Source organism: Podarcis raffonei, chromosome 1 (assembly GCF_027172205.1).
Source record: "Podarcis raffonei isolate rPodRaf1 chromosome 1, rPodRaf1.pri, whole genome shotgun sequence".
In the NCBI taxonomy this organism is placed as follows: Eukaryota; Metazoa; Chordata; class Lepidosauria; order Squamata; family Lacertidae; genus Podarcis; species Podarcis raffonei.
Window position 1 is genome coordinate 3,173,820 of NC_070602.1, and position 109,368 is coordinate 3,283,187.

Here is a 109,368-nt window from a genome sequence, read left to right on the forward strand (position 1 = left end):
AAGTGACAGCCAGTAGTGTGACACAGTGCTTACTCACAAGTAGATCCAATGTAGAAATGCTGTTTTTAATTCAGCTCACAAACTCGTATTAAGCTTATAGCTACTCAATGTGTAGTTTGAACTTCTTTTTCTAGCATTTGAAACATGGACTCGTCTATAATAAATGCAGTAAATGGACAAAAGTGCAAAGATTCACAAAATGTTTAGGGGTACGGGCAGGGCGATTTAGGTTTGATGAGGCCCTCAGCTCCTGAAGGTAATGGGGCCCTTGATATGTCCAGCTGTCCTTTGCCAACAACAAATGGTCATTATTTTTTTGTATTGAGCATATGCTATATGGTAATTTATGGACCTAATAGGTCTCTAAAGCCATTTGCCACTGTTAATAAAAATAATAATTTATTATTTGTACCCCACCCATCTGGCTGGGTTTCCCCAGCCACTCTGGGCGGCTTCCAACAAAGATTAAAAATACATTAAAATGTCACACATTAAAAGCTTCCCTGAACAGGGCTGCCTTCAGATGTCTTCTGTTGCTATATGTAGGTTTTATTTTATGTTTTATATCTTATATTTTGCAAATGTACATCCAGGATTTTTTTGCTTTAAATCTTTTGGGGGCCCCCAAGGTAGTGGGGCCCTAAGCTTTAGCTTGTTTAGCTTATATGTAAATCCGGCACTGGGTATGTGTACGCCTGCATCCCCCCAGAAAAAAACACTGCTCCTAAGGCTTGGTTTCCAGACGCTTGATCATCTTGGTCGCCCTCCTCTGAACATGTTCCAGCTTGTCAACATCCTTCTCAAATTGTGGCACCCAAAATTGGACACAGTATTCCAGGTGTGGTCTGACTAAGGCAGAATAGAGTAGGACTATTACCCTATTTTTCGCCCTATAGGACGCACTTTTTCCCCTCCAAAAATGAAGGGGAAATGTGTGTGCGTCCTATGGGGCAAATGCAGGCTTTCGCTGAAGCCTGGAGAGCGAGGGGGGTCAGTGCGCACCAACCCCTCTCGCTCTCCAGGCTTCAGGAAGCTATCCGCTAGCCGTGGGAGACCCAGCTCTCCCAGGGCTAGCGGAGAGCTTGCCGGCAGTCAGAAGCTTGGGGCGCGCTGAGCTCCGCACGCCCCAAGCTTCGGGATTAGCGCAGAGCACCTGGGGGGAAAATAATTCCCCCCCTTTATTTCCCCCCCAAAAAACTAGGTGTGTCCTATGGGCCGGTGCGTCCTATGGGGTGAAAAATACGGTACTTCCCTTGATCTGGATACTAAACTTCTGTTGATGCAGCCTAGAATAGCGTTAGCTATTTTGTTGCTGCTGCATCACCCTGTTGACACACTGTTCATCTTGTGGTCCACCAAGACTCCTAGATCCTTTTCACATGTACAGTCATACCTCGTTACGTTTGCTTCAGGTTAAATCTTTTCAGGTTGCGTCCCGCGGCGGCCTAGAAGTACCGGAAAGGGTTACTTCTGGATTTCGCCACTCACACATACGCAGATGCTCAAAATGATGGCGTGCACACGCGCAAAAGTGACGAATCGCAACCCGCGCAGATGCAGGTTGCGTACTCAAGTTACGAACAGGGCTCCGGAACGGATCCCATTCACAACCAGAGGTACTATTGTACTGCTAGTAAAACAGGTGTCCCCCATCCTATATTTGTGCACCAGGTTTTTCCTTCCTAACTGCAGAACCTGACATTTGTCCCTATTGGAATTCATTTTGTTAGCTTGCGCCAGGTTCTCTCATCTGTTCTCATTTTGAATTCTGATTCTGTCTTTTGCGGCATTAGCTACCTCTCCCAGTTCGGTGTCACCTGCAAATTGGATGAGCATCCTGAGCACGAAACGTGCTAAGAGGAAGGCACGCTTGGCAAACCCTCACTGTGATCAACTCCTGCCCAGAAACCAATGTCTCCACTGTGGAAGGACGTGTGGATCCAGACTTGGCCTCCATGGTCACTTACAGACTCATGGAAGACAATTTTACTCTGCTTTGAGTGATCGCCGAAGGAGGATGAGCATCCCAGCTCCTTCATCCAAGTCATTTATAAAGACATTGAAAAACCTGTCCAGGACAGAACGCTTCCACTTTTCCCCAGGATGACGAGGAACCCTTACCGGACACTGGGTTATTTATTTAACAAGATTTATATACTGCTTTGAAATAGATCGCACTCCTCTTCTTCCCTTTGGCAAACGACTGTACTGTTGAAATGGCAACGAGATCGCACTGGCCTATTTATTCTGAATGTTTGTGATGCCAATAAAGGTTTGATGATGATGATGATATACTCCTTACTTAAAAAAAAAATTAAAAAGTTACAGTGGTACCTTGGGTTAAGTACTTAAATTCGTTCTGGAGGTCTGTTCTTAACCTGAAACAGTTCTTAACCTGAGGTACTACTTTAGCTAATGGGGCCTCCTGCCAAAGCACGATTTCTGTTCTCATCCTGAAGCAAAGTTCTTAATCTATGGTACTATTGCTGGGTGAGCGGAGTCTGTAACCTGAAGCGCATGTAACCGGAGGTACCACTGTACTGTACTTGGTTTTCATAAAATAATGCCCTTTTCATGTGTTACTTCATTAACTTCTATCATGTTGCCTCTTACTCGCTATTTTCAATCTGAACGAAAAAGCTTCAAACGTCGAACCCTTTCTTCATAGGGAAGCCGCTCCAGCTCCTCGGTTCTTTTGGGTTTCCCTTTTCTGGCCCTTTCCCCTGTTGAATGGTCTCTTTAAATGTGAAGGTTCATTATTGTTCCACAAGATGTGCATTTCTTTAAGGGCCGGAGCAAATAACAAGACCCAGTTTTACAGCTGTGAAACAGTATAGCAGGTGCTGCTAAGTTGTGTTAATTAAGCTGTGTCAGCAATTGGGTATTGTTACCGGAAAAATCCGAGGGCTCCCTTGGACAAAAAGTAAAGACACCAGCCAGAGTAAATTGAAGCAAATCAGCAGCCTGTAGGCTTGGTCTTTATTGAAGAAAGACTGTCGCGACAGGGTGCTCCCCTCACTTGCAGGTGAGAGGAAAGACACAGAAAAATGGTGTGCAAGGTCTTATAAAAACTTTTGGAATTCCCATCCTGTAAGTCAGGGACACAGGTGGCGCTGTGGGTTAAACCACAGAGCCTAGGACTTGCCGATCAGAAGGTCGGCGGTTCGAATCCCTGCGATGGGGTGAGCTCCCGTTGCTCAGTCCCTGCTCCTGCCAACCTAGCAGTTCGAAAGCACGTCAAAGTGCAAGTAGATAAATAGGTACCGCTCTGGCGGGAAGGTAAACGGCGTTTCCGTGCGCTGCTCTGGTTCGCCAGAAGTGGCTTCGTCATGCTGGCCACATGACCCGGAAGCTGTCTGTGGACAAACGCCGGCTCCCTCGGCCAATAAAGCGAGATGAGCGCCACAACCCCAGAGTCGGTCACGACTGGACCTAATGGTCAGGGGTCCCTTTACCTTTAAGTCAAGCCCACCCCCAGAAACATCATGCATACATTGCAGAAAGGAGGGGTTGAGGGAGGAGTTGTGGTGGTAACCTGAGTGTCCTGTCACCTGGCTGGTTCCCTTCTCTCCCCCTCCCCACAAGTCACTTCCAGAAGACAAAGGGGAGTTTGCAGTTTCCTGCCCCCAGAGGGAAGATCTGATCATTGTCCTTTGTTCCAGTCCATGCTGAATCCACTCCCATATGCAAGCTCTTTGTGATCTTGATGGTCTTCTGTCTAGGACCATCACGGTTGGCATAGCAACTGGGCAGGGTTCCTGTGGATGTGCTGGGATGGTGAAGGGATTATGGCTGGCCTGTATCAAACCTTCCCCATTTTGTAGTCCTTCCTTCATGGAGTCAAATAAAAGTGGAACAGTGCAAATCTGATGTATGGTTGGTTTTCTATGAATTTATAACAGAAGCGTAGCGTATGTAGTGAGTGTGTGTGAAGTTTGTACAAACTGAATGATGGGGGGGGGGGTTTCCTGCTACAGTATACAGTGGTACCTCAGGTTCAGTACTTAATTCGTTCCGGAGGTCCGTTCTTAACCTGAAACTGTTCTTAACCTGAAGCACCACTTTAGCTAATGGGGCCTCCTGCTGCTGCCGCACCACGAGACCACAATTTCTGTTCTCAACCTGAAGCAAAGTTCTTAACCTGAAGCACTATTTCTGGGTTAGCGGAGTCTGTAACCTGAAGCGTATGTAACCTGAAGCGTATGTAACCCGAGGTACCACTGTAGTATATCAAGAGCAGCACCTAGCTCTGTCAGTACCCTGGGGGATGGGTTGGTGGTTGGGTCATGTTTGTTGATATATTTAGTGTAAAAGGAGTTTTTGCTTTTGTTATTAAAACCTTAAAAATTTTTTTCCTTCCAGTAGCACCTTAAAGACCAACTAAGTTAGTTCTTGGTATGAGCTTTCGTGTGCATGCACACTTCTTCAGATACACTGAAACAGAAGTTGCCAGATCCCTCTATATAGTGAGAAGGTGGGGAGGGGTATTACTCAGAAGGGTGGTGGGAATGGGTGATTGGCAGATAGCTGTGATGAGCCTGTTGACGACTCTTAACGACTGCAATAGGTCTTGCAGGAAAAAGCAAGGGGTGAGAAGGTGAAAAATGGCTTTAGTTCCAGTTACAGAAAGGTAGCCGTGTTGGTCTGCCATAGTCAAAACAAAAAAAATTTTTTTCCTTCCAGTAGCACCTTAAAGACCAACTAAGTTAGTTCTTGGTATGAGCTTTCGTGTGCATGCACACTTCTTCAGATACACTGAAACAGAAGTTGCCAGATCCTTCTATATAAGAGTCGTCAACAGGCTCATCACAGCTATCTGCCAATCACCCATTCCCACCACCCTTCTGAGTAATACCCCTCCCCACCTTCTCACTATATAGAAGGATCTGGCAACTTCTGTTTCAGTGTATCTGAAGAAGTGTGCATGCACACGAAAGCTCATACCAAGAACTAACTTAGTTGGTCTTTAAGGTGCTACTGGAAGGAAAAAAATTTTTTTGTTTTGACTATGGCAGACCAACACAGCTACCTATCTGTAACTGTATTAAAACCTTGTTCAAGTTATTTTTGAGTTGCTTGTAACGTGTGGTCTCCCCAGCAAGCTTTCTGCAGCGCAACTAAACTGCGAACAGCCAACATTCCCAACCTCGCGAGGCCCTTTTTCAGATGAGGCGACCCCATGGCGCCGGTATTTCCAAGGCGGCCGCGCCAGAGGCCATTTCGTTTTCCTTTCCAAGGACGTGGGATTTGCCTTATCACAGCGCCGTTTTACGAATAGACAATAACGAAGACACCAGACCGTCAGTTTATTGATATTTATTCTTCTTCTCTTCCCCCGCCCCCCTCGGCCCGCCGCCTTCTCCCCGGCGTATTCCGCCTTTCCCCCTCAAACGGCTCTCGGGGCGGTCGGCGCGAGGCGAGTCCTGCGCATCCGCGCCAAGGGAGAGGAGGCGGCGGCGGCGGAAGAAGCGGCTCCGCGACGGCTCCCTTCCGCAAGGCCAACGGCGCCGCGCTCCCGAGCCAGGCCCGCGTTCCGAGCGGTCGGGCGTCGCGCGGTTGCTGAGGGGACGACGCGGGGCGACGGCAGCCTGCCTTTTCACCCCGCGTCAAGATGGCGGCGGCGGCGACTCCTCCTGCTGCCGCTTCCCCGCCGCTTCAGGAGTTCTCCGTGGCCGAGGAGCGGAGCGGGCACTGCGCCGTGGTGGACGGCGGCTGCCTCTACGTGTGGGGGGGATACGTGGTAAGGAAGGAGCGAGGGAGGCGGCGGGAGGCTCCGGGCGGCCGACGACAAAACATCCCGTGAGGAGACGGTGAAGGGGCGCTGGCTCCGCCCACTCGGGCGCTCGCTGAGGAGAGCAAAATGGGCGGGAAAGCATAACAGGGCGAGAGGCCCCGGAGGGGTGGGGGTTTGGAGGTAGAGGTGAAGCGGGATTGGAGAGAGGGGCCGTCGTTTACCTAAGCGACGTCGCCTATTGGTTGGTCGCTGGTTTTTCGAGGCGCGGCGGCCGGCCTATTTTCCCGCCCCCTGCCCTGAGGAGACCTTCTGTTATAGAGCGGTGTATAAATTCAATAAATAAAAGGGCGACTTGGTTCCCTGCCACTCGCACTCTTTCGCCAATAACATTTCATTTCATAAGATTCAAACACCGCTTGGTTGTGGGGGGGGGGGACACAAAACCTCAAAGCGGTTTACAAAATATAATAATAAAACAGTAAAATTGTCAGCAAGAAAAGTTAACACTGGTTAAAAACTTCCAGAAAGCTGAAATGGCAGTCGTCTTAAAACATGAAAACTCGAATACAACATCTGGGCAGGCTTGTGTAAATGAATGATTTTAGCAGGCATGGGAAAGTGCAGTGTGGTGTACCCCTGCTTGATGTCAATAGGCAGGGAGTTCCAACGTGTAGGTGCCGCCCCATGAAAAAATGAAATTATTACAAATGTGGAGCAGATCTAATGGGGCACCTTTAACAGTGCCAGTTCTGTTAATTGAAGCTGCTGGGTGGGCAATTATGGGGTGAGGCGACCTTGCAGGTAAATTGTCCCAGCCTTGTTGGAGCCATAGCATTGGGTGGCTTTCCCCAACCTGATGCCCTCCAGATGTTTTGGGCTACATTGGTACCTTGGTTCTCAAACGCCTTGGAACCCAAATATTGCAAACCCAGAAGTGTTTGGGTTTGCGAACTTTTTTTGGAAGCCAAACATGCTTCGTTTTGAGTGTTATGCTGATTATTTGAGTTTCACATTTCTGTTTTGGGTGCCACACTTCCGTTTTTAGTGTCATGCTGAGGTCTGTCTGTTTTTGCTATTTATTTTGCATTTTTGTTTTTGCAGCTCTCTTTTTTTGTTCTGGTGACTGTGTGGAACCCAGTTCAGCTATTGATTGATTGATTGTGTGACTGCAGTACATTGTTTATTGCTTTCATTTTATGGATCCATGGTCTCATTAGATTCTAAAATTCATGTTACATTGATGTTATAGGGGTTGTTTTTAAAAGTCTGGAAAGGATGAATCCATTTTGCATTACTTTCTATGGGAAAGCGCGTCTTGGTTTTGGAACGCTTTGGTTTTGGAACAGGCTTCTGGAATGGATTAAGTCTGAGAACCAAGGTACCACTGTCCTACCTTGTCAGCTCCAGCCAGCACAAACATGCCTGCATGGCATGGTGCAAGCCTTCCATGACTCACAGCCAAGATGGTCCTGAGTGACTTTAGAAGAGGAATGGACATACAGTGGTACCTCGCAAGACGAAATTAATTCGTTCTGCGAGTTTTTTCTTCTTGCGAGTTTTTTGTCTTGCGAAGCACGGTTTCCCATAGGAATGCATTGAAAATCAATTAATGCGTTCCTATGGAAACCGCTTGCCGGGCTGGCGGGGCGGAGAAGGGCTTTTCTCCCCACCGCAAGCCTTCAGGACAGGTCCGGGAACAGAGGGGAAGGCGCGCTGCGCTTCTCCTCTGTTCCCGGAGCTTGCGGGGCTTGCGGTGAGGAGAAGGGCTTTCCTCCCCACCGCCAACAGTCAGAACAGCATTCTGAATGTTGGCGGTGGGAAGGAAAACCCTCCTCCCACCGCAAGGCTTCAGGACAGGTCCGGGAACAGAGGGGAAGGCGCGTTGCGCTTCTCCTCTGTCCCTGGACCTGTTCTGAAGGCTGGCGGTCCACCGCCAGCCTTCAGAACAGCCATCCGAAGGCTGGCGGCGGGAGGAGGTCTCTCCGCCCCACCGCCAGCCTTCGGAGCAGCCTTCCGAAGGCTGGCGGGGGGAGAAGGTCTCTCCGCCCCACCGCCAGCCTTCGGAGGAGGTCCGAGGACAGTGGGGAAGACGCGCTGTGCTTCCCCGCTGTCCCCGGAGATTTCCCTATGGGCTTTCATCTTGCGAAGCAAGCCCATAGGGAAATTCGTCTGGCGAAGCACCTGGAAAAACGGAAAACTCTTTCTTCTTGCGAGTTTTCCGTCTTGCGAGGCATTTGTCTTGCGAGGTACCACTGTATTCCTGGAGAATAATAGCCCTGATAGCTGTGCTCTGCCTCCCTGCTTCTGAATACCAGTTGCAGGAAATCACAGGAGCATTAGCCAGGGACCTCTGGCAGCAGCCACCACTTCCCATATGCAAAACTTCATAGTTCAAATAATTATTTACAGTGCCATTAGCTGGATGATTGATTCTGGTTGTGATTTCTCTCCTCTGGCTTTGCTAGCAAACTGGAGGGATGCCATTTCAGTTTCACAAGTACAGTTCTTGGTTCTGCATGGATAACACACGTGCACATCCTCCCAAATACACCATTTGTGTGCAGCTAAATGATCACAGGACAGCAGTGCAGAAAGAGCAGTGGCTGACCTTTTGCTGAGATCTACGGGAGTGCAGGAGAAGGTTGTGCCTTGCTATGGCTAGTCTGCCTTTCCCTGCCTTTGTTCAGGCACAAAGATCTTACAATGATTTTAGTACAAAATAATAATTCCACATGAGTGGCATAGTCTCCACCTCTCTAGCTCCAGAATCCTGATTGCCTTGTGCCATGAGATTAGGCATCAAATATCCCATTTTATGGTGGTTGGTTTTAATGCCTAATACTTACCAAAAGTTTTTATCACCACTAATACTTTTCACGATGAGCAACTCTTCAAAATAGGAATTTCTTTATTACATTGCTTTTAACAATACTTTGGAGTGCCTCGATTTCCCTGCTTCCCATTTGCTGCTGAACCAGACTTCATTTAATTTCCCAAGAGACCTTGGTGGAACTCTGAGCAGAGTGTATCTTAGGTAGCTAGCAAAACTCCTATATACAGGAAGATAATTCCATGAGTGTGCATTATTACAGCACTGCTTCCACATTCCAAATCACTTGATGAGAAGCTATAATTTGAAATGAAAAGTAGCTTGTTATTAAAAAGGAAGATGTCCAGTGACCCTGATGAAACATTTGTATGTCTGTGATTTTCTTTCTTATTTTGGTTAGTCAATTGAAGAAAATGAAGTTTACTTACCTAACGATGAGCTGTGGATCTATGAAATTGACAGTGGATTATGGTAAGTCGTATTATTTACTGACAATTTTTAACAAGGCCTTTGTATCACAAGGGACGCGGGTGGCGCTGTGGGTAAAAGCCTCAGCGCCTAGGGCTTGCTGATGGAAAGGTCGGCGGTTCAAATCCCCGCGGCGGGGTGCGCTCCCGTTGTTCGGTCCCAGCGCCTGCCAACCTAGCAGTTCGAAAGCACTCCTGGGTGCAAGTAGATAAATAGGGACTGCTTACTAGCGGGAAGGTAAACGCGTTTCCGTGTGCGGCTCTAGCTCGCCAGAGCAGCAATGTCACGCTGGCCACGTGACCCGGAAGTGTCTCCGGACAGCGCTGGCCCCTGGCCTCTTAAGTGGGATGGGCGCACAGCCCTAGAGTCTGGCAAGACTGGCCCGTATGGGCAGGGGTACCTTTACCTTTTACCTTGTATCACAAGCCTTCATAACTGTTTCAAAAGGCATGATACTAAATTCCCTGTGTAAAAGTAAATCCCATGGATTTTCATGGACTTTCTGCATAATATGTGCTGGAAAATAGGTATCAGTGTTTCTCCTTCCTTTTTATTGTATTGCTGCGACTAGTCCTGGAGGCTTTCAGCATTTGACAGTGGACACACCCCAGGAGTGGCTTTGACAGGCCGGCCAAAACGCGTGAGGGTAGCTGATGGGTGAGGGAAAGGCAGGTTCTGGCGGATTGAGCAGACGAGACCAACGGTGGGTCCAATAGTCAAGAAGGCGGTTTCTGCATATGCTGTAGTGTAGAGCATGGGTCAGCAAACTAAGGTCCGCAGGCCGGATCAGGCCCAATTGCCTTCTGGATCCGGCCCGCGGATGGTCCGGGAATCACCGCGTGGATCGCCAGCATGCACGTTCTTTCCCTCTCCCTCTCATGGCGGTGGCGGCGCCTCTTGGAGTACTGTGTCCAGTTCTGGGCACCACAGTTCAAGAAGGACGCTGACAAACTGGAACGTGTCCAGAGGAGGGCAACCAAAATGGTCAAAGGCCTGGAAACGATGCCTTATGAGGAACGGCTAAGGGAGCTGGGCATGTTTAGCCTGGAGGAGGTTAAGGGGTGATATGATAGCCATGTTCCAATATATAAAAGGATGTCATACAGAGGAGGGAGGGAGGTTGTTTTCTGCTGCTCCAGAGAAGCGGACATGGAGCAATGGATCCAAACTACAAGAAAGAAGATTCCACCTAAACATTAGGAAGAACTTCCTGACAGTAAGAGCTGTTCGACAGTGGAATTTGCTGCCAAGGAGTGTGGTGGAGTCTCCTTCTTTGGAGGTCTTTAAGCAGAGGCTTGACAACCATATGTCAGGAGTGCTCTGATGGTGTTTCCTGCTTGGCAGGGGGTTGGACTCAATGGCCCTTGTGGTCTATTCCAACTCTATGATTCCTTCCCTCCCTCCTCCTGGCTTCTCCCCACCCTGCCTAGAGGAGGAAGGGGGATGGGCTTTGTTCGCACACCGCTCATCGTCGCCCTGCCGTCGCCGCCAGCCCCTGCCCGCTCGCAAGACACAGGTAAGCAGTCACCGGGGCTCGTGGTGCTCTTACATCATTTCCCCCGCCCCCCAAATATAGTCCAGCCTCACACATGGTCTGAGGGACAGTGGACCGGGCCCCTGCTGAAAAAGTTTGCTGACCCCTGCTGTAGAGGGAAGCGAGGAGCAGCATGGGAATGTAGCCCATCTAAGAGAAGGAAAACTCTTACCCTAAACCTCTGCTGCCTTGTGGGATATCTTCAGGAGAAGAAAAGGTTAAGGAGTAAACCTGACACAAATCTGGAGAGGAGTCCATAAGACGGTTGGCCTGAACATATTGCTCTGCTTTTCTTTGGACCGTAGCAAGGCGAAGAGAATGCTCTTGTCCCTAGCTTCAACCAGAGCCAGGGCCTTTTCAACACTGGCTCCGGCCTGGTGGAACGCTCTGTCTCATGAGACCAGGGCCCTGCAGGATCTGATTCCTTTCCGCAGGGCCTGTAAAACAGAGTTGTTTCGCCTGGCTTTGGCTTGGAGCCAATTTGATTCCCTCCCTCTCTTTCTTTTTCCTTTTTCCTCCTGTGATTAGGCTGCATTTTAATATTTTAATGTTGTATTTTAATCTTGTTTTTAAGTTGTATTCATTCAACTTGTTTTTATTATTGCTTGTTAGCCGCCCTGAGCCCGGCCTTGGCTGGGGTGGGCGGGGTATAAATAAAAATTATTATTATTATTATTATTATTATTATTATTATTATTATTATTGTCATCTGGCCACCCCAGGACCTCCATACACACTGCCCAGGCTTGCACCCCAGGGAGGTCACTTTGATGCTCCTAACGCAGCAGTTTGACTTCATCCCAAGAGGCACACTCCATTGTCTCTTGAGACAGAGATACATGCCAATGATAGGTTGTGTCTAGGGAGGGCACCAGTGGAGTCTGGTCCATTAGGGCAAACGGGGCACTGCCCAACAAGCCTCAGTCTACCCTTCGCTAACTAATACCTGTATTTTATTACATATTTCATTCATGAATCGCTTCCCATGAGGGCTCCTGAAGGAATTTACTCCTGAATCTGTGGGCCAAATTATGGGATTTCTTATGCTCACTGATTTACAGGTCGATGCATCTGATGGAAGGTGAACTGCCTCCATCCATGTCTGGAAGTTGCGGAGCGTCTGTTAATGGAAAGCTGTACATCTTTGGAGGGTATGATGACAAAGGATACAGCAATCGGGTAAAGGGTTCCTTTATTTTTAGAAACTTTCGGATAGAATTACTAAGCTTGTTAAGGATGAAATAGTATAGTAGTGAGAATTAAACTGTTCAAGAAATCTTAACATTATGTTTTGATTTGATTTTCACACGGATGTTACAGGCTAGAACCAGAAGAACAACTTTAGGGTATGTCCAAGTATTTGAACCGCAGAACCTATCACACACACACAAAATCTTTTAACCCTCCTCCCAATTTCCATAATTGTTTGCCATGTGATGTGGGGGCTTATGTTTGAGAAGCAGCCTAATTGGTTGTGTGTAATTTGTTTTGCAGTTCTGTGCATTTTATGCTGCTACCAAAAGAAGGGCAGCAACTCGTTCATGTCAACGTGAATTTGATGACCTGTTTGTTAGGCTGCCATTCAAAATTTATATAAGCCTTCAGAGCTGCCCTTTGATGTCAGAGGGACCCTGCTTGACACCGATGTTTAGGAACTGATCTTGACTAGATTCTGTGGAGTAACTAGATTCTATAACTCTTTATGATGGAGCATCACCGTAATTAATTTTAGCAGAAGTTGTGACCAAACATCAATTGAGAGGTTAAGCCTTTCTGCTTCATTTTATTTCTTTGGAATTTATGTTGTTGTTGTGGAAAAGGTTAAGGACAGTCTGACTTTCAACAGTTAAAATTAGAATACGGAAGCCCCCTGCAATGAGAAGTGCTGCTCATTATTAGCAGTGAGGAAGTGGAGGAAGAATTTAAGCCTTTTCTATTAAAACTATAAAGGACTAAATATTACTGGTTGTTCTCTCCAGACACCACTTTTGCCAATTAGCACTTCATTTTTTCCAGAATATTGCTGTGTGTTGAAAGTGTCTTAATTTCCTTTTAAGCTCTATTATGTTAATTTGCGAACAAGAAATGGAACCTATTTGTGGAAAAAAATCACAGACTTTAAAGGTCAGCCTCCTACACCACGTGACAAACTTGCCTGCTGGGTGTATAAAGACAGGTAATTGTCATGGGTGATTTCACAAATGGGGAGGTGGCATTAACTGGTGAACAGACCAGGCTGTAATTCTGTGTGGCTTGATGACCTTTGTCTTCCCTTAATTCACTTGTGCTTCTGTTCCTTCACTTATAAAATGAGAATTGTCCTGATGTCGACAGCCTGCAAATTATGTGTGAGACATGATACTGGATAGGATTAGAGCCCAAGGCAATATTAAAACCTTGTTAAATGACAGTGGTTCACTGACTTAGAAATATTAGATGATTAAAATATGAATGCATATTTGAGTTTTTCTCTGCTGATTAATCTGCATTTTGGTAGCACAGATAAGTCCTTTTACTCTTAAATGCCTTGCTCCAGTAGTTCCTTGCACACTGGAGGGTGGGAAGGTTTCACACTCAAGGAGATTTGAAACAAGATGATTGCAGATGTCAAAGAACTATAGAGCTGCCTTCTCTAACCTGTTGCCTTCTAGGTGTGTGAGTTGTAGTCAAAAAGGTGTAGAAGGCAACAGGTTAGGGAAGGCTGCTCTAGAGGAATTAAATTAGAGCATCTGACCTCTTAGATCTAATGGCAGGAATTAATTTGTAAATTTTAATTCTGATTTTTTTTTTTAAGGCTCATCTATTTTGGTGGCTATGGCTGTAGAAAGCAGAGTGAGCTGTGTGACTGTTTTGATGTTCATGATGCATACTGGGTAAGAGATCTGTTACAGTTTCAAATAAAGAGGACCCTGTGTTGGAAGGAATATTAGCAGTGGTTTTATTGTCTTTTATTCCTTCTCACCTACTGTTTCACTTCTTTGTTTTCTTTCAGGGAGAACGGATATTCTGGGGATGGCACAATGACGTTCATGTGTTTGATACAACTACACAAACTTGGTATCAGCCAAAAATTAAAGTAAGTGTTATTTGAACTCTGGATTGGTTGTTGTCATGTTTCATTGTCCTCGAGAGGCTTTCCAAACACAGTCTCACATATCTTTCCTTATGCTCTTGGATTGATATGAATATTCTGAATCATTTATTTATTTATCAAAGTATTTCTAGGCAGCTTTTAAGGATAATGCCCTACCATAGTAAAAAACAAATCTGCAGACACAGACATTTTAAAGTATTTCTAAGAAATAAAAACCTATTGCTGTCTAAGGAGAAGAAAGCTGTGAACCAAACTGGTTTTGAGGCCAGTTTGAATGCCTGAACTGAAGAGGCCAATGCAATCCACACAGAAGAGACATCATAGGTGAACCTAGACACGGTGCCCATCCTGTCTTCTTGTGCTAGGCAACTTTGTTAATCTTACCAGTAGTAAGATATCCATATCCATGTAGGACCTTCAATGCAGATCTTAATGTGCAGGCAAAAATCATGGGTGAAGCCGATAACCTGATCCCAAACTTTTAGGGGTTTAGGTTACCACAACAATTTTTAAATTGGCCCCAGAAACTCACAGACAGGATTGATTTTTGATGTTCTGACTTTCCGGTCCATACCAGAATGTAGACAGTCAATTCGTTCTGCAGCAACTGAAGTTTCTAAACCATCTTCAAAGGCAGTCCTGGCTCAAACGCAATACAGCAGTCCTAAGAATCACAGCAGTACTACACCAGTGTGGTGTAGTGGTTAAGAGCTGTAGTCTCGCAATCTGGGGAACCGGGTTCGCGTCTCCGCTCCTCCACATGCAGCTGCTGGGTGACCTTGGGCCAGTCACACTTCTGTGAAGTCTCTCAGCCCCACTCACCTCACAGAGTGTTTGTTGTGGGGGAGGAAGGGAAAGGAGAATGTTAGCCGCTTTGAGACTCCTGAAGGGAAGTGAAAGGCAGGATATCAAATCCAAACTCTTCTTCTTCTTTTGTATTTGCTTGCAGAATGGAGTTCCACCTCAGCCTCGAGCAGCACATTCATGCACAGTCCTAGGAAACAAAGGTTACGTGTTTGGAGGCCGTGTTTTGGTTTGTACTGATTTTATGTTTACGCTATGAAAAAACGGGGGGAAAGGAGCATGTCAGTGCTGGGAAGGGAAAAGCACTCAGCTTTGAAATAAAAATACTGTAAGAGAAAAGTCTTGAAATGGTGAGGCCTGCTGTGAGGGAAAGGGAGCCTATTTACCTTTTTAAAAAGAGCTGCAGTGTTTTGAAAAGTGAGCCAGCCTTTACCAAAGTAACAGAGTTCCAAAACTACAAAGGCAGGTTGTATTGCCAGTGACATCTTGAATGCAGTCAACAGATACTGCTCCCCAAAATATATCTTCTAAGGAAAATACTTTGGATTGTAGTTGGTCCTAATGTATGCATGTAATGTTTAGCAAGATTAGGCTACAAGTGTGTTTATACTTTTGCTGTCTGCAGGACCAGAGACAGTCTGCCTCCGAGTATCAGCAGGAGAGAACTCTTGCCCTTGGGGCCATTTGTGGATTTCCCAAAGGCATCTCTATGTGGACAGGATACAGAGGAGCAAATCCAATTAAGTGGGGAGGGCACTCTTGCACCCAAGTCCTCCTTGAAGCCTTCCCATCCATGTATCTGGTGGGCTGCTAGTGGAGCTGAATGCTGGTCTAGATCCAGCAGGGCTGCCCTTATTTATTTTTATGAAAATGCAGATTGCATTTGAAGTTGCTGTGATCAAGAATAATAACATAAATATATGATTCCTGCTAATGAGAGTGCCCCCTTCATGGATCACTGCCTTGCCGTGGCGAAGGGGCTTGAAGAACTCAGAGAAGCTATGAACTATGCCGAGCAGGGCACACAAGATGAACAGGTCATAGTGGAGAGTTTGGAAGTTCTTAAAGAAATGGGAGTGCCTGATCACCTCATCTGTCTCCTGAGAAATCTCTATGTGGGACAAGAAGCTACAGTTAGAACTGGATATGGAACAACTGATTGGTTCAAAATTGGGAAAGTAGTACGGCAAGGCTGTATATTGTCTCGCTGCTTATTTAACTTATATGCAGAATTCATCATGCGAAAGGCTGGGCTGGATGAATCCCAAGCCGGAATTAAGATTGCCGGAAGAAATATCAACAACCTCAGATATGCAGATGACACAACCTTGATGGCAGAAAGTGAGGAGGAATTAAAGAACCTTTTAATGAGGGTGAAAGAGGAGAGCGCAAAATATGGTCTGAAGCTCAACATCAAAAAAACGAAGATCATGGCCACTGGTCCCATCACCTCCTGGCAAATAGAAGGGGAAGAAATGGAGGCAGTGAGAGATTTTACTTTCTTTTTTTAGTTCAAAATCCTTTATTAGGCATATCGCACCTCACATTAACAAACAAACATCATATACAGACTGTATAAAATACGGGCTCAGCGAACACAATTTATCCCAGTCCTATTCTTAACTCCAAAAAATAAATCAATGTACATAAATAATATAATACAACACAGCAACATCACCTACCATTAAAACCACTAAGTCTCTTTATCATGGCCCATTCTTTCTTCATGGACAGCACTTAAAAATTCAGCCGCTATTAAAGTAATTTGATCATCGCTGTCCGCCAGCAGGTCCTGAACAGTTGGTTGTGTAAAAAACTGTCTATTAAATTTTAGGGCCTCAAATAATTGTCTTCTGGCATAGCTGCCAAAATCACAGGAAAAGAATATATGCTCTAGAGTATCGGGTTCCTGTTTTCTGCATTTACAGAGACGCTCTGATTCTGGGATAGCTAAGTATCTTCCTCTCACTACCGCCGAGGGAAACATGTTAAATCTGGCCAACATAAACAGCCTACATGATTCATGTTTCTTCAGATTTGTCATGTATCCCTTTTGGAAATCTCTACACAAAGGGAGATTTAGGTGGATAGGAGAGCAGGTGCTGTGCTTTGCAACCTCAAGCATGGCGAGAACACTTTTTTCTGTGAGGGTCTTCCTGATAATTTCCCATATATCTTTGGGATCAGAGATTTCAAAATCAGTTAGAGTGAGCCCTATCGAATCCAGTTTTCTCCTACAAATCACTGATAGATTGTAGATTGCCCTATCACTTAAAAGATCGTAAAGTATAGTATTAGGGGATAGGGCTCTATAATGGAGGAAGATCCAATATTTCAAGGTCCTCAGCCATGCCCTTACTGATAAAGGCAGTATTCCCAGCTCACAACATATTGTTTCATATTTTACAGAGTTTGCAAGTCCTAATAATGACCTCAAAAGGGATGCGTGAAATTTATCCAACCTCTTGAGGTCACCTGAAATCCACACTGGTGTGCCGTATAGAAGTTGGGCACAGAGTTTCATGTCAATCACTTGCAATACAGCTGGAATAAATCTGTTTCCTACTGGAGAAAAAAAATAGGATTTAATATGGTGGGCTGTCACTTTGGCCTTAGCTATTGCAGCACATATATGTGTATTCCAATTCATATTATTTTTGAATGTGATTCCCAGATAATTGAAGTGCTTAACTTCCTGTATTAGATGTCCATTAATTATACAGCCTTTTGGGTTCCCTCTCTTTCTGAATTGCATAATCTTTGTCTTATCATAATTAATTTTGAGATTATTGAGAGAGCAGTAGTTTGAGAAACTCTTAAATAATTTTTTTAAACCCAAAACAGAGAGTGAAATAATTACAGCATCATCTGCATAAAGTAATAAAAAGTGGGCTATTGTTTAAATAAGGAGTATGAGTGGTTGCGTTTTGAAGAAATAATGGTAGGTCAGATAGAAATAAATTAAATAGGGTAGGGGCCAAGATACAGCCTTGCCTAACTCCTCGATTATTCAGAATAGGACCTGCAAGTCTACCATCTTTTGATACTTTAACATATCCCTCACCGCTCCATGTGCGTCCCTCCCGAAGCTGCGCGCTCGGTGGAAGAGGACGACCATCCCAGATAGAAGGAGTGTACCGTTCTTCGGTCAAGGGTATACGATAGCTGCGCTCCCCTGCTAGAACCTCCAAACAAGCTCAAGGTCCATTTGTAGATTTTACTTTCTTGGGCTCCATGATCACTGCAGATGGTGACAGCAGCCACGAAATTAAAAGACGCCTGCTTCTTGGGAGAAGGGCAATGACAGGCCTAGACAGCATCTTGAGAAGTAGAGACGTCACCTTGCCAACAAAGGTCTGTATAGTTAAAGCCATGGTTTTCCCAGTAGTGATGTATGGAAGTGAGAGCTGGACCATAAAGAAGGCTGATCGCCGAAGAATTGATGCTTTTGAATTATGGTGCTGGAGGAGACTCTTGAGAGTCCCATGGACTGCAAGAAAATCAAACACATCCATTCTTAAGGAAATCAGCCCTGAGTGCTCACTGGAAGGACAGATCGTGAAGCTGAGGCTCCAGTACTTTGGCCACCTCATGAGAAGAGAAGACTCCCTGGAGAAGACACTGATGCTGGGAAAGATGGAGGGCACAAGGAGAAGGGGGCGACAGAGGACGAGATGGTTGGATAGTGTTTTCGAGGTTACCAGCATGAGTTTGACCAAACTGCGGGAGGTAGTGGAGGACAGAGGTGCCCGGCGTGCTCTGGTCCATGGGGTCACGAAGAGTCGGACACGACTAAACAACAACAACAATGAGAGTGCAGCCAGCAGACATAAAGGGATTTCCTCTGTGGAGTTCCCTTTCTCCATCCACCGGTATTCAATACAAGAAGCCAAAGTTCTTCCTATTCACCATCCTGCTTTTCCTCTTGACCAAATGAAATATATTGGAACTGTGCCTTAAGTTAGAGAGAGGGGGCTAGGTAGGAAATCAGAGAATTGATCATGGGTGGTGCTCATGGGAGTTGTAGTTCAGAACATCTGGAGGTTACCAGGTCAGGGAATATTGCCTTAATCCATAAAGAACACAATCTGTCTTGAAACAGCTGCAATTTGCCCATTTGAGGAGTTCTCAGACAGAATCTATTACTTGGCTGTCCTTTGAAAATAATTCTGTATTGTCATATTTTCCTAATTAAACTTTTTTATTTTAACAGCAAAAAAGAATGAATGATTTACATTATTTGAATTTGGATACCTGGGTTTGGTCAGGAAAGTAAGTTTTTCCTCATGTCATAGCTCTGTTGTATGTAACAATTTATGTTCAATGTATTTGTATATTTAGTACTGAATACTCCCATCATTTGGGACGCGGGTGGCGCTGTGGGTTAAACCACAGAGCCTAGGACTTGCCGATCAGAAGGTCGGCAGTTTGAATCCCCGCAATGACGAGGTGAGCTCCCATTGCTCGGTCCCAGCTCCTGCCAACCTAGCAGTTCGAAAGCACGTCAAAGTGCAAGTAGATAAATAGGTACCGCTCTGGCGGGAAGGTAAACGGCGTTTCTGTGTGCTGCTCTGGTTCGCCAGAAGCGGCTTAGTCATGCTGGCCACATGACCCGGAAGCTGTACGCCGGCTCCCTCGGCCAGTAAAGCGAGATGAGCGCCACAACCCCAGAGTCAGCCACGACTGGACCTAATGGTCAGGGGTCCCTTTACCTTTACCTTTTACTCCCATCATTACTTTTTCCCCCCTTTGGTTTTCTTTTGGGGGGGAGCTTGAGCTAAAAACTGCTCTTTGTTATGCTTAAAATAACAACGATGCCCTTTTTTAGATAATTGTTTTAGGGTGGTAAACAGCAATATGGTTTTGGGGAAGATTTATTTAGATGGTGTAGAAATCTCAGTTTGACATATCTTTGAAGTACGTTTATCCATTCTTATGGGTGTTCTCAGACTGGGAAAACAGTATTTTGTAAAAGAAAAAGGAAGGAAAGGAAGGGAAAGGAAAGGAATTCTATAAGGACAGATTCCATTAGCTGTCCCTCCTTTAATTTTTTTGTTTAAATTTTGTTTGACTTTAAATTAGCAGTATTTATTGTTCTGGGCCTCAGACCCAATGAATTTATTACCATATTACACATTTATTACCATATTTATTACACATGCCAAGCCTCTAAGGAGAACAGGGTCCATAGCCCCCTTCTCACCAATATCAGATAGTGCTTCTATTAAGAGCCTGGCTCCTTGGCAGCTATGGATTCCTGGTTTTGAAAGACGAGGAGAGTCCTCAGGCAGATCCTGGTATTTTCATGGATCCTAAGAATGTCCCAACAGGAGGTTCCCAAGAGCAAAAAGACTTGAAAAATAGAGCATTACCCATGGGAAGGGAATTGGCAGTGGTGCAGTAAGCAAGCGCTCTGTAAGCAAATCACCTGACGTGAATGCTGACTTCGCAGAATAGTTGTTTCCCCCACCTGAAAGATGCTAGACTGCCCACCCAATAATTATTTTGTTTGTTTCTTGAAATATGTAGGCCTTTTATTTTTTGCTTGCTTTTCCTAGAATTTGTACAAATGGAGAAAAACCAGGAGACAGATCATGGCATACTTTGACATCTGTAACAGATAGTAAACTTTTCCTGTTTGGTGGGCTGAGTTCAGACAATGTACCCTTAAGTAAGTAGTTTGATATTAATTGATAGCTATCATTTTATTTATTCAAAATTATTGTGTACACTGTGCTAAGAAGGAAGCAAGTTACAACTGAATGATTTGTGTGATTAACAAACTATAATGCTAAGATAAATTAAAAACTTGTTTGTCAATGAATTGCTGGCACAATAGCAACAGAAAAACTCTGGATACATGATGCTTGAAGGACTTGCCACCATCCTGGCTCCCGTCCCCCTGCTCCAAATCTGACTACAAGTAAACTTAAAGATAATATTTCAGTCCATCTTTTATCAAAGTCTAGCAGATTTCATGTTTCAGAAGGAAACTGCTGTGGCTTTCTTTATAAGTCAAAGAGCTGCAGCCAGCTGAAGATAAAATCAGTGTCAGAATGTTTTTAAAAATGGTTCCTTTAGTTTTTAGTTTCAAACTTGGCATTTTAAAAAACAGTACTATAACTCACTGGCTGCAGTTACTTAGGGGTAAATCTATTTATCTGTAGAGCTTACTTCTAACTAAACAGACATAGGGTAAATTTTTATTACTATTTATTGAAAGCAGTTTTATCCAGGTCTTCACACAAAAGTGACTCTCAGAGCACCTTTCCTTCTAACAAAGCTGCTTTGAGTTCTGGGTACTTTCCATCTCCAGCCAATAGGCCTTTTGAAGATATCTGGGCTTTAAAATGGTACCCCTGCCTCCCAAGACTAGTTTATTGTCTGCCTCTGCAGCAGAAGTCTGAAATGTGCAGCCTAGTCTGCAGGCTGTCACAACAGACAGAAAGGAAAAGTGGTGAAAAGAAGAGGACTCGCCCAAGCAGAGATGCTGAATGCTTGTGAAACATAGAGTGGTCCCAGCCCATAGAACCATGTAACTAGTCAAGTCTGTGCTCAAGGAGGCTTCAAGTTACAACATCCCTCCTTGCCACCACTTTTGTAACGGAAGGGAATTTTAAAAGCAGGTAGTTCTGATATGAAGGGACACGGGTGGCACTGTGGGTTAAACCACAGAGCCTAGGACTTGCTGATCAGAAGGTTGGCGGTTCGAATCCCCGCAACAGGGTGAGCTCCCGTTGCTCGGTCCCTGCTCCTGCCAACCTAGCAGTTCGAAAGCATGTCAAAGTGCAAGTAGATAAATAGGAACCGCTCTAGCGGGAAGGTAAACGGCGTTTCCGTGCGCTGCTCTGGTTCGCCAGAAGCGGCTTAGTCACGCTGGCCACATGACCCAGAAGCTGTCTGCGGACAAACGCCGGCTCCCTTGGCCCATAGAGCGAGATGAGCGCCGGAACCCCAGAGTCGGTCACGACTGGACCTAATGGTCAGGGGTACCTTTACCTTTACCTTTAGTTCTGATATGGCACTAAAGTCCAGTGTTCTGTAGGAGGAGGGAGTCAAAAGCCCATAGGGTTAGTACAAGCTGCTCCTTGGGTCCTGTCCACAGTTGCCCTAGTTTTTCCTATTCAGTATCATTTATTTCATGTTTAAACACGAAACATAATATATTGCAGAACTTAAATGGTCTCTTATTATCAAGTTGTTTGTGTTTAAATAAAATAAATAGCAGTAATTATGCATCTTTCTTTATTTTCAGGTGATGGTTGGATTTATGATGTCGCAACAAACAAATGGCAACAACTTACATACTTACCAAAGAGCATACCGAGGTACAATCAGAGGCGTACCTGGGGGTTGGTGAAACCAGCCCCCAACCAGGGGTGCAGGCCTGGGGGGAGGGGCGTGCAAAAAACACCTCTCAGACTGTGGAGTGTATGATGTAGGTGTGTGTGGTGACTTGCCTCCACTGTCGTGGTGAAATCAAACATAGGAGAAGCTTCCTGTCCTTTTTGCATCATGCCACAAATGCATGCTAATTCTTTTGCTCTTCCTCCTTGCCTTGCTTTCACTGCGGATGCTTTAAGTAGTTGGGTCACATAAAATGTAGTCATTTCTAATGTGGCTATTGCAGTAAAGTATTGTTTTTTGGGGGGGCAGGGGGCCAATACTATTCTTTTCCAATGGTTTAAGGGCTCCTAGGCATGCCTCTGGGTATAATAAACTAGTCAACTTTTTCTGGAATTGAAGAAAGTATGAATAAATCGTTATGTTCAACATGGGAGCATGGGCTTGGATCCAGTGATGCCAAGTGCAAGTATAAACTTCTGTTCAGGCAGAAGTTCTGTTCACATCAGATGTTGTCCTATAGAGTCCCCTGAGCTTCTGGAATGGGAGGGTGGAGGCAGGAAAGCCCTGTTAGACAAGTGGAAATCACATCATAGGTCATAGAATCCAACCAGGTATCTTTAAAAAACAACCCCAAAATGAATTGTGCACATTTTCAGTTAACTTTATCCTATATCTCTGTCTGAACCAGAAATATAATTTTCCAGGTGATATAAAAAGTTATCAGTATAGATACATACGATTGTGAAGAAATAATATTTGATTAATTTCACATAATCATTCACCTAATGGACATTTATTTGAATTTTATTTGACTTCCACCCTAACACACTTATTTGGAAGAAAGTCACATTGACTTCAGGAGAAACTGCTTGCTTGGTTCATGCGATCGGGATGGCGGCCTTAAAGCCCTGATTCAAATGAATATATCTACATGGGTGAGGGAGTGAGATTGCATCCACACCTTCTATTTATTTATTTGTGTGGGTGTGTGGGTGTAGGCTGCACTATAACAAAACATTCTTGATATGCATGTTTTCAGAGGGCCTGCATGTTGACTTTAGCTGTGCAGGCCCTGTGCAAATATATCACTGCAGACTGAACAGGCGCCACCCATGGGGCTGCAATTACACTCCCACACCACAGCTAGTCTCTACAGTAGATAGAATCTGATTCAAATTGAGCCAAACTATCATCTTCACCCTCCATTCTAATGAAGTCTCCACCCCCAATGGTTTAGGTAGACTGCGCAACAGCACACACTAACCACAATGTATTTTGATACTTAGATCTTCTCGTATTAAAGCAATTTTATATAAAATTAGATTGAAATCAGAGTGAGATTTTTCTTCTCCTCCACCATATTTGCTTTAGAAATGTAGATGTAGGGGGTTTCTCCTTAGCTTGAACTGCAGCCAAGCCACTAGGAATATGAAAAATATGCACATACCCTTCTAAGCAACTCCTCCCTCTGTGCCCTTTCATCACCATGCAGTATTGGGCAGGGATCAGTAACTGTTGGCCCCATGGCCGAATCTGCTCTCCTGAGGAATACCTTGGAGGCAAGAGAGCTGTGTGGAAGGTCTGTCAGACTCCTTTGGAGAGGTGGGCCTCAGCCTCTTGTAAAACTAGCTGCTAACTGGAAACTACCAGCAGGTAATGGTCCTCTCCAGGGAATCAAACGTTAAACAAAGTGCATTTGCATTTCTGCTAAGATTTTTAAGTAAAGGTTTTAATCCAGAGAAAGTTGGCCTCAGAACAATAGTTTGAAGCCAACAGGACCCAAGACTGCAATTTCCTAAACATGCTTGCTTTGAAAATTGATTTTTTTTGTGTGTGTGTTTTTGAGGGGGGGGGAGATAGTTGAAGAGTGGTGTAAAAATTATTTTGCTAAATAGATAAACACCCAAACTATCACTTTTTAACACTTCGTGAATATATGAAGATGAATACATGAATGCATCCATTTAAAAAATACTGTGTTGGGATGGATGTCCATGTCTCTGTCTGTGGTGTTACTCTGTGATGCCTGTTCCAAGTAATCACCTTACCTAACAGCCTATAAGCTGATAAACATCTGTGTTTGATCTCACCCTTCGGTAAAGGTAAATATGCTAAAGATCAGAGTGATTTCACAGCCTGGCCTTCTCTTGGTTGTGCTTTAGCACATCTGCTGGGCTAGACTTCATTCTTTTTTTCATAGTGTGGACTCAGCTGCCACTCCTGTTGCGATATTGGCCCTTGCTGATAAGTACTTTTTTCTTAATAAAAGATACCATCCCTGACAGTTGCACAGAATACTTTGTAGAATTCAGTTATAACTCAGTACTATAATTCTAGGTGGAGGGTTTATTTTAAAAGGTGACGTTAATCTAGCTGATATGTGATGCAAATAACATGCTTTATTAGAATGTCTAGGTGCTAAGTTAGAGCAGCTGTGAGAGGACATAAACCTATCAGTCTGTAGAAAAAAGCTTCAGGTTTCAAGCTAGGAGTCAAGGCACAGAGTCAAGGCAGGAAAGGCTTTCCAGTGTTCTGCGATGATCCAGTCCAGGCCAGAGTTTTCCTAATGCAGATAAGACAGAGGCAGACCTATGAACAGGTATGAGGAAGAGAACAGGTGGGATACAGTTTAGTGTAAGGAGAACAGTGCATAATTGCTGAAATTAATGAAGTAAGAAGTGCTATTTAGTACGGAGTCATCTTGCGCATATTTTTGCAATAGTTAAATAAACAAAAGGGGACAAATTCTGCAATCCTGTTGACCTCAGTGAGTCTGTTAATTCTTGAAAGAAAATTCAGCTCAGTGCAGTGAAGCTCTCTTTACAAACCTATATGAATTGGTCCTATTTTGAACTGCTGTGTATCCATGCATACCCATTTGTTTATTTTGCACTAGCATGTGCAAAAAGAAAACTTACTCCCTTTAGCATAACTTTGTAAACCATTAACATTCAGAAAGCTCCACCTCTTGAAAGATGAAAAGGAGGGATGAGAGATTAAAGACCCTTTGTTCCTTTGACCTCAGTGACATATCAGGGGTGGGGTGAGGAGAAACTGAACTTAGCAGCTCACTCTAGCTGTGGAAAGCTGGTATGTAAACTAAATTACCAAACTCTTGTGCTTTTTTTCATAAGTGTGTTTTTAAGGTAACATATTCCATCTCAGTGCTTGTCAGATTCCTTTGAATTGAGACAGGGGAGGGAAGAGAGGTGCTTTCTTTGTCCCAGAGATGTTTCTCCAACTCTCAAATTATGCCCTTCAGAATAAGCAAGTTCAAGAATCAGTGCCTGGGTTTCACCCTATGATTTTGAGTGAAGGCCAAGATCTGTAAGAAAGAAAGATTTCTTTCCAATGGCCCAGTTTTTAAATCATTGCCATGGCCATTCCTACTCTCAAATCAAGTCCCTCTGTATCACAGCAGCCATTTTTAATTGTGTTTGCTAAAGGTACTTTTTAAATCTGCACTCACAAGAGAACTATTTTGGTTGTGTTCCTCATATTTAAATCTATCTTGCTGGGCTTTATGATAGCATCATTTTAAGAATTGGAATGCATACATTGTTAAACGTTTATTAAACAGCTGTGTTTAACTAAAAATGTAAGCCCGCTCATGGTAAGTAGTAAAAGGGTAGTAAATTCTTGATTTGTGTCTAATGAATTCAGATGTTTTTAGAATCCATTTGAGTGGACTAGTTAGTTAGTTCAAGAGCTGAGAGACAGCTCCATTCAAATAAATCTATTTACTATGTAGTAGAGATTAAAGGGGGAGAGTGCTACAATAGCCTACAAAATGCACTAAAACCCTATGATAGCTACCTGAAAACTTTTTTTAAATGCACAGTTATTTGAGTATTTACTCTCACTATAATATACTTTTAGATTGTGGCATACAGCTTGTCTTGGTAAAGAAGGTGAAGTGATGGTCTTTGGAGGAAGTAAAGACGACTTGCATTTCATGGACACGGTCAGTAAATAGAACACTTGTTAAATGTCACCATTGTGCTGATAAATCTTTTAATTGAAATTTAAAAATATTTTTATGGAGAGAATTTAGGTAAACAGAATCAGACCACATGAGAGGAGTTTTTATCCTTCCTGAACTACTCCTCCCTCTCCTTTCCCTATGCACCCCTAAATCTCTTCTGGGGCTCCCACAACCCTCCAGAGCATATTTGGGGGGGCGCCTGGGGGGGTGCTTGAGGAGAGGGTGAGGATATTCCATTTCACAAATTGAAATCCTTGCATTATCAGAACTGCTTTGTTGGCTTAGCCCAATGTTTTTAAATACCTTATTAAAATATTTAGTTGCTCTTCCTTACCCAGTTTTGCTGGGGGGTTTTAACTGTTTCTGCTGCACGTTGGTATTGTTGATTTTATGTTATTTTTAATTGCACATATTTTAATGCAATGTTTTATTGTTGTGCATTGCTATAAGTACCTTTGTTAAAAAGTAACTCATAAATATTTGAATTTTTTGTTGTTCTTGCTTAGGGACACTGCAGCGATTTATTGATTTTTCAGACACAACCATACTCACTTCTCAGGTGAGCTGAGAAATTACTCAGATAACAATATTATAAAGCCATGAGCCTAGTTGAGTTCAACACTGTTTAAAAGCAACTGTATATTCCAAAATGTTAAGCGGTAACTATCCCGACATAGCGGCTTCAGAGCACATGCAGGGCCACTGACACACACTAAGCTGTACCCATGCAGGGGCTGTTCAGGGAGTCAGGGAATGCTCCGCACACAGTGCAATGATTTCTATTTCAGTTGCGCATCTGTTAACCTCAAACTTGAAACCACGTACAAAACAGTGTGCGACTTTGAAGAGTCCAAAGCCTTTTCCATTCACTTGATAATCCTTGCAACATCACTTTAAATAGGTCAGCGTTATGGGTGCAACGCAAGTGATGAGTCCCGTCAGCAGAAGCCTTGTGCAATAGGGCTGCTTCCAGCACCTCTTCACTCCCTCTCCCACACTCCAAATTGGCTTAGTGTGGGTGGGTGTCAGGAACAGTGCACAGGGGGAAGGGGGATCATTCCATCAGACGAGCTGACAGAAGGATCACCTTAGCACAGAGTTGAATTAATCACTTTAGTCCCCATATTGCAGGTAAGGGGCCAGGGCTGAGGTTGCGACAGCATTTCAGTTCTTGGCTCCGAACCATGGCCTGTCTATCTTTGTATCTGACCCAGTGTCGGTTACGAACCATGGTGTGTGAAACACTGTCAAACTATGTGAACCATGGTGTGTGAAACACTGTCAAACTATGATATCAAGCCTCTATTTGAAGCTGGTTTGCAAACCACAGTTGATGTGGGCTGTGGTTTTCAGTTATCAAACCCTGGAAAACACACAGACCTCCTTCAGAAGGCTAATGCACCATGTGGATGGGAGCAAACTTGCAAAGCTGAGCAGATGGAAGACAAAAGCTGCTCTAAGCCATGGTTTAATGTTGGATGTCCAAATCATGGTGTGGAGTCTTAACTGCAGTTAGCACAAACCAGTTTGGCGTGATGTTTCAACTAAGCCATATTAACTTGCCTAAAGCCACCTGGTAAATTCATAGTTGAGATGAGAATACCTAGGTACTTACATGGATAAAACTGTTTCCTTCTATATAGTTTAGTGTTTAACCTGCAAAACGTTGTAATCTGGCATTATCTCTTTCAGACTGAGCCTTGACTGCATTGGTAAAAATGCTGCCCTCTTGGAGAACCAACTGTCCTGGTTACCATCTAGACTTTTGGAGGAAGCTATGGATAAAATAACTTTTTGGGCTGCTGTTAGCCATCGTCAAGAAAGAAAAGCCAAAGAAGCAGCACAGGAGCAGATTAATGTCTCTTAGCAACCATTCTTCATGAATATACAGCGCACAGTACAGACCCTTCTTGGAGATAATTTAGAAAAGTTACTGTTGACTGGGCTGAATTTCTAAGGTTGGGTCAGATCAGGTGAAAGGCACTCTGATTTGCTAGTGCATAAGGAATAGGAGCAGAGTCTACTGGTGTAATAACAGCCCCACTTAGGGGCTCTGGAGGTTAATACCAACTTTCTTGGGTTTACTGAGCCAGTTCATAAAGCTAGTTGAGCCATTTATTATTATTAAAGCTAAATATGTTAATGAGGCTTCAGACAGTCAAAGCTTTATTTGGTCATATTCCTGTGTATTGCTACACTTTAGCCATTGTCTGAAGAGGGGGATTTCTTTAATACATCTGAAGCCGCAAAACTCTCTTCTTTCGACAGCACTGTAAAAAACTTGGTTGAAAGTTGCATGGGCCGGGTATTGACACTATTTTATAGAAACACTTTAAAGTTGCACTTTTGTGTTAAATGTTTTTACTGGGCAAAGTTTTACTGTTGCAATAAACATAGATGGACTGTAAATAATCACAATTTTAAAAATGTTACGCAGACCACAATGTGTAAGGTTTGTATTCAACTTTGCTGTTTTTTTGTTATTTATTGTAAAGTATTTATAAAATACAAATTTCCTATCAGTTTGAGGTATTTAGCTAATAGGGACCCTGTTGTTACCATTTTGCTGTTATGTTTTGAGTAGAATCTTACTCTGAATACTTTTACTCACTTGCCATTTTGAGCAAAAATCTTGGAGGGAAATCTTTTTGTTTATACATCTACTTTGAGTTGCCTTCAGGCTGGTTGCAGTAATAACTAAGAACATGTGGTATTAGGAGATTCGGAGGAGGTAGAGTCATGCCATGATATGCTGCTTAATAACTCAGTATCACATTTAAGCCATATATCTCTTTAGGGATATTTTTGATACTAGGGGAGGAATTCAACATCACACTCTTCTGATCATTCCACCAGCACATGCATTTCAGTTCCCCAGAGGGAACAATCCCTTGCCTACTCTCTCCCTCAAACCTAGGGTGTGGGGAGCCCATTGCGCAAGTGGAAATCTTTGTGCTAATGGGACTTGTTAGCCGAATCCCACCGCGGCAGTTTTGCTTCTGTTGGGGAAGGGGTGATGCAGATTTTATATAACTGATCTTTGCTTCCTTGTTCTTAGTGCAGAACCTACAAGCTAAAATAAGGAATGTGGGCTTTTACTCCCAAAACCGAGTATGTGACTCATCAAATATAGAGCTATGTTTCAGATATTTGACTTTGGACCTAATATATGAATGACTGAAAATCAGAGGAATCGGGTGCTTCAAGCACCTGAACAGATGCAGCAGTTTAGTGAAGCCATTAATGCCAACCTTTGTCGTGGAACAACGGCATAACGTACTTTGAACGTACTGTAGGTAGCAAGTGACTTTTTATCTACCTTTCGTCATGAGATTCACCCCAGTTCTGCTCCCTTCTCGGTAAAATGTTGCACTTGGCATTGACGGATGACGCAGTCTTGGAGCAAATCAAGATGTCACAAATATTTCTCTTGAAGTATTTTTAATGATCATCCTGGCAGATGTTTGGGTTAAGGCTGAAAACTTGTGTGTGGAAGTTGTGTGCCTTTAACAAGCTGAAATTCAGCAGGCGAAGCTTTTCTGATGTGCAGGTGAAGTAATGAGTTAGTTTCCTCTGAATCTCTGCTTGTTGCACAGCTGTTAAAACACAAAAGGGTTCCATCCTAAAGAAAAGTTGGCAAAACTAGCCTAGTAGGATAAGAACCCTTTATTGCATTATTAGAATTGATCTGACCAGTTATGAAAATTACGGCATTGGAGAATGCTGCACAGGAGCATTCAGTTCTTGCCTTCTGGTCCCCAGCACATGCAGGATACTCAAGAGTGCCATACACGTCAAGCATTAAAATGCAATCCCCTGGGATGTTCTGCACAAGGCCTCTGCAAGAACGAATGGGAGCAGCTCCCATACATGAGCAGGAAAACCTCAGTGGATTGCGACAGTATTTTGAAGTGATAGTCGTTTATTTTAATGGAACCTCTACATAATGTGTTTAGGATTGGTGTGAGAATTCTATGAACTTCCAGATAACCTTGCAAATAGCAATGGTGCTACTTAAAAGGTCAAATCCTGATGATTTCAAAGTCAGGGGAACTTGACTCCGAACTTCAGTAGCATACCTGAGCTATAAAACTTTGACAGGGAAGTATCCGCAAGTTTTTCATATTGAAATTGTGTTCAGAATCAGTTCCAAAGAAAAGTGCCTTTACTGCCTTATTATGTTTTCATGTGTGTTTTACAATATCTGCAGAAGACTGAAATTTTCTCTTGCAATAAAAACATGGAATTCTGACGATCTTGTTTCTGTTATACAATTATATACAGTAATCCTGTTTACTGATAGCAAACTTACGATTATTATGGGGCTGAAACCACACCATGCACACAAGCAAGTTGTCGGCAGGTATACAGTCACCGTACAGTTTGCAGAAGTACCCACACCACCACTCCAAAGAAGTTTTAGGGAAGACCATCGCACAAACAGACCATTGGGCATGTTCAGTGGCCATAGAAGACTGTTAGGGGACAGAGAAATGGAAAACCAAGGGGGAGAAGGGAAAGGAATGGAGCATTGCACACTGCAACAACGTTTTATTAGTTTGGAAACAAATGAAAGAGGCTTCTTATTTATTAAATTCGTATACGACCCTTCATCCGAAGATCCCAAGGTGGTTCACAACACAACAGAAAAATACAAAATAAGAACACAAAGTACAAAATAGCAATACAGTACAAAAACAAATAACCCTCCCATAAAATGACCTGCACACTGTGGCAGGGGTATAGCCAAGGAATGCCAAAGCGCATAGTTTATAGACAGAAAGGAAATCACACTTAAAAACATCGTTGCCTGTGAGTTTACAGAATATTGATGGCAACTGAGTGGGGGTTAGGGGTGCAGGTAAGTCAGGTAGACAGTGAATCTAGCAGTTGAAGTGGATGGTTGAGAGCAGAAGAAAGGATGTGTGTGTCCACTGAAAACTAAATCCACACACCCCAAGGAAAATGGAGGGAAGAGGATACTAGGCTGCACAATTTTAGTCACTTGAATACTCGAGCAGAAGGTTTAGAATCCAGGCCCTCTTTTCGGTGCCTGTGAGTTGTCATAACTGGCAAAATTGACACATAAGCTACGGGACAAGGATAACTGTGACTTTAAGGATGAATGGGAACCCTTTACAAAGTATCTGAAACAAAGCGAACTGGACTCCTTGGCTGGTTTTGAATAAACATTCACAAACTTTTAATTGATAATAATCAGCTAAATAGTTTGAGGATCTATACAACTTTGTAACATGCAGAAAACAGCAGAGAAACCAAAGACTGGAACTGAGGGAAGTCGGGGTGGTTTTTGTGGGGGTGGGATGAAAAATGGGGGGAACAAGGATGATATGTTTTTGGATAACATGTCTTGTTATAATTCTGAATAATAATAATAATAATAATAATAATAATAATAAGAAGAAGAAGAAGAAGAAGAAGAAGAAGTAGTAGTCCTTGGGTAGAAATGAATATGTCATTCCAACGACCACAGCGGCCACTCTCGGCCACCCCTGCAAGGTAGGCCAGTGGCAACCTGACGCTCTCTCGGGTGCCGTTCCCCTCCTTCCCTGCAGGGGGAGCAAGACCGCGGCGGACGCTCTGTCCACATCTCTCGCCTCCTCCGTCGACGGCAGAGGGGGCGGAGCTTCCGCCGGGGCAGGAATGCGGACCGGATATCCGCCGGCACCGGCGGATGTTGACATTGTGAGCGGACCCCGCTAAGGTAAGTCGAGAGGGGAGAAGGGGGCGCCTTCCGTTGAGCCCGGCAGGGGAGGCGGGCGAAGGTTTCCTACCCCCCCCCGCCTTCTTCAGTGGCTCCTTCCTCCTCCTGCAGAATAAGGTGACTGAATGGGCTGCACCACTGCAGGCTGGGGGGGGGGTCTCTCTTTTTGGGGGGTCGTCACCTTTTAGGAAGCTCCCCCCAGTTAAAAAGGAAAGCGGCTGGAGAAACCCAGCCAGAGGGGCGGGGTATAAATAATAAAGTATTATTATTATTATTATTATTATTACCCTGCAAGGGTTATAATAATAATATTATTATTAGTACCCTGCTCTTGTAGCCTCCCAAATAGATTACAGCAATCTACTCCACAGCCTCAACCAGCGCTTTGGGAGTAACAACACGTCTGGCTCCTAGGAGGACGGCAGTGAAGCACTCCCTCGGCTGGCCGCGCTGCGCATGAACGAGCCCTTCTTATATAAAGAGATGTAATAATTTGAACCATCCCGGTTTGGCAAAGTGTGTGTGACATTTGTATAGGTTAATTCCCCCCCCCAAAACTCTGCATTGTAGGTAACGGGTTCTCTGCTTTGACCTTTCTTTTCTGTTTGCATGTGAATGGCTTAGAGAGAGAACCTATTTTTGTGTAAAAATTTGTTTGCAATAAATGTATTTAATGCAAGGCGAGAGGACGTCACTGCTTCCCCTGCCCTCCAGAACGATCCCTGGGAAGGGCTTCCCGCTGGCTTAAAAGCAGTGGGGCTGCAGCCCTTGAAAGAAACCGGATCAGCAGAGGAACTGAACCCTCTGTATTGGTAGCGCTGCGTTTAAGGCAGAAGAAAAAGCAGCAGTGGACTTTGGGGCAGTTGCAGCTGTTATTTCCTTCAGGGAAAAGAGCTCCGTAGTCTGTAGCTCCTTGAACCTGCTCAGGTACTTCTGTCCGGCACTAGATCACAAAAGATCTGGTAGCCAGCTTCAAGTATCTGAAGGGATGTCCCGTGGGAGGAAGAGCAAGGTGGCTTCCTGCTTCTCCGGAGGGCAGGAACCAAACCAATGGATTCAAATGACAAGAAGGGAGATTCCGACAAAACATTAGGAAGAACTTTCTGGCAATTAGAGCAGTTCAACAGTGGAATGCATATGTTGGTATGTAAACAGGGACGCGGGTGGCGCTGTGGGTTAAACCACAGAGCCTAGGACTTGCCGATCAGAAGGTCGGCGGTCCGAATCCCCACGATAGGGTGAGCTCCTGTTGCTCGGTCCCTGCTCCTGCCAACCTAGCACTTCGAAAGCACGTCAAAGTGCAAGTAGATAAATAGGTACCGCTCTGGTGGGAAGGTAAACGGCATTTCCGTGAGCTGCTCTGGTTTGCCAGAAGTGGTTTAGTCATGCTGGCCACATGACCCAGAAGCTGTACGCCGGCTCCCTCGGCCAATAAAGCGAGATGAGGGGCGCAACCCCAGAGTCGGCCACAACTGGACCTAATTGTCAGGGGTCCCTTTACCTTTACCTCTCAAGTCCTAGTATGATACTCCAACCACTACACCATGCTACCTTTCCAGGGTTTCTAGCCCTGATCCCCGTTGTACTAGTTTTATATAGCAACCCCACATTTTTTGTTTCAGTGAATAATGTGTAGGGCAGCCTTCGAAATTGTGATTTCCCCTCACTGGCTTCAGCACAACCCATCTCACCCCTTGAAGGAATCTACCTCTGTATGTTGCTGCAAAGGGGTCTGAGCCATAGCTCCGTGGTACAGCACCTGCTTTGGCAGAAGGTCCTTGATTCAGTCCCTAGCATCTCCAGATACCTCCAGATTCCTGTCTGAAAAGCCTAGAAAGATCCCGCAAGCCAGTGCTGGAGATTATAATGAGTCATTCTACTGGTCTGACACTTATATAAGGCAAATTCCTATGTGTCCGTGTTGTTATGACTGGACCATTGAGTACAGATGCAAAGAGGTCATGAGGCAGGGCCATGTGTCCAGCCCAGATCCCTGACCAGGTGCAGAGCAGCTTTAAAAAGCTCTGAACAGTTTGAAGAATGTGCTGGGGAGCCTTCCTGTCTATCTGTGCCTTTAAATGTCAAACGCTTTGCAGCCGCTTAAGCTGTGATTTTGATCATCATCTGTTTTGGCTAGCAAGAAATCCATTTAAAATGCCTTTAAACAGCATTCAGTATTTCAGGCTCCAGGTACTGTCATCTAGCAGCTAAGCCTTGGGATGTCCAAATGACTAGGAAAGGTAGCCAAGAGCCAATTCTTCTTTTCCGGCTCCCTGCTCCTCCTCCTGCTTCACTGGCCAAGACCTTCAGGGCTGGCTTTTCCCAAAGAGCTTTTAAAGACATCATTGAGATGCTGAGCTTGGCTGTGGGTGAGACTACTGCGCCACGGAGCTTGTTTTTCCTGCTCTGGTTGGCTAAGACCTTTATTTGCACTCAACATTGAGGTCATCTTCACAGAGTGAGCTTGGAGAGGAATGGGTGGCTCTCTTCAGTTTTTCAGGACGCTTCACGGGACAGATTTGAGTGCATACTAGGAAGTTTGGATTTGTGCAATTAAATTGGATTAAAGCACTCTGTTGCCAGTCCAGAGCAACAAATACAGTTGTTTTTGTGAGGAGGAAAATGACAGAGGAATGCACCGAAAAGTGAGGAATGAGTGAATGGTTAATGGAAAGATGTGTACACACTCCACAAGCAAATTGAGGTGAATGCTCAAGAAATGGGTTATTTGAAGGAGATCTTAGTTTGTGAAAAGGCACCTCTCCCTCGGGGCTTCCCTTTAAAAACAGTTGCTCACTTTGAAAACAGGATGCTGGACAAGGTGGTGGCCCTTGGACCTCATCTGACAAGGATTCCAAACTCAAACAGAGATTATAAACTCAAACTCATAAGGCTATGTATAACAAAATAATTCGTTACAGTATTAAAAATAAGAGTTTATGAGTAGAGATAAGTTCATGTTAGTCCATAGTAAGATTGGACATGAAGATCTTAGTTTCAGCCATTGAGCACAAACTCATAAACTCTTATTTTTAATACTGTAACAAATTATTGTGTTATGCATGTCCTTATGAGTTTGAGTTTGTAATCTCTGTTTGAGTTTGTACTCCTTGTCAGAATACATACTTTTGAATGGATTAGTTTTTTCAACTGACTATTGATTTGCGAGAAAGGACCACTCCCACTTTTGAAACTTATATTGGACAAAGTTCTTGGTGTGCTCTTTTCTCTTGGTATATTTAATAACAAGAATTCCAACTTATTTAACCCTAGGAGCCAGCCAAAAGAAAACAAGAGATTTTCAGAGACTGGCAGAACTGTCTCTTCACCCTCGCTGACTCCTCTTGCCCCCGGGCAAAGGAAACAGCTCTGAGGATGGCTTTTTCTCCATCCTGTTTTGGCTACACATAATTTTGAAAGCTTTTCTTCCTCTTTGTGGCCTTCTTGAAGGAGACTATCCTGTTCCAGGCATGGCAGATGACAATGAAGAGTTGCCAGTGGATGAGGATCTGCCGGAGGATGAAGAGATTCCCGGGCCAGCAGAGGACAGCTTGGAACATCTAGAGAATGGCAGTCCTGCTGAAAGGAGCGGCCACGTAGCTGTCAGCGACGGGCAGTGCATGTTCGTTTGGGGCGGATATAAGGTGAGCAGCAAAAAAGACTCTTTATTTGGCAAAGGCATGGAGGCCTTGCTCCCCCTCATCACAGAGGGCTGGAGAAGATGCACCTGGTTTAAAATGTGTGTGTGTTTGTGAGAGAGAGAGAGCAACAGGTTGCTGCTAACCGTGTTGTAATAATTCACCGTATTTTTCGCTCTATAAGATGCACCAGACCACAAGACGCACCTAGTTTTTGGAGGAGGAAAACAAGAAAAAAAATATTCTGAATCTCAGAAGCCAGAACAATAAGAGGGATCGCTGCGCAGTGAAAGCAGCGATCCCTCTTGCTGTTCTGGCTTCTGGGATAGCTGCACAGCCTGCATTCGCTCCATAAGACGCACACACATTTCCCCTTACTTTTTAGGAGGGAAAAAGTGAGTCTTATAGAGCAAAAAATACAGTAATTGATGTGTTGCCTTATATTTGAAGGTCTCAAGGGACGCTGTGGGATGTGTTGCCATTATTATTACTTTATTTGTGCATTGTGTTATGCGCCAAAGCTCTCAAGGGATGTATTAAGTACGGTCATACCTCTTGTTACGTTTGCTTTAGGTTGAGCGTTTTCAGGTTGCGTCCTGCAGCGACCTGGAAGTACCGGAAAGGGTTACTTCCGGGTTTCGCCGCTCGCGCATGCACAGACGAGCAAAATGACGTCATGTGCAGAAGTGGCAAATTGCGACCCGCAGGTGCGGGTTGCGTTACTTTCAGAGTTGTGAACGGGCTTCCAGAACTGATCCTGTTTGCAACCAGAGGTACCACTGTACAGGATGAGGATGATAGTGACATGGTGGACTTGATTTAAATCAAATTGATTTAAATCACTAGTCAGTAAGACTTTATTTACATCACTTGATTTTTTACAGAAAGACTCATTCTTGCTGGTATAATCTTAATATTTACAACCAGACAAAGGTTTCATTTTTGGAATAATAAATTTTCAGAGTAGTTTTTACAGTTATATCAAAAAATATACTATACTATTAGAAATAGATTGACAGATAATTATGAAATTATTGTGAGATTTAATAAGTTAACTTTATATTTGGACAACTTTTCTGCTGTACTTGGAAGGAGAAAAATAATTGTTTCTTTAATAACAATTTAAACAATTCATTTAATTAGAACAATAACATTATAGCATATGTATCCATGTTTGTTAACCGATGTGGTTAAACGATTTAAAAAACACCTTTGAATTTTAGCATACATGAAAAACTTTAAACAAATCCTTATTTCCTAAGGAATAGTCTTTGTACTATAATGTAACTTAAAGAGAAAACTCTCTTTAGAAAGATTTTTCCTCTAAAAGCATTTTATTTTAAAAATCCAATTTAAATAAAAAAAATCTGATTTAAATAAAAAAAATCAATTTTTTTAAAAAAATATATTTTTTAAAACATTGATTTTTATCCACCCTGAATAGTGATAATTTATTTGTACACCGCCCATCTGACCTCTTCTGCTGTTCTCCTTCCTTGGAGGTTTTCAAGCAGAGGTTGGATGGACAGATTCCTGCATTGCAGGGGCTTGGAGTAGATGACCTTCGGGGTCCCTTCCAACTCTATGATTCTATGCCGTGGGGCTGGGATTGGTCCTGGCTTAGTCAGGATCCTCTGTCTGTAGAAAAATGCTCCCTGTGGATTCATCAGAATGTCAGATCGAAAAAACAGACTATAAATGAAATAGATAAATAAATGGGGCTCACAGTCTTGCCCTGGAATATCCCACATTTTTATACCCAAGTTGGCCATGATTCTCAAAATACAGATATTTGGGTGGAAATGGAGGGTGGGGTGTTCTTTAGACTATTGGCATAAAGAGAGAAGCAGATGGTGCTTTTTAATTCATCGTTCCATTTAATAATGGGGTGCTTCCCCTCTTTCCTTCTTTCCTGCTTCAGAATGCTCAAGTGAGAGGATTCTACGACTTTTACCTGCCCCGAGATGAAATCTGGATATACAACATGGAAACTGGAAGATGGTAAATTATATCTTGACTGCCTCCTATCTCCCCACCAACACCAAAAAATACCTCCAACCATGATAACGTTTTGTTAGAGCAGTAGATGATGATGATGATGATGATGATGATGATGATGATGATGATAATAATAATAATAATAATAATAATAATAATAATAATAATAATTTTTATTTTTACCCCGCCCATCAGGCTGGGTTTTCCCCACCACTCTGGGCGGCTTCCAACAGAATATTAAAATGCAATAGTCCATTAAACATTAAAAGCTTCCCTAAACAGGGCTGCCTTCAGATGTCTTCTAAAAGTCTGGTAGTTGTTTATTTCCTTGACATCTGATGGGAGGGTGTTCCACAGGGTGGGTGCCATCACCGAGAAGGCCCTCTGCCTGGTTCCCTGTAACTTGGCTTCTCACAGGTATCCTGGGCCGAGGCCATTTAGGGCTTTAAAGGTCAGCACCAACACTTCAAGTTGTGCTCAGAAACATACAGTCGTACCTTGGAAGTCAAATGGAATCCATTCTGGAAGTCCGTTCAACTTCCAAAAGGTTCAGAAACCAAAGCCCAGCTTCTGATTTCCTGCAGCCAATCGGAAGTTGTGGAAGCTGTGTCGGACATTTGGGTTCCAAAGAACGTTCACAAACCGGAACACTCCCGAGTTTGCATCGTTCAGGAGCCAAAACATTTGACTTGCAACTGTACTTCCATGTCCTCCAGTTTTTTGTTCGTTTGCTTTATTTTTCAACCCACTCTTTCTAGATGGCTCAAGGCAGATAAGACAAAATGTGCATTGAAAGAAGAAAATCAGGGGCCCTTTGGTTAGTGAGTCTTCTGATCCACTTTGCGGAAAGCAAGACGGGGAGAGTTGCATTCCTCTGTTGGCTTTCTTGGAGTTCACAGGGAGTTTGCAGTACCATCATCCCTGATGGATCCTCCTAGTCAGGTTGTCTTGAGTTGAGTGCTGGAGGTACTGGTGGTGCCAGTGTTTTTCCACTGGGTTTTATGCTTTGGGATCCCACTGTTTTATAACACGTGCATGAATCCATTGAGAATGTCCATATGGCGCTTCGGATTGAAGTGCCATCAGTTTGGGGAGGGCATGGGAGCTCTGAATCGGCTTGTAAGTACCACACTAGGTAAAGGTAAAGGGACCCCTGATCATTAGGTCCAGTCATGGCCAACTCTGGGGTTGCAGCGCTAATCTCACTTTATTGGCCGAGGGAGCCGGCTTACAGCTTCCAGGTCATGTGGCCAGCAGGACTAAGCCGCTTCTGGCGAACCAGAGCAGTGCACGGAAACTCCGTTTACCTTCCTGCCGGAGCGGTACCTATTTATCTACTTGCACTTTGACGTGCTTTCGAACTGCTAGGTTGGCAGGAGCTGGGACCGAACAACGGGAGCTCACCCCATCGCGGGGATTTGAACCACCGACCTTCTGATCGGCAAGTCCTAGGCTCAGTGGTTTAGCCCACAGCGCCACCCACATCCCAAAAGTACCACACTAAGTTATAACAAAAGCTATAAATGACAGATAAGCATGAGAAAGGAAAGCTTCCTTGTTCAACCCAGAGGTCTTTCTGCCCCTGCCTTGCCAGGACAAAGCACAGAACGGCTGGAGACGTTCCCCCTTCCATGTCAGGGAGCTGCGCCGTCTGTATGGGCAGAGTCTTGTACCTGTTTGGAGGGCACCACGCACGCGGCAACACAAACAAGGTCAGTCCTCGAATTTCCCAGGGTGGGTGGGGAGACTCGACCCCTTTTTTTGCCTTTGTTTTGGACCTGGAAAACTACAGTATCCAAAACCCCAACACTATCTGACATCAGATCCATCCCATGTTGCCTGACAGGCCAAATTAAGATCTTAAAGGTAAAGGACCCCTGGATGGTTAAGTCCAGGCAAAGGTGATTATGGGGTGCGGCCCTCATTTCCGCTTGCAGGCCGAGGGAACTGGCGTTTGTCCACAGACAACTTCCGGGTCATGTGGCCAGCAGGACTAAACCCCTTCTGGCGCAATGGAACACTGTGACGGAAACCAGAGCGCACGGAAACGCCGTTTGCCTTTCCGCCGCAGCAGTACCTAGTTATCTACTTGCACTGGCGTGCTTTCGAACTGCTAGGTTGGCAGGAGCTGGGACAGAGCAACAGGAGCTCACCCAGTCGCGGGGATTCGAACCGCCGACCTTCCGATCGGCAAGCCCAAGAGGCTCAGTGGTTTAGACCACAGCGCCACCCGTGTCCCTAAGATCTTTAAATCGACAAAGAGCAGTCCAAATAATCAGGATTCCTTTGGGCCAATGAGCTGCACGTTTATAATCTATCCCTTCATTTTCTTGCAGTTCTACATGCTTAATTCCAGGTCGAGCGACAAAGTGTTGCAGTGGATCAGGGTGGAGTGCCAAGGCACCCCTCCGTCATCAAAAGACAAACTCGGCGTTTGGGTTTATAGAAACAAGTAAGTTTGTCGGCGTGAACCAGAGCCTGGCTGTTCTGGGGTCCCTTCTCTTTCCTGGAAATGATTGCGTGCTCTGCAGCCTCATTTGACCAAAAAAATAGTGGGTTTCCATGTTGCCTGTTCTCCAAAGTGTCTCTGTTATCCATTCATTACTGTAATAGCACTCTTTGTATTTAATTTGTAATGTAATTTGGCCTAATTGGATTATGTTGGTTTCGTGTAAGCAACCGATAGCTTTTATATAAAAATAGGCAATATGAATGTAATAAATGCACTTTGATGTTCCATGACATCCTAAATATTAGAAGGAACTTGCAGCCAAATAGCATACAGGTTTGTGACCGTGCAGAGTTAACGGTAATTTTCAGAGTAGAGTTAATAACAGTAAGAGGGGGTGGGGAAAGAAGCTAAGAAACTTTTCTGGCTAAAATAGCAACACAACTGGATGCCTCTTCCCTCCCCCACCCCCTGAAAAATAATGTTTTGTTGACTTTATGGTTTTTTCTGAAATAGCAACAGCAAAGCACCTCAGAGCTAATGTTGCTGACGTCCTGCTCTTGTCCTTTGGCACTTCTAACTGCCTTTGCGAATGATTCTTTGCAAATTTTAGCTTCAGTATGTAAAAGCAGGAGAAGCAGGTAATGGGTGCTCAGTTTCATTTAAATAAATCTACCTTTGCCCACCTAGTGCCCTTCAGACATGCTGGCTCAGCTTATGAAAGGTTGAAATAAGTAATAGAATCTTTTCTCAGATATTCTGGGCTTCTACTCTTTAAATGATGCTTTCTTGTAAGTGGAAATCCATTACCGCGTATTACCTGGTCACTCTGATGATAGTTAATTCTTTTGTTTTTCTGCCTTCCCTTACCTTCTTTTTGAACAGGCTTATATTTTTTGGTGGCTACGGGTATTACCCTGAAGGGGAGCAGATTGGAAGATTTGAGTTTGATGAAACCTCTTTTTGGGTAAGTCTCCTGCTTTTTGTGCGCTGGAATCTCTTCCAGCTCAGGAATGGCTCATTTACTAATTCATGCTCTTGTAGCCTCCCAAATAAGGGACGCGGGTGGCGCTGTGGGTTAAACCACAGAGCCTAGGACTTGCCGATCAGAAGGTCGGCGGTTCAAATCCCCGCGACGGGGTGAGCTCCCGTTGCTCGGTCCCTGCTCCTGCCAACCTAGCAGTTCAAAAGCATGTAAAAGTGCAAGTAGATAAATAGGTACCACTCCGGCAGGAAGGTAAACGGAGTTTCCGTGTGCTGCTCTGGTTCACCAGAAGCGGCTTAGTCATGTTGGCCACATGACCCGGAAGCTGTACGCCGGCTCCCTCGGCCAATAAAGCGAGATGAGCGCCTCAACCACAGAGTCGGCCATGACTGGACCTAATGGTCAGGGGTCCCTTTACCCTTTACTCTTAGCCTCCCAAATAAAAGGTAAAGGTAAAGGTACCCCTGCCCGTACGGGCCAGTCTTGACAGACTCTGGGGTTGTGCGCCCATCTCACTCAAGAGGCCGGGGGCCAGCACTGTCCGGAGACACTTCCGGGTCACGTGGCCAGCGTGACATCGCTGCTCTGGCGAGCCAGAGCCGCACACGGAAACGCTGTTTACCTTCCCGCTAGTAAGCGGTCCCTATTTATCTACTTGCACCCGGGGGTGCTTTCGAACTGCTAGGTTGGCAGGCGCTGGGACCGAACAACGGGAGCGCACCCCGCCGCGGAGATTCGAACCGCCGACCTTTTGATCGGCAAGCCCTAGGCGCTGAGGCTTTTACCCACAGCGCCACCCGCGTCCCCTAGCCTCCCAAATAGATTACTGCAATCTGCTCTTTGGGGGTCTAAAGCAGGCATAGGCAACCTCGGCCCTCCAGATGTTTTGGGACTGTGCCTATGCCTGCCCTAAAGGCCTTAAAGACATTCTGGCAGCTGCAGATTGCTCAGGATGCTGCTGCTTGGCTGTTGGCTGGAGCAGCAAGGAGGGCTTGTATCGGCCCCATCCTGAAAGCTCTGCATTGGCTGCACGTGATCAAAACCCCAAAGTGAATTAGGACCCAAAGAAACACTCTCTCTCCCTGCCCCCTGCCATCCAACCTTTGCATTATGATCCACAGAGAATGCCCTGCTTGTAGTCACATCGGTTAGACAGTGACACAAGACAGGGCCTTCTCGGTGGTGGCATCTCACCTGTGATTTCTATGGAACCCCCTCCCAGGTGACATCCGCTTGGCTCTATCGGTACAAACATTCAAGCAAAAGCTAAAGGCATGTATATTTGCCCAGGCCTTTGGATCCACAAGTGGAATTTATTTTAGATATTTGCCACTGCTTATTTGATTCTGATTGTGGGGTTTTTATTTTATTTGGTTTTTCATTCTGTTTTTGCTGTTTTTATCTTGTTTCTTGTTGTGAGCTGCACTGTGCTTCCTGATTGAGGAAGGGTGAGGTATTAAAGTGTTAAATAAAAAATACCAAAAATGCAGGGAAGCCCCCAGAACAATTGTGGCTTTCAGCTCCACTGCCTTGAATACCTGCCCGTATTTACCTGCTCTGTGGTCCTGCTCCGCCTGGGCGGTGGAGGCTGAAACTCACAGCTGTTCTAGAAGCCTCTTGCACACATCACAGGAGGAACAGCGGCCGCGGGTAGTCAGTGCTCCGTTCCACAGATTTTTCTGCCCTAGTTTGCAAACGTCAAAACTGCTGCACTGAATGAGATTTTATCCATTGTCCCTGTTCTTGTCTAAAAGAATTCAGGTGTTCCCCGTGGATGGAACGATCACGTTCACGTCCTGGACACAGACACGTTTACGTGGAGCCAGCCTGTGACCAAGGTAAAGTAGTGGACTTCCAAAATATGGCAATCATACGTTTTAAAAAAATTATTATCCGGTAGGACCACCCATATTGATTAAATATCAGCTGGTTCATTTCCACTGCCCGTCAGATCCTAACAAAAATCATCATCATCAATCTTTATTAAGGTCCAGAGACCCAACAAATCATTACAAAGCAATACACAATTCATACAGCCTACCTCCAGGTTAAATAAGCATTTTGTTCAGAATATAGGGATTATTTGTTATTGCAACCACCGATAAAAACTTTGCCACTGCTAATGTTCTAGCATTTGTCTGGTCTTCCAATAGGAACCTGACATAGTGAGCCTCTGATTTTCCTGGGAAAGGTACCAGCAAGGGTAGTATCAGTTCAGCCCTGGCTTGCTCATATTTTGCACAATGCATGTGCAAAGTCTGTCCTGGTAGGGAACTCCTCTCAGCCTGCCATCCAACACTGCAGAAGGAAAGACGTTTAGTCTGGCTTTGGTGAAAAGCCTTCGATAGTTTGGTACTGTCAGGTTTTTGATGTAAGATGTTAACTTAAAGACATGCCCATATTGTACTCCTACTGCCAACGGACACAAATATAACCAGCAACAGCCACTTCCTCAAATGTGGCCAGTGGCAGGAGACGGCAAGGAGATTTCGTAGAGGCCAAAGCAGGTCGTCTCTCACCTGTCCCCTCTTCTTGCCCCCGCAGGGGAAATCGCCGTCACCCCGAGCAGCCCACGCTTGTGCCACAGTTGGAAACAGAGGCTACGTCTTTGGAGGAAGATACCGAGTGAGTGCAAGAGCATAGTGGGGACGCTGCTGCTGCCTCTCTGGGGTGCAGGTTTCACTAAACTCGTCCCTCTCTCCCTCTTTCCCTCAGGAGTCCAGGATGAACGATCTCTATTCCCTCAATCTGGACAAGTGGGAGTGGCATGAAATGTACGTAGGGTTCTGTCTCCCCTTGTCGGCGCAGGGAAGCTGATCCCAAGCTGGTGCTCTCCAAATCTTTTGGACTACAACTCCCATCAGTCCCAGAGAGCACTGTTTGGAGCCGGTGGGAATTGCATCAGGAGAGCACCGGGTCTCGTTTGCTATTCTTACTTCATTTATCGCGATTTATTGCCTGCCCTAAGGTCCCAGGGCAGGTTACAACAACTCACACAGTTTTAAAACAGTTCTGTACAATTTAAAATGACTGAAATAAGGGGGGGCCTAAAATTGTTTGTTATTGATTTGTTTATAGAAGGATTTCTATCCCACTATGTCATCAAAAATATACAGGTGAAACTCGAAAAATTAGAATATCGTGGAAAAGTTCCTTTCTTTCACTAATTCAACTTAAAAGGTGAAACTAATATATGAGATTGACTCATGACATGCAAAGCAAGATATGTCAAGCCTTGATTTGTTCTACAGGTGAAACTCGAAAAATTAGAATATCGTGGAAAAGTTCCTTTATTTCAGTAATTCAACTTAAAAGGTGAAACTAATATATGAGATTGACTCATGACATGCAAAGCAAGATATGTCAAGCCTTGATTTGTTATCATTGCGATGATCATGGTGTACAGCTGATGAAAACCCCAAATGAACAGTCTCAGAAAATTAGAATATTCAAGGAAATCAGCAAAAGAAGGATTGCAAATGGAGCAAGATTGGACCTCTGAGAAGTAGAAGCAGATCTCGCTTTGCATGTCATGAGTTGATCTCTTATATTAGTTTCACCTTTTAAGTTGAATTACTGAAATAAAGGAACTTTTCCATGATATTTTAATTTTTCGAGTTTCACCTGTACCTAAGTGGTTTGCAGCACTCCCCTGTTCCCATTTTTAGTTGGCCAGGAAAACTTGAAGCGTGGGTTGCAAGACCACCCTGTGTGGGTTGAGCAGCTGGGCAAATCTTCTCCCAAAGCCTGACTTCATGGCCGGAGCAGCGAATCACCTGCATCGCTGTCTCCAGAGTTTCCACAATCTCCCATCCCGGTCAAGAACAGGTTGCTTATAGTAAGATCAAACACTCCATTCCTGGCTGCTGTTTTGACAATTTCTTGTCGATCTCTTGTGTTTCCCCAACACAGAATCACACAAGGCATCTGCCCCGTCGGCCGATCTTGGCATTCTCTAACCCCCGTTTCGTCTGACCATCTCTTCCTCTTTGGCGGGTTCACCACCGACAAGCAGCCTCTCAGTAAGTAAATCCCAGGAGAGCTAAAAATAGCCTTCGGTTTAGCTAGAAGAGCCTTTTCCGCAGAATTGGTTGGCGCTGGGTTTATTTTAGCCTTCATGTGATGATCCCAGAAGGTCCTTGCAATGGCTGCGGTTCAGGACCCTGCCAGCGCGTCAGTGGCATCTGGGGTCTGGCGCTGCTGCTGTTTGTTCCCCACCCCTCTCAGAAACACTGGCTAGATTTAAAGTGGCTAAAAGCGTCACAAAACACAACAGGCTGGTGGGAGGTTGGGCTGATTGATATGGATCTCAAATAATACATATCAGGGGTGGGCACATTGTAGGATGGGATCGACTCGTAGCTCTCCAAGCCATTTGCTGTCAATCAGCATAATTGGTTTTGGACCTTGGCCTTTGTTCAGTCCTGGCCAGCTTCAGAGGTCTGTGTTGGAATCCACACTTCTTTCTTAACATATTTTATTTTATCAGATTTCTTGCCCGCCCTTGACCACAAGGACTTGGGGTGGCACTTGGATATGATGTATATTGGCTTGTGGCCTTCAAACTCCACCTCCTGAGCCGCGCTCTGGCTTCAGCTGGTGAGCCTTGAACTTCTAGCAAGAAAACCATAGTCGATCCGATAACTCTGAAGTCTTTCCTCCTTCCCTCTCGCCCTCCCACCCCCCCCCACCTAGTACATCTGGTTTAAATTTGGCATCCTGAGAATCTTGGCTATCACTTTTCATTTTAAAAAAACAAACCCAAGTTTTTAGACCTCATGTTTGTAAAGAAAATTTGGAAACATCTCTGTGCCTTCCCACCATCGCCACCAATGTTCCACGTGGACGTGTTTCATTGCACCAAAAAGAAAAAAGTACAATGAATTATTGGAGTTAAATGATTGTATGCAAAAACAATTAATTTAACCACAGTTTAGGGGTTGGGGTGTGTCCTGATCCTTGTGTTTCCTATTTGCCTCTTGAGCCACTCACGGTAGTTGTGGGAAATGACGGCTTCAAGTGACCGCTTGTGAGTTCAAATTCTGGATCAAGTTGTGGCCAAGGACGGCTTCTTTTGCCAACACTCAAAACGTGCTCCCAACAAAAACCTCCCTTCTGTTCCTTGCAGGTGATGCCTGGATCTATTGCATAAGTAAAAACGAGTGGATACAATTTGAGCACAATTATTCAGAGAAACCCCGGTAAGCAGTCCCACGCGCAGTAACAAACACTACTCTGAACCTTCCACAGAACTCGCCTCTCCTGGTCGTTGCTTTGCTTGCACTGATGGCCCTCTTTGCCTTCTACCTTCATGCCTCTTTAGATCTTGGGCAGCCTTTCGGCTCTTGCGTTTTTTGAACTTAAGTAAGATTGGCTTTTAGGGACGCGGGTGGCGCTGTGGGTTAAACCACAGGGCCTAGGACTTGCCGATCAGAAGGTCAGCGGTTCGAATCCCCATGACGGGGTGAGCTCCCGTTGCTCGGTCCCAGCTCCTGCCCACCTAGCAGTTCAAAAGCACATCAAAGTGCAAGTAGATAAATAGGTACCGCTCCGGTGGGAAGGTAAACGGCATTTCCGTGCGCTGCTCTGGTTTGCCAGAAGCGGCTTAGTCATGCTGGCCACATGACCCGGAAGCTGTACACTGGCTCCCTCGGCCAATAAAGCGAGATGAGCGCCGCAACCCCAGAGTCGGCCACGACTGGACCTAATGGCCAGGGGTCCCTTTACCCTTTACCTTAAAATTGGCTTTAGGGGGTGGAGGGCAGAGAAACCACTCCACCGTCTTGCATTTGACAGGGACAAATTCTGGATGAGAATATTGTCAGACAGCTGCAACAATGCTGTCTGCAGCAAAAGTGTAGCGTCCAGATCAAGGGAAGTCATAGTGCCCCTCTATTCCTGGAGTCCAGTTCTGGGCGCCACAGTTTAAAAAGGATATTGACAAGCTGCAATGTGTGCAGCCTCGAGATGATAAAGGGCCTGGAATCCAAGCCTTGTGAGGAACAGTTGAGGGAGTTTGGGATGTTTAGCCTGAAGAAGAGGAGATTGAGAAGTTGGATAGCCATTGGTCAGGGATTCTTTAGCTGCGATTCCTGCGCTGCAGGAGATTGGATTTGGTGACCCTCTGGGCCCCCTTCTATACAATTCTCTGATTTCCCCTTTGCATAATGTCTAGGCCAGACTCTTCAGTTCCAGTAAACTCAGGCCAGTCTCCATTTGACTGGCCTGCAAGGGGCTTCAAATGTCAGTTGTTCTCTTGTTTGCATCCCAGAGAAGCCAAGCGTAGCCACTTAGGTCTGTGCTTTTATTCTGTTTTTAAAAAGCAATTTGCCATTCTTGAACATTGCTGCACGTTTGGGCAAAGGGGCCCAAATGGCTCGTCTGGTAGCCTTCCCACCTCAGGGCAAGAAACAAAGGAGTATCTTGCAACAGGCCCTACCTCAAAGGAGTGGAGGGCGGATAAACCCTCCTGTCCAACTGCTGACTTCTCTGGGCCACAAACAAGACAGTTTAAAAGCGACACAAAATGTTCAAAAACTCACAGAAATGGATAATCACAACAACAAAAACAGGGGAGATGAAAGCCGTATACAGCAGCAGGATTCCCTTGAGTTGCAGCCAAAGCTTTCTGCTGACTCTCCCCACTGCTTGACCCCGCCTTGGCCCAGTAGACCTGAAGGAGCGTCTCCACCCCCATCGTTCTGCCCTGACACTGAGGTCCAGCTCCGAGGGCCTTCTGGCGGTTCCCTCATTGCGAGAAGCAAAGCTACAGGGAACCAGGCAGAGGGCCTTCTTGGTGGTGGCGCCTGCCCTGTGGAATGCCCTCCCACCAGATGTCAAAGAGATAAACAGCGGTTCAGGACCTGCTCTCGGACAGGAATGATCAAATTACTTTGATAGTGGCTAATTATTTGAGTGCTGTCCATGTGGAAAGACTGGGCCATTATAGAGAGATTTAGTGGTTCTTGATTGGTCGGTGATGTGGTAGTGTTAGACTGTATTATTTATGCAAATTGTTATGCCGAATTCGTATTTTCCACAATCTGTATACGGTGTTAGTTTTATAATGGGTGGTTTGCTATGCCTAATAAAGGATTGATTGATAAACAACTACCAGACATTTAGAAGACATCTGAAGGCAGCCCTGTTCAGGGAAGTTTTTAATGTGTGACATTTTGATGTATTTTTCATCTTTGTTGGAAGCCGCCCAGAGTGGCTGGGGAGACCCAGCCAGATGGGCGGGGTACAAATAATAAATTATTATTATTTGTGTGATCTGCTTACAGGCTCTGGCACACGGCATGCGCGAGCGACGAGGGAGAAGTGATTGTCTTTGGGGGCTGTGCCAACAATCTGCTTGCCCACCACAAAGCCGTAAGTCCTTGTTCTTGTTCTTCTCAGGGCACCTGGGCACCAAGTCACGCTCCCTTTGTAAAGCCCAAAGGCTGCCTGCTGCGTCATCGTTTGGGGGCAGAATTCCTGGCTTCACACATCCCACTGGCCCATTGCAAAGCAGTTCTGCCTGGGTAGAGGCACCCCCTCTCATACACAGTGTGGTGTAGTGGTTAAGAGCGGTAGTCACGTAATCTGGGTAACCGGGTTCGCGTCTCCGCTCCTCCACCTGCAGCTGCTGGGTGACCTTGGGCCAGTCACACTTCTTTGAAGTCTCTCAGCCCCACTCACCTCACAGAGTGTTTGTTGTGGGGGAGGAAGGGAAAGGAGATTGTTAGCCGCTTTGAGACTCCTGAAGGGGAGTGAAAGGTGGGATATCAAATCCAAACTCTTCTTCTTCTTCTACACCTTTCAGTGCTGTGATTACCAGCCTGTGGGGCAGAAGAAGCGGTGTGCATGACCATTATTTCTGGTTTTGGTCATGGCAAAATGTTGGCATTTGGATTTTCCAGCAAGACCCACCGGATAAGCTGTTTGACAGTGGGACGGTCTTCCTTGCAAGGTTGTGGTCTCTCCTTCCTTGGAGGCTTTTAAGCAGAGGTTGGGTGGCCGTCTGTCATGGATGCTTTAGCTGAGATTCCTGCATTGCAGGGGGTTGGACTAGATGACCCTTGGGTCCCTTCCAATTTTATGAATCTATGATGATGGGTCTTGACTTGCTCTAACATGGCTGCGACCTCCTGGGCAGTTTCTCTGACCCCAGTCCAAATCTGTGCAGAAGTGGGGCGGGGAGGGGGAGCATTTTTCAGCCCAGGGGCCACATTCCTTTGGGGCAAGACTTCCAGGGGCTGGGGCCTGGAACACAACTCTCCATCTGGGCTAGCAAAATGCATTACCATGGGTCAAAGGAACACTCTAGCCAGGTGAAGCCACTAGAGGAAGGAGCAGATGAGGGCCAATGAGGTACGTCTGAGTGCGCAGCCTCTGTAGAGTCCCGAGGGCCCGCTGCTGTTAATTAAATTTCTAAATGGCCCTTCATCCGAGGATCACAGGGTGGTTTACAATATAAAAGCACAACATTACAAGCCATCATAATGAATAAAAACAGCATCCCCCTTACACACTCAGCTTAAAAGGCCATTAAGTTGTTTAATTAACCCAAGGCCTGAGCGAAGAGGAATGTGTTTGCCTGGCACCTAAAGATATGCAACAAAGGCACCAGTTAAGGAAGCTTGGAGGGCAGGATTTGACTCCTGAGGTTCCCCATTCCTTGCGAGTTCTGCCCTTGTGGTTCTCCCTGGTGACGGATTTCAAATATCCTGAAGTGGAAGTGGTGCATCTTCCAAGAGGGCAGACGTTGCTCACCCGCTTGGGGATCTTCCACCCCATCTGCCGTTTTATCCTCAGAACCACCTGGGGAGTTAGGTTGGGCTGAGAGACTTCAGGGCTGAGCAAGGATTTGAACCTGTCTCTCTCTGGTCCAGGGCCAGCAATGTAGTCTCTACAGCTCCACACGGACCCTTTTGAATCGGGCTGGAAGTCAAAGGTGCTTTTTCAATCTTGAGATTTATACAAGCTGCTCTTTCTTTTTCTTTCAGGCACATAGTAATGAGATTCTTGTCTTTTCTCTTCAACCAAAATCCCTCGTAAGGTATGTATTAAAGTGGGGGGGGGCCACTAATTGCTTGTGCATCCTTGCAGTTACGGTTGGATATGCAACATGAGAAACTGGGGGCTTTCATACGGTATATGACGGGCTCAAGTCTCTTCCCGAGAAAAATAGGAGCAGAATTACCGCGTATTTTTCGTTCTATAAGATGCACCAGACCACAAGACGCACCTAGTTTTTAGAGGAGGAAAACAAGAAAAAATATATTCTGAATCTCAGAAGCCAGAACAGCAAGAGGGATCACTGTGCAGTGAAAGCAGCAATCCCTCTTGCTGTTCTGGCTTCTAGGATAGCAGCACAGACGCACACACATTTCCCATTACTTTTTAGGAGGGGAAAAGTGAGTCTTATAGAGCAAAAAATACGGTATTCTCGGAGTCAGGGAAACAACTTCTGTTGCGGTTTCCTCTCTAGGAATGGGTGACCATATATCAACAAGATTTCGCCCCATTTGTAAGCTCTGGGAAGCCAGGCAGCATTTGGCAGGTGCATTTCAACCTGCCAGTTGGGATAAGGACAGCTGCACCTGTTGAATTTCTGGCTGCCTAAAAAGTATGTCACCCAAGAAAGGAAGGAGATGTCTCCCCCCGTCCCCAGCTGTGCAGGGCCCATCCAGCCTGGCTCTGCTTTCTTAACGGGTAGTTGCACAGCCTGAATTATTACTCTGAAAAGCTGGGAAGCAAATCTGTTGCTGGGGAGGGTTCTGCTTTTAGAACGCAGCCCCCTCTCCATCTCCCCACATAAACCCCTAAGCAGAGATTCCCAGAAGGCCAGCTGAGACTCATCGCAAGGTCAGGGGCTGGTTCCTTTTGTATAAAGGTCACACCCAGCGAGTGGTGGGAAGGGATTAGCCAAGAGGATTAACGAAGAGAAAAGCAAGGGAGGGAAGACCCCTTGGATTGTTGGATAACTCAGTGGGTCCCAAGGTGGGCCCTATGAGTCAGGGGGAGTGCTGGAGGTGTTAACGACTATCAGACTTTGAAAAGCTAGTGTCATTAAATCAAATTTGTCAGTTTCCTTCGATCAGATTCAATAGTTTTAATTAGATTTTCAACAAATGTGCAATTACTTGTTAGTTTAGCCTTGTGCCATGTTAACCTCCCTTGGTGGGTTGTGCAAACAGTGCTTTTTGTAGAGTAAGGGGCACTGGGGATGCATTAATGGAATCCGAGGGGACGGCGACCCCCCAAATTTGGGAACCACTGCTCTAGGAGAACCCTAGAAAGCCCAGTGGAGATGTGTGCCATGTTTTGTTGGCCATTGGGACTTGGTGGAGGGCAGGAGAGGAGCCTGGCGCAAATTCTCAGCCCCCTTTTTCTCCCCTCTCTTTTTCCCGTCCCACAGGCTGTGCCTGGAAGCCATCATGTGCTTCAAGGAGATCCTGGCCAGCTCCTGGCACTGCCTGCCCAAGCACCTCCTCCACAGCCTCAACCAGCGCTTTGGGAGTAACAACACGTCTGGCTCCTAGGAGGACGGCAGTGAAGCACTCCCTCGGCTGGCCGCGCTGCGCATGAACGAGCCCTTCTTATATAAAGAGATGTAATAATTTGAACCATCCCGGTTTGGCAAAGTGTGTGTGACATTTGTATAGGTTAATTCTCCCCCCCCCCCCAACTCTGCGTTGTAGGTAACGGCTTCTCTGCTTTGACCTTTCTTTTCTGTTTGCATGTGAATGGCTTAGAGAGAGAACCTATTTTTGTGTAAAAATTTGTTTGCAATAAATGTATTTAATGCAAGGCGAGAGGAACGTCACTGCTTCCCCTGCCCTCCAGAACGATCCCTGGGAAGGGCTTCCCGCTGGCTTAAAAGCAGTGGGGCTGCAGCCCTTGAAAGAAACCGGATCAGCAGAGGAACTGAACCCTCTGTATTGTTAGCGCTGCCTTTAAGGCGGAAGAAAAAGCAGCAGTGGACTTTGGGACAGTTGCAGCTGTTATTTCCTTCAGGGAAAAGAGCTCCGTAGTCTGTAGCTCCTTGAACCTGCTCAGCTACATCTGTCAGGCACTATATCACAAAAGATCTGATAGCCAGCTTCAAGTATCTGAAGGGATGTCCCGTGGGAGGAAGAGCAAGGTGGCTTCCTGCTTCTCCAGAGGGCAGGAACCAAACCAATGGATTCAAATGACAAGAAGGGAGATTCCGACAAAACATTACGAAGAACTTTCTAGCAGAGCTGTTCAACAGTGGAATGAATATGTTGGTGTGTAAACAGGTGTAACAGCTAATTTGTATTTTGGAAGGGGATTCCCCTCTCCCTAAGGGACGCGGGTGGCGCTGTGGGTTAAACCACAGAGCCTAGGACTTGCCGATCAGAAGGTCGGCGGTTCGAATCCCCGCGGCAGGGTGAGCTCCCGTTGCTCAGTCCCTGCTCCTGCCAACCTAGCAGTTTGAAAGCATGTCAAAGTGCAAGTAGATAAATAGGTACCGCTCCGGCAGGAAGGTAAACAGCGTTTCCGTGTGATGCTCTGGTTTGCCAGAAGCGGCTTAGTCATGCTGGCCACATGACCCGGAAGCTGTACGCCGGCTCCCTCGGCCAGTAAAGCGAGATGAGCGCCACAACCCCAGAGTTGTCCGCGACTGGACCTAATGGTCAGGGGTCCCTTTACCTTTACCTAAGGGTTGTTTTGACTTCATTTCTCGACATCAGCCCACACAAGAATACTAAACCAATGAAATGCAAGGTCCTCTCAGTGTTGCTAAACGCACCCTCTTATTTCAAACCTAACTCAATCCATTTGGGAGGAGACAAGCAGGGGACTGAGGCCTTTAATAAGCATCTCAGCAAGATGTCCCATAAGCAGCTTTCTGGACATTGTAGCAATATGAACGCTCAAATCTGGAGTCTAAAACATGAGAAGGACTCGGGCAGTTTGGTAATACGGTAGACCATAACCCGCTTCCACACATAGCTGTGATCTGAAAGCTGGAGCTAAGTTAACAGGATGTTCTGCTCTCACTTTGGCCAAATAAGTAACAGAAGTCATCAGTATCAGTCACACTTGTATTTGCAAAACTGGAAGGAAGTCCAGACAGGGAGGTCAGTTGTCACTCTTGGCAGTGGGCGAAGGCAGTCGAAGGCCGGCGGTGCTGTGAGCAATGGCCCCTCACCTCTTTTTCAAGTTCAGGAGATTGGGGGCCGACACCTTGACTTTGCCCGGAATATTTCTGGACAGGTCTGTATCCTGTAGAAGAAAATCACACGATTCCATCTTGATCAGCTGTACATGCACAGAGCAAAACCTTTGTTCTGTTAGCAGGAAACTCGGTTAGAAAAAAACCACACAAATTGGCTCCGAAAGCAGACGCCACTTGCTTTCGGCCAAAGCTGCAGGCCTGCCCCCTGCCCAGAGAAGGGGCTTCTTACCTTGACGCTGCGAAAGAGATCCTTCTCTCTTGGGGTCGCCTCCTTGGACTGCATGAAATTGTGCAGAGCCGTTTTTGCAGCTGTTGGGAAGACAGAAGGCACAGATTTATGGGGCAGGGGGCCATCAGCAGAGACAGAAATGCACCACAGTTTGTTCGCTTAGAACATCCTTGCTAGCAGGTTCACTGCGGCCACCACCCAACTGATAGATTACGAGCCTTTCTGCCCACTATGGAAGTCAGTGGGCACATTGCAGGCCAAAGGGGGAAAAGGATCCCAAGCTTGCTTACCTGGAGATGATTCTCCAATCACTACAGAGGACAGGTGAGTGGTTGTTTGCAAGCCGGACAGATTTCTGGGCTATCCATCTTTCTATAGGATTGATAGGGAACCTCCAGATTTGTAGCCAAATGGACCTACCAGGCCTCCCCATTTGGCCCACAAGGCCGTTTGGGGCAAGTCAAGCCCACCTGATGCCAGACATGACTGGGTGGCTGGGGACACCACAGAAGGGATTTTGACAGGTGGACAGGAAAACCAACCAGTCAATCATATGATGTGATAATGACATTGAGAGATTGGAGTGTAAGCATGAAATTTGGCCCCACAAATTTACTGTATTTTTCGCTGTATAAGACGCACTTTTCCCCTCCTAAAAAGTAAGGGGAAATGTGTGTGCATCTTATGGAGCGACTGCAGGCTGCGCGGCTAAGCCAGAAGCTGGAACAGCGAGAGAGATCGCTGCGCAGCGCTCCCTCTTGCTGTTCTAGCTTCTGGCTTAGCCCCTCTGTCCTCTGTTCCACCTCCTGGAAAAGCCCCCAGGAGCTGCGCTCCCTTTAAAGAGCCACACGGAGCGTGTGTGCGGCTCTTGGGGAAAAGCCCGCAAGTGCCGCACACACGCTCCTCACGGCTTGTGAAAGGGAGCGCTGAGCAGAGCCTGGGATGCATACAGCCTCTGCTCAGCACTCCCTTTAAAGAATATTTTTTTCCTTGCGTTCCCCCTCTAAAAACTAGGTGTGTCTTTTGGTCAGGTGCGTCTTATGGAGCGAAAAATACGGTAAGAGGTCAAGCTGCCTCATAACGCTCAAGTTTCCCGAGTGATGCTGCCCTGCGGAATTTTTGTGTGTGCAATTGATCCACTGGCTAGAAGAACAAAAAGGAGCTGGAAAGAAACGCAACGGAGAATATACAATACCTTTGCCCTTCTTCTGTGTGCCAGGGGTCAGCTTGACTTTGTATCTTTAAAAAAAGAACAATAACAAACACAAGGTTTAATCGGAGGCCCCTTTTACGAGGGGCAATGCCAAAGGGGCCAAGAGTTGCTGCCACTCACTTGTGGTTGGTCATGGTGGTGTAAGGGGCGCAGAATGGGATGGCGAAGAGGAGAATGTCTTCCAGGTGGGGCTGCCCAGTCAGAGAATCATACAGCGTCTCTCCTTCCTGAAACAGAACAGAGAGGATGGGAGCAGAGGCTGTGAAGGGAGGGGGGCATGCCTGGTTCTGGGGTTTTTCTGTGCTTTATCCTTTCAGGCAAATCCTTTAGACACACACACATTCAAGCCAGCTTTCTTAGGGTAGAAACACGCATACCACTCATGCTGGCTTGACAGAGATTTAATGGACTCTTCACAGTTTTAACTTTGTAATTCATTTCTTTTTGTATGTGCCGCACAATATTTTCAAATGGGGTGGTGGTGGTTTATACAGTCTTTAAAGACTCCCCATTGGCCGTATGGATGTACACAAGTTTTCTTTATGGTCTTTTGTGGCCATTCCATATTTCACTCAAATGCTCCCATGTAAGAATCTTTTATTTAAAACTGACACTAAGCTATTTCCAGGGACACGGGTGGCACTGTGGTCTAAACCACAGAGCCTAGGGCTTGCCGATCAGAAGGTCAGCGGTTCAAATCCCCGCGACGGGGTGAGCTCCCGTTGCTCGGTCCCTGCTCCTCCCAACCTAGCAGTTCGAAAACACGTCAAAGTGCAAGTAGATAAATAGGTACCGGGAAGGTGAACGGCGTTTCCGTGCGCTGCTCTGGTTCGCCAGAAGCGGCTTAGTCATGCTGGCCACATGACCCAGAAGCTGTATGCCCAGCTCCCTCAGCCAATAAAGCAAGATGAGCGCCGCAAGCCCAGAGTCGTCCGCGACTGGACCTAATGGTCAGGGGTCCCTTTACCTTTACAAATCTTAAACTGACACTAAGCTATTTTCAGAGCCCACTGGATGAAGAACATGTGGCATTTATTTCATAAAACAAAGGAAGGAACCTCCTTCAGTCTTTTTGGCAACAGGATATCTGTGAGTGGCTCGTCACCAGGTGAAACTCAACAGAAATAAGAGAAAAGGGTTCGAAGAATACACCGTGCTGACGATTCCTCGCATCAATGGAGGGGTGGGCAGGGAGAACACGTTCTGAGGAGGGATCTTCATGTTCCCTCCCCAAGCCACAGCTCTCTTAGGTTCAGGATACGACGGATCTGACCGAGTCAAAGCACTTCCAACATTCCCCCAGAAATTGGGCATTTTGTATTTACCTCGTTCCCCAGCTGATCCTGGTCCTGCTCGTCCTGCAAAAGTCAACATAAGAATGTAAGAACGTCAGAGTCCTGCTGGATGAGGCCAATGGACCACATAGTCCAGCGTCCTGCTCTCACAAACCGGATGGTTATAGGAAGCCAGCAAGCAGGATTTGAGCACAAGAGCAACTCTCCCCTCCTGCGGTTTCCAGCAACTGGCGTCCAGATGCATTGCTGCCTCTGATTGTAGAGGCAGAGTGTAGACATTGGGGCTAGGAGCCATTGGCATCCTTCTCCTCCTCCATGAAATTGTCTAATCCTCTTTTCAAGCCATCCCGGTTAGTGGCCATGACTGCCTCCTGTGGCAATGAGTTCCACAGTTTAACTATACGCTGCATGAAGAAGTCCTGTCTTCTTATCTATCCTGAATCTTCCAACACTCAGCCGAATTGGATATTGATGAGTTCTATTGTTATGAGAGGGAGAAAAACTGCCCTCTTTCTCTGTGCTATTTCATAAACTTCTATCATAGTGCCTCTTGCTTGCCTTTTCTCTAAACTTAAAAGTTCTGAACGCTGCAACCTTCCTTCACTCAAAATTATCAGTCATCTTGGTGGCCCTTTTCTCAACGTTTTCCAACTCTACCATATCCTCTATGAGTTGAGGTGACCAGAACTGTACATAGTCTTCTAAATGTGGTTGCTCGAGAAGATTTGTATATAATGGCGTTATGATACTGGCAGTTTTATTTGCAATTCCTTTCCTAATGATCCCTCACATGGAATTTGCCTTTTTCACGGCTGCTGCACACTTGGCTGACATCTTCACTATGACCCCAAGGTCTCATTCATTCCTGGTCAGTCACCATGAACGTTTATGTTAAATTTATGTTTTTTGCCCCAACATGCATCAATTTAACCTTGTTTACACTGAATTGCACTTACCATTTTACTTCAGCTTGGAGAGGTCCTTTTGGAGCTCCTTGCAATCTCATTTTAACAAGTGACTCCTAACTCTAGATCGTTTATGAACCAGTTAAAATGCACAGGTCCCAGTCCTGACCCCTGGGAGACTCCACTTCCTTTTTCCCATTCAGAGAACTGTCCCTTTATTCCTGCTGTTTGCTTCCTGCAACTTAGCCAAGTCCTTATCCACAAGACGACTTCTCCTCTTATTCCTTGACTGCTAAGCTTACTCAAGAGCCTTTGGTGAGGTACTTTGCCGAAAGCTTTTTGAAAGTCCAAGTAAACAATGTAAGCCAGATCACCTCTGCTGATATGCTTGCTGACACTCTCAAATAACTAGGTTCGTGAGACAGGACTTTCCTTCGCAGAAGCCATGCTGGCTCTGCTTTAGTGGGGCTTGTTCTTCTATGTGCTGGGTTATTTTATCTTTAACAACACTCTCCACTAGTTTTCCAAACATTAAGGCAACAGGCCTGAGATTTCCAGAATGGACTCCTGAATCCCTTTTTTTAAAATTGCATTACATTGCTGGCTTACCAGTTGTCAGGTGTGGGGGCTGATCTGTTACATATAAGTTAACATATTTTTGTGCAAAGATCAGAAATCTCACACTTGAGTTCACTGAGAACTGTCAGGTGGATGCCATCCAGGTGTGACGACCTGTCAATTTTTATTTTGTCTATTAGGCCTGGAACTTCATCTCTTGCCACCACGGTCTCAGTTCTTTAGACTTGCCTCCTGCAAAGGTTAATTCAGGCTCTGATATTTGCCCTATATCCTCTGTTGTGAAGACAGATGCAAAGAAATCATTTAGCTTCTCCGCAATCTCTTTATCCTCTTTTGCAACTCCTTTGACTCCCTAGTCATCCGAGGAACCAACTGTCTCCCTAGATGGTTTTCTGATACTAACATATTTAAAAAACTTCCTGTTCTTGGTTCTTCAAAGCTTTTTTTAAAGCATCCCTTTCTCTCTGCACTTCCTTTGCCAGATTTGTGTTCCTCTGCGTTCTTTTCATTTGGACAACACCCTCCAATAGCTTCTCTGACTCTGCCTGGGGTCCAAGCTGGTGATCTCTTGGCTCTCACAGTACCTTTTCCTGATCTGCTGGACACACTAGAGTTTCTAACATTGTGGTCTTAAACAACTCCCAGGCGTTTTGGCGATTTGACCCTCTGTCTTTTAACCTCCTCTTTACCCATCTCCTCATTTGGGACAAATTTCCTCTTTTGAAATCAAATGTGACGGTGCTGGATTTCCTTGGCCATTTGCATCTATATTTGGCTCAACAACGCTTACATCTCGCACCAGGTCCTGGGCGCCACTCAAAATTAAGTCGAGGGTTGCAGTTCTAACACCAACTGTTAGTGCACAGTCTATTATTATTATTATTGCCTGGCGTGCTCTGGTCCAGGGGGTCACGAAGAGTCAGACACGACTAAACGACTAAACAACAACAACAACATTATTATTATTATTATTATTATTATTATTATTATTTGGGGTATCTAGAAATATTGCCCCTTTGTCATGACTGGAACACATATCTAGCCAGTCTACGTGAGGGTGCTTGAAATCACCCTTTACTACTCCTATTTTCAGATGCTTCCTTGATTTCATTCATCATCTCAAGGTCTCCTTGGGCATTTTGATCAGGGGGACGGAAGCACGTCCCCAGTACTAAATTACTCCTGATTATGTGCAGGTGTCCTGCCCCTTTTGAGATTTCTAGATTGCTGGACTCACTGCTGTCTTTGATGTAGAGTGAAACCATCTCAAGCAACATGCTTAGCCTTCAGCAAAAAAATGGGCCTGGGGGAGAGAGGTGCAAAGAAGCCTAGCTTTTGGGAAGCTACTCAGCTCTTCTTGGGTGGCCCAGAAGCTGGAAAATAGAGAAATCTCACTCAGTGTGGCTGTTCACTGCTTTGAATCTGGTGGCTGGGTCTTTAAAACTGCCTGCTTTTGTTACTGTACAGTGGTACCTTGGGTTAAGAACTTAATTCGTTCTGGAGGTCCGTTCTTAACCTGAAACTGCCGCCACTGTGCGATTTCTGTTCTCATCCAGAAGCAAAGTTCTTAACCTGAGATAATATTTCTGGGTTAGCAGAGTCTGTAACCTGAAGCATCTGTAACCCGAGGTACCACTGTACTACTACTGGGTAGTAATCAACTACTACCCAATGATTCCGACTATCAGGGTCCCTTCTAATTCCATGATTCTGATCCTACTCAGAGTACACCCAGTGAAATCAAGAACACGAGAAGAGCCTGCTGGATCAGGCCAATGGCCCATCGAGTCCAGCATCCTGTTCTCACAGGGGCCAACCAGACTCCTCAGTGGGAAACCAGCAAGCAAAATTCGAACACAAGAGCTGAGCAGAGACCTCTTCTTCACTCATCAATTTCAATGAGTCTATTCTGAGCTGAATATCCCCCATGTCTTGTATGTCTTAGTCTATATTTTTGCATGCGTCAAATTACCTGAAGGAGTGTCTCCACCCCCATCATTCTGCCCGGACGCTGAGGTCCAGCTCCGAGGGCCTTCTGGCGGTTCCCTCACTGCAAGAAGCAAAGCTACAGGGAACCAGGCAGTGGGCCTTCTCGGTGGTGGCACCTGCCCTATGGAACGCTCTCCCATCAGATGTCAAAGAGAACAACAACTACAAGACTTTTAGGGGACATTTGAAGGCAGCCCTGTTCAGGGAAGTTTTTAATGTGTGACATTTTAATGTATTCTTAATCTTTGTTGGAAGCCGCCCAGAGTGGCTGGGGAAACCCAGCCAGATGGATGGTGTACAAATAATAAATTATTATTATTATTATTTATTTATTTAGGCATTTGCAGAATATGTTCCAAAAAAAAACAAAAAACAAGCAATGCAATTCAAAGAACAAAGGGGAGAAAAATGAGTTCTTGTAAGACACTTCCTGTCTATCTTTATATAAGCATCAGGATCCGTCAGTCACTGTTCCCTCCACCAGCAACGAAACATGAACAGATCCAAAATGGGCCTTTCGAGAAACAAGAGGGGAACCCTGGCCTGCTCCGGGGAACCCCAAGATTTTCAGAAGCACGACAAATATTTCAAGACCAAAGAAATAATTAGGCGAAGGGGGCGGGGAGAAGAGGACTGAACATGCTGAGCAGCAACAGATTAGGAAGCACCAGTTAGAAGAAACAGGAAAACAGGGAGTGGGGAGGGGAGATTTCTCACCTTGACCCCTGAAATGACCGCAACTCACCCTTCGCCAACCTGGTGCCCGTGAGAGGTTGTGGGGCTGCTACTCCCATCAGCCTGGAGGGCACCAGGTTGGCCAAGGGGGAAGTACCTGGAGGAGGGCTGGTTCCAAGGGAGGAAAGCCTGCGGTACCTAGCGTGGGGGCAGGAGGAGTCTCTGCTTTCTATAGCAGCCGCCTCTTATTTATTAATTAAAATTTATATACTACTTGATTGTAAAAAATAGCAAGAAAACTATCAGTTAAAAACAACACATTAAAGTATTCAAAAGACAGAACCAGCAATGAGCTACAAACAGACTAAAATGCATATCAACGTTCTATAGGCAGGGGCAAGTTTGTCTAAAAGAAAATTGTTTCTAGCAGGTGCAGAAAAGAACGCAGAAAAGGCCCCTGCCTAACATCACGTTACAGGAATTCTGAGGTCTTACATATCTACCGTATATAATAAATGTTCATAAATGTACGAGGCAAACACATACGTAAGTATATAAACCATGTGTCTGAAATAGTACAGGAGAGCAATCCCGAAACCATTTTGACTCTCCCAAATTGATCCTCTGCAAGGAGGGAGTTAATGGGAAAATTTCCTCCCCTTTGTCTCTTTGCTCACAAATCCTGTCTTAAGGGCATATCTGTGTCTGAATAGGGTGAGCCTGGACCCGGATTCAGGAACTGAGTTTACCATCACAAAAGAATGGCCAGGATGCCCAGGTAAAAGCAATCAGTGACCATTATCAGGTATCCTGGCAGACAGGATTTCTGTTATTTGTCTCCTACCGATAGAGAACCTACATAAGGACCCTATTAGTGCTCTCGGGTACCCCATAAGGGAAAAGGAGAATTTTTTTTCCTTATAACAATCACTAGGCAGGGAGTTCCAAAGTGCAGGCACCGTATTTTTCGCTCTATAAGACGCACCAGACCACAAGATTTTAGTTTGTGGAGGAGGAAAACAAGAAAAAAATATTCTGAATCCCAGAAGCCAGAACAGTAAGAGGGATCGCTGTGCAGCGAAAGCAGCGATCCCTCTTGCTGTTCTGGCTTCTGGGATAGCTGCGCAGCCTGCATTCACTCCATAAGACACACACATTTCCCCTTACTTTTTAGGAGGGAAAAAGTGAGTCTTATAGAGCAAAAAATACGGTACCGCCAAACTAAAATATTGGTTTCTTACAGACGTGGCACCTGCAGTGATGCCCCTTTCGCAGAGTGAAGGGATCGAGTGGGAGCCTGTGGGATCAGGCGATCTCGCAGGAAAACTGGTCCCAAGTTGTTAGGGGCTGTGGCGTTTGCCTCCTAGGATGGGTCATAAGGAAAGGGTTAAAATAGTTGTGGCGTGATTGGCCAGTGAGAATGCAAGGGGGGAATAAAAGTTAGGGTGGGAGGTTTTGAAAGTCAGTCGAGTCGAGTTGAGTGAAGTTGAGGTTTGGGAGTTGAAGAAGGAAGAGGGAGGTTTAGGTGTGGGTTGGTCGAGTTGTATTGTGAGAGAGTGAGAGGAATTGTTAGGTGGAGTCAGATAGATAGTTGGAATAATCAGTTTGGAGTTGTTAGGAAGTAAGATAAGGGGCGCGGGTGGCGCTGTGGGTAAAACCTCAGCGCCTAGGACTTGCCGATCGCATGGTTGGCGGTTCGAATCCCCACAACGGGGTGAGCTCCCGTCTTTCGGTCCCAGCTCCTGCCCACCTAGCAGTTCAAAAGCACCCCTAAGTGCAAGTAGATAAATAGGTACCGCTTTATAGCGGGAAGGTAAACGGCGTTTCCGTGTGCTGCGCTGGTGCTGGCTCGCCAGAGCAGCTTCGTCACGCTGGCCACGTGACCCGGAAGTGTCTGCGGACAGCGCTGGCCCCCGGCCTCTTAAGTGAGATGGGCGCACAACCCTAGAGTCGGACACGACTGGCCCGTACGGGCAGGGGTACCTTTACCTTTAGGAACTAAGATAAGAAACTGCCAAGTAAAATTAACTGTAACCATAAGCTTGTTCCTGCATTTAAAAATAAACTTGATTATTTGTTTATGTTAAGAACTGAATGGACTCGGTGTGTCCCCGTGAGATACGGGGTGGTGGCAGCGGAAAAAGCAATCGCAGTGGCGGCGCAGGGTCAACAGACCGTCAAATGTCCGGGGGCCCTGGGTGTGATCGCCACAGGGGCTTTGTGCGCTAACAGGGACAGGTTCTCTCTCGACTGCTTACCTTCTCGTCCAGGTGCTCCTCCAAAGCCACGTCCTGCAACTCGAGGGCCACGTGCTCTATCGTGACCCCCTCTCCCCTCCGGCCCCCTCGCGGCTTCTGGGGCTGCTTCTTGCCAGAGTCCGGACCCCCCTTCCCTTTCTTGGCTTTCCTCGGCTTCTCTTCTTTGCTTGACCCTGCAGACTGGGTTGGGCGCAAATTCAAGCCACGACACAGAAAGCAAAGGGGAAATACATTTATTTTCTCTTTCTCCCCACCCCAGAACGTAGGCCACAGACAAGGCCAGATTAATACCTTCAGAGGCCATAAGCAGTTAAAAAGTTTTTGGTGCTCCCATACGTGTCCAATTCAAAAAATAAACAATAATAAACAGCAAAATGAATTTTTATTTTTCAAAATGAAACAAAACCTACAGTAAGATGGAAAATAATGTTTATTTTTGTATACTTCCATTTTACTTGTATTTGAAACATTTTCTCCTACTTTTTATAATTGCAAGGTTTTTGATCAGATCCTCAGAACTAATCTTACATAACATGTCCGCTTCTATGCTTAGTAGAGATTATGATAAAGATAATAATTTTATTATTTATGCCCTACCCTTCTGGCTGAGTTTCCCAGAATATATAAAGCATAATAAAGCATCAAACATTAAAAGCGTCCCAATACAGGGCTGCCTTCAGATGTCTTCTAAAAGTTGTATAGTTCTTTATCTCCTTGACATCTGAAGAGGGTGTTGCACGGGAATAAGGCATCTTCTGTTGGGATTTTTTAATATACTTCAACTGAGAAAATGTACGCTCAGCTGGGCAATTTGTGACCGTTAATGTTAAAAATATACGAAAGCAAATGTCGGCATTTGGAAAATCAGATTCAATATTGTCTGAATCTTGTTTTCACCTTTTTTATTACACCGAACGTATGATGCACATACAAGTGAAACTGCCGAAGCTGAGCTGAGAAATTTACATCCAAGTTATCGGGTATCATACAGGTATCAATCCGCTTTTGACAACACTGAGAATAGTTTTCAATTTCAAAGAAAACCTCTCTGCTATTTCTTTTTTTGTGGAGCCTGGTTCAGCCTCACCGAATGATCCATAGCAAATCCAGCAATGGAAAATTCCAGTTTTCCATTGATGCCCTAAGCATGTGCTTATTCTGCTTAATGATTAATCCAGCCGTGGACACAGAAGAGCTGAGCCAGTAAAAAGAATATACCAAGAGCTCAGGCCACAAGTTTCAATATAAGGAAAAATTCCTACTCGAGAGTTGAAAAGAAAAACGTGTATATTCTGCTAAGAATAACAGTTTGAAGCTAATAGTAAATTTAAACACAACGTGTAAGTACGATAGTTTTAAGGTAAAACGTTTAAGTACAGAAATAATGTAGTTTCAAATATGCAGTGATATAGTATAAAGGTACATAAAATACCAGTACACAACAATTATTTTGTACAAGTCTCAATGGCAGTCAAAAGGAGTCCATATTATATAGAATCAGAATGTAGAATAAAGAATCAAATAGGGCCGAAAAGGAGTATCCGGAGTGTGAATCAGATGTACGACTCAGTAGTGGTGACCAGGACAGGGCCCTGTTTCGGAGTAAACGCCTTCTTCAGCTCGGTTTTTTGAGGACTATAAATCTGTTGGAAGTCTGTATCATTTAATTCTTTTATGTTTCTTTTTCGACATGCGTCTTAGATAATGGAATGCTCCCAAGTTTTCTTGCGTTTCTCTGTGCGTTTCTCTGTGCACAATAATTGTCCACCCAGCTCAGTACTAACTCTCCGGGGGTTTTGGCAGGACATGGATGCTTTAGCTGGGATTCCTGCATTGCAGGGGGCTGGACTAGATGACCCCTGGGGTCCCTCCCAGCCTTACAATTCTATGAGATCTCCCAGCCCTACCCGGAGAGCCGCTGGGGGTTGAACCAGAGACCTTCTGCACGCAAGAAAGATGCTCTAGTCTCTGAGCTGCAATGGCCCTTCTTCCCCAGGTAAAGAGAGACCCATCCCAGTTGAGTCCCAAATGCTGGCATTGTGGTCAGGAAAAAGGACTATATCCACACATGTGGTGGGAATGTAATCTGGTTAAGGAATATTGGCAAAAGATTATAAAGGAAATTTCTGGATAATTTCAAATAAACATAGAAGTTAATAGGGATTTGTTATTTTTGGGAATACTGGGAAATAACAAAGTAAAAAAGTACCGTATTTTTTGCTCTATAAGACTCACTTTTTCCCTCCTAAAAAGTAAGGGGAAATGTGTGTGCGTCTTATGGAGCGAATGCAGGCTGCGCAGCTATCCCAGAAGCCAGAACAGCAAGAGGGATTGCTGCTTTCACTGCGCAGCGATCCCTCTTGTTGTTCTGGCTTCTGAGATTCAGAATATTTTTTTTCTTGTTTTCCTCCTCCAAAAACTAGGTGCGTCTTGTGGTCTGCTGCGTCTTATAGAGCGAAAAATACGGTAATAAGCAAGAGTTGTACAAGATTATGCTTCTTGCTGGAATGGCAGTTATTACTTTGGGATGGATAGAAAAGGCCAAATGGAATATTGAAAAATGGAATGATTATGTTTTTGAATACGTACAATCAGAAATATTTGCACAGATACTGGCAGAGGATAGATGGGAAAACAAATGCCAAAGAATCACAAATAAATGGGCTTTTTACAGGGACTGGATAGAAAGAGGGGAAGTCAACCTTAACACACAAGCTCGAATGAACAGACTGTGTACATGGATAAAGATATGAAGAAGGAAAGGCCTGACCGGGGGGGGGGGGTTGGAGTGGGGGGGGTAAACCGCATGGTATTTTGAATGGATTTTGTTATGTAAGTCCTTTTTCAGAAACCATATATATTAATGTTATGTAGGTATGCATTGTAGTATGAATGAATTGTGTTCTGTATTCTTTGTTTATAGAATATATATATATAATGTTACGTTACTAAGCAAATTTAATAAAACAGTTAAATAAAAGAGAGAGAGAGAGACCCATCCCCTTTCCGCCTGACTCACCCCCAGCAGCTTCATGATCAGCTCCCGCTCTTCTTCGTCCTGGTCCTTGTATTTCTCCTTGATCTTCTTCAGTTTACTCTGCAGAGGAGAGAGGGAAGGAGCAGAGTGGAGCAGCTTTTTCCACAGACAGGGCGCTCTAGGCTCCTCCACAGCACTTGCTCCAAATGCGGCGCCCAACTCGTTCTGGATCCGAGCCATTTCATTCGTTTTACAGTGGTACCTTAGTTCTCAAACGCCTTGGTACTCAAACAACTTGGAACCCAAACACTGAAAACCTGGAAGTCTGTCTGTTTTTGCTATTTATTTTGCATTTTTGTTTTTGCGGCTTTTTTATTTTGTTTTGGTGACTGCGTGGAACCCAGTTCAGCTACTGATTGATTTGTGTGACTGCAGTACATTGTTTACTGCTTTCATTTTATGGATCCATGGTCTCGTTAGATAATAAAATTCATGCTAAATTGCTGTTTTAGGGTGTGTTTTTTAAAGCTTGGAATCCATTTTGCATTACTTTATATGGGAAAGTGTGCCTTGGTTTTGGAACGCTTTGGTTTTGGAACGGACTTCCGGAACGGATTAAGTTTGAGAACCAAGGTACCGCTGCATTTGTCAATATTTAAACACTGCTTGACAGCAAGAGAAACCCTCAGAGCGGTTTGCAGAAAGACAAAACAATAAAACTGAGACAAATTTGCAGCAATGCTTTAAACAAAGCTAAAACGCTATTTTCTAAACACCTGGGCACGCTTGTCTAAACAAGAACGTTTTTAGCAGGTGCCAAGAAGGGGAAAGTGAAGGCAGCTGCTTGACCTCAAGAGGCAGGGAGTTCCAAAGTGCAGGCGGCAGGCAAAATAGGCTAACTCTACAGCTCTGCAATGCCCACCTTCTGTCCCCTCTTCATGGGCTGCTGGGCCGCTGCTGCATTCTTGCCGGCGCTGGGAGGAGGCGCTGGGAGCTGAGGGCCGTCGTCCTCTTCCTTCCCCTTGGGCGGGTCTGGATCCTCTGGGTCACTTGGCTTCCTCTTCTTCATTTCCCTGGAGGGAAGGCAGGTGGCCTGAGACGCGTGGTCCCCAAACTGGGCAACAGCGACCCCTTAGTGGCGTCTTCCTTAGCAGGTTGCAGCCATTCCTAATAAAGCTTTTTATAAGGTAGGGCAGGGGACACGGGGGAAACAAGAGGGCAGGGCCCCCCAAAAGCTTGGAAGCCACTGCCTTAGACCATCCAAGGGCTCAGATAGAGAATACTGGCTGATGAAGATGATGGACTATGCCGAAATGGTGAGATTGACTGGGAAAATCAGAAACCAGGAATAGAAAAATTTCAAGGGAAATGGGGAAAAAATTATAATGTACTTAAGAGAACACTGTAAACAACTGAAAACTTGGGCAGGATTTGAGTTATGCTTGTAATGTATGAAAAAATATGGAAAAATAGACTATTAATTTTTTAAACAAATTAGAGAATATAAGGTAAGCAGATGAAAAAAGAAAGAAAGATAATGGTAACCAGGGAAGGATGGAGGGATCCAGAGAATCCTAAATGAGGAGGTGAATGATGTGTTTGAATTTAAATTTGCAATGTAAAACTTCATAAAAATATATTTTTAAAAAAGAAAAAAGACCACCCAAGGGCTCAGACTCCGACCAGCTGCTTGGCTTCAAACTCAGCCAGGAGGCACCAACCAGAGGCTGAGAGAAGAGCCACTGTTGGGGGGGGGGCAAGTCAAACCGCACCCCCTGGTTGCCCTCATCTCCTCCGTGCTTCTGCCACCCCCTTCCTCCTCTACATGGTGATGGCGTCAGTGGTCCCCCCTACCCACCCACTGCCCGGACAAGCCTAATTTTTGCGACTCGTGTTTCGCCGCTGCCGTCTCTTCCCAATTCTTCCCCACCCCAGTTTACATTTTCTGCTGCTGCTTTAGCAGTGGCGGGACACGGGTGGCGCTGTGGGTTAAACCACAGAGCCAAGGACTTGCCGATCAGAAGGTCAGCGGTTCGAATCCCCTCGACGGGGTGAGCTCCCGTTGCTCGGTCCCTGCTCCTGCCAACCTAGCAGTTCGAAAGCACGTCAAAGTGCAAGTAGATAAATAGGTACCACTCCAGCGGGAAGGTAAATGGCGTTTCTGTGCACTGCTCCGGTTCGCCAGAAGCGGCTTAGTCCTGCTGGCCACATGACCCGGAAGCTGTACGCCGGCTCCCTCGGCCAATAAAGCGAGATGAGCGCTGCAACCCCAGAGTCGGCCACGACTGGACCTAATGGTCAGGGGTCTCTTTACCTTTAGCAGGGGCACCCAAACCCTTCACCTGAGCTGCTTTGCTGAAAGGAAGGAGGAGGCAGGCAGCTTTGGCAGGGGGGTGGGAGGGAGGGCGTGGGGCAGGGGGGCCCTCCAAAGCACAGCCCCTGTTCACACACACACACACACACACACACATACGGACGGCCTCTGTTTGGAGGCTACTTTTAGGAGAGGGAGGGAAAAGGGGACTCCCTCCACGCTGGCACCAGCAGCCAGCAAACCTCAGCCTGGCTCAGTTTGCGTTGCACGTGGCCCTGCAGAAATCTCCTCGGGGAGGGAGAAAGTCAGACCGGCAAACCAGCCACAAGACTGAAGACGTCTGCTGGATCACACTGAATCTGCCGTCCAAGGATCCTCACCTCCGCTCCTTGGCTGAGAGGTGCCTCCGGCCCTGAGACTTGCTGTCGCTCTGCAAGGGAGAGAGAAAAGGGACTTAAGACTCCGTCAGTTTTCTCTGGGGCAGCAGGCAAGCATTACCATCACCGGCTGGTATCAGGCAGGAACTTACCAAGCTTGAGACGTCCTCCTTTGGAGCAGGTTTTAGCTGTGATCTGGAAGGAAATGAATAAGTCCTTTGTTAGCAGGTGCTGCCAATCTGGTGTGAGATGTTGGGAAGTGGATGTTGATTATGGGAGAGAAAGTTCTTCCTAATGTTTACTCAGACTCTCCCTTCTTGTCATTTGAATCCACTGGCTCAAGCCCTACCCTCTGGAATAGCAGAAAATACCTATGGGACCGCCTCTCCCGGTATGCCCCACGGAGAGCCTCATGTTACGAAAAAGGAGCAATGCAGAAGCGAGCTCCAGGTGGCTGGAAAGCCAAACAGGATGTTGACGTTATGGGACTGTACCGTGGGAACAAAGGGACAGTCTATTCAGTGCACTGAGCACCGGATGTTAGCTCAGAGTGTCACATGACCCTGTACTGGAAGTACATGGGAGGAGTTTTCTCTCTCTGCTGTTGGTGATGAGAGAGAGCAGTCACGATTTCTCTGTACTGCTGGAAAGACAGGAATAAAGGCATGTAAATACATTTCTGTCTGTCACTTTCCCCTCCCTGGGAATGGAGGGGGGGAGGAGTGGTGTGTTCTTTTCACGTTGAGAAGGATCGCCGATTTAGACCTCCCCTGATCTTGCCGGGAGTCGCTGACAGGGAGGTCAACAAGGATTCAAGCCGGGCACCTGGAGGGTGGCCAATTCCTCTGACTTTGGCTTGAATCAACATCTGGTAGCAATAGCCGGTGGTTATCTGTGTTACGAAGAAGGAGCAATGCAGAAGCAAGCACCAGGTGGCTGGAATGGTAAACAAGATGTGGATGTTATTGGATTGTACCGTGGGAACCAGGGACAGTCTGTAAAGTGCTCTGAGAGCCGGATGTTACCTCAGAGTGACACATGACCCTGTACTGGAAGTACATGGGTGGAGTTTATTCTCTCTCTGCAGTTGGAATCAGAGTGTACAGACGTGTTTCTCTGTACTGCTGAAAGACAGAAATAAAGACATGTAAATATATTTCTGTCTGTCTCTTCCCCCCCCCCCTGGGAGTGGAGGAGGGGGAGGAGTGGTGTGTTCTTTTCACGTTTGAAAAGGATCGCCGAAGAGACCTCCCTTGATCTTGCCGGCAGACGCTGGCAGGGGAGGTCAATAAGGATTCAAGCCGGGCACCTGGAGGGTGGCCAAATTCCTCTGGACTAAGAGCTGGACTGGCTCTGGTGGCTTGAATTCCGACAATCTGATCCATGGGAATCAGCATGAGAGGTGAGAGGTCGATGGATCGTTGCCATCCTCTGCACCTAAGAAGATAAGGAAATGTCTGCGTGCAGCCAGAAGCTGAACAGACAGCTGGACACCGAGAGGGGGGTTTTCCAGGCAACGGAGCCCCAAAAGGTATGCTGAATTTCGGGCTAAAAAGTGTGAACGCAGATTGATTTATTCTCTGGTTCGCGAGAGCTGCGTTTGGAAAAACAGCTCTGAGAGCAAGGCTTGCATACCAGGAATTCTTGTGGTTGATAAGATTTCCTGTCCCAAGAAAGGTTGCTAGGCAACGACCGTCAGTAAGTGGAAAGTTACTGAATGGCTCAGAGAGAGAGTCAAAGTTTGTTTTGGCTATCTACGCAGCTGTGCAAGGACTTTAAACAACAGCGTGAAGTTTGCCTGCCAGTGTAAGCAGTAAACAACCTGAAAGAGACTTTTGGATTTTTACTGGCTTGAGAGTAAGAGCAGAGACTTGGATTCAGAATGGATGCCAAGAAGGGGGGAGGTTTACCCTATCTACCTCCCCTGACAAATGACAATTATTCATCTTGGTCTATAAAGATGAAGGCCCTGCTGCAGAATCAGAGGATCTTTGAGGTGATTGAGAACCCCATCCCTGCAGCACCAACGCGAGGTTGGGAATCACAGAATCTGAAAGCCAGGACGGCTATAATTCTGTGTGTCTCAGATGACCAATTGGTGCATATTCAGAATTTAGAGTATGCACGAGAGATTTGGGAGACGCTGCGTAGAACACATCAGAGGGATGCTGGTTCTTCAGCGTTGCTGTATTTTGAGAAGCTGACCAATCTGAGACTTGCGCCTGATGGAGATGTTCAAGCGCACCTGACGGAGATGAAATATCTGCGCCAACAGATGGTGGAACGCAATTTCCGTCTGCAGGAGGAAGTGTTTTGCTTCATGATGATAAACAGCCTAAATCGGACTTACAAAATGGTTGCCAGTCAGCTTGGTTCTCTTCCGGCTCAAGATTTGACTGCGGAGAGGGTGTCTGCCGTCGTTCTGAATGAACAGGACCGCCTTGCTGCACTGGAAGTAAAGGACAGGGGGAGGGAGGAACGGAGTTCTAATTCCCCCGCTTATGTGGCTACTGGAGAGAATGCTGTAGCTTTGAACGTTGTCCGATGTTACAATTGTGGACAGGCTGGGCATCTTCAGCGGAACTGTAAGAAGCCACGCCAGCAAAAAGGAGCTAAGGGCCGCTCAGCAAAGCCTGAGGCATCAGGCAAAGGTCATACCAAGCCTTCGGTGAAACCTGCAAAGGCTTTGATGGCGAAAGGAACCACGCCAGATGTTAGGAACTCGTTTATAATCGACACTGGAGCGACCGTTCATATGTCCCCACACAAAGGACTCTTTTCAACGTTTAAGAAGCAAAGCTTCGCTGTGAAACAGGCCAACGGTCAGGAGCTGGAAGCGACCGGGATAGGGACTGTGTATCTTAAGAGTCTGAACTTGACTATAAACAATGTTTACTTGGTTCCTGAACTGAAGTTCAATCTGCTGAGTGTTTCGCAGATTGCAAAGAAAGGACTGAAACTGTCCTATGATGCTGAGAGCTGCAAGATCTACAAAGATGGAGAGTTGTTTCTTTCTGCCAGAGAGAAAGATGGACTGTATTTGTTGAGTTATGCACAAAGTGATTACATGGAATGTAATTCATCTGTGTCTAACCTAATTTCTCTTGCAGGTGTGACCAAGAAGGTGACTGGGGTCAACAGAGCATTTCAGCGAGTGTATGCTGATGTGATTGGTCCTCTAGAACCATCTAGAGGCAATGCAAGATTTTATCTTGTGTGTGTGGATCATTTCTCTAACTTTGTCTGGACTTATGTGTTGGAAAGACCACAGGAAGCCTTGGAAAGGTTTCAGGAGTTTTATGACAAGGTTAAGAATATGCATGATGCTAACATTGATTTTCTTTTCACAGATGAAAAGCGGATTTTTCTTTTACAGGATTTTCAGGAGTTCCTGCAGAAGAAAGGGATAAGGCACAAGGTTGCTGTTTCAGCGGAAGCGTGGAACAGGGGTGTCTGTGTACGGGTGAACAGAGAATTGCGAAAGGGGATGAAAGCGCAATTGCTTAGTTCACATCTGCCACATGAGTACTGGGCGGAGTCTCTAATGTCGTATTGTCATACATGGTTGAGAAAGGTTTCAAAAGAGTTGGGAAGTTCTCCTTTTGAGAAACTGTTCCATAGAAAACCTTCTGTTGCCCATTTCAAGGTTTTTGGGTCTCATGTGAGGACAGAAGCTCCAGGTGGAGTAAAGAATGCCAGAGGCATTTTTGTGGGGTATGAAAAGGGTCTCTACAGAGTAATTTTGTCTGAATCTGGTCAGGTGATTCTCACAAAATTTCTAGAGAGTGCTCCTGAACAGGAGAGAGTGATAGTTCACACATTTCCCACAGAGGACGATTCAGATGATGATGTTGATTTTACAGATTACAGTGGTACTGAGAGTGACAGTGATAGCTCGGAGAGCTCAGTTGTCACAGTCATTGAGAGGAAATCTCACACGATGGATAGGCCTTCACAGGTGAAGGATGAACCACTGTTTACTATTGGAACTGGTTCTCCAAAGAGTCCTGAGACTGAACCAGTGAGCAGAGAAAATCAGCACCTCATACGAAGGTCTGAGAGAGTTACAAAGGGTGCACCACCCAAGAGGTACTCAAAAGAGTTTGCTAACTTAGCTGTTGCATGTGTTGCTGTTGTAAACAACCAAGGACAGGTTGGAGCTGTGTCTAAGTCAGAGACAAAGACACAACAGAGAGTTGCTAGCCAAGGTAATGCAGATGCACTCATTCCTTGGAAACCAGACAACCAGAGAGGTACACTGGGGAAACCAGTGGCGGGGAGTTCCAAGAGTGGAACTGAAACAACAGGGGAGTGTTATGTGTATAACAACTGTTTGTTTTCTTCTCTGGATCACGCTTTGCTTGCCACAACACGCATTGATTCTTTTGGGGGAGGATGTTACGAAAAAGGAGCAATGCAGAAGCGAGCTCCAGGTGGCTGGAAAGCCAAACAGGATGTTGACGTTATGGGACTGTACCGTGGGAACAAAGGGACAGTCTATTCAGTGCACTGAGCACCGGATGTTAGCTCAGAGTGTCACATGACCCTGTACTGGAAGTACATGGGAGGAGTTTTCTCTCTCTGCTGTTGGTGATGAGAGAGAGCAGTCACGATTTCTCTGTACTGCTGGAAAGACAGGAATAAAGGCATGTAAATACATTTCTGTCTGTCTCTTTCCCCTCCCTGGGAATGGAGGGGGGGGAGGAGTGGTGTGTTCTTTTCACGTTGAGAAGGATCGCCGATTTAGACCTCCCCTGATCTTGCCGGGAGTCGCTGACAGGGAGGTCAACAAGGATTCAAGCCGGGCACCTGGAGGGTGGCCAATTCCTCTGACTTTGGCTTGAATCAACACCTCAAGGTCCATAAATAGCAACACCCTAGTGGTCCCGGGCCCTAAGGAAGTCAGATTAGCTTCAACCAGAGCCAGGGCCTTTTCAACACTGGATCCGGCCTGGTGAAACACTCTGCCTCATGAGACCAGGGCCCTGCAGGATCTGATTTCTTTCCGCAGGGCCTGTAAGACAGAGTTGTTCCGCCTGGCCTTTGGCTTGGAGCCAATTTAATTCCCTCCCTCTCTTTCTTTTTTCTTTTCCTTCTCCTCCTGCGATGAGGCTGCATTTTAATATTTCAATATTTTAATGTTGTATTTTAATCTTGTTTTTAAGTTGTATTCATTCATCTTGTTTTTATTATTGCTTGTTAGCCGCCCTGAGCCCGGCCTTGGCTGGGGAGGGCGGGGTATAAATAAAAATTATTATTATTATTAAAACAATCTTGCTCCATCTCCTTCAGATGCCTGAAGATGGTTATCAGATCTCCTCTTCTCCGGGCTAAACATCGCGCCAACTCAACCCTTTATCGTAAGGCCTGATTTCCGGACCCTCCATTCTCCTGGCCGCCCTCCTCTGCACACCTTCCAGCTTGACAACACCCTCCTTAAACTGGCTCCAAGAAACCACTTCCCAGATTTCACTACGCCAATCGCAGCTCACACCCAGCCAAGCTCACAATCCAAACGTTGCTTCGTCCTCCTGAAAGCAACACACACAAAACCAAGGTGTGGCTCAGCCTGTCTCGGTTACCTTTGGGACTGCAGGTGCGAGAGGTCAATGGTCGTGTCGGGAAAACGTATGTCTTCCGAGGCCTGAGTTCCTTTGCCCTCCTCCTCCTCTGAGTCTGCATACTCCTCGTCGGACGATCCTTCTGGAGCCAGGACATGCCCTGCCCCATCCCCATCTCCCTCCTGGTGGGGGGTCTCAGCCGGATCTTCCTCATCCTCAGCCTTCTCCTTTTCGCCATCGCTGCTGCTGCTTTCGTCTCCTTCCGGTGCGTCTTGGAAAAGAAAGTGCAGCTGCATTCTCCAGGGCTTAGAGTCTAACAGCCATCTGCAAGCAGATGTCCTCCAGATACTATGGACCACAACTCCCATCATCCCTGACCTTTGGCCATGCCAAATGGGGCCGATGGGAACTGTATTCCAACCTTGATAGGACAGGACTGGGAAATCTCCTGCTGCCTGAAAAGATTCTGCCCCTTTTTCCTACAGTGCTCCCTGGAACCAAAACTCTCCCCACCAGGAAGCTTGTATGGGGCCCTCTCTCCCTCTCTAAGGATTCATGAACCTGGTGCCCTGCAGATATTTTGGACTGCTTCCGTGTTGGCTAGGGGGATGGGAGTCTTCCTCCAAAACATCTTGAGGGCACTAGGTTGGCGAAGGCTGCCCTCTCCTCTCTAAACCTTTTAACCAGACCTTTGGTTGATCCAATTTACATCCTGTGCCCTTTTAAAATATGTTTTTTGGGGGGGCTATTGGGTTCTTGTTTTTATTTTTATTAGGCATTTTGTGGTTTTATATCCTGTTTTTTAGTGATGTATGGAAGCGAAGCGAGATCTGGAGCATAAAGAAGGCTGATTGCTGAAGAATGGATGCTTTTGAATTCTGGTGCTGGAGGAGACTCTTGAGAGTCCCATGGACTGCAAGAAGATCCAACCTCTCCATTCTGAAGGAAATCAGCCCTGAGTGCTCACTGGAAGGACAGATCCTGAAGCTGAGGCTCCAAGACTTTGGCCACCTCCTGAGAAGAGAAGACTCCCTGGAAAAGACCCTGATGTTGGGAAAGATGGGGGGCACAAGGAGAAGGGGACGACAGAGGACGAGATGGTGGGACACTGTTCTTGAAGCTACCAGCATGAGTTTGACCAAACTGCGGGAGGCAGTGGAAGACAGGAGTGCCTGGCGTGCTCTGGTCCATGGGGTCACGAAGAGTCGGACACGACTAAATGACTAAACAACAACATCCTGATTTTATTCTGTGAACCAGCCTGAGACCCCCAGCTATAGAGCGGTCTATAAATTCTAATAATAATAATAATAATAATAAACCTCAAAATGAATATTTTCCATGAAGTTCACTGTGTCAACGGACTTTCTCCCATATCCCAGGACCACCCCATAGCTCTCCCTGGCAGTATGTGGAGCCCCCGATCACCCCCCTAAACCCACCCCTTTGCCCTCCTACCTAAGGGCTCCATCTCTTCCTCCGCCAGTTCACTGGTGCTGCTGGTCACCGTCTCCATGTCCTCGTCTTGCACTTTGACCTTCCGCTCCCCTTTGTGCCGCCACACGCAGGATTCGTCCACCTGGGGGAGAGAAGGCCGTGTGACCACGGGACGCAGGAAGCCCTCCCAGGCACCCATCAAAGCTGAAGCAGGCAGGCTGCACAGGCAGAAGCCACTCACACAAAAAGGGGCCCCAAACGGCCCAACTAATCCAGCAACCTGCTCTCACAGTGGCCAACCAGGTGTCAGGGACGGTGCTGAGGAAGGCTGCAATGAGGAGGAATGGTGGGAGATTCCCCATCCCGCTGATCCAGATCAGGATCCTGAATCTTCCCAGGAGCAGGAGGACAGTATAGATTTGGAACAGTGGTTTGCAGAGGGACATGCTGCATTTTCCCGTGTATAAGACGAAGGGTTTTTTATTTTTATAAATGTAAAAAATTGGGGGTCGTCTTATACACGGGTAGTGCAGGGGGTGGGCATGTGGATCCAGAATTGGCCTCCACAGTCACTTACGGGCTCATTGTGAAAACCGTGTTTATGGAAGAAGAAGAAGAAGAAGAAGAGTTTGGATTTGATATCCCGCCTTTCACTCCCCTTCAGGAGTCTCAAAGCGGCTCACATTCTCCTTTCCCTTCCTCCCCCACAACAAACACTCTGTGAGGTGAGTGGGGCTGAGAGACTTCAAAGAAGTGTGACTGGCCCAAGGTCACCCAGCAGCTGCATGTGGAGGAGCAGGGAATCGAACCTGGTTCACCAGATTACGAGGCTACCACTCTTAACCACTACACCACACTGGAAGACAATCTTACTCAGCTACGAGGGATCGCCAAAGGAGAAGAAGATTGGTGTATGTGGCAAGGGCTGGTTGGGATTGGCTGTTCTTGTGGCAACTGCGTGGGCATTTTGTGGCTTCTGGATGTGATTGGGCAAATGACTGGTGTCTTCTGCAAGGCATGTGCTTGTCAGCTGTGGGCGGTCAGGCAGGTGAGCAATTGTCAGCATCCCCCCCCCCAAAAAAACTCAACAACCCTGGACAATTCCACCCCCCCCCCAATAAAACTTAACAACTCTGGGCAATCGCTCCCTATTTTCTTAATTTGGAGTCCCAAAAAACAGGGGGCGTGTTATACACAGAAAAATACGGTAGTTCAGAAGGCAGAAGCTGGGACATGCTGGAGGGGAAACATCTAAGAGAAGAAACACTGGGAGAGAGAGGGTTAACAGATTCACTGTCTCCAGAAAGCATTCCTCTGCTCTCCCCAAGGTCAAGAAGAGCTGAGAAAGTGGCAGAACAGAAAGCACACAAAGCACAGAGGGGACAGGCTCAGATTACAAGGTGTAGAAGTGAGATGGATTAATAGGGACGTAGGGGGGGTGGAATCCTTAATTGGGAGCACCGCCATTTCGAGGAGATGGGTTCTTTGTTCTCCCGCTGCGATTATTAAAGTTTCTAACTGGTAAGAAGACTCCTTTTCCTTTGCCCTGCTTATCACTTTGGATCAAACTATGCTTCAAGGTGTCATAAGAAAGCTGCAGAGATAGCGCAGGATAGTGCGCACCCCGGAAATGATCTCTTTCAGCTTCTGCCTTCTGGAAAAAGGAACGGGGTTATAAAGACTAGGACTAGCCGCCTGAGAAACAGTTTCTATTTAAATGCGATTTTGGCTTTAAACGCAGTTTAAGGTAGTCTCTATGGGAGTATACTGTATTTAATTATGGGGTATCATAGTTTTTAGGGGGCTAACCAGGCTGGGATAGCAGGCTTGTTGGGTTTTGAATGTCTGATGTAGATTTTTTCAATTATCGTATCGATTATCATATCGTATCTACTGCCACGGGGGGGGGGGGGGGGAGGAAGCCAGTTCCCTGAAGCCTGACATCAGATGCCCCGAAGGGAGGACCACAAACAGGGCAAGAGGAAAACAGCAGCTCTCCTTGCCACCTGAAATTCCCAGCATCTGGCATTTAAATGCACTTACTGCCTCCGACAGTGGGAGGAGAACACAGCAGTTGTTTAATTAGCCAAATGGCAAATAGCCAAAATCGATGCCCTTTTAAACTGTGTGTGGGACCAGGGTATTGTTTTGTTTGTTACTGTGTTGTGTATTTTTGTGTTTTTATAATGTAACCCACCATGTGATCCTCAGGGGAAGGATAGTATAGAAATTAATAAATATAAATAGATACAACCCCCCCCCCAAATCTGGGCCAATCAGGACTGGGGGAGGGCTGAATGTGAACAGGGCTCCTTTCCCATCACTGCAGTTGATACAGAAGAATCAACACAGGATTGGTTTCTTTTAAGAAGGACCTCCAAATAATTGGAGACCAGAAATTGAAGGCACTGTACCTTAAATAAGAAGCTGAAGCCCATCATCAGATAGGAAGGAGGGAGGAAATTCTTTTTCCCTGTATAGGAGGAAACAAAAGAAGGAAACCTGCTCAGGGTTTTGTGAACATTCCACTGTTCCGTCTTGCAAGAGGGGAGGAATTCTGCAAAGTTCAGTCGTTTGGGGATCTTGATGTGAAGACGCCCAAAGGGAACAGCCAAAACTCTTCCCCTTCCACCCGCAGCTGGACCTGGGGCTGCCCAGCCAGGTATGGATTCCAGGACCCATCTCTGTGTCTACCTGCTGGGTCTTACCTCTGACCATGAAGCTTCCAGTTGTCAGGTATTCTCCAGTGGGGGCCGTTTTAGACACCTGCGTGGAATTTATCCAGAGATGTTAATCACACACTGATTTTTGACATCAGGCAGTCTCCTTGGCTGTACCCTTTTCAGCGGCTGCTAAAAACATTTTAGCCTATCCAAAAATGTAGAACTTTGCTGTATGTATTTTGACTCTGAATTGATTTTAGAATGCATTTCAATTAACTGATTGTGATTTTATGTAAACTGTGTTATTTTTACTGTTGTTAGCCGCTCTGAGCCCGGCTTCGGCTGGGGGGAGGGCAGGATATAAATAAAATATTATTATTAATATTATGTTTTAATCTGTTTTTAGTTTATTGCTGGTTTTACCTTTTGGATGTCTTAAAGAAAGAGTTGCTTCCTACTGATAATTTTATTGTTTTACTCTCTTTGTTAACTGCTTTGAGGGTTTTTACAATCAACCAGTGCATAGTTTTTTATAAAATAAATAAATAAGCATTGTAAGTACCAGAAAGAGGCCGTTGAGAAGCAGGGCCTACCATAGAGATGTTGCAAAACAGCCTTCCACAATCTTGGTGCCTCCCAGCACAGCCGCGGTGACTCATCACCAATATCACAGAATTATAACACGGTAGAGTTGGAAGGGACCACAAAGGGTGGTCCAGTCGAACCCCCTCCAACCTCTCCTTAAAAACCTCAAAAGAAGGAGAGTCTTCCACCTTCCAAGTGAGTCTTTTCCACTCTTGAGCACTTCTTATGGTCATAAAATTCCTCCTAACGTTGAATGGGAGTCTCCTTTCTTATAAACTGAATCCATTTCTACGCCCTTTCTCCCTTGATGTGTTATCAATTTCATTGGCTATGCTTCATCAACTTTGGAAAAATATTATTTTTAAAATGCAAAGTTAAGCCAAGCCACACCCCTCTCAGTTTTTCTGTGAACCACCCTGAGACCTCCAGGTATAGGGCAGTATAGGTAGGTAAAGGTCAAGGACTCCTGGACAGTTAAGTCCAGTCAAAGGCGACTATGGGGTTGCGGCTCTCATCTCCACTTTCAGGCCGAGGGAGCTGGTGTTTGTCCATAAACAGCTTTCCGGGTCATGTGGACAGCATGACTAAACTCTTCTGGTGCAACGGGACACCGTGATGGAAACCAGAGCGCACAGAAACACTGTTTAGTTTCCCTCCACAATGGTACCTATTTATCTACTTGCACTGGCATGCTTTCGAACCCTAATAATAATAATAACAACAACAACAACAGCCACTCCAGGCCTCATTACCTGATGGTGATACACCCACCAGGCACTAGTGATGACCCGGGCGTCCCAGGCAGCGCTGTAGCACAGGGCCATCGTGCCGGCCTCGGTGAGCGTCCGTGGAGGGATGGGCTCCCCTGGAACAGAAGCAGCGCCAGAAGCAAGTTAGTATCAGGGAACCCCAACTCTAAAGAAAACAGCGCTCTCCAAGTTTAGCATTGCTAAAAATAAACTTTGTAGTCTTCTCAATGCAGTTTGGGCACATTATTTAAGAGATTTGCTCTGCAGCACAGCAGAGGCAAAATCACGAGACTTCAGCCAACATACCTCTGCTTGCTGAACAAAAAGCAGGAAAATGACTTTTTATTTTTAACAATTTGTATACTGCCTCGTCACCACCAAAGTCCTCTGAGCGGTTCACAGAATTTTCAAAAATCGATAAAATTTAAGGTAGAAAAAAAGCCCTAAAACCAATTGCAGTAATAATGACAGACTGTTCTTTTGCACTCTCAAAATTCACTTTCCTGAAAGCATTTACCTGTTGGATTCTTTATGACACAACTGGTTGCTCCGTGGAGGTCAGCGTGCACGTAGATGTCGCCTTACACAGAGGAAGGGAGACAGAGAGAGGCCAGTGGTGAATATCCGTGCAGCTTTAGTCTAAACCTCTTTTTAAAGCTCACTAAGTTGGTGACCATGTTGCAGGAGCAAACTGCACAGTACTCCTTCACACAGAGCGCGGCTGAACTTTATTTAGGTAAAGGGTAAAGGGACCCCGGACCATTAGGTCCAGTCGTGGCCGACTCTGGGGTTGCGGCACTCATCTCGCTTTATTGGCCGAGGGAGCCGGCGTACAGCTTCTGGGTCATGTGGCCAGCATGACTAAGCTGCTTCTGGCGAACCAGAGCAGCGCACGGCAACACCGTTTATCTTCCTGCCGGAGTGGTACCTATTTATCTACTTGCACTTTGACGTGCTTTTGAACTGCTAGGTTGGCAGGAGCAGGGACCGAGCAACGGGAGCTCACCCCGTCGCGGGGATTCGTACCGCCGACCTTCCAATCAGCAAGCCCTAGGCTCTGTGGTTTAACCCACAGCGCCACCCGCATCCCTGAACTTTAGTTAGCCTATCCCAAATCTGGACTGCACCCCCTGAGTGAGGAGCGAGGCAGACTCACCTGGCCGCAGGTATCTCTTGACGATCATTTCATTTTGCTGCTGGTCTCTTCCAGCTATAACAAGGTAATTTTCAGAGCTAATGAACCACAGGAATTTCTCAAACCTGCCAGATTACATCAAGCCATCAAGACAGAGCAAGTCATTGGAATAACAAAAAAACAAAAACAAAAAAAACAAAAAAAAACAGGCACCACGTGATGTTGTCAGGGAACAGCCCCGCATCTTAGGAACATTTAAGCCCGTCCCTTGCCAACCCCACTCAACCGAAAGAGGAATGGCAAGTGTGGTGGAGTCTCCTTCTTTGGAGGTCTTTAAGCAGAGGCTTGACAACCATATGTCAGGAGTGCTCTGATGGTGTTTCCTGCTTGGCAGGGGGTTGGACTCGATGGCCCTTGTGGTCTCTTCCAACTCTATGATTCTATGATTCCCAACCCAAAGCTTAAAACATCTGGATCTTAAGCATTAAGTACTTGACTCACATCACACAGACAAGAACATGCAAAAGATGTTCAGATAATTCACTTGCTGATATCCGTGCACAGACACTCACCAGAACACCTTCCTCGCCTTCTGAATAGTGGAAACCGTTTGAACTTCTTTCAGTGTTTGCTTGGTCTTCTTTTCCGCTGATTTGAAGGCCTGTTTAGGCAAAGAAACAAACAAAGCAAGCAAGCAAGGAAGGAAAGAGTTAAGGAAGTGAGAAAAGTCCTGCTAGATCAGGCCAATGGCCCACCTAGTCCAGCATCCTGTTCTCACAGTGACTCAACAGTTGCCTGTGGGAAAACAGTAAGCAGGATTTGGGCACAAGAGAAGTTCTCCCCTCCTGTGATTTCCAGCAACTAGAATTTGGAATTTAAAGAGATCTCCCAAGTTACAATAAAGTAGTGTAAGCAATGCAAATGGCAGATGCTCAAAACGATCAGTATTGTGTTCCTGAACCTGCCTATGTGCTGCCTTTACCTGCGGTCGGCGTACGACATGTTTGCCTTTGACCATCTTGCTCTTAACTGCTGCCGGATGAGAAGCAGACACTCTGGATTCACCAACGGCAAGGCTATTCTCTTGAATTCGGCTCACTTGCCACTAAACCTTTATATCAAGGGCGGAGGAAGAGGCCCTTTTGCAGGCAGGAAGAGACCTTTTTCAGCTCAAGGGCCAGAGCCCCTTCACTGGCCATTTTCAATAGTGGGGCGGCACCACCCATCTGTCAACCCTATAGCACCAGGCGGTTCAAATTTCAAGCTTGGAAGAGGCGCAGACTTACCGTATTTTTCGCCCTATAGGGCGCAATGGCCCATAGGACGCACCTCGTTTTTTGGGGGGAAATGAATGGAAAAAAATTATTTCCCCCCCCCAGCCACAGGGCTGAGGTGGGGAAAGCCCGAGCTTCCCCTGACCCCTGACCCCAGAACAGGCTGCTATCCGCAAGCCTTGCGAGCCCGGCGGCAACTCCCGCCGGGCGCACAAGGCTTGCGGACACCTGCGCGAAGCACGGGGCGTCCTCCGGAGGGCGCCCCGTGCTCCGGGCTGCCGCCTGCAAGCCTTGTGAGCCCGCGGGGACTCCCCCCAGGTGCGCAAAGCTTGCGGATAGCTTCCTGAAGCCTGGAGAACGAGAGGGGTCGGTGCGCACTGACCCCCCTCACTCTCCAGGGTTCAGCGAAAGCCTGCATTCACCCCATAGGACGCGCACACATTTCCCCTTCATTTTTGGAGGGGGAAAAGTGCGTCCTATAGGGCGAAAAATACGGTACCTCCAATTTTAGCACCGTGGGACAAAAGTGCAAAAATGTGCACTGCCAGCTTTTACTACAAAAGAGCAAACAGAGGCTTAGCCCTAAGATGAAAGAGAAGAGATCCCTTGTCTTCAATCTTAGTACTTAGCACTTAGATCAGAGATAACAGATCTCTGTGCAGGACGTAATATGACTTCAGGTGACTGACAAGTGCGCTTGATTTGCATAAGAATCGGAGGTCAAATTCACAGGCCTGGCAGGCTTGGCTGGGCCCATGGGCTGGTTCTAGTGCAGTGGTACCTTGGTTTACGAACTTAATCCGTTCCGGAAGTCCGTTCTTAAACCAAAGCATTCTTAAACCAAGGCATGCTTTCCCATAGCAGCAGGGGACTCAATTTACAAATGGAACACACTCGACAGGAAGCGAAACATGTTCTGCTTCCAAGGCAAAGTTCACAAACCAAAACACCTACTTCTGGGTTTGCAGCGTTCTTAATCCAAGTTGTTCAGAAACTAAGCTGTTCTTAAACCAAGATACCACTGTACTGGAGCTTATTTTCGGTCGATGTATATGAACCGCGAAAATTGTGAAATGCTGTAAGCAGACTGGAAAGAGTTGCTTATGGCTGCTGCCATGAAGTGTCTCGAAGGAAGAAAGGCAAAGAAATCATCAACGCACCTTCTCCGCAGCTTCCACCGTTTTCTGGGTTTTTCTGGCTGCATGCCTCTTGTGATCGTAATACCTGGGAGAGAAGCAGCCATGTCAATGTCTCCATCCCATTCCCTTCTTCCGTTAGGATTACGGCCTGTTTGCCTTTCCATGCAAGATACCTTATAAGTAAAGGTAAAGGGACCCCTGACCATTAGGTCCAGTCGTGACCGACTCTGGGGTTGCAGTGCTCATCTCGCTTTACTGGCTGAGGGAGCCAGCGTACAGCTTCCGGGTCATGTGGCCAGCATGACTAAGCCGCTTCTGGCGAACCAGAGCAGCACACAGAAACGTTTACCTTCCTGCCGGAGCGGTACCTATTTATCTACTTGCACTTTGACGTGCTTTCGAACTGCTAGGTTGGCAGGAGCAGGGACCGAGCAATGGGAGCTCACCCCGTCGTGGGGATTCGACCCGCCGACCTTCTGATTGGATGCCTTATACGTCCACATAAATAGCGCAGAACCACATGATTTGGAAGATGCGAATTGTCAATTTGTTCGGAAGGAGTGCTAATCAAAGCGCTTCGTCCACACTTAATGACTGCCTGGAACAAGTCAGTGCTGGGGGTGGGAATGGAAAGCTGGCCTAGTGCTCTGCAGAGAGATTTGAAGTAGTGGATCTCAGAAAGATCTTGACTTGTTGCCTTGGGCAGGACCAAAAGAAATGCAATTAAGGAGAGAGGAACCCCTTGATTCCTTGGCACTAAACTGGTCCTATATCCCAGGGCCGCTTTCAGGGGGCAACCCCAGCCAAACACTCGAACCCCTTACTTCTTGGCATTGGCATAAGCAGACAAGCTGAGATCCAAGTCCACCAGCAGGGGCTTGTTCTTCTGGGGCTTGGGAAGCGGCTTGGCTTTCTTCTTCTGCTTCCTCCCACTATGCGGCTCTTCCGCCACCTCCTCTTCAGCTTCCTCCTCCTCTTCTGAGAGCATGTAAGGGTTCCTAGCCAAGCAGAAAAGACAGGCATTGCAAAAGTCCGGGGCCAAAAATGTCTATCCTATTTTATTTTTTTAAAGTATGTGCACTGCTAGCTGCAGGAAGACCAAATGAAAAATTCAGACCAGCATTTCCCATTCATTCTGTTGATTGCACACATGATCTGCAGCCTAATAATACAGTAAAAGTCTGCATTGTTTTATGTGCCCAGAAAGCTGAATTCAGCAGAGTTATTACACACGTCACGTGTGTTTTCCGTTGTCTGTTCTGTGTGGTTTATTCTGCTTCTGTCAGTCATAAGGAGGGGAAAGGAAGTCATCCCTGTTACGAAAAAGGAGCAATGCAGAAGCGAGCTCCAGGTGGCTGGAATGCCAAACAGGATGTTGATGTTATGGGACTGTACCGTGGGAACAAGGGACAATCTATTCTGTGCACTGAGCACCGGATGTTAGCTCAGAGTGTCACATGACCCTGTACTGGAAGTACATGGGTGGAGTATTCTCTCTCTGCTGTTGGTGATGAGAGAGTGCAGCCACGTTTTCTCTGTACTGCTGGAAGGACAGAAATAAAGGCATGTAAATACATTTCTGTCTGTCTCTCTCCCCTCCCTGGGAATGGGAGGGGTGAAGTGGTGTGTTCTTCTTCACGTTGAGAAGAATCGCCGATTGAGACCTTGCCTGCGCCTGCTGGAGAATGCAGCCAGGGAGGTCAACAAGGTTTCAAGCCGGGCACCTGGAGGGTGGCCAATTCCTCTGACTTTTGGCTTGAAAACCAACAATCCCACGCTGGCAGGGGTGGGCAAGAGCTGAGGTATAACTACTTAGTGCAGGGGTAGCCAATCTGACACCCTCCATATGTTCTTGGGCTCATGTATAAAAGGTAAATGTAAAAGGTAAAGTACCCCTGAACAGTTAAGTCCAGTCAAAGACAACTATGGCATTGTGGCACTCATCTCGCTTTCAGGCCAAGGGAGCTGGCGTTTGTCCAAAGACAGCTTTCCGGGTCATGTGGCCAGCAGGACTAAACCACTTCTGACGCAACGGGACACCATGACAGAAACCAGAGCGCACGGAAACGACGTTTACCTTCCCGCCACAGTGGTACCTATTTATCTCCTTACACTGGTGTGCTTTCGAACTGCTAGGTTGGCAGGAGCTGGGAGAAAGCAACAGGAGCTCACCCTGTCGTGGGGATTTGAACCGCCGACCTTCCAATTGGCAAACCCAAGAGGCTCAGCGGTTTAGACCACAGTGCCACCCACGTCCCTATTGGGCTCATGTATAAGCATGTATAGGCTCCGGGGAGGCTGGAGGGACATTGCTGGGACAACTCTTGGGTTGGGACAACTGGCTAAAACGTTTTTCAATGTTTTAAACAGTTCTAATTTTGGCTCCTCTGTTTCTATTTGTTGGGTTGGTTAAATGTTCAGTTGGGTTTGGCGGTTATTTTAATTTGGGTATAAACATAAAGTGTTCATTATTGTCCTTATTGTTACTATTGTTATTATTGATTTCTAATGATTTATTGGTTTGTTTGTTGCCTGTATAGGATATTCTGTTTTTTAATGTTTGATGTTTTGCTGTGTTTCTATGTATGCTGTAAGCCGCCCAGCCAGGTGGGTGGGATATAAATATAACACAACAACATACCAATTTACAAAAACAGCTCCTTGTAGGAAGAGCCTCAGCACTGCTGATTTCAGTGGTACCCAAGTAGCACTCCCAATATTCTCCAGATTACAGGCCTCAAGCCAACCTAGACTGGGGCTGGGGTTTATTCATCCAATTAAATTGCAAATAAGAACCCAATGCTGTCTTTGCTGGAACAGGGACCCCACTCCCATTGCTCCAGCACTTGGTCCTCGGAGGGTTAGTTTGTCTCCAGGCAGTGAGGTCCCATTTTCAGCTATTCACAGTCTCACTCCCCCAATTCTGCCTAACCCTGAACCTCCTAACAAAGGAGTTTCAATACACACACACACCCCAACCACCCCTTTCCAGCGCGTTTCTCCCACCTGCCCGGCGCTTACTTCAGGAGCATCGTGATGTGGTTGGTCTGCAACTTCAGCTCTTTGATGGCGCTTGCCACGGGGTCCCCTTGGGCCTGGGCTTCTTTGACGATAGCGCCAATCTCTGTCCAGTCAATCTGGTTGGCTAAGGCGCTCCGGACCACCTGGATGGCTCGGTCAACTATCTCCAGGTTCATTTCCACAAGCTCCCCTTTCACCTTGTCAATTTCCTTTGGGAAAGTGAAGGAGACCAAAAAAGCAGCAGCTGAGATTCTCTGAAGTATGACAAATGGACTCAAGCCAACAATTTACGGCGTTATCGTGGTGGTACGATAACAACCCTTTACCTGAGCTTGATGGAGAGCTTCAAGCCGGTGCTCATGGTCCTTCCGAACATTTTCCAGCTTCTTTAGTGCTTGTTTCTCCTTTCAGGACAAAATGAAGGAGGAAAGAAAGACCGGTGGTGATTTGAGGCTCATGCCAACTCAGGCAGCAGGAGCTGAAGGCAAAGCAGGAGGGGAGAGGAGGCTGCAAGCAGGTAGCTAGAAGGAGCCACTCTGGTCTACTGGGGAAAGGAGTAGACCTGGCAGGTCTGGAGGCAGTTCATCTCCTGAATCACCCCAAGCTGACAAGACGCAGGAGCCAAGGCTGTGCCTTGCTCTGTATTAGCAAAAGCAGGGAAGCTATCTCACAGAGAGCTCCATGTGTGTTTGATAGCAGCAAAGCTTTCCCCTCTAATGCTGAAGCTATTAGGGTTCTCAGCAGGGACAAAAGTAAAATTCTCCCCATCTGAACGACAATCCACAGCTGGCAACTGGCTCCTTAGGGAAGCCACAAGGTGTCGTGTCAAATGCTAATTCTTTCACGGGGTCGGTACCTGCTGCAATGCCTTCAGGTCTATCTTCTGTCCTTCCAGCTTGGAGTAAAATTCATCCACTGCCTTCCAAAAGAGATTAAAACTTTTTAATATATATATGTGTGTGTCAGGAAGTTGCTTTTCATTTCTCATAAAAAATAAAAGTTCAGAACAAAACCAATTACATCCAATTACATCCTTGAGTTAGATTTCCTTCAATCTCAAACTCCGAAGTTTGAGTTCAGAATTCACTCAAGCAAAGCAACTTTCTGTGTCGCAGCTTCCATATTCTGGTGACGCCCAAAAGCACAGATGCCACCACCCGCCGCTTCAAAAATCTTTAACTCAAAATCCTAAACTTGGCTCTTAAGCCGCTATGCTGCATTCAGATCCATCTTGCTGCAACCACAAACAGTTGGCAGGATTCTAACTCAGTGACCACTGGGGCTTCCCAGTACCACCTGACACAATTAAAAAATTACACTCCACTTATAAAATACAATACATATCAAACACAGGACCGTACCTTGTTGAAAGAGTCAAACTCCACGTACGGACATCTTGTGTGTTGTGAAAACAAGAAAGGGTGAAATTCCTCATATCTGCAAGACACACATTGGATAATGTAGCAGCAGCAGCAAACCAAAAGCAGCTAATGCTATTCTAGGCTGCATCAAAAAAGAGCAGAGGGCCATTCTAAAGTTGGCGCTGACTTACTTAGTGGAGCATGGAATTGCCACTGTATAGCTCCTTTTTGGGCCAATCATAAGAAGATTCACGAAACAGAGATTGAAATCTGCGTATCTCGTTGTCGGAGTTCCGTTGGGACAGCACCAGCACAAGTACACATAGAGAGAGTTGTTCTCACGGACGTATTTCAGGAATATTTCGACTATTTGGCTTTGAGATGTTGAGTTGCGTGTGCCATTATTATTTTGGTATTGTATACATCAATTAAGATTTCATGAATTAGAAACTGTTGAAATGTCATACATTCTGTTAACAAATTTTTGTAAACATCATTGTTATCTGAGATTCCTGCATTGCAGGGGTTGGACTAGACGACCCTTATGGTCCCTTTTCCAACTCTGCAGTTGTATGATTCTATGGGAAAATGAGGGACCAAAAAGGAGTCTCCCTTCAAAATACATACGTGAGGATTTCTTCTGGAGGCTTGTTGGGTTCCAGACTTGGCTTTTTCTCCCTCTTCTGAATGATATAACCCTGCCAAAAAAAGAGAAGTAGAGAAACCCTGAGCAGAATTTCTTTTCAGTTTTCTGTTCTTGGAATTATTGTGCTTATTACGGTTTTTATTTTTAGCTATCCATCAGTAATGGCTAGTTAGACCAGAGCTTACAAGACAGCCTGGGGTGAGGGGATGGGAGAGACCAGAAGCTTGGGTCACAAAAAGTGGAAGGTAGGCACTAGGCCAGAACACACTGGGAGAAGAAAGTAAGGATCACAACAAGACGACCACAAAATCCAAATTTGTACACCTTCTCCAGAATACATCATTTGATATGAGAAGGGTCAAACCAGAGATATTTTTGCATGAGGTTCTCTGGGCTCCCCTCCTCCTTGGTCCAATAAGTCTGCCTTTTGCACCATGGTCCCAGACTGCCTCCACTTCTGGGCTAGAAAGCTTGAGAATGTTGACTAAACCCACCCCTCCCTGGAAGATCTGCAATGGCAATGTTTGAACACTGCTCCTCTGGAACCCGTGGGGTGTGCAAAAACCAGAGCACTTCAACCATGAGCTACCTTGCCGTTAAAGTTGTCTGTGATCGCCATATATTCTTCTGCTTTCTGCAGCGCAGCCAGCACCTTTTCGACATCTAAAAAGAGAAAAAACGGAATCCAAGATTTTTGAGGCTGTGGCTTCCTGCCCTGCTACAGCATATTCTCTGCATACTGGAGGCGGACTGATTATCAAATCAGATCATCTGTCCACCTAATCCCAGGATGGGAACCGGGAGCCTCCAAACCCTATTAGACTGCAACTCCCATAATCTCTGACCACTGATGATGCTGGCTGGTGTTGATGCACTCCAGGAAAAGTTAGAGGGCAACAGGTACCTCATCCCTGATCTAAGCTCAATGTTGTCAGCAAACTCTCCAGGGTTTCAGACAGGATAACAGTGGTACCTCTGGTTATGAACAGGATCCGTTCTGGAGGCCCAGCCATATCCCGAAAATTTCGTAACCGGAGGACCGTTTCTGCACACACACGCAGCGCCGCCGAGTTCTTCTGCAGACGCGCGAGTGGCAAACCCACTTCCGGGTTTGCTGCGGCTGTAACCCGAAGATTCTGTAACCTGGAGGTTACGCAACACAAGGTACCACTGTATTTTTCAGCCTTACCTAAAGATGCTGGGGATAGGATCAAGCCCAGAGCTACAGACTGCCCCGAGGCTGGTTTAGGAGAATGAGAATTAAGCATTTCCAAAGCGGCAGCTGTGTTAGCTGCGTACAGTGACACCTTAAAGCAGTGGTTCTCAGAGTGTGCAGGAGATGACGGCAAGTGTGGTGGGAGATTCAAAGACAATCAAGGAAACATTTAAATATTTCGGTGTAGTATAGTATAAAAATATTCTTTATAAATGAGGTTACCTGGCAAAAGCTCACACCTCTCATGAGGTTTGTATACATATTTAAAGTACATACATAAGATGCTCATTTCTAATTATATTTTGGGAATTATTCATGTTCTTATGTAAGCTGCATTGTTTTATACTTTCTGGGTGTCCCATGATCGTATTATAAAGCAATTGTGTTCTATGTTATAAATCAGTTGCTAGTTTCTTTTTGTTTCCCCATGTATTTCTTAGCAATAAAAAAATTGCTAAGAGCAAATTGTTTTTCTGAAAGTGTGGCCCAGAAAAGAAAAGTTTGAAAACCAGTGCATTATAGGTTAACCAATTTATTATGGTTTAAGCTTTCAAGGACTCATGCGCACAATATTAGCTGGCAGGTATGTAAAGAAAGAAAGTGTAGGTTGGGAGGTGAATGAGGTGCAAAAATGACAGACCGTAATGATCAGAGCTAAAATATATACCCTATACAAACACCTTTAACCTTTTGAGCAGCATATCGGTGATAACTGCTGAGATGATCGACTTAACACCACTCGTACGTCAGGGAACCACTCACAAGAAACAGGGAATTAACCAGGACTAATAGATGAAATTGGGATGCGGGTGGTGCTGTGGGTTAAACCACAGAGCCTAGGACTTGCCGATCAGAAGGTCGGCGGTTCAAATCCCCGCGACGGGGTGAGCTCCCATTGCTCGGTCCCTGATCCTGCCAACCTAGCAGTTCGAAAGCACTCAAAGTGCAAGTAGATAAATAGGTACTGCTCCGGCAGGAAGGTAAATGGCGTTTCTCTGTGCTGCTCTGGTTCGCCAGAAGCGGCTTAGTCATGCTGGCCACATGACCCGGAAGCTGTATGGCAGCTCCCTCAGCCAGTAAAGCGAGATGAGCACCGCAACCCCAGAGTCAGTCACGACTGGACCTAATGGTCAGGGGTCCCTTTACCTTAATAGATGAAATTAAAATGATACACCACACTGCATAACACAAAGATCTTGAAATACCAGGCATTATGCAACTCTTGTCATGTGACATGCAAATGAGTGTGCGGCACATTTCGCGATGATATGTCTGGCCACTTGCCTTTCCCTTCTATCTGTTCTGCTTTGGCGTTACTGGAAATTCCAGCTTCCATCAGGCAGTGCTCGATAAGTGTCGCTCCATAAGCTATAAAAAGTGGAGGAAGGGAGAGGATCATTTATAAGACCAAACAATTAGCCAGAGACATGGATTTAAAAGAATCCGCCCCCCCAAGGAATTTGTTTCAAACAAGGAAGAATATGGGACATTTTATACACAGGGGATAAAGAGGCCTCCATCTTCAACAACAATTTGTTTAAATAAATTAAAAAATTTAGAGAGACCAACTAAGTTTGTTCTGGTTGGTCTCTAAGGTGCTACTGGACAATTTTTAATTTATTTATTTATTTATTTCGACTGTGTCAGACCAACACGGCTAGCTACTTGAATCAACAATTTGTTTAGTCTGTCCCTTCCCAGCTCCAAACAAATATATGTCATTTTAAGTATCGCGGCAAAGACCTTGCACATCTCAAAAACATTACAGCTCTCAAAAGCAATTAGCTATTACTGGTAGAAATATACCTGTTATTTGTTGTTCCAACAGGATCTCTTAGATATATTTGTAATCCTGCTTTCTTCTCTAGTGATCAAAGTTGCTTACAAACTTTGAAAAACAGAACATAGCTTATTGCTGATTTCAATCTTAGCATAAATGGTACTTACGAAGGTGAGGATTTAGGACTCTCTTTAGCTGATCCCCTTTCGGTGCACTGGCTATTATTTCTGTCAACCTGTTAAGTGGGAGATGGGGAGGAAGGTCATCCCCCAAAAAGGAATACATTGCTATAGAATGATATTGAAGAGGAAAGCACATTGTGAACATAAGAAGGGTCTGCCAGATCAGGCCAAGAGCCTATCTAGTCCAGCCTCCTCGTCTCACAGTGACCAGCCAGATGACCGTGGGAAACCTGCAAACAAGATCTGAGCACAAGAGCCTTCTCGCCTCCTCTGGTTTCCTGCAACTCGCATTCGGAAGCAGTACAATAGTACCTCGTGTTACGGACAGGATCTGTTCTGGAAGCCCGTCCGTAACGTGAAATGCCCACAACTCAAAGCGCTGCGTCTGCGCAGGTGTGCGGTGCGATTTGGCACTTCTGCGCATGCGGCGAAACCCGGAAGTAACCCATTCTGGTACTTCCAGGTTGCCGCGGGACGTAACGCGAAAAAAGGCAACATGAAGTGGACGCAGCACAAGGTATGACTGTATTGCTTCTAACTGCGAAGAGAGAGCATAGCCGTGGTGGCCAGTAGCCACTGACAGTCCTCTCCACCTCCATGAATTTGTCTAATCCCATATCCCCAAAGATAAAATTAATATATTCCTATATGCAACAACAGCAGCGAGGACGTTGGTGGCCAGTTACTGGAAAGGAAATAACATCCCAACGAAAAGCTAACTATGTGAGTACAGTGGTGCCTCGCAAGACGAAATTAATTCATTCCGCAAGTTTTTTCTTCTTGCGAGTTTTTCGTCTTGCGAAACACGGTTTCCCATAGGAATGCATTGAAAATCAATTAATGCGTTCCTATGGAGACCGCTTGCCAGGCTGGCGGTGCGGAGAAGGGCTTTTCTCCCCACCACAAGCCTTCAGGACAGGTACGGGAACAGAGGGGAAGGCGCGCAGCGCTTCTCCTCTGTTCCCGGGGCTTGCGGTGGGAGGAGGGTTTTTCCTCCCCACCGCCAACATTCAGAACAGCATTCTGAATGTTGGCGGTGGGAAGGAAAACCCTCCTCCCACCGCAAGTCTTCAGGACAGGCATCCCAAGGCTGGCGCGGGGAGAACGTCTCTCTGCCCCACCGCCAGCCTTCGGAGGAGCCTTCCGAAGGCTGGCGGCGGGAGGAGGTCTCTCCGCCCCACCGCCAGCCTTCGGAGGAGCCTTCCGAAGGCTGGCGGGAGGAGGAGGTCTCTCTGCCCCGCCGCCAGCCTTCGGAGGAGGTCCGAGGACAGTGGGGAAGACGCGCTGCGCTTCCCCGCTGTCTCGGAGATTTCCCTATGGGCTTTCGTCTTGCGAAGGAAGCCCATAGGGAAATTCGTTTTGCGAAGCGCCTCCAAAACGGAAAACCCTTTCATCTAGCGGGTTTTTCGTCTTGCGAGGCATTCGTCTTGCGGGGCACCACTGTATCTGGAGTTAGCAAAATTGACGGATATAATAAGGCATAAATCTAAAACTATGGTACAGAAACAATGGGAATGCTTAAATGAATATTTACACAAACAGGGATCAAACACGAAAGTTTGGTTGTGCTTAGACTAACCTTGTGAAGAATACAGAGATTAGATGGACTATGAAAGAATTTAAGGAAAGGAAGTGACTGAAGAACAGATGTAAATTTGAAATAGATAACCAAGAGACGTGTGGTGAATGCGGTGGAAGTCTTTTATAATATTTTAACTAGGATTTATATATTGTAATGTTTGAAGTATGAATTTGGAATTATTGATTATGAAAAGTATTTTTTCTCTTCATCCTTTTTCTTCTTTCTTTCTTTTATCTTTCGTCTTTCTTCTTTTCTAGTCTGCATTCTGGAAAATTGTGTAGATAAATGTTTTTATGTATGGTTATGTATTGTTTCTATTTCTTTTTTTTCCTTTTCCTTTTTCTGTAACACCTAATAAAATTTAATAAAAATGATAATTTTTTTAAAAAAAGAATTTGTCTAATCCCAGGCTGGTGCCATCCCTGCCCCCTGTGGCAGGGAATTCCACAGTTTGACTTTGCGCTGTGTGAAAAAGTCCTTGCTTTTTTCTGTCCTGAATCTTCCAACACTCAGCTTCAATGGAGGCCCACCGGTTCCAGCATTATGAGACAAGAAAAGCATTTCTCTATCTACTTTTTCCGTGCCATGCATATTTTTTTTAAAAAAACTCCTATCATGTTGCCTTTTACTTACTTTTTCTCTAAACTACAAAGTCCCAATAGGGACGCGGGTGGCGCTGTGGGTTAAGCCACAGAGCCTAGGGCTTGCCGATCAGAAGGTCAGCGGTTCGAATCCCCGCGACGGGGTGAGCTCCCGTTGCTCGGTCCCTGCTCCTGCCAACCTAGCAGTTCGAAAGCACGTCAAAGTGAAAGTAGATAAATAGGTACCGCTCCGGCGGGAAGGTAAACAGTGTTTCTGTGCACTGCTCTGGTTCGCCAGAAGCGGCTTAGTCATGCTGGCCACATGACCCGGAAGCTGTACGCCGGCTCCCTCGGCCAATAAAGCGAGATGAGCGCCACAACCCCAGAGTCAGTCACGACTGGACCTAATGGTCAGTGGTCCCTTTACCTTTACCTTTACAAAGTCCCAAACGACGCAACCTATCTTCACAGGGGAGTCACTCCTTTCCCCTTGACCATTCTGGCTGTCAAACCCAAACCAGAGCAACTTTACAGCCCAGCAAGCGGGTCTCTGAAAAGCAGCTCTACTCAGTTCTTGGAGAAGGATGGGGGGGGGCGGTGCGGATATTGCTTTCTCCCCCAAACTAAATGCTGCACAAAGAACAGAGGTACCTTTCCAAACTGGGCAACGGTGCTGCTGCTTTGGCGTTATCGACCGGGTAGTGTTCCCGCACTGCAAACTTGACATCATCTGCTTCATCCGTGCGAAACCTCAGGATGTTCAGTATTAGGTATTCGTGGTCAGTAAGAACAATGTTGCCCTGCAAAAGAGTTTCCAAGCAAAATGCAGGTTTCAACATATAAAGTCTTTATGAAGCCTCTCCCTCTGTCAGCATTATTATTATTATTAATTACTTCCCTTCACCCTACAAGCCCTGGGCAGGTTATAACATTAAAACACTGTATTTAAAACAGCTTAAATCAAATTATGAGGGATGCGGGTGGTGCTGTGGGTTAAACCACAGAGCCTAGGACTTGCCGATCAGATGGTCGGCGGTTCAAATCCCCGCGACGGGGTGAGCTCCTGTTGCTCGGTCCCTGCTCCTGCCAACCTAGCAGTTGGAAAGCACATCAAAGTGCAAGTAGATAAATATGGACCACTCTGGCGGGAAGGTAAATGGCGTTTCCGTGCGCTGCTCTGGTTCACCAGAAGTGGCTTAGTCCTGCTGGCCACATAACCCGGAAGCTGTACGCCGGCTCCCTCGGCCAATAAAGCGAGATGAGCGCCGCAACCCCAGAGTCAGTCACGACTGGACCTAATGGGGTCCCTTTACCTTTACCTAAATCAAATTACGATCACAAAATAAAGGATACACCTCAAGTGTCAGGCTGTTTTACGGATTTGTAAGTGGCTTCGAGACACTTTATTATGGAAAGTAATACAATAGTCAGAAGACAAGGGTGCAATTTTAGTTCCTATGCTGTGTACTTAGATGCTCAACGTTCACCATCCACACTACCTAGGGAAATTTGGATGTCTTTAATTACTATTTATTTATTGCTTGTCTGCTTTGCATAAGGTATGACGCAATACCCTGCTACTGCCCTTCTGGGTTGTTAGTAATAAACTAAACTAACGAAACAAAAACGAAGAACCTTTCCACCACGTAACTAAGCAGCGGCATGAGGGGGAGAGACCAGCCTTTTCGCCTCCAAGACCCGCAGCTCTTTCACCCTCCACTTACCCTGTCGTACAACTCTATAATCAGATGGTAGGCGGCTTCGTCGCTCCCAAACTGGAAATCGACTATCCTGTCGACGCCTAGCTGGTTCACACTCACAAGCCTTCTGGTCTTCAGATGCTTGCGACACTGTCAGCGGGCAGAGCACAAACAGGTCTCACAAAAGGGCAATGAGGCAGAGTAGTTTGCTTTCCCCCCGCAAAAAGCCATGGCAGCTGGGGACTCCCACACCCCACAAATAAAAATGTAGATCTCGTAGTCTCTCATAAACTTCTGGATCATTTGGAATAGTTGAATGGCCTGATAAAAGCAGGAGAAGCATGGTGTTGGGGAGAGTCTACAGTGGTACCGCATGTTACTTATGGGATCCGTTCCGGAGACCTGTCCGTAACGTGAAAAGCCCGCAACTCAAAGTGTTGCGTCTGCGCAGACGCATGGTGCGATTTAGCGCTTCTGCGCATGCACAGGCAGCGAAACCTGGAAGTAACCCCTTCCGGTACTTCTGAGTTGCCGCGGGACACAAGACGAAAACACGCAACCTGAAATGGATGTAACATGAGGTATAACTGTATTAAAAAAAGAAAAACCTATGGGGAAGGTCTGGCAGAAGCAAAGGGTGGAGCAGATGCGACTTTGGCTACCCGAAGACCTCCCCATCACTTGTTTGGCTGCTGAGTCTTCAGCAGATATTGCTAGCCTGCCTGCTTCCAGAACTCTGAGGCGTTCCCAAAGTAAAGGAAGGATTGAACTCTGATTAATAAGAATACACACAGAGGCTTGAACCAGCAAGACTCTGGGAAGGGTGCGTATAATAATCTCCCCCTCCACCCCCTGGCCCAAGTCGTTTTATTCACAAAAGAGCTTTTTACAGAGTGTTTGTAAGAACCAATCAGATTTCTTCTGAGCATTTCAACAAACCCCACGTGGGGACAAAGTTAAACTACCAAAATTAATTAAGCACATATATTTCTGGGGTAAACAAAACAGAACTACAAAGGAGTGCATTTGGCAACCCCGGGAGGTGATAAACAAGCAATATACATGATAAGAAGGATGGCCAGGAAGATAGGGATCTTTATCACCTTCCTATGAAACTATTTCCAGGCCCTAAGATCAACATCCTGAGATTAACATATCAGAAAGGCTAATTCAAAGAAACTTGCCCACTATCTTTCACAGCCCAGGTGAAGCAGCTAGCAGCTGGGCTGTGTACGTGACTTGTCAAGCAAGAGAAATGAGCAGTAGAGGAAATGGCCAGAGATGCAGAGGGTTGTGGGATTTGATCAGAAATGATTGTCAATGAATTAAACCCAGTCAACACAATGCATTCATCGTGAACACAATGGCTTGATGCATATTTTATAATTCCTCATAGTAATCCCACCTGACCCCACACTCTGGATATTTGCACTCCTACAAACTCACTCTGCCACATGAACGCACATATCTATATAAAACACTCCAAAGCCTTAGAGCATAGAGTGGAATTATTCACCTACTCCTTCCAGGAGAAGGACAGATGAGAGCTCTCCATTCAACAAGAGAAAACGAAGGAACAAGCCTTGCTGTTATTTGGGCCTGTAGTCTCATACTGCAAGGTTCATACGTGAAAATGCAAAATGCTTGCCTGGCTAGCCCCAGAGATGAAACGACAACATTAGCGGCTTGGCATGTTTTCTCTCTCCACCCTAGAAATCCTCAGCATGCTGAGAAAGATGCATTTACCTTCATTGCAAAGCCAGATGGCATCATGTTCTTGGGCCACTCAAACTCTGTTGTGTGAATTCTTATGCCAGATTCCAGGAGAAGCGTAGCCTTGAGGTCTGGCCTAATGACAACAGAAGGCATCAGGGAGCATCAGATCTGGCCTAGATGTGGGTGCGACACATGCTCTTCCTCCTCTGGGAACTGCAAGCTTGCATTTTTAATTTTTCCAAAATCAAACACTGAATTTGCACGGTGGCATCTACTCGCTCGTAATAAATTTATGCAGTTGATAATCATAAAGATCCCCAGAACTGAGAAGGTTTCCCACGAGTAATCACGTGAAGGACGTTTTTAACAATCAAGCAGTATATAAATTTTATGAACTAAACCGTGTTTAGAAACTCAGGGAAAGTAGTGTGTGAAAATGCTTGGAAAAGCAAGGACAGGTGAACCTTCTCCCTATGTTTAACAACAGCACAAGGAGAACACATAATATGGACATGCTAAGCAGGAGAGGAAGGAGAGAGAGAGGTTGTAATCATTCACATTTAAATGAAGAATACAGAAGAAAGCAAAGGGGGAAACATACACCTGTATCTCTGGAGAAAAGTCCCATTAATTTTAATGCATCTAGATTTCATGTACTACATTCAAAAGACTACATTCATAGGAAACAGATCCGTGTTCCAACTTCCTTTTCATACACAGTGTTCTAGTTTTGGTTGGCTATTTTATCTCACTGAAGATTGAGATACATGTAAAGCACACATACAGATTTAAAAGTTAGAAATACTCTGAAGAGAGCTGGGATACAAACTTGTGTCTCTCCAGATGTTGCTGCACTACAGCTCCCTGACCATTGGCCATTCTGGCTGGGACTGATGGGAGCTGGAATCCAGCAAAATCTGGAGGGCCAAAGGCTTCCTGCTCCTGAATTAAAGAAAACAAGGAACTTTCAGCTCTTACTTCTGAAGGCGAATAAGGTATGTCTTATTGTCCACATCGTAAACGTTGTTTACCCTCATTCCCAACAAGCTAAAAAAAAGAGAGAGGAGAAAATACATACATATTTATATTTTTACCAGTGTAAGGAAATTTATAGAAGGCTGCTCTTGTTGCAAACACTGAATCTTTTGTTTTTTTTAACAAAGAGCAACTGTCAATCTTACTGTGGGTAAGGCTGGAGGAGGCAGTGAAAGAACTGCTTCTTAAATCAAAAGAACAACAAATTAATTATAACACAAACATCTTTCTGGACTATGTCCAATCTGGAGTAGTCTTCTATGCTGATTATCTTGGAACAGGACTACAGTGGTACCTCTGGATGCGAACGGGATCCGTTCCGGAGCCCCATTTGCATCCTGAGTAGAACGTAACACACGTCTGCACGTGCGCGGGTCGTGTTTTGCCACTTCCGCACATGCGCGTGGCGTCATTTTGAGTGTCTGCGCATGTGCGAGTGGCAAAACCTGGAAGTAACGGGATTCATTAATTCCGGGTCGCCACGTAGCGTAACCTGAAAATGCTCAACCTGAAGCATATTTAACCCAAGGTATGACTGTAGTGAGATAGAATCAATGTGACACGTATTCGTGGGTCTAAAAATCAGACAAATACAGTCATACCTCGGGTTAAATGTGCTTCAGGTTGAGCGTTTTCAGGTCACGCTCCACGGCGACTCCGTTACTTCCGGGTTTCGCCACTTGCGCACGTGCAGACGCTCAAAATGATGTTGTGCGCATGTGCAAAAATGGCAAATCGCAACCCGCGCACGCTCAGACGTGGGTTGTGTTCACTTCAGGATGTGAACGGGGCTCCGGAACAGATCCCGTTCGCATCCAGAGGTACCATGGTAAAATATGTGGCTGGTCCTACACAGGGCCAGCCCAAGGAATGTTGGCCCCTGAGGCAGACCCGAAAACAGCACACACCCTCTCCCCACCAGAGAAGACCTACATCAGGAACAAGGGGAGAAGGAAAGAAGACTGGGTTCTGTAGCCCCGGTGAATCCCACCCACTTTTCTTTTCCTTTTCTTTTTTTGCTAAGTGCATAAAGCCCAGTGCATGCAAGTTAAATGTGTGTAAGTTGTGAGTTGCCCGTATAGTAGTGCTCCCATGCCAGTGACCTTCAATTGGCAGGTGAAAGAATGTAACTCAGGATCGGGGAGGGGACCCTTAAGATGTTGCTGGACTCTGACTTCTAGCACTCCTGACCATTGGCTACACAGGCTGCTGTGAGTTGGAAGACTCCGGGTTTCCCAAACTTGACCTTCCAGCTGCTTTTGGACTACAACTCCCATCATCCCTAGCTAGCAGGACCAGTGGTCAGGGATGATGGGAACTGGAGTCCAAAACAGCTGGAAGCTCAAGTTTGGGAAACCCGGAGTCTGCCAACTCACAGCAGTATAGGGAAGCTTTTAATGTTTGATGCATTACTGTATTTTAATATTTTGTTGGAAGCTGCCCAGAGTGGCTGCGGAAGCCCAGCCAGATGGGCAGGGTAGAAATAATAAATTATGATGATGATGATGATGATGATGATGATGATGATGATGAAACACTGCTAGGAGTCTAACACAGGCATAGGCAAACTCGGCCCTCCAGCTGTTTTAGGACTACAACTCCCATGATCCCTAGCTAGCAAGACCAGTGGTCAGGGATGATGGGAATTGGAGTCCAAAAAAACAGGTGGACCCAAGTTTGGGAAACACTGCTAGGAGTCTTAACACAGGCATAGGCAAACTCAGCCCTCCAGATGTTTTAGGAATACAACTCCCATCATCCCTAGCTAACAGGACCAGTGGTCAGGGATGATGGGAGTTGTAGTCCCAAAACATCTGGAGGGCCGAGTTTGCCTATGCCTGGTCTAACAACCAGGGGAAACATCAAGTACAGACCAGCCTTCCTCCTTCCTCTGGCGCCTTACAGAGGTTTCGAACTACAACTCCCATCAACCCCAGCCAGCTGCCACGTGACTTGGACTACAACTCCCACCAGGCCCTGCCAACTCATGGGAACTGTAGTCCAAAGCTCCTGGGAGGCGTCTGATTGGGGGAGGCGGGCAGGGGCGGGGCTGTGGGCGGGACCAATGCCCAGGTGGGCGTGGCCTCCGTCGTCGCGGGGGCGGGGCCGCCGCCCGCCTGTCTCGAGGCTCCCTCCTACCTCTGGCGCAGCTCGGCTATCACCGCCCGGATATCGACCGTGCTGAAGCGGGACTTCATGGCCGGGCCTCTCTTCTCCGCGGCGGACTCTGCCCGGCCTTCCCTCGCCGCCGCGCTGCCGGGCGCTTTTCCTCCTGTCAGGCGCCGAATCGCCCGCGCGCATGCGCCTTGCGCCACGTGACCTACGGCGAGCCCACTAGGCCAAAACTGTTCCGGCGCGGCGTTAGGGAAGGAGAGGAGCTCCCTGCCGCCCTCTGCCGGACGGCGTGGAAATGGCAGCGCTTGGAGGTGCAGGAGTTTAATGGTGATGGAAAGGCACTTTTCGTATGCTCAGAGGTCCCCACTATTTCTTCACCTTGTTTATGCATTGCATTTAAATCCCACCTTTCCTCCGTGAAGCGGAGGATGGTGTTCCTAGGTCTCCTGCGAGGCATCCAGAGGGTGCCCTTATTGATGCTGATCTTAGCAAGGGCACCTTCTCGGCATATAATAGCCCATAACAGCCTAGGACTCCGGATCTCAAGCAATCCTCAGCCTCCCAAGGTGCCACCATGCTCAGCTGTTGGCAGAAGCCCGATACGCAGATTTGAATTCAGATCTTGGGGTTTGGAGTTTGGCTGGCACCTAGGAAGAGAATTCTGAAATGTTTTATTTAGGGGAGCATGTTGCTGTGAGATGGGGAGCTTGGGCAGGACAGGGTTAATGGAGCAAGGCTTATTTAATACTCCTGACAAAGTTGCCAGGCACAGCTTTTGTCAAGGAAAGTATAGGTGATGTGTTTCCATGGCTACTGATTGTTAGGTGATCTCTCTCAAGGCTTCTGAATGGAGCAAAAAGAGGCCTTCCACCCCGCAGCTGATGGTGATGTAATCTAAAAAGGGAGAATTAAAAACTGCAGTTAGGTCAGACTGAGAGAGAGCCAAGTTAAGCCTCTGTAAGAGCTGTTTGAGAAGATACTCTTGAGATTCTACTCTTGAGAAAAGCGGATTTGGGCCTTGAGTGTTTAAATCTTGAATGGGGAGCTGGATCCCTCAGTGGGTTGGCTACATGCCTTCCTCACACACACACATGCACACGAAAGCTTATACCCAGAACAAACTTAGTTGGTCTCTATAAGGTGCTACTGGACAATTTTTTAATTTATTTCGACTGTGTCAGACCAACACGGCTACCTACCTGAAGCTACACACACAGAGAGAGGCCAAATTTGGCAAGTGGGCAGCGGTGCCCTGCTTTCCTGAGCCCAAGGTTAAAAATCAGATGGTGTGAACAAAGTCCCAGGGCTCTGAAAATGCTGGTTAATGGTGCCTATAGGACAGGTAGATATAGAATATTTTTGTTTTGACAAGTTTTTGCACCTGGATGAAGCCACCTCTGCCTTAGGTGTTTTGTGTTATTAATTAATTAATTAATTAATTAATTACTATAGTACATTTCACCCACTATTCTTTTGTTTTTCAGCCTTCCAGTTTTAAAACAGTAGACTTTTTAGCTGTTTTTATTATATGACCGTAATCACCTTCACATGCATGTAAAAGGCAACTCATTCATTGCTAAATAATGATATAATCCCAACGGTGTCTCCATCTATGCTCAGCCTGTAATTTTGCAAATAAATGCAAATATTACAAAATACCAATAAGTCTCCAGAGACCTGCTTCTAATGGAAACTAAACTAAACCTGGGTATGCAATGCGCCCTGGAGCTTCTTACTGCTTGGAGAAGTGGGGTGAGTGTAACACTAGAGATTAATTTTCAAAATGTGCTTAGATAGGCTTAAGCCAGCCTGATAAGGCTGGCCTCAACTAGAGCCAGGGCTGTTTTGGCTGTGGAACGCTCTGTCACAAGAGACCAGGGGCCTGCGGGACTTGACATCTTTCCGCAGGGCCTGCAAGACGGAGCTGTTCCGCCTGGCCTTTGGCTAGGGCACAGCCTGACTCCCTTCTTTGGCAATCCTCACAGAACTCTAGCCCAATGGTTGCCATTAATCTGATTGGAATTAATTTTATAATGAAATGATTTTAGAATGTTTTATCATTTTACTGATGTTAGCCGCTCTGAGGCCGGCTTCGGCTGGGGAGGGCAGGATATAAATAATAATTATTTATTATTATTATTATTATTATTATTATTATTATTATTATTATTATAGTAAGGAGGAGTATGGTTTCCAGGGATAACAGGCACTTTGCACAAGTTCAGAGACATGTGCATTTTAATTTTATTTTCAGAATTGAGAAGAGAGGATGCGCAGGATGGTGGCTTTGATCTGGGCGAATTCAGCATCCTGTTGGATCTTGACACACTGAGGACCATTGTATTGATGCTGACCTTAGCAATGCACTCATTCAACAACATACTGTAGTCTACCCAGGAACCTCACCAAAATGCTGGAGAGGGTGCACTCCACAGGCACATACCTCCACATGTGGTGGGAGTGTCCCAAAATTCAACTATTCTGGACAACAGCCATACAAGAAATATGTAAAATAACTAAGCAAGTAATAGACATCACCCCAGAATTGGCCCTACTAAACATCTTCCAAGACAACAATGCCCATTTACACCACAAAGAACTCATAACCCACCTGCTCTCAGCAGCCAGAAACACCACAACCAGACACTGGAGAGACCTGTCAGGAGTAAGCATGGACCAATGGTACCAAATAGTATGGGAAACAGCCCTACTAGAAAAATTAACTAATAAACTGAAACTGACACGGGGACAAACAGAAGAAGACGCCATCACCCTGGTATGGCTCCCCTTTATCACATACACAACCCAACAGGACAATGACAATAATCCACCAACAGCATACAAATCAATATGGCTAACCTGATCCAAAACACCCACCCACCTCACTCACACACGAAAACAAAGATCACCACAGCCAATCACAAGCAAACAATCACACCCTAGGCCAACCCCAACCTCTCTCACCACCAAAGGAACACAAGTGAACAACACAAGCAACGCTGACACCAAACTCTACATACATTAAACATAATAGAAACACCGCCACCCGACCCCACCCCCATCCATCTTCCCTCTCTCCACCCCCCCTTTCTTTTTTCTTCTCCCCCTAATGCCTCAACAAATGAAACGGATTTGTAAAAATGTTACATGGAAGAAGAAGAAAAAATACGAGGCACTACACTTCTGTAAAACAAGAAAATCCTTAATAAAAAATATTTTAAAAAAACACACAAAAACCAACATACTGTAGTCCATAGCAGCAGCCTAGAACTCTGGAGCTAGAGCAGCCTTCCAGGTTCAGGTCCCCCAAGGAGCTGGGATTACAAGCAAGAGCCACCACACCTGGGCTCCTTCTTTGCTTCCTGTGTGTCCATCATCCAGAAGATGGCAGCAAAGATCCAAACACTGAATCAGTGCTGTATTCTCAAATGAATAAATAACTTTCTGACAGTAGGAGCTGTTTGACAGTGGAACGGGCTTCCTCAGGAGGCTGTGGACTCTCTTTTGTTGGAGGCTTTTAAGCAGAGGTTGGGTAGCCATCTGTCACAGATGCTTTAGTTGAGTTTCCTGCATCACAGGGGATTGGACCAGAAGACCTATGGGTCCCTTGCAGCTCTACACTTCTATGATACTACAGGTGGGAAGAGGGCTCTTGTGGTCAAATCCTGATCGCTGGTTTCCCACAAGCATCAGGTTGGCCACTGTGAGAACAGGATGCTGGACTAGATGGGCCCTCGGCCTCTTCCAGGAGGCTCCTCTCACATTCTTAAAATAATGACAAATACTCTTTTTTCTGTTCAGAAAACCCACCTACATGGGCTGTGTCTCCCCATACTGCTTAGATGCCCACAGCTGATCCCCAGGACAACACCACAGTCCTGCCTATATCATGATGGTTAGAGACTGTGTGTACCGGTAAATGACCTGCTGTGAGAATAGGCAGAACATAAGAAAAAGCCTGGCAGGATCAGGCCAAAGTGGGATCATAGTTGGGAGACAATGGAGGAGTGCGCCTTTGGGGGTGAAGTCAAACTGTTGGAAGGTTGCAGTGTCTGATGTGGCTGTAGAGACCGATATAGCAGAAACATGTTTTGTTGCAGCTGAAGGCTGATGAAGGCATCCGGTTGTGCTGCAACAGATGAATCATGACATGAATCAGTACGTTTCCGAGCACAATTCAAAATGTTGGTGCTGACCTTTAAAGTCCTAAATGGCCTCGGTCCAGTATACCTGAAGGAGCGTCTCCACCCCCATCGTTCAGCCCGGACACAGATCCAGCACTGAGGGCCTTCTGGCAGTTCCCTCATTGTGAGAAGTGAGGTTACAGGGAACCAGACAGAGGGCCTTCTCGGTAGTGGCGCCCACCCTGTGGAATGCCCTCCCAGCAGATGTGAAGGAAATAAGCAGCTATCTTCTTTTTAAAAGACATCTGAAGGCAGCCCTGTTTAGGGAAGTTTTAAATATTTAATGCTGTATTGTTTTTAACACTTGATTGGAAGCCGCCCAGAGTGGCTGGGGAGGCCCAGCCAGATGGTCGGGGTATAAATAATAAATTGTTGTTGTTGTTGTTGTTGTTGTTGTTGTTGTTGTTGTTGTTATATTTCTTCTCTCTGCACTCCTCCAAGCAGTCCTTCTTCCTCCTCTGGTCATTACTGTGGATGCAGGACCTGGCTATCCATATACAGGTATTGCGGTCATCTGCAAGGGATTCCCACACAGTGGGGTTGATATTGTCAGCCTTCACGTCTTACAAATCAGAGTTGGATCTGGTCCCTGAAGCCAACTCCCCATAGAGCACATCCTTAGGGATCCTGCCATCTTCCCTTTTGTGGACATGACCAAGCCAGTGTAGATGTTGCTGGGAATGTGGGCTTGGGAGAACATATCTTTGAGACACCGTCTTGCTGTGCATCGCTCCCGACAGTTGTAAGTTGCGCACAGCTCACTTCCATAAAGCAGCTTGCTCAGCACACAGGCCTGGTAGACCTTCATCTAGGCATCATAATACTGCAGGATCAGCACTTTGGGTTAACAATGTTCTCTCTTTTTTTGTTATTTTATATTTTGTGTGCTGTACATAGCTGTCAACTTTCAGATTTGAAAATAACGGAGCAGCAGCCTCACCTGTCCCGGGGACAGTCTACGGGATATCTAACAATCCGGAATAGCAGCGGAAATGGCGCTGGAATAAGGGAATTTCCCACAAAAAGAAGGGAAGGTTGACAGCTATGGTTCTGTACGTTCTTACAATTTGGAGTTGCTCTGAGACGTTTTATGTAGCAAGCAATGAATGCAATAAATATTAAGTCCTTTTTATCATATTATATTATGATGGGGTGGCGCTGTGGGTTAAACCACAGAGCCTGGGGCTTGCCAATCAGAAGGTCGGCGGTTCGAATCCCCGCGACGGGGTGAGCTCCCGTTGCTCGGTCCCTGCTCCTGCCAACCTAGCAGTTCGAAAGCACGTCAAAGTGCAAGTAGATAAATAGGTACCGCTCCGGTGGGAAGGTAAGCGGCGTTTCCGTGCGCTGCTCTGGTTCGCCAGAAGCGGCTTAGTCATGCTGGCCACATGGCCCGGAAGCTGTACGCTGGCTCCCTCGGCCAATAAAGCGAGATGAGCGCTGCAACCCCAAGTCGGCCACGACTGGACCTAATGGTCAGGGGTCCCTTTACCTTTACCATGATGGGCCTTACAAGAGCTGAGACTTGGAGTGAAAAGGATGTGAAAAAGTCCCCTGAGGTCTTTTAAGAAATTGGACGGGACAGATAAGCTTTGCATGAGATCAGCTGCAATTCAGGAGGGGGCGTGGTCTGCATTCCTCTCCTCCCTCTCTTACATATCTTCCCTTCAGGCAAGGGAGCGCTTAACAAGAGGCCGCAAACATGTCAAATATTCCTATTTTATCTCGGCTCCCATCCACGTGCGTGGCCCTTTAAGGAGACGCGAGGCCGAGTCGCGCAGCAACTGACGTAGATCGCGCGTTCTCGGCTCATGGGGATGACACGCTGCGCGGGCGCAGTTCCGTCTCTGAGACCGTTTCTGCGGATCATGCGCAGTAGAGAGAGGCCACGTTAGGTGAGAAGGCCAGCACGCCTGCGCGGTCTTCGGCCGGGCACTTGAGGTAAATTCTCCCCGTGGGGGTTTCTCTTCCGGGATTGGCGACTGGAAATGCGGCTGCGCGAAGTGGAACCGCGCATGCGTATATGCCCGTTCGAGAGAAGAGAACCTGAGGTTTTCTTTCCCCCTCTCTGTCTCGGCACTCGGGGAAGGGAAAAGGCGCGGCGCTTAAACGCCGAGCTTAAGGGTGGAAGGAACAGAACTGCCCGTCGAGGCTCCCTGTGAAGGGAGCGGGCGACCCACTGGGCATGCGCAAGGGCTCCCTTTTCCCGCCCTTACTCTGCGCGTGCGCATTCCGGGTTTAAACCTCCCCGCCCTCTCGCCCCTCCCCCGTCTTATAGGCGGGGCCGCTTCCCTTTCGCAAGTCGGTCGGGCGAGGGAGCGAGCTGCGCGCATGCGCGTCGCCGCCGGCCGCCTCGAGCCAGCGAAGCCAGGCAAGGGAGTTTGTGAGGGAAGAAGAAGCGAGGCGGGCCGGCTGGGCAGGCGGGCCCCTTCTCCCACCCGGAAAGGCCGGCGGACGGCCCAGCTCGCTGGCGCTGAGGGAGAGCCGGCGCCCCCTGAGGTAAGTGCGGGCGGCGGCGGCAACGGCGGCTTCCCTTCTCCCTCCCCCTCACGCCGCCTCTGACGGAGCCTCCGACTGACTCTCCTCCTCCTCCTCTCTCCCTTCTCTTTTCCACTCAGAGCGCCGAAGCGTCGCCCGGGGGAGCCCGGCAGAGCGCGGGGAGGCTCCCGGGCCTGCTCTGACTGACGGGCGAGGAGACCTCGCGAGCCCCGCCCCCTCGCGCGCCAAGCCACGCCCCTCGCCCGCGAGGCCCCGCCCCTCTTCGTCTCAAGTCGAGCACCTCCCCCCCCTTGCTCCTTCTCTTGGTGCATATAAGTGGGGGCTGCATTATTCCTCTTCTTCCCCCCTCCCTCCTCCCCCAAAGCCCCTTCCTCAAGTTCTTGGGCCCCATACAGACCAGGGAACCTCTGGTCTTTCCCCTGTCCAGGTGTGGGACCCCCCCCAACCACCGCCACCCGTGTGGATTACTTGGGGGGTGCAGCAACAGCCCTTCCCTCTTCTTCTCCCCCCACCCACCCCCTAACTCTCTGCCCCCCTCTCCCCCCGTGGATGCCTGCCTCCCCCCAGCCGCCATCATGGGCAAGGTGCTGTCCAAGATATTTGGCAACAAGGAGATGCGGATCCTGATGCTGGGCCTGGACGCGGCGGGCAAGACCACCATCCTGTACAAACTGAAGCTGGGCCAGGCGGTCACCACCATCCCCACCGTGGGTTTCAACGTGGAGACCGTGACTTACAAAAACGTCAAGTTTAACGTGTGGGACGTCGGGGGCCAGGATAAGATCCGGCCGCTGTGGCGGCACTACTACACGGGCACCCAGGGCCTGATCTTTGTGGTGGACTGCGCTGACCGGGACCGCATAGACGAGGCCCGGCAGGAGCTGCACCGCATCATCAACGACCGAGAGATGCGGGATGCCATCATCCTTATCTTTGCCAACAAGCAGGACCTTCCTGACGCCATGAAGCCGCACGAGATCCAAGAGAAACTAGGCCTGACCCGAATCAGGGATAGGAATTGGTATGTTCAGCCGTCCTGTGCCACCTCGGGAGACGGACTCTACGAAGGGCTGACATGGTTAACATCTAACTATAAATCCTAATGATCATTAAAAATTAAAAAAAAAAAGACAAACTATTACTAGTCTTCAAGAGAGTTTAGCGGGGAAAGAAATACTTGCTTCCCGAGAAAGAATGATCCTCCATACTAAAATGTTCTGAAATTAAGCATCCATAGGATTACAATGATTGCTCACCTTTTCGCCAGTTACCACCCTTTTCTTCCACATACTTGACTGGATCCCCAGTTTAATACAATTCTTGCTTGGTGTTAAGATGCTCTAATCTTCAACTGTGAATGAACACAAGCACTAGTTTATATGGCAAGCTTCCAGCAACATGGGGGGGAGGGGGGAGGAGACACATAGCTTTGCAAAGCAACTTTTCTCATACTATGAGAGCCCTTGGTTATGATGATTTGACTTCATTTGTTTGAGTCTTGGGGCTAAGGCATCACCTTTTTAAATGTATGCTTTCTGATTTAGTTCCCCCTGACCCCCCCCTCTCCATTATCATCTGCTGTAGATTTGCTTCCTTTTGCAACCATGCAGAATATGTTGATAGGTCTCTTGTTATCTAGTAAACTGAAAACCATTGCTTATGATCAAACTGCAGTCTGTCCTCTTTATGGTGAGAGCTTACCTGTAACTAGAAACTAAAATTTTTCATCTCCTTTATCTGGCCTTTTGGCAAATCAGAAGGGTAGCATTTAGAATAAATGTATGGTTGCTTACTGGGCCCAGTGATGGCCGGGTAATTCAAGAACCGCTTCAAAATGTTAGCTGCAGGAGGTTATGAACCAAATATAATGCATGATTAAGGATGCAAATAAGTTTCCATTCTAAATAGCAACCGTATGCAGGATGAAACGAGACTAGTGTCAAACCACAGTTCCTGTACTTTGCATTGTAAAGTTAATTTTTCTGCTGCAATATTAAGTAGTTGCATTACTTTCCAGTTTCAGTGCAAATATGCTTTCATTCCATAAAGTGCAGCAATAATTCGTAAGAATAATGTGTGATGTACACATTACTTTAAAAAAATCATAAACTTGTAGTCAAAACTTGAATGTTAAAAACTCTTCCTGTCTTAATAATTGAGACAAAGATGGCAGTATCACAATTGGTCTAAAAGCTTCTAAAACTTAAGTAGATTATTTGTAGACCTTTTAGCTTGGCTTCTAAGATGCATCTTTATTAACTTGAGGGGGTGGGGGGGTAGCCTGCATCTGCATCTATACTATGATTTGAGTAAGTCACTCTTAAGAATTTATTGAAATGTACTAATATGAAGGAAGGATGTGGCAACTTGGTTTTGCAGATACTACTAATTAAATGGAACAAATGAGTGTCTTTGGAAGTTGCTTCCCTTTCATCTGTTACAAAACCATACTGAATTCACGCAGGCAGTGACAGACAAATTCTAGACTTCTGTTCTGGTAGTACCTTTATTTGAACTGCTTTGGATGTATAAAGCCCTTTGGAAGGGCAGCAATGATTCAGGTGGAGAGTGAGCAAACGACTATGAATGTAAACTTCCACGTTCCGTTCTTCAAGGGCAAGCATCTCATTTGTCATATCGCAGCTTTCAAATGTCTGATTAGTTGTATGGGGGAAAATGATTGTGAATTCAGGTTAGCATAAAAATGGTTTCAATCAAGTATTAATACTAGGTGCAAAAAATGTAAAGCAGCCGGTTCCTATTCAGCCTTAAGGATTAATTTCAGATTTCCTCAAGGAGTAAAACTCATCTGAGGAATTTTAGGAATGTATTGCTACAAAACCAGAAGAAAATTGCTTTTGTTAAAGGGTATGAGTTTGAAATAAAATTGGGGCATTACACTACACTTCTTCAGTGTTGATTTTGCTACTTAAATTGTGGACTCTAGAGCTTGTACCAAAGATGTTTGAGGGGGGATAAAGTAATGAGAAATTAATTTCTTAGAACTGAATGCTTAGCATCATTAACAGAAAAAAAAACTTGAGCTCTGATCCTGAATAAACTTATATCATAGTTATTTGGATTTTTTACTTCCTCCAAATTGGATGCGGATTATTCACATAAGATAATTTTTAGGATCAGAACAAAAATTAATTTTCATCGGGAAAACAGCAGCGGTTCACAAAAATTTCTACGAAAACAACAAATTTGTGAGAGAATCGAACAAAAATGCTACATTCTGGTTGCGATAAAAATAAATTTAGAATCTTTCTTCCTGGCAGCATTGGCAAGAGTGGTAATGCAAACAAAAAGTCCACAAAACAGTTAAGTGTAGTCTTCTGGAATAACTAAAGCCAAGCACAAAGTAGTTGCCTAAACTGGAAAACTTGAAGATCTGTTACTAGTTCTCAAACTTTCATATAAATCTTAACTGCAGTAAAAACATGGGTGGTTTTACCTTTGGTGAAGGGTTTATTGTATCTTTTCTCTCACCAAGACAGAATCAAATTGTCATATAACTTATACATTACTTGGTATGTCAATTTTGTTCCTCCAAGTGTGCCAGTTTTGTAGGTAAAAAAAGATAAATATTAATTCTGGTTTTGTTTTCCCCTT

General features: G+C 46.1%; 4 protein-coding genes across 8 annotated transcripts; 3 read left to right on the forward strand and 1 right to left on the reverse strand.

The window, feature by feature from the left end:
* Positions 1-5,158: 5,158 nt before the first annotated feature.
* KLHDC1 (kelch domain containing 1) lies at positions 5,159-30,048 on the forward strand. 3 transcript variants are annotated; one of them, XM_053385130.1, is made up of 13 exons: positions 5,159-5,300; positions 8,965-9,035; positions 11,628-11,745; positions 12,624-12,742; positions 13,361-13,439; positions 13,559-13,642; positions 14,610-14,693; positions 18,678-18,736; positions 20,023-20,135; positions 21,720-21,792; positions 25,691-25,775; positions 26,303-26,355; positions 27,489-30,048. In XM_053385130.1, the coding sequence occupies exons 3-13, from the start codon at positions 11,632-11,634 to the stop codon at positions 27,661-27,663; spliced, it is 1,038 nt and encodes a 345-aa protein (XP_053241105.1). In that variant the 5' UTR covers positions 5,159-5,300; positions 8,965-9,035; positions 11,628-11,631; the 3' UTR covers positions 27,664-30,048. The 3 variants fall into 3 exon arrangements, with proteins under 3 accessions (XP_053241105.1, XP_053241180.1, XP_053241022.1); XM_053385047.1 differs by lacking the exon at positions 5,159-5,300 and adding an exon at positions 5,339-5,740; XM_053385205.1 differs by lacking the exons at positions 5,159-5,300; positions 26,303-26,355 and adding an exon at positions 5,336-5,740 and having other exon boundaries at positions 27,489-27,605.
* Positions 30,049-31,429: 1,381 nt separating this feature from the next.
* KLHDC2 (kelch domain containing 2) lies at positions 31,430-51,388 on the forward strand. 2 transcript variants are annotated; one of them, XM_053384879.1, is made up of 14 exons: positions 31,430-31,521; positions 34,972-35,165; positions 37,081-37,160; positions 38,752-38,869; positions 39,494-39,609; positions 40,492-40,573; positions 42,346-42,429; positions 43,136-43,216; positions 43,307-43,365; positions 44,504-44,613; positions 45,720-45,792; positions 47,878-47,965; positions 49,582-49,634; positions 50,997-51,388. In XM_053384879.1, the coding sequence occupies exons 2-14, from the start codon at positions 34,992-34,994 to the stop codon at positions 51,118-51,120; spliced, it is 1,242 nt and encodes a 413-aa protein (XP_053240854.1). In that variant the 5' UTR covers positions 31,430-31,521; positions 34,972-34,991; the 3' UTR covers positions 51,121-51,388. The 2 variants fall into 2 exon arrangements, with proteins under 2 accessions (XP_053240854.1, XP_053240930.1); XM_053384955.1 differs by lacking the exon at positions 31,430-31,521 and adding an exon at positions 31,538-31,638.
* Positions 51,389-52,399: 1,011 nt separating this feature from the next.
* On the reverse strand, positions 52,400-99,270 carry NEMF (nuclear export mediator factor). Of its 2 annotated transcripts, XM_053384151.1 has the most exons (33): positions 99,098-99,270; positions 96,902-96,970; positions 95,954-96,056; positions 94,232-94,357; positions 93,159-93,307; positions 90,330-90,397; positions 89,667-89,750; positions 87,756-87,829; positions 87,148-87,218; positions 86,521-86,596; positions 86,016-86,078; positions 85,486-85,563; positions 85,160-85,368; positions 82,963-83,136; positions 82,160-82,223; positions 80,298-80,386; positions 79,747-79,850; positions 79,108-79,170; positions 78,594-78,706; positions 77,302-77,359; positions 77,008-77,066; positions 74,615-74,735; positions 73,178-73,427; positions 67,748-67,790; positions 67,599-67,648; positions 65,827-65,977; positions 64,947-65,024; positions 61,928-62,107; positions 55,552-55,584; positions 54,347-54,453; positions 54,209-54,252; positions 53,014-53,093; positions 52,400-52,831 (listed from the first exon to the last, which is right to left on the reverse strand). In XM_053384151.1, exons 1-33 carry the CDS (start codon positions 99,154-99,156, stop codon positions 52,754-52,756), a joined length of 3,168 nt encoding a protein of 1,055 aa, XP_053240126.1. In that variant the 5' UTR covers positions 99,157-99,270; the 3' UTR covers positions 52,400-52,753. The 2 variants fall into 2 exon arrangements, with proteins under 2 accessions (XP_053240126.1, XP_053240209.1); XM_053384234.1 differs by lacking the exon at positions 55,552-55,584.
* A 6,735-nt stretch (positions 99,271-106,005) lies between these two features.
* ARF6 (ADP ribosylation factor 6) lies at positions 106,006-108,829 on the forward strand. The gene has a single exon (XM_053385543.1). It carries the CDS (start codon positions 106,329-106,331, stop codon positions 106,854-106,856), a length of 528 nt encoding a protein of 175 aa, XP_053241518.1. The 5' UTR covers positions 106,006-106,328; the 3' UTR covers positions 106,857-108,829.
* The last annotated feature ends 539 nt before the right edge of the window (positions 108,830-109,368 follow it).

Excerpts from the sequence above, each read along its gene's own strand:
- NEMF (XM_053384151.1), bottom strand. The coding sequence starts at position 99,156 with ATGAAGTCCCGCTTCAGCACGGTCGATATCCGGGCGGTGATAGCCGAG. Across the intron at positions 77,360-78,593 it reads GGTGGGTGTATCACCATCAG|GTGTCTAAAACGGCCCCCAC; the intron begins GTAATGAGGCCT and ends AATTCCACGCAG. Across the intron at positions 67,649-67,747 it reads AGGAGGACGTCTCAAGCTTG|AGCGACAGCAAGTCTCAGGG; the intron begins GTAAGTTCCTGC and ends TCTCCCTTGCAG.
- KLHDC2 (XM_053384879.1), top strand. The coding sequence starts at position 34,992 with ATGGCAGATGACAATGAAGAGTTGCCAGTGGATGAGGATCTGCCGGAG. Across the intron at positions 39,610-40,491 it reads GTTTGGGTTTATAGAAACAA|GCTTATATTTTTTGGTGGCT; the intron begins GTAAGTTTGTCG and ends CTTTTTGAACAG. Across the intron at positions 45,793-47,877 it reads AATTATTCAGAGAAACCCCG|GCTCTGGCACACGGCATGCG; the intron begins GTAAGCAGTCCC and ends ATCTGCTTACAG.
- KLHDC1 (XM_053385047.1), top strand. The coding sequence starts at position 5,612 with ATGGCGGCGGCGGCGACTCCTCCTGCTGCCGCTTCCCCGCCGCTTCAG. Across the intron at positions 13,643-14,609 it reads GGTATCAGCCAAAAATTAAA|AATGGAGTTCCACCTCAGCC; the intron begins GTAAGTGTTATT and ends ATTTGCTTGCAG. Across the intron at positions 26,356-27,488 it reads CAACCATACTCACTTCTCAG|ACTGAGCCTTGACTGCATTG; the intron begins GTGAGCTGAGAA and ends TATCTCTTTCAG.
- ARF6 (XM_053385543.1), top strand. The coding sequence starts at position 106,329 with ATGGGCAAGGTGCTGTCCAAGATATTTGGCAACAAGGAGATGCGGATC.